Genomic DNA, 144,179 nt, shown 5'->3' with positions numbered 1-144,179 from the left:
AGGTGTGTTTTACATTCACCCAAGTTCTACTGGTGATATTATCAGTTTGAAATAGTCCATTGGAAGCTCATATGAATGTTATAAAACTGTGGTGGAAACCAATAATATGCCCTAAATGAAATGTATTAATTTGTACAGCTGACCAGAAGTGCACTGATGTCATTAGTTCTACAAGTTCCATACAGTCACCCACTCTATCACCTTTTTAAAAAAGGGCAGTTTTCAGCATTCAAGGGTTTAACTCAGTGGTAGAGCGTAGGAGTGCAGTTCAAGAAGTCCCTGTTTCATAACTATATACCCTCGTCAATAGATCCTGTTAAAATGTTTTTCAACCCAATGCACTGTTAGAAACAATAGGATATATCATCATTTCATATACAAAACAATGAACAATTGGGTTTAACTATGCTCTTAGCACAAAATCAACAAACTGCTGTAGAGAAGCAGTTACATTTTGCAGAATTTGTGCATTTGACAAAAGATTTTTTTTCCATGTTCCAAGATCTACATGTGTTACGAAATGTATGAATTCTTGCAATGGAAACCTCACTGTATTTTACCAAGGCAGATAAAGGACATCTTGTGTACCCCTTATAGTTATAAGGAATGTTTGGTGGCTGAAAATGTATTGCTTTGATGGTGATTGCATGTTGCTTCCACTTTGTACATATTACTGAATTAAAATAGGTGAACATTTCAGAATTGGGGGTATAGCTAGTGGTAGAGCACTTGACTGTAGATCACGAGGTCCTTAGTTCAAATCTGGCTGCCCCCTTGTTCAACCTTAAATTGAAGAAAACATTTGTAATCTTATCATTTTATGTAATGAGCAAAACATTTCTACATTTGAAATACTCCTGATCATCACCTGAAACATAGGGTAATCACCATTATGCTGCATGATTCTATTCAGTATGGACAGTTGTGAGTGACTTCTTCGTATGATACAAGCTGTGTTTTACATTTACCCAAGTTCTACTGGTGATATTATCAGTTTGAAATAGTCCGCTGGAAGCTCATATGAATGTTATAAAACTGTGGTGGAAACCAATAATATGCCCTGTTGGGTATTTTGTGGATATTTGGGGCTTTGCTGTATTTTCTTACCGCCAAAATACCTTTAGCAATAATCACTCTCTGTATTCATATTGGGTCACACATGACAATAATACATTGCATTATTTCAGAATTCAGATCCATTTAGATGATGTGCGCGGTAGTTTGCGTGGTTGGTTGGTAAAGTGGTTGGTTTATTTGTGGCCCCAATATCCAACATCCCTTGTTTTTTATCTAGATTGTTCTTGATCACTAGAGAGACCTCAGGCCTACATTTTAGGGATACCACATTTTCAGTGTTAGTGTTGTGTGGCACCATGGGCTATTGTGGTATTTTTGTGGTAATTTCCACTACCTTATATATGGTAGGGAACTATGTCCAGAGAGTCTCTCTTCCCGTTGACTCATGTACCTCCAACAGGCTATGCTACAAACAGTCACTCACAACTGTCCATACTGAATAGAATCATGCACACATCTGTTTTAAAATGACAATTGCACTGTTTGAAAATCTACCCACGTTTAAACCTTTTCCCATGCAAAATGAAAGAGAGAAATAATACACACTAGCTATCTGTTTTCAAATATTTTTGTATTATAGAAATTTCTTTTAAACACAGTTTAATTTTTTTTATAGAAATAAATGAAATGGTACAACATTATTTGTGATAAATGAACAGAGAGCTGCGAGAATATATTCAATTGGACTGAGACTCCCTTTAATACACTGACTGAACAGTTTCGCACACTTTCGCACAGCTCCCACTCGCTTCTATAATTACCTTATCTGTACAGCATGAGTTTTCTCCGGCTATTCTCTTTCTGAATTTGGCTCCCTTGAAAATCAACCCCAGTGAGAACAAGCGTCTGCCGTTCTCAAACCGGGGTTATTGCCTGGAACTCTCAGTTTTTGCAGCAGGAATGCCCCAGCCAGTAAAAGACCCTTCTCCCAGCTCTGCCAGATCTCGATTGTTCTCCCCCTCTCCTCAAGCTTCTCCAGCAAAGTTCTAATCACAGCCTCTAGCATGATACTTGCTATGACGCTGCTCCAATCAGAATCAATCATATCATCTCCTCCCTCACTACACAATGGCTCACTTCTACAGTGGCAATTGTAACAAACTGATTTCCTGTTCCTTCGAGCTCTTTGCTTCCTGTAGTTATGTGGACAGAGCAGCCGAGAAAAAAAAATGAATGTGCGTTTAAAAGTTCACTTTCAGAGTAGGCCTAATTCTGCAGTGGAGACACATTTTTATTAGTGGGTTATGTTAAATGAAGTTTTATTAGTCAGTTAGTTATTAATAAGGTTAGTTATTAATTTTCAAATGTGTCTCTTTCGCCACATAGGCATTTCAGGTGATAAATAGTGTGCATTTTGAATGTGAACATGTGTGCTTTTAACTGTAAAAATAGATTTGCATCTTATATGTAAAAATCGTTTTTGACTGAATAGCCTGTCTTTACTTATATGTCCATGTTACTCTGGCAACACATATAGCAATGCACCACACCCATGTGGTGGTGCTGCATCAAAAAAAAATACTACCTGTGCAGTAGTGCTGTACTCTGTGCTGTAACACGCCAAATATCCTTACATACCCTCCTTTTGTTTTTAGAACTTGGCTACGATCCAAGCCAATTCCTAAAAACAACTTGTTGTTTTTTCTTTTAAAATGCATGTGTATTGGGATATCTTTCTCTTCCTGATGTAGCTACTAAAATCAGTAACATTTTCATTTTTACTGATAGCACAATCAACCATCCACCCATGATTAGCACCAGGACAGCCAAACCCACTATTGAGCGTTCCCCCCAGGTTCCCCAATTAAATCTTTCCACTTCTATTATCCCCAGATTACTAATTGTAATATTGTTTTTTCTCAAATTAATTTTTATAACATGTCTTTTGTTGTGATTCAATAAATATTCCACATCCGGATCTATTGGAAAAGTATCCCTTTGAAAAAATCGATATTTTCCACTTGGCTTTCCCAAACATCATTTGTTACATGAAACAATGTTAACCCCCCAATTGACACAATTGTATCCTTTGGAACCTGTAAATAAAAAACATTATATTTCACCTGTTTAACCACTGATGTTCCATGGTTTAAATGTACTACCGTCATGTTCTTTAAACAGGTGCTGACCAACCATTTACCTCTGACCATCTTAGCCTGTGCCAGTTCTTCACTCCCCATATTACCAATAATCACTTCACATCCTTATGATATACTTTGGTCAGATTTCAAACCACAAACAGCATCTGTGGCATCAGGAACAAACGGTTCACCTGGACACATATAATTTTGTTCTTTAAATTTGACACATGTTTCCAGGTTTGGTATTAAATAAACTTCAGGTTCCCATGACTGAAATGCCACCACTTCTGGAGTCTTAATCTTAATACATTTGTCCTCTTGCCAAAATCCCACGTTGTGTACCCACTTCGTTTGATAAATAAGTTCAGGAGCTACATATGGGATGCATAGCAAAAATCCGATCTCTAGTCTTTCCAAATCCACGTATAACGGCATTGCATTACCCATTTCAAATGCAATTTTTACCTGTATTATATCAATTTCCCTCCTGGTCAATCTTTCTATCATTTGACGAATAATATCCCGCGAAACAAAATACAAGGGGATATGTCCTTGAATCAATTGTGAAACTGCAGTTTGAACTTCTCTCATATAATTCGTTAATAGTCTATCAACAGGACTCATTATGTTCAATATTTCATTTAAAGTTCTGTCATGCTTAAGTATTATTTTAGTCCCCCGTTGCATCACATCTGCTTGTTCATTTAGAATGATTGCAGTTTCATTTATGAATCTTACTTGTTCATCCAGTCCCCCTCTAATCCCATCTAATGTTTTTTGTATTATTTATAGGTCAATACTCAGTTGTTGCGCTTTAGTACTCAGTGTTCCTACCGAAATAGAATTGGCTGTTGATATTGTGGTACCTATTATGGCTCCAACTATAGACATTACCAATGATATCGCGCGCATCACTGCACCTCTCTTTCCTCTCCTCTTCTTAATGTCTGCTGAATTCACAAATGTTTTCTCCAACTGCATTAATATATCTCTTATTGACGGCTTTGTGTCCTCTTTTCTTATTTCCAGCCACTCTTTAGTCTGTTCAATCTTAATTCCGGTATTGTTCAAATGTTTTTCAATCAAAATCTCAGGATTCAATGGTATGTAGATATTTTGGAAAATCATCCTTCTATCACTCATGATGAATCCTGGTGCCTCTTCCACCGCGATACCAGATGCTGGTCCAGGTTCAATGACAACCTGTGCTTCTGAATTCTTGAAGATCCCTCCAAATATCATCATCATTAACCATATCATCGGTATCATATTCAATGCTGATCGCTTTACAGCCTTGGTCTTCACCCCTCTTTGGGGCTTTCCCGGAATCCGTCCATGTGGGCTCCAGGACTCCATTGTCTCCCGTGACCTCCGGTATAAATAGTTAATGTTCTAAACCAAAATAGAAAAGAAACAGATTAAGTATATTGCACAATACTAACTTCACCCTTTTTCCAAAAATAAAACATGCTTGGTAAAAACATTTCGTTTTTTTTTTTTTTTTTTTTCTGAAATTAAACACAAGTTAAAAAGAAAACAAGCATATATAAAACAGCATTCAATATTTAATACATTTTCTCTCTGCACACCAACCATGAGCTTTGATTATATTTATTTATCTATTTATTTATTTATTTACTTATTTATTTATTTATTTATTTATTTACTTATTTTATATTATATACTTTTACATATATTACAGTGTTTGTGTGCCATTATAACAATCAACTTTTTAACTTCTCTGTCACTGCCTCCTGATTGTATCTGTCGGGGGGAAATTCTGCCGGAGTCGGCCGGGCCGTCCGCAGACGTCCGGGCCGGGAGGCCCCAACTCCTCCCGTATATCCCAGATGAGATAGAGTATGAGACACACACAAGAAGCAAGGTGACTCTGCTGTTTATTAAACAAAAACGGCAGGGATGGGTCAAGGATCGTACGCGTCCGTCCTGACACACACACAATCGTGGGGCTCGCAGGCCCTTTTTACCTTAGTATGACGCGCTACTTGCGTCACCTTAGAAAGTTAGCAAAAAACCTATCGCCACTCTTAATTGGTTGCTCGAGTGGTAGGGTTAGTATAGCATACGTATAGAGAACAATATTAGTGGACAAGGGTTAGTCAGGTGATATACTGGGTTGTCCCTACAATTAGATACATGAGAATTATTACATGAAGACTCCTGATGATTCGTCAATGTTAATGGCATCAGTGATAAGAGCCCCATGTTCTGATTGGGGCGCCCGCAAGCTTCCCAGCCTGGGACCATCGCTGTTCCCAGCTCTCGGTGTACCTGTCATTTGCAACAATGTTTCACTATGAGTACGTGCAGACAATGTGAGGACTTATTCATGAGCGAGAAGGCCGACTACTCCCACTGTCGCAGATGTCCATTGAGCCTTTTAAGTGTGTCTGCCTGTGTCTTGTACGGAAGGATCCAGACGCCTTCTTTCTCCTGGGCTTGGCATCCTGTCAAGTTCAGCTTGGTCACGTGAGGTGGGACCGTGTTTGAGGCAGACTTCTGCACAATTAATATTGTTTTTCCACTGTGTGCCTGGTTTAATTTGCAGGTGTGACTTTAACGTTGGTGCGCGGCGTGCGAGGTTGCAACATTGTGCCCTTGATGGTCTGCTTTCGGAATGTGGGTTTGCAACATTGCGACCTTGGCTGTCTGCTTTCACCGGGCTCATTCTGCAGGATCAGCAACATGACTCTTGTTCTTTTAACGTCCATGGAAGCTCTTGCTTGCGGCCTACTTAGGCCTGGTGTATAGGTGGAACTGTTTGGTGCACAGGCGCTTTAGGTTATAGTATCATATTGTCTTATAACCAGTATCGTGTCTTCGTTATATTTCTCATTATGGCACCTGGGTTTAGGAGAAGCGTAAGCAAGCTTTTTAGATGAGTTCATGATGCGTCTTGCGTTTCTGCATTTTGACAGCCTATGTGAAAAATAATAAAGATGCACGTCCATGAGTATGTCTGTCGCCTACGTGATAGCACTGAGTGTATTCTTCGTGTAGATTGGTGCGGGAGTGTCCAGTGTGTATATTTGCACAGGTGTGCTGACCGTTGGCTAGGTCGTCATGGCATCTCTAACGACGTGTAGGTTTTAATCTAGTTGATCCGTGCCGCAGGTGTCGGCATGGGCAGGGCGTGCTGCTGGGCAGGCAGATGGACACATCCGTATGTTCCTGTACCAGGGTATTTGGTCGTCTGGTAGATGGGCAAACTCTTCTCGTGGCGGGTGCCTGGGCCGTGATCCTTTAGGCCAGGCGTGAGAGGGGAAAGACGGGAGCCTGTTTTTCCATTCTCCCACTTCAGTCCCCCCTCTGGTCGACTTGTCGACCACAAACATATCCTTTTCGTTATCTCCTCTTACTCTCCATATTTTAGTTATTCCTCCTAAATGTCCATAGTGGTTAACATGATCTTCAAATGACCAGTACATATATTCACATGTTCCTCCAGGAGTACAGTATACCCATTTCCCGATGTAACTCCTGGGGTTTCTTGGGTTCTCGATCTTCACCGATGGTGGGTCCAGGTGGTTGGTGATGATCTGGTTGAGCAATTTCTCTCTCTCTTGTATTATTATGCCTGTGTGTTGGCCGTCATCTGCTGGCATCAAGGGGTGCATACCGACCATTTCAAGCAACTCGTCGGTGGTGCGTGCCTTCCGGGCCTTCCAAAATCTTATTATGATCAGTGTAGCTCCAGCCAAAATAGTACAACCAACTATGATTTTCAGTCCATCTGACAGCCAAGATGGCATCCATGACCATAATAGCGAAAACCAGCTCTCATCCTTTTTTACACCATTACTTTCATCCATCATTTTGGAGTGCATCTGGGCCAATTGTTAAACTGCTTCTGTCAGTGTACCATTGTCAGCATCGTTGGCAGGAATGAACGTGCAGCATGATTGTCCTATCTTTGCGCTGACTCCTCCTTCCATGGCTGTGAGGAGGTATAATACATATCTGTTCAGGAGTGCTACCATCCTTACAGCTCGCAGCTCCTCTTTTATTGCGTTGAATCCATTTACTGTAGAATTGATGGTCATCATTAGTTCCCATCTAGTTATCTGGAGCCATTTTGCGTTTGCGTAAGCCTGCAGTCCCGGATGTATTATTGAGGAGAAGAACATTGCTGCTCTGCCGAATAGTCTGTGTTCTGGCGGAATTGAAGTGAGTGCGGTTTCCGACCTTCCCCATAGGTAATTTCCAGTCAGAGGTTCTCCTTGTCTTTTCCTTCTATTTAGGAAGGTATTATTGCCGTTGGTCCTGTTCCCTTGCTCCACCTGAGGTGGTGCAGATCTCTTCTTTCTCTTGTCCCCTTCATCCATTTTGGGAAAGTTCGCCACATTCACATGCTTCTTGGGTACCACTAGTGATGGTACATTGACGTGCACCATCGTGCACACACCATTCCACAGAGGGGGCAGTGTGTGGTATGCCTTTTCTCCACAAGCCCAGTAATGGTCCATTATCACTGCTGTTCCTGCTCCCCCCTCAGGTAACTCCATCACGCTTGCACAGTTGGTGTTGTATCCTACGTCCACCTTTCCTTTATGTTGGTAGCATACCTTAGGCGCAGTCTGTTATGGGTCATCGTTCACCCCCCTCTGTGTGCAAAACCCAGCCACCTGCACCTCTAGCACTTCGACTTCCTAGTGCAACTACCAGAATGAAGGGGAGATTTGTTGCGCTCCCCAAAAGAATTCGGCATTATGCTGCCCCATTTCATGCACGATGGCAGCTGCCGTGGAAGTTAGCAAATCGGAAACTACATTCCCCAGAAAACCTGGCTCCGTACGGTAGTTTGCCGGTAGAGCCTCGCATTGGCTTGCCCCGCCTCTCTCACTGATGTAGTCCATGGAGACAGCCAGGGCACCGCTTCTGTTTACAGCTACTCCCGGCATTTAGAAGTTCCATCTTCAATTGCTAAACCTCCTTGTTCTTACGGATTCGACTCGGACTGTTTACTGGACCCTCTATTTTTGGAATACCCTTATTGAACTGCCTTCCCGTGTACCGAACCTGTTTTTGCTTCACGGACCCCGCTAGAAAAAGTTTGTCTTTGTTATTGCCTGCCTGTGTACCGAAAACCGATTTTCTGCTGGACTTCTTTTCTACGCGCTTTTGCCATAGTCCCTGTCCGCTAGTGTACCAGACCTTGCCTGCCTTCGACTTACCTATCTCAGGAATAGCCATCCCGACTGGTTGTTCTGCATCGCACCAGACCTTACCTGCCTTCCACTTACCTTCCCTGGAACTACCATCCCGACTGGTTGTTGTCATCATTCTTCGTTCATCAGTGGTAAGACTTTCTGCTTCACAAACGGAACATTTGGAATGCACCTGTTTAATCTGTGCACTCAAGGACGCTCTGCAGCTGTGCACCATCCCGAATCCAGTGCGACTCTCGTGCCGCCCGGGTATTAGCATCCTACTACTAACATTTCCTTTTTCTTATTTTATCCCTGTCGTTGTGTTCTAAGCTACTCAAATCCTCCATTCATTCTCCACTGGTAAGATCCTGTCCACCTCTTGAATTGTGTCATAGTTTAAGCCAGTTAAATACTAAGTCTTGTTATATTCCTAGGTGATTCCCGGATTGTGCTGTTCTTCTATCCTACGGGGGGAAAAAGCCCAGGTATTCCATCAGTTAGTAAGGCTTACAGGGGACAACTGTTACCTTCGTATTGCTCACTTGTTGTTCTTCCTTTACAGCCTGGTTCGTGGCGGTGCGCTTTCTCCCCGCCCTTCTGGGTGATCAGTCCCCTTGTCTGGTTAAATACAGCAAGTGGTCATATCATTTTGAAGGTCTTATTCCCTCACAGAGAGGAGGCTTGGGTAGAGGCCCTACCCAAAGCTCTTCAAGCAACTTCCTGGGTTTTAGATACTCCCCGGTTCCACGCACTCATCTCACCGGTGAGTAACAAAAACAGAAGCCATGGATGAAGCTGATCCTTTGGCTGCTTTGTTTCGTTTGGTGTCTGAGTTACGATCTGACATGACAGTAGCTCATGACGCCATGCATCAAAGGATCGACAGCTTACGGAGTATTCAAACCCCCCCGACACTCGGGGTAGACATGGCGGGTGCGGCCGCTTCAGGTTCTGGTCTACCTTCAGCTTCCGCCTCTGGGTTTTCTGCGACCCTGGTTTTGATTGCCACTCAATTCCCGTTGGCCCCTCCGGAACGCTTTACGGGAGATCCAAAGCAATATCGGACCTTCATGAATCAATGCAAATTGCATTTTTTGTGTCGGCCCACCGCCTTTCCAAACTCCACCACCAAGGCAGCCTTTATTCTTTCCCATCTCGCGGGTACAGCGGCTGCGTGGGCCAACCCTTTACTTGAGTCCAACAGCTACGTCCTCTATGACTGTGACGAACTCATATTGGCCATGAATAAGGTTTTTGATAACCGTTACAAATCTCAAGCATTTGACCTGGAGTTGTTGAGTCTACGACAAGGCTCTTCTTCTCTTTTTTATTATCTAACCAGATTCAATCAGCTAGCTGCTGAGACAGACTGGCCTGAAGAGAAGAAATCAGCCGTATTCTACCAGGGGTTGTCCGAAAAATTAAAAGACATCCTAGCCACAGTACCGGTCGTTCCGACCTCCTTCGGTGAATTATTAGACTTGGTGTTGCAAATAGATGCCCGAAGGTCTGAAAGAAGAGGAGAACGTAAAACATCAATCCTTACCCCCATTCCAGCAGATGTAGTTACTCCTCCTGCTCCGACTCCAGAACCCATGCAGATAGGGGCGGTGAGGGGTCCTTTGACTCAGGCCCAACGTGAATATCGACGTTCACATAATTTGTGCATGTATTGTGGTTCTTCAGAACACCAATTGAAAGACTGTCCCAAAAGACTGGTCAAAAAGACGGGAAACGCCAAATCCCGGCGATAGATAGAGTCCCTACACCGGGAGTGTCTTCTTTGGACTCACAGGGTTTTTTGTCTGCTCCTGTCAGTCTTCCTGTGTTATTTACCACGGCCGAAGACGCTACGTTCCCCTCCTTGGCTATTATAGATTCCGGAGCTACGGGGAACTATAAGGACTTTGACTACGCTGCAAAAAACAAAGTGTCCATTCTACCAAAGGCTCAACCCGAGAGGGTCCATACTGTGGACGGTACAACTTTGGTATCCGGTTTGGTTACACAGAATACTTCCCTTGTCAGCATGAAGACCGAAGACGGACATGTTGAATCGGTTTCATTCGATCTAATCAAAGCTCCTCAATATCAGGTCATATTGGGTATTCCATGGTTGCAACACCACAACCCTGCTATTGATTGGGTAAAGAAAAGTGTTCGATTCCCTTCTTTGGAGTGTAATGAAAACTGTTTTCAGGATACGTATGTTTGCCCGGAGTCTTCCTGTCAAGCTCTGGTGGCTTCCTTGTCTGTCATAGGTGCCATCGTTCGTGACACTAGTAAAGACATCCCTCCTGAATACGAATCCTTTCGGGATGTGTTCGATAAGGGCAGGGCAGATCGATTGCCGCCTCATAGGCCCTATGATTGTCCAACAGACCTGTTACCTGGGGCCAAGATACCAGCCGGAAGAGTCTATTCCCTTACCTTACCAGAAGACAAGGTTCTGAAAGAATACATAGATAAAGCCTTGGCCACAGGCTTTATTAGGCCTTCCAAATCCCCAGCGGCATCTCCATTATTCTTTGTCCCTAAGAAGGAGGGGGACCTGCGCCCTTGTATAGATTACAGGGCATTGAATAATGTTACGGTAAAAAATCAGTACCCTCTTCCGTTGATATCAGTGCTTCTAGATCAACTTGGTTCGTCAGTGATGTTCACTAAACTTGACCTCAGGGGGGCCTATAATCTCGTTCGGATTAGAGCAGGGGACGAGTGGAAGACTGCCTTTAAGACACGTTATGGCTTGTTCGAATACTTAGTGATGCCGTTTGGACTTTGTAATGCCCCGGCCACCTTCCAGGCCTTCATGAATGACATCTTCCATGACTATCTGGATCAATTTGTCGTAATTTATCTAGATGATATCCTTATCTACTCATCCTCTATGAAAGATCACTGCGTACATGTGCGTCTTGTGTTACAGAGGTTGAGGGAGAACCACCTGTACGTCAAGGCAGAGAAGTGTGTATTTAATTCCGCCGAGGTGGAATTTCTTGGTTATGACTTGACCAGTCGTGGCATTCGTATGAGTCACTCTAAGGTTAGAGCGATTCTGGAATGGCCCGTTCCTGCTTCAGTTAAAGCACTGCAGTCCTTCTTGGGGTTCTCCAATTTTTATCGACGTTTCATCCATTCATTCTCATCGATCTCTTCTCCTTTAACAGCACTGACCAGCTCCAAGAAACCATATGCATGGAATCTGGAGGCACAGCGGGCCTTTGAAATCCTGAAGACCGCCTTTTCGACAGCACCGGTCTTGCAACACCCGGACCCTCTCCTTCCCTTCCTAGTGGAGGCAGACGCCTCCGGTTCAGCTGTTGGGGCAGTGTTGTCACAAGAATGTCCCGATTCAGGAGAAATCCATCCAGTGGCATATTTTTCCAGAAAATTGACCCCTTATGAACGCAATTATCCTATCACAGAACGTGAGTTATTAGCCATCAGAGATGCCTTTGCGGAATGGCGTCATCATCTGTTGTGGACCCGTCATCAGGTTACTGTTTATTCGGATCATCGTAGACTCCTTGCCTTCAAATCTATGAAGTGCCTTACGGCCCGACAAGCTCGTTGGCATCTTTTCTTTTCCCAGTTTAACTTTGTCATCACATATAGACCGGCTCGCCTCAATGCCTGTGCTGACGCTCTTTCAAGGTTATTCCACGGTTCCTGTGTTTCTAAGGCTGATCGTCCCCTGCTGTTACCTGAAAGGGTGGTCTGTGCCTGCACTCCTCAGCCTTCGCTCCGTGCCCTTATATCATCTTGGGTGACCTCAAATGATGAGGAATGTGAATCATTAAATCTCGACATCGTACAAGGCTTGCCTTATATCCAGGGTCGTCTCTTTATACCTCCTGGAGAAGCACGTCTTCGAGCTTTAGCCTGGTCACACGATTCCTTGATGGCGGCCCATCCGGGGCAGCAAAAGACGTTGGAGGCACTGCGCCGTTGGGCTTGGTGGCCGTCGATGTCCAGGGATATCATCGATTACGTGTCTCTTGCTCAGTGTGTGCTCAATGCAAAGTCTCGAGATCCAAGTCTGTGGGCCTTTTGCGACCCCTTCCGGTGCCACATAAACCATGGTATATGGTTTCCATGGATTTCATCGTGGATCTGCCTCCTCTAAGCGGTTATGATACCGTCTGGGTTGTCATCGACTACTTCTCCAAGATGGCTCTGTTTGTTCCCTGCTCGGGGTTACCTTCGGCCCCCGTCCTGGCTTCTTTGTTTCTCAAGCATGTCTTTCGCTTCTTTGGACTTCCCTCTATCATAGTTTCGGACCGCGGCCCTCAGTTTACAAGTCGCTTTTGGAGGGCTTTGACTTCTTCACTGCACATTGACGATCGTTTCAGCTCTGCATACCATCCACAAACCGATGGACAGACTGAGAGGGCTAACGCCACTCTGGAACAGTTCCTCCGATGCCTGTGTCTCCAATTTCAGTCTAACTGGTTAGAGACGCTCGCCCCTGCCGAATTTGCCTACAATAAATCGGTACACTGTGCCTCGGGTGTATCACCGTTTTTTGCCTTGTATGGATTCCATCCACGTTCTTTGCCCTTGGATCCGGCACTCCCCATTGACAACCCGGCCGCTCAGGCTTGTGTAAGAGAATTGGACTCAGTCCGTAGGGGAGTTCGATCCCATCTTCTACTTGCGCAGGAGAGAGCGAAAAGATACACTGACCGGCATAGGACTGCAGCTCCTGAATACAAAGTGGGCATGAAGGTTTGGCTGTCTACACGTAATCTACGTATTCCTGGCAGACGTATGCTGCTACCGAAGTTTGTGGGTCCTTTTCCCATTACGAAGGTTTTGAATCCTGTGGCAATGCGTCTTTCTTTGCCAACTTCACGGAAACTGCATCCTGTTTTCCACGTCAGTCTCCTCAAGCCTTGCCTTCCTTCCACGCGCCTACCTACGCGACCTTGCGCTATTCGCGTGGATGGCGAAGATGAATATGAGGTTGCTGATATATTGGACTTCCAACTCTGCAGGGGTCGGCCCTTTTATCTGGTCGATTGGAAGGGGTATGGTCCTGAGGATAGGTTTTGGGAACCCTTGTGTAACATCCACTCACCTGTACTCCTGCATCGTTTCCATGCCCGCAATGGGTTGCCGCCATCTTTGGGGGCGGATGCTGTTATGGGTCGTCGTTCACCCCCCTCTGTGTGCAAAACCCAGCCACCTGCACCTCTAGCACTTCGACTTCCTAGTGCAACTACCAGAATGAAGGGGAGATTTGTAGCGCTCCCCAAAAGAATTCGGCATTATGCTGCCCCATTTCATGCACGATGGCAGCTGCCGTGGAAGTTAGCAAATCGGAAACTACATTCCCCAGAAAACCTGGCTCCGTATGGTAGTTTGCCGGTAGAGCCTCGCATTGGCTTGTCCCGCCTCTCTCACTGATGTAGTCCATGGAGGCAGCCAGGGCGCTGCTTCTGTTTACAGCTACTCCGGCATTTAGAAGTTCCATCTTCAATTGCTAAACCTCCTTGTTCTTACGGATTCGACTCGGACTGTTTACTGGACCCTCTATTTTTGGAATACCCTTATTGAACTGCCTTCCCGTGTACCGAACCTGTTTTTGCTTCACGGACCCTGCTAGAAAAAATTTGTCTTTGTTATTGCCTGCCTGTGTACCTAAAACCGATTTTCTGCTGGACTTCTTTTCTACGCGCTTTTGCCATAGTCCCTGTCCGCTAGTGTACCAGACCTTGCCTGCCTTCGACTTACCTATCTCAGGAATAGCCATCCCGACTGGTTGTTCTGCATCGCGCCAGACCTTACCTGCCTTCCACTTACCTTCCCTGGAACTACCATCCCGACTGGTTGTTGTCATCATTCTTCGTTCATCAGTGGTAAGACTTTCTGCTTCACAAACGGAACATTTGGAATGCACCTGTTTAATCCGTGCACTCAAGGACGCTCTGCAGCTGTGCACCATCCCGAATCCAGTGCGACTCTCGTGCCGCCCGGGTATTAGCATCCTACTACTAACATTTCCTTTTTCTTATTTTATCCCTGTCGTTGTGTTCTAAGCTACTCAAATCCTCCATTCATTCTCCACTGGTAAGATCCTGTCCACCTCTTGAATTGTGTCATAGTTTAAGCCAGTTAGATACTAAGTCTTGTTATATTCCTAGGTGATTCCCGGATTGTGCTGTTCTTCTATCCTACGGGGGGAAAAAGCCCAGGTATTCCATCAGTTAGTAAGGCTTACAGTGGACAACTGTTACCTTCGTATTACTCACTTGTTGTTCTTCCTTTACAGCCTGGTTTGTGGCGGTGCGCTTTCTCCCCGCCCTTCTGGGTGATCAGTCCCCTTGTCTGGTTAAATACAGCAAGTGGTCATATCATTTTGAAGGTCTTATTCCCTCACAGAGAGGAGGCTTGGGTAGAGGCCCTACCCAAAGCTCTTCAAGCAACTTCCTGGGTTTTGGATACTCCCCGGTTCCACGCACTCATCTCACCGGGGAGTAACACAGTCAGCGGCAGTATTGTTATTGGGTCTTCATCCGTCTCTATCCACGTGAGCATGGGCACGTACTTGATCCAAGTCGTCCAACATCTGTGGTTGTGTGCCTTGATAGTTGAGATAGTTTCCTTTGTTACCATGTTGCTGCCAATCACTCCTATCTCCCAATTGTTGTCCAAGTACACCTTCCCCGTTATCGTCACCAGTGGCCTCTCCCAGCATCCTAGTTTACCAGGAGCTTCAGTGGCGTACCAATCACATGGTAAATACTGCAGTGTTACTTTCTTTGTTTCCCCTTTTGCAGGACCACTTGTTATGTATCTGAATGCTTCAGCCTGTAAACTGCTCTTGTGGTAACTCAAATAAGTCTTGAGGAAGTTGTTTTCGTATGGGTATGAGTCTCGTGTTTTCCACACCATATGCACCACTGTCCCTTGAAATCTTCCTTTCGTTTGGAACAGTGCCAAGTATATTATGCATCGTGCTGTCTTTTCATCTATTTCTGCGGCAACAAATGTTCGGGGAGCGCTCATGGCATATGGTATTAATGAGCAAACGTAGCAGCTGTCTTCTGTTGTCTGCTTACCGATGCGGGTCATGTGTTGGTACCATATGTTGTTTGAGACGTGTGCTGAATCTTGTATATAATTATCAATACCTTTATTATCTGAGTATGTGCTGCGTTTAACTCTATTTTGCTTGTGTGTAATTTTACTAGTATCACCTGACGTAACACCTGTTGCAGCTGGGGATGGGGGTGTATTAGGTTTGGGTACAGCAATAATATTGATAGCACAGCTGTACTGCCATACAGAGGCAGCCAAGAACCCGGTGATCATCAAAATCCCTATTATTTTTATTACATTTGCTAATTTCACCGGCATTTTGCTCTTACCTTGCTGTGGTCCGGCAGCGTATTCTTGCGATGTTAAAGTTGCCCGCCTGAAAATTCTCAATATGCTGGTTATTAAATGTTAGTTGTTGTTATTTAAGCTCTCCCTATCAAATAGTCATTCAGTGCCCAGGCGAAGAGCTGTTCCCACGCTATTCTAAGCGATCTATCTCTTAGGACAGGCAAGTATGGGTGGAGGTGGGGCATTGAATATTCTATGGCCAAGAGGAATGCTGTGTAGTAGACACGTACCCTTCTCCTTTTCAGGTACGTTGGCCTTTTTACTTCATATACAAATTGGTGTGACAATTCTTCTGGGTAGTTATCGTCTGAGGGTACCATCTACTCCTGGGCAGTGAATTTGTTAGTTATCTATTTTCTTAGCAGTACAATAATAAGCAGTTCCTGCATGTGCGAGAGAAAAGAAAAGAGAGCATTCACGTTTTTACATGTGTACTTGTGCAACACAATGTCCTTTAGTTCAGTTATTACTTGTAGTGGGGGTAGGGGTCAATGGGCAGGGGGGTTGGGCTCAAATGGCGGAAGTATTTTTACTCTTTGAGCGTGTGACCATGGGGTGGGCAGTATGGGGATCACTCTTTTCTTCTTCAGTTATTGTCTCTGGGGAATCTGGGGATTGACAGGGTATGGGAACACTTGGGTCGTTGGCTGTGGTAGAACTTTCTTCCTCCGTTGGTGATGTTGTTGCTGTTCTCCCAATGGACCTGTCGGTGGTGCTGGGGCGGGTCTGGAGTTTGTAGATCTTTACATCGTGTAGGTGGTTCCAGGCACGCTTGTCCTGTAGCTTTACTGCTCTTGTTGATACCTCCTCTACCAGATGGGGGCCAGTAAATCGTGCACTATTCCATTTCCTATTGAAATTGCGAAGTAGTACGTGGTCACCTTTAGCAACTTTACACAGTCTTTCCTTTTCCAATTCTTTATCCGCGTCTTCTTGTTGATTGCTGTTAGACCCGCCCCGTGTGCGCTCGAGCTGTTGAGACACAAACACTACACTAGTAATCAAAGAAGACACATATTGGTACATTTCATCACCAAGAACACTCGCTGTGCTTTCGTGGTCGGTAAATGCTCTTGATGTTGGCATTAGGGGAAGGCGCATTTGACGTCCGGTAACCACCTCGTGTGGGGTGAGGTGGTGGTCGGACCCTGGTCTATTCCTTAGCTCAAATAGGGCTAATGGAAGGCAATATAACAACTCTTCTTTGTTGTTTGCTGTATCTTTGCAATTGCCTCCTTTAATAGGCCATTCAGGCGTTCACATATACCGTTGGCCTGTGGGTGGTATGCACATGCAAATTTATGCTTTATGTTCAGCAAGGAGGTGATGTGCTGGAACATTTCATTTGCGAAATGTGGGCCATTGTCTGACCTTAACACTTCGCACACTCCCCACCTTGGGAAGACCTCCCTCACTAGGAATTTAGCTGCTCTAAATGCATCTGGGTGTGAACAGGGCCCTGCTTCAATCCACCTAGAGAATGGGCATACTACTACAATCATATACCTATTTCCTTGACATATGTTGATCATATCAACATAGTCAATATGGAGATGCCGGAAAGGTCCCTCTGGCCGGGGTATAGTACCTCTTACCACCTTTAGAGTATGGCCGGCCGTAAACTGTTGACATGTGAGACAATTACTGATAAAATTTGACACATGAGAATTTAACTCGGGGCAGAACCAGTCTTCCCTAATTCGTGCTGCAATTACTTCCTTGCCTGTGTGGGCTGGATGATGTAGTTGGCTCAGGGCAGTGTTCAAAAGTGCCAATGGTATTACAACCTTTCCAGTGCCACCCTGGTGCCATAGTGCGTCAGTTGGTGACATTGTGCATCCTCTTTTTACCCATATTTCTTTTTCGGCCATTGGTGCAGCCGCTTGTAGCTCCATAATCTGTGTGGCTGGGAGATGGGTGTACCCTTCTCTTATCAACATCTCCTTAGCCATTCCCCTCCCTCTCCCTCTCTGTGACTCTGGGGGGTTCCATATCTCACCAAAGTATGCAGCATACTTCGCATGTGCGTCTGCTGCTGCATTCCCCTTTGAGACGTGGTCTTCACCATTGGTGTGTGCGGTGCATTTTACTAAAGCTAATTCTTGGGGGTCATTTATTACTTCAATCAGTTCAGCCAATAAGAGAGCATGTTGCACTGGGGTGCCATCAGCTCTCCTAAACCCTCTTCTTCTCCATTTCGACAGCCCTGAGTGGACAGTGGATGTAACATATGCGCTGTCGGAGTATATGGTCACTCGTTTGTCAAAGCTTTCCTTCAATGCCAAGATCAGTACAACTAATTCCGCTGCTTGAGCGGAGTAATGCTGTGGTAATTGTACACATTTCATTGCCACACACACCGGTACCTCCATCATTTTTACCACTGCTGCCCCGGTTCTCCTTATACCATCCCTTTGATCGATAGTTGATGACCCATCAATAAATAAGAGCTCACCACCCTCCAGTGCGTTTTCTTCAACCTTTCTAGTACATGAGTACATTTCAGTTATTTCCGTACAGTCATGGGCATAATCTCCCTCCTCAATTACTTCTGCTAGGAACCTTGCAGGGTTGACCGTGCTACATCTAACAATTGATAGTTCAGCTCTGGATAAAATGATCTCATAACCTGATGCCCTCTGCGTGGTTAGGGTGGACTTAGGTTTATTCAATATCGCAAATAGTGCATGTTTCACAAACAGTGTAGTTGGGCACCCCATGGTGATTGCTGATGCCTTTTCCACCGCAAAAGCAGCTGCGGCGAGACCTTGTTCGCAAGGGAAGTGACCTAACATCACAGGATCTAAGTGGCCGCTGTAAAATGCTACTGGTTTGTAGCCCATGCTTGTTTTTTGAGCCAACACTGCTTTCATTACTGCTGAGTCGCAATGTGAAAATATAAAAAATTGTCGCTCATAGTCTGGGGATGCCAGTACTGGAGCAGTTGATATCGCATCTTTCAATTCATCAAAAGCCTCTTTCATTTCCATCGTCCACCCCAGCTTTTTCTCCCCTTTATTAGCTTCCCTTAACGCCTCAAGCAGGGGTCCTATGTACGAACTGTAATCAAATACCCACGCTCTACAATAGTTGCACAGCCCCAGGAACTGCTGCAGTTCCCTCATAGTTTGTGGCATTGGAGTGTTTGAAATGGCCTGTGCTCTTTGTGGTGCAATCTTTCTTCCATGTTGGGATATAAACTGACCAATGTAAAGTACCTGTTCTTGACAGTACTGTATCTTTTCCATGTCTACCTTGTAGCCTTTTTCAGCCAATATTGTCAACATCTTTAAGGAGTCCTCTCTGCATGTTCTTTCGCTTGTACTGCAAATTATTATGTCATCCACATACTGCAACACTGTGCTTTCCACTTCAATGTTACCCAAATCCATCTGTATTACTCTGTTGAAAATTGAGGGTGATTCGCAATACCCTTGTGGCAATCTATTGTGCTTCCACTTTGTGTTTCTGTATGTGAAGCTCGTCAGATCTTGTGAGTCTGGGTGTAATGGTATTGAGAAAAAAGCATTTTTAAGGTCGATCACTGTAAATCGTGTTGCCTCTGCTGGAATGCCACACAATATCGTGGCCGGGTTTGCTGCTACTGGATATTCCGCTTCTACTATGTTGTTCAACGGCCTGAGATCCTTTATGAAGCACCAAGACCCCCCTTTAGCCTTGCGCACAGGGTACACAGCCGTGTTACATGGTGATTCCGAGGGGACCAATATCCCATTATTTATAAGGGCCGTTATGGTTTCATATATGCCCTCATCTGCCTCTTTTGACAGTGGGTACTGTTTTACTCTGGGGAGTATTGCACCTTTTTTCAATTTTATCCTTACTCCCCCTATACTTTTTATGCACCCCACGTCAGAGGGGCCAGTAGTCCACAATGATTTGGGTACCTTTGACATATCCTCCTTAAAGAAGGGGACTGGGGTGCATGCGGGTGCCTCAAGTGCCATTGCAATTTTCTGTGCTACTTGTTTGTAAGCCACTCTTAGCCATATTTCCACACTCATCATAAACACCATTTCACCTTCTTCCTTTTCATCTGAAAACAGCTCCTCATCTGACACCTGGGTGAGCCTACATCCTTCTGCTAATGCTATCACGGCCCTCCATGCTCTTCCTTCTCTGTCTTGGGCATGTACAGCAATGTAATCAGCTGTTGCAATAATGCTCTCAATGTCCATTAGGACCACCTTTCCTTCTGGTTCATTAACAGGTGTTTCTGGTCTGAACAGATAAGCTGCTGGCCTCCTCCATATTTTCCCATCTATCCCTGGCATCCATGCAATTGCCATATCTGTTCCATACTGGAATAGTTCGCCATCTATTGGCTCCGCCCTAATCGCTGTCTGTCCGCAGTATGCTTGCATAATCTGTCGTGCTGTGAGCATGTTAATCCCTGAAGTAGAGCAAATTATGCCGTCCTCAGTAAAGGATATCGTCATATTCAACCTGTTCATTATGTCCCTCCCCAGTATATTTACTGGTGAGGCACTATAATATAGAAGTGGAACTGACAGATCATAATCTCCAATAGATAAGGGAATGTTATCAGTAAAGGGAACCAACCCTCTAGCCCCAGAGAATCCTTGGGTGTTCATGGCTTCGCCTGACATCTTAAATTTACCTTCCCTTATGCAGGACCGGGTTGCCCCGGTGTCAACAAGGAATGATAATTTTTTGTCACCTATCGTTACCTCTATGCGTGGCTCCTCCGCACTATTAGGTGTTACTGACAGGATGGGACACACCAAGGCCGTCTGTGGGCAGTCCTATTGAGAGTACAATGATTGGCCATTTCCTGTGTAAGGGTTGTGTCCCAAGACCGTCACCCTACCCAGTTGTGTTTGTTGTGCTTGGGGGTGTTGTGTCATCGCTACCTGTTGTTGTGGCAGTGAATATGTCTGTGGCTGTTGTTGTGTTATTTGTTGTTGTTTTTCATTTCCCTGTTGCAACGGCTGCTGTTGTTGTAGGCCCTGCTGTTCCTGTGAGGTCCTTGGTTGTCCCTGTTCACTCCATGATGGTGTTCCTGGTCTAACTCTACACGTGCGTGACATGTGCCCCAATAGTCCACAACTCCAACACACCGGTGGTTCCCTACTCTGCCATGGGAAGCTCCCTGTGTTGTCCTGGTATACTGGTTGCCCTGTGGGGTAGGGATTTCTAAGTCCTCCCCCCTGTTGTTGGGTGTTATATCCGTATCCTCTCCCCCTCATAAATCCTCCTCTCCCCCTGTTATAATTATAATACCCAACTCCCGCCATTGTATGTCCTCCTCCCATGTTGGTCGTGTATGGTTGTATTGGCGGCGCCTGTTGTGTTACATTCTGTGAAGGTGGTATTTGGGCGGAATCTTGTGCAGCCACTACTTGTGTGGGGCTTTGGGTCATTGTTGTGGGCGTAGTTATTAGTGCCCCTTCCATTGTGTATTTAGTAAGTTTTTTCTGTACTAGTTTAGCCTCTTCCGTTTTCCTGTCCTCTTCCTTTTGTTTCATTTTTCCTTGCCATGTCCTGCAATGATGCACTTTAGTCAGTTGTATTTCTGGCCATGGTTTTGCTTCCATTCCCACTACTTTCTTTAGTTGTTTCTGAACTCCTTCTGGGAGCCCTTGTACTAGTATATGATAGAATATTGCTGGTGTTTTATCCCATTGCTCTCTAGTTTCCATGTGCCACTTCTCTTGGATCTCCTGGATATAATCAACACGGTCTTCATTCTCACGCATCTTGCGTGAGGTAATTGCTCCAATGTCTGATGTGTCTGGGTACTGTACCCTCAGTGCCTGCCATAGTGCATGTCTGCAGTTTGCGAATGGTGCCCCATCATGCAATGTGTTTGTTATTGTTACCCCATGGAATCCCGCTCTCTTCCAAATGCCATCCGCTCTATCCCCTAATATTGATATTAACAGGCCCTTTACATCTCCTACTGCCAGTTTCTGTCCTGCGGTGTGTTTTTCCATTTCATATATCCACTTACCCGCACCTCCACTTAATGATGGGAGCCTGCATTTTATATTTTCTTTATCGCTATGCTTCCAAGGGACATACTGCGGTCTAACCCCTCCTCTCTCTAAAGGTGGCATTAAGTTATGTCTCGTTTCACCCTTTGTGTTCCATAATATCGAGTCCTCACACCCTTCCTCCTCTTCCCTTTCTTCTCCATCTTTTCCCCTTCTCCCATCTTTTCCTGTATTTAATGTGGGCATGTGTATTCGTCTTTCCTGCCTGCGACTAGGGAGGTCTCTAAGTCGACATGCATAGGGTGTCAGTTCATCTGTGAAGGGCGCGAGTTTTATTTTGCGTAACGAGCGTGAGGTGGTTGAGCATGTAGGGTGCGATGGGGGAGGGCGTGATGGGGATGGGGATGGTGCTGCCTCATGTGTCTGTCTTTCCACTATTCCTCGCTCTCCCTCCTCACTTCTCTCCAGCTCATCTTTTCTCCTACTGATCCATGGTGAGTCTGTGTTGGTCCGGGTGATGTATAGTTTATCTAAACTTTCCCTTTCACTGTTTCTTCCTTCCTTCTCCACTCCTTCTTCTTCCTCACTACAAAAGTCAGTCATAAACGGCAACCCCCACTCGGTCTTTTTCCCCTTGATCGTTACTGTTTGTAAGTCTATTAGGTCCAGTTCTCCTGCGTCTCCTTTATCAACCGCTCCCCTTTGTGCTGATGTTGTTGCTACTTCTGTGTTTCTATATACATCCCCCCATGCTCCACTCTCCCTTCTCCTATCTTCGCTTTCTCCTTCATTTCTCTCCTCCATCTCCCTACTATTTTCCTCCCTTTTCCTTTTTAATTCCTCCATTACTTCACTTCTCATCTGTTCTAGTATTCTTTCATCCACCTTCTTCCTTTCCCATTTCACCCTTTCTCTTTCTACTATACTCTCTATCACCCTCCCTTCTTCGTATTTCTTAGTTGTTTCTGATAGTAACCTCCTCTTCCACATTGCCATTTCTTTTTCTTTTTCTTCTTCTTCCCTTTTCTTTTCTCGCAGTACTACTCTTGATACCCTTTCTGCTGCTGCTTTTACCCTTTCAGCTTCTCTCCTTTGCTCCTCCGTTCGTTCCCGTATTTTCTCCAATTCGTTCTTACCTTCTTTCCTTTTCCTCGCTCTCTCTCTCTCCTCCCTCTCAAGCTGATTGATCAATTCATTCTGCTCATCCCTTAATTTTGCTAGTCGTTCCTCCAAAATCTCTCCCTTTTGTCGTAACAGCTCATTCCCCCTCATTTCACTCTCCCTTGCATTATCCTCGTCTGTTTTCTTTACTACCTCCTTCTCTTCTCCTGTTAATGAACCTCGTAATTTTAATAATATCTGTGCAGCTACCCACTCATCATTTCCTATTTCCACAGTCTGGTCTTCTCCAGTCCTGTCAAGACCACTGCTTCCAAGGAGTCAGGACCAACCCAACACCCTTGGAAGCAGGCTCATAACATATACCATCAGCGCCAGCCAGTCCCAATGGGGACCTTTTGGACCCTGTCCTGGCACCGGTGGTGCCAGGCTCATAAAATGGACCAGTCCCGGCACAGGAAGCGCCGGGCTCATAACAAGTGTGAAAGTGCTTGGGTGGACCTACCTGCAGCAGACCATGCTGCTTACTTACCAGCAGAATGATGTTTCATTCTCTTCTGGCAGGGACTACTTTTTCTTCTGGGTGGGGCAGGCACCACTCCCTGGATCATTGATGCTGGAATCCTTCTGGAAGCAGGAACTCTTTTTTCCTGGGCGAGGCTGAGGAAGGAGACACCTAAGCACTCCTGTGGGCTATTTAAACCACACCCGATTGGTGCAACGTGCTTCGCGTTATTCTGCATCTGCAGCAGGACCCTCACCGTGTCAGCTCCAGGGAATCTTCAGCTCCGGATCCTGTGAATAAGAAAATTACCTGCTGGAACCAATCTGCAGTCTTCAGCAAATCCTGCAAAAACAAAAGGCACAGGTTAGGCAAAAGCAAGGTTGGCGCTTCAACTTACCCGATCCATCGGCAGCATCCAAGGCGTTTTTTCTGCATTTCTCGTCCGGCATCGGGCCTGCAAAGACAAAGAACATTGGTTACTAACGCTTGGTTGCAAAACGACTTACCTGCATTACGCTCGCCTCAACTCTGCTCGCGCCGCATTCCATCACCTGTAAAGACAAAAAGAGACATTAAGGTGCATTCTACAGCCCTAGAGCAGCCTTTCTTCTTATGTGCCATCCTATTCTCCATCTTCTTGCTTTATTCCTTGCCACGAACCGGGAGGGCATCTTCTTTGGCATCGGCAGCAACTGAAAAGGAAAAAGACATAGACATTATAAGAGAGCAATCTAAAAAGAACTTTAATACTTACAAGTCACGCTCGTGCAGCAAACGGCGGCATTGCTCTCAAATCACCATCTGCAATCAAGAGGCTGAACTCGAATCCAGTGAAGTAACTGGACCCAGCGCCCCTGCACAAGACGCAGGATGGAGAGCCCGGCATTCACCTATTTAAGGTGAGCGCGACTACAACCCAGTACCACGGGGAGAGAGGGAGAGAGGGGCTTGGAACTTCTCCCAGCCTTCCAGCCACTAATACCTAGATTTTCTACTTGCAGACACCTCACCCTTCGGGTCAAATTTTCAGTGAAGAAGGGGCCTAATCCGGGAGCCAAACGAATCCTACGCCTAACGCTGAAGACGGTTTCACCGCCCAGTCAAGACCCGCGCCTCCGAGGGAATCAGGTGAGCGTTACAGAACGCGAAGCCTTACCACATATTTCCCGCCCAGGCGCAATGGAAACTTCAGACACAGACCAATTGGCCCAGTTACTTGGGGAGTTGAGGGCAGAAGTACACGCAGCACGCCAGGAAACGAATGCCTTAAGGAGGGAGTTAGTGGTCTCTAAGGAACGAACAGACGACTTGGCTAAACAATTGCTGCAAGCCCAAGCGGGACAAACTCCTCTGCCTACTCCTAGTGGGGGTCATGCTTCAACGACTTCTACCAATCCGGTGCACATTAACCTACCAGGAAATGTACCTTTGGCTCCGCCCGAGCGCTTTTCAGGTGATCCGAAAAGATTTGCTGTGTTCATCAATCAGTGTCGCTTGCATTTTTTATGCAGACCCGCCGCTTTCCCAACGGACCAGGCTAAGGTGGCCTTCGTGCTCTCATATCGTAGTGGCAGCGCCGCAGATTGGTCTATTCCTTTAGTGACTCGAGATGCCCCTGTTCTTCATAACTTCCAGGATTTCCAAGCTAGTATGGAAAAATTGTTTGCAAGACACTCGCAGGGACAGGCCCTGGACAATGAACTTCTTTCACTATGACATGGCAATCAAGATCTTCTGGCCTACATTGCATCGTTCAACAGATTAGTGGTTGAAACCGGATGGCCTGAGGACAAGAGAATCACCCTTTTCTACAGAGGCCTGCGTGGAGAACTTAAAGACGTTCTGGCTCAGGTGGTGAATCCTCCACAAGACTGTTCCGAATACATCGACCTGGTGGTTCAATTGTATCATAGAATACAGAATCGGAAGGCCGATCGTTCCAGATTTGAAACTCGAGTTTTTTCTAGACCACAGAGTTCAGCTAAAGGAAATGATACCGTGGAACACATGCAGATTGGGGTTGTGAAAGGACCTCTAACCCAAAAGGAAAGGGAAAGAAGAAGGCAATTGCAATTGTGCCTTTATTGCGGAAACTCTGGACACTTTCTTCGAGATTGCCCAGTGAAACCAAGGAAGAAGATAGTAGGAGCTTCTGATAAAGGTGCCGAAGGTTCTGAGTCGGAAAACGACCTCGCCCGACAAGTGTAGAGGTCCGCTTGCCGAGCGTTAAAACCAGTTCTTTGACCTCGCATTTCATCATGCCCATGGTCCTTGTGAGTCCAGAACAACCTAATCGTATGCATGCCCTTAAAGCATACATTGATAGTGGCGCAATCGGCAATTACGTGGACTGTGAATTGGCCGCCAGGATGAATCTATCTCTTTGTCCTAAGACGGTGAAAGACGTCATCACCACCGTGGATGGTACGGAAATAGCTTCCGGACCAGTAACTCACACCACCATGGAAGTGACATTGATAAGCCAAGATGGACATCAAGAGAAGATCGTGTTTGACGTGATCAAGGCTCCGCAGTTTCAAGTTATCCTGGGAATCCCTTGGTTGGAGAAGCACAATCCTCAAGTTGATTGGCGAGCAAGGACAATCCGGTTTCCAGAATGCGCTCCTACCTGTTATCCTCAGCCCCTAACTAAGCTGGCAGCAACTACTTTTGAGAATCCTCAACTGCCTCTAGAATACCAGGAATTTCAAGATGTCTTTCAGAAAGATCAAGCTAATTCTCTGCCTCCTCACAGATCCTACGACTGCCAGATAGACTTGATTCCGGGATCCACTCCTCCGTGCAGTCGAATTTATGCCCTCACAGAACCTGAAAATCTTCACCTGAGGCAGTATTTGGACCAGTACCTGGCTAATGGATTTATCCGTCCTTCCAAGTCCCCAGCCTCCTCAGCTCTGTTCCTCTTTCCAAAAAAAGAGGGAGACCTAAGAACATGTATAGATTATCGTGCCCTAAACCAGATTACGATTAAGAACAGGTATCCGTTACCATTGATCCCTGAACTTCTTGACCAAGTTAAAAGTGCCTGTATCTACACAAAGCTGGACCTCAGAGGAGCTTAGCATTTGGTGCGAATAAAAGAGGGCGATGAATGGAAGACGGCCTTTCGTACTAAATATGGACTGTTCGAGTACCAAGTAATGCCCTTTGGATTATGCAACGCACCGGCTGCCTTTCAGTATTTATGAATGACGTCCTCAGAGAGCTCATTGACGTGTGTGTAGTTGTCTATATAGATGACATTCTGGTCTACTCGTCCTCTGAGGCGGAACATCGAAAACATGTCACAGCAGTACTGGAGAGACTCCGTAAACACAGACTTTTTGCAAAGCTGGAGAAATGCGTTTTTCATGTCACTGAGGTCGAATTTTTAGGATTTATTTTGTCACCTAATGGAGTCCACATGGACTCAAGGAAAGTGGACGCTATCATTAAGTGCCCTCACCAACGTCTGTGAAAGGTGTTCAAAGCATGTTGGGCTTCGCCAACTTTTATCGTAGGTTCATTCCAGATTTCTCTCGAGTAGTCCAACCCATTACAGCCCTCCTTAGAAAAAATAAACGTTTCAAGTGGTCGACAGAGGCTGAACAAGCTTTTCAAGAACTAAAAACAAAATTCACCTCGGCTCCGGTTTTAAAACATCCTCGTCCGGAACTCCCCTATATCGTTGAGACCGATGCTTCCAGTCTCGCAATGGGAGCAGTGCTTTCGCAAAGAGACCCAGAGACAAACCAGTTACACCCAGTGGCATTTTGGTCCCGCAAATTTTCGGCTCCCGAAATCAACTATACCATTACAGATAAGGAACTTTTGGCTATTAAGTCCGCCTTTAAAGCCTGGCGGCATTATCTCCTGGGAGCCCGACACACAGTCACCGTCATTACGGATCATCGTAATTTACAGTACCTTAAATCAGCCAAAGCTCAATCCTCTAGACAACTTCGCTGGGCACTATTTTTCGCCGAATTCGACTTTGTGATAACTTACCGACCTGGCAACAAGAATGGTAAAGCTGATGCCCTCTCCCGAATTGGAGTAGATGAACTCACGACCAATCCTGAACCCGTGCCCATAATTCCGGAACAGAGAATCCTGGGTTTGGTTAATGCACAATCCATTGAAGACATTGAAGTTACAGTTAAAAAACTTCTGACTCCAGCAGAGGTGCAAGACTGGCAACTCAAGGGAAAAGACTTCACTACGGATAAGAACTTACTATACTTTCGAGGAAGGTTATATCTACCTGGTACCGATTTACAAAAAAAGGTGATCTCATGTTACCATGACTCCTTAATGGAAGGACATCCAGGTATTGCCAAAACGTCAGAAAAGATAAAAAGGCATTTTTGGTGGCCGTCTTGGAGAAAGGACATTAAGGATTTCATAAATTCCTGTGGTGTGTGCGCCCAAAGCAAAAGCCAGAAGGAGAAACCAGCAGGCCTCTTACAACCCCTAGACATTCCTCCACACCCGTGGCATACTCTCTCCAGGGACTTCATCACGGATTTACCACCATGCTCCGGATTTAATACAATTTTAGTAATTGTAGACCTATTCTCGAAAATGGCTCATTTCATCCCATTAAAAGGGTTACCCACAGCTTCAATTCTGGCCCGAGAGTTCCTCGAAAACATCGTTCGGTTGCACGGCTTTCCTTCAGTTTTAATCTCAGACAGAGGAAGTCAATTTATTTCCCACTTCTGGCGGAGTTGTTGTCGCCTAGCCCAAATTGATGTAAGACTTTCAACCAGCCATCATCCCCAGACCGACGGGCAGACCGAGAGGACCAACCAAACCCTGGAACAATATTTGCGCTGCATGTTACAACAATCGGAGAGTACTTGGAAAGACATTCTCTGGATTGCGGAGTACGCTTATAATAATTCAGTCCATGCTGGAACCGGAAAGACTCCTTTTTTCTTTTATATGGAATCCACCCCTGCACCTCAAATCTTGATCCACCTCAGACTCTTGGGACCCCAGCTGTAGATCATCTGCATTCTACAATCACTCAAGGCTTTAAAGAGGCCACGTCTCACCTTAAGCGAGCCAAGGAACAATACAAGAAGTGTGCAGACCTACGTCGAAAGGAGGCCCCTCAATATCTTGTGGGAGATCAAGTCTGGCTATCAACCAAACATTTACCTCTCAAAGGACCGCGTACTTTCAATCCACGATACCTGGGACCTTACCCAATCACTGCCATAATAAATCCAGTGGCAGTTAAATTGGGTCTACCTGCCCATATGAAAATACATCCAGTTTTCCACGTTTCTCTACTGAAGCCCATGCAACCTGGAACCCGTTTGACGAAATCTCCAGACCCTATTCTTGTGGACGGAGAACTGGAATTCGAAATACAAGACATCCTAGACTCCAAGATTTCCAAATCAAAACTATACTATCTGATTGACTGGAAAGGTTATGGCCCTCAGGAAAGATCTTGGGAACCGTCGGAACATGTTCATGCACCCCGTCTGGTTAAGAAGTTTCATCAAAATTTTCCTGATAAACCGAAACCCCCGGGGAAGACGAATTTGGGAGGGGCCTTGAGGGGGGGTGCTGTCATGACCACTGCTTCCAAGGAGTCAGGACCAACCCAACACCCTTGGAAGCAGGCTCATAACATATACCATCGGCGCCAGCCAGTCCCAATGGGGACCTTTTGGACCCTGTCCTGGCACCGGTGGTGCCAGGCTCATAAAATGGACCAGTCCCAGCACAGGAAGCGCCGGGCTCATAACAAGTGTGAAAGTGCTTGGGTGGACCTACCTGCAGCAGACCATGCTGCTTACTTACCAGCAGAATGATGTTTCATTCTCTTCTGGCAAGGACTACTTTTTCTTCTGGGTGGGGCAGGCACCACTCCCTGGATCATTGATGCTGGAATCCTTCTGGAAGCAGGAACTCTTTTTTCCTGGGCGAGGCTGAGGAAGGAGACACCTAAGCACTCCTGTGGGCTATTTAAACCACACCCGATTGGTGCAACGTGCTTCGCGTTATTCTGCATCTGCAGCAGGACGCTCACCGTGTCAGCTCCAGGGAATCTTCAGCTCCGGATCCTGTGAATAAGAAAATTACCTGCTGGAACCAATCTGCAGTCTTCAGCAACTCCTGCAAAAACAAAAGGCACAGGTTAGGCAAAAGCAAGGTTGGCGCTTCAACTTACCCGATCCATCGGCAGCATCCAAGGCGTTTTTTCTGCATTTCTCGTCCGGCATCGGGCCTGCAAAGACAAAGAACATTGGTTACTAACGCTTAGTTGCAAAACGACTTACCTGCATTACGCTCGCCTCAACTCTGCTCGCGCCGCATTCCATCACCTGTAAAGACAAAAAGAGACATTAAGGTGTATTCTACAGCCCTAGAGCAGCCTTTCTTCTTATGTGCCATCCTATTCTCCATCTTCTTGCTTTATTCCTTGCCACGAACCGGGAGGGCATCTTCTTTGGCATCGGCAGCAACTGAAAAGGAAAAAGACATAGACATTATAAGAGAGCAATCTAAAAAGAACTTTAATACTTACAAGTCACGCTCGTGCAGCAAACGGCGGCATCGCTCTCAAATCACCCTCTGCAATCAAGAGGCTGAACTCAAATCCAGTGAAGTAACTGGACCCAGCGCCCCTGCACAAGACGCAGGATGGAGAGCCCGGCATTCACCTATTTAAGGTGAGCGCGACTACAACCCAGTACCACGGGAAGAGAGGGAGAGAGGGGCTTGGAACTTCTCCCAGCCTTCCAGCCACTAATACCTAGATTTTCTACTTGCAGACACCTCACCCTTCGGGTCAAATTTTCAGTGAAGAAGGGGCCTAATCCGGGAGCCAAAGGAATCCTACGCCTAACGCTGAAGACGGTTTCACCGCCCAGTCAAGACCCGCGCCTCCGAGGGAATCAGGTGAGTGTTACAAGTCCTCCCCTCCCCTGCTGGCATTTTCCTATGAGCCACATATGGTGGAGGGCTGTATGCCGGGTTCGAGTATCCCTCAGCCGCCCTTAACTGTCCTCTTTCTATTTCTCCTAATTCTCTTAAAGGGTACAACCCCCCTCACTCTGTTTTCACTCCCTTTGCTATGGGTATCTCGTTGCTCGGTTCCTTTTTTATCTCATCTGTTTTATTATTCTTTTCTCCTCCCTCTCCTCTGTTCCTCGTGTTCTTTGGGTCCCCACTCCCCTGTTTCCCATCCTCTCCTTCCTCCTTAATCTCTTTTTCTTCCGGTATTTCCCCCATAGTGAACATTCCATTTGGTCCTGGTCGGGACCCCTGGAACATCCTCCATAAGTTAAACACTTCCACGTGGTTTGCCAACTTCTTCCCTTTATATGTATTGTGCATATGGTTTAATAGTGAATGTTGGGCATATGGATCGAGGCTACCATTAGGCGGCCACGGTATTAGCATTTTGTTATCCGTCCCCTGGGTCCATTCTATGCTATACTTAATCAGTTTCTCCCTATGGGGTGGCAGTGTTGTGCATATGTGTTGTAGTGGGGTAGAGAGGGTGTTCCCCCACCCTCCCAATCCTGTCCCGTATGACATAGTAGCGCTCCACTTGCTACCCTTCCCCTATCTGGTAGCAATTTACCTCACTAGTAGTTTACAATATACAGCCTTATATTGTTACCTGGCCCCGTAAATTGGGGACTTACGATAGTCCGCTAAGGAAAATTATAAAAAATATAGTATGTTACATTTGTATATTTTCTTCTGTCTTTCTTTCTTTATACAACACCCTTACAGCCCCCTGCGGCCGAGGCGCACGTAGCCCCCTGCGGCTGCGTACCCCTTTATGGCGTTCTTATACAGTTGTCCTACTTTCACGTGCTCCTCCCCCTTCTACACTTTGCCGTGGCCGGCGTTCTCCGTGCGCAGCCACGTCCCCCGTTTCGCCTTTCCCCGATCAACTCATTACCGTTTATCTCCGTTTCCACTCCCTTACCACAGTTCTCTTCCCCACCACTCTCAAGACGAAGATTCCTTGTGCTCGCGATATCCTATGAAAGCCCTACTGGTGACGTCACCGATCTCTTCGAGCTACTGATAAGTTCTTTATATATTCTTTAAGTTCAAAATACACTTGCAATCTACCCCCGTTAACCCTACAGCTGTCTTCCTGTCACTCCTGGAACAAGGTAATCAAATCAATAATATAATCGGACTGCGCACACTGCGTCGCCTCGCGTGTGATACGCCCCTCGACAGGAGGGCTTAACCAGCCAATTATCTTCCGTATTAGGCAACTAACTAGCTACCGCCTACAGGGAAACATCATCTATCTATCGGGTTTCCTGCTCAAACAATAGGGATCCTCATCTACTCATTGATCAATAAATGCCAAATCGTAGGAAACCACACACACCCACCCTTGCACGTAGTCGCTACCTAGGCCAATCAGTTTCTACGAGCGGCCGCACGTGATGTTTTCGTGCTCCGCCCCCCTCTCTCGCGTAACGTAGTCGACTGCTCTCGCACTTGTTCGACTACCATTCATTCTATTTCCAACACTAAGTTGTCAAACCTTCGCCGCGCACCTCTGCAACACCTCCCGCCTCCCGTATTTAATTCCTCCCCCCTCCCTCACAATTTCACATTGCTTGTTGTGCGTGGCATGCTCACCAAGTTCTCTTGATGCGGGGCCGCTCGACTGCGTGCACCCCTCCAAGCGGCTCGTCACCTCCCCTCGTCTGGACCACGTCTGGACACTTGCCAACCGCGGGCGGGATACTTCTCAACCGGCTCCCGAGGGCCAATATCCGGATTGCGCTGTCCGGTCTTCTCGCAGCTCTGCGATGGTCCTGTAGTCCTCAGAAGGGGGCGACGGCAGAGGGGGCCGCGCCGCCGCGCCTCCTCGCAACTGGAGTGCCTGGAAAAAGTAAAAAAATAAAAAGGCGGATCTTAAACAGATCTCAGCAGTGCCTCCAACTTGTCGGGGGGAAATTCTGCCGGGGTCGGCCGGGCCGTCCGCAGACCTCCGGGCAGGGAGGCCCCATCTCCTCCCGTATATCCCAGATGAGATAGAGTATGAGACACACACAAGAAGCAAAGTGACTCTGCTGTTTATTAAACAAAAACGGCAGGGATGGGTCAAGGATCGTACGCGTCCGTCCTGACACACACACAATCGTGGGGCTCGCAGGCCCTTTTTACCTTAGTATGACGCGCTACTTGCGTCACCTTAGAAAGTTAGCAAAAAACCTATCGCCACTCTTAATTGGTTGCTCGAGTGGTAGGGTTAGTATAGCATACGTATAGAGAACAATATTAGTGGACAAGGGTTAGTCAGGTGATATACTGGGTTGTCCCTACAATTAGATACATGAGAATTGTTACATGAAGACTCCTGATGATTGGTCAATGTTAATGGCGTCAGTGATAAGAGCCCCATGTTCTGATTGGTGCGCCCGCGAGCTTCCCAGCATGGGACCATCGCTGTTCCCAGCTCTCGGTGTACCTGTCATTTGCAACAATGTTTCACTATGAGTACGTGCAGACAATGTGAGGACTTATTCATGAGCGAGAAGGCCGACTACTCCCACTGTCGCAGATGTCCATTGAGCCTTTTAAGTGTGTCTGCCTGTGTCTTGTACCGAAGGATCCAGACGCCTTCTTTCTCCTGGGTTTGGCATCCTGTCAAGTTCAGCTTGGTCACGTGAGGTGGGACCGTGTTTGAGGCAGACTTCTGCACAATTAATATTGTTTTTCCACTGTGTGCCTGGTTTAATTTGCAGGTGTGACTTTAACGTTGGTGTGCGGCGTGCGAGGTTGCAACATCGTGCCCTTGATGGTATGCTTTCGGAATGTGGGTTTGCAACATTGCGACCTTGGCTGTCTGCTTTCACCGGGCTCATTCTGCAGGATCAGCAACCTGACTCTTGTTCTTTTAACGTCCATGGAAGCTCTTGCTTGCGGCCTACTTAGGCCTGGTGTATAGGTGGAACCGTTTGGTGCACAGGCGCTTTAGGTTATAGTATCATATTGTCTTATAACCAGTATCGTGTCTTCGTTATATTTCTCATTATGGCACCTGGGTTTAGGAGAAGCGTAAGCAAGCTTTTTAGATGAGTTCATGATGCGTCTTGCGTTTCTGCATTTTGAGAGCCTATGTGAAAAATAATAAAGATGCACGTCCGTGAGTATGTCTGTCGCTTACGTCATAGCACTGAGTGTATTCTTCGTGTAGATTGGTGCGGGAGTGTCCATTGTGTATATTTGCACAGGTGTGCTGACCGTTGGCTAGGTCGTCATGGCATCTCTAACGACGTGTAGGTTTTAATCTAGTTGATCAGTGCCGCAGGTGTCGGCATGGGCAGGGCGTGCTGCTGGGCAGGCAGATGGACACATCCGTATGTTCCTGTACCAGGGTATTTGGTCGTCTGGTAGATGGGCAAACTCTTCTCGTGGCGGGTGCCTGGGCCGTGATCCTTTAGGCCAGGCGCGAGAGGGGAAGGACGGGAGCCTGTTTTTCCATTCTCCCACTTCATATCCATTTATTTTCTCTTTTTGTGTTCAAGGGACTTCATGTTGTATTGTGTGCATCAGTGGGTAGTAGCCCCAGGGCTTTCTGTTTCTACATGCTCAAGCCGCCTGATCTCGTGTCTGGGATGGCATGGTTTGATCTGATTTACATGGACAAACTGCTCTATCGCCGTTTCACCTTCATTTTTCAAAATTTTATAAACCACAGGAGAGACCTTATCTATAATTCGAAATGGCCCCTGCCAGGCTGCTAGAAATTTAGAATTTTTCTGTTTACTTTTTCCAAAATGAAACTTGTACACCTGATCCCCTACACTGTATTCCTTTACTGATGTATTTTTATCATAATAAGACTTTGCACTGTCAGCAGCTCTTTCCAGATTTCTCTGCACAAAAGCAAATGCATGTTTCAAATGCCTCCTCATTTCATCAATATATTCATGAACTGTGGATGCACTCACAAGTGTTTGCTCATGTTTTCTGTATAGTAGGTGTTGTGGTAACACCATTTTCCTACCTGTCAAGACCTCATGGGGGCTAACACCTGTTGCTTTGACAGGAGTTGATCTGATTGCCATCAAAACCAACGGTAAACGTGAATCCCAGCTGGAACCTGCTTCTGCCATGAATTTCTTTAAAATATCCACAACAGACCTATTGCTTCGTTCAACTCCACCTGAAGAGACCGCCCGATATGCAATATGTAGTTTTCTTTTCACACCCAGTATTTGCCATACCTTACTCGTTAGAATACTTGTGAAATGACTTCCTCTGTCTGACTCAATTCTTTGTGGCAACCCAAACCTTGAGAACACATGGTTCACCAGCAATGTGGCTGCTGTTTGCGCACTACAATCTGGTGCAGGAATGCATTCAATCCACTTTGACATCAAACATACCACACTTAAAATATAACGGTTTCCTCTGCTCGACCTTTTTAAAGGCCCTACATAGTCTATTTGCAAATCTGACCATGGAAGAGTTAGGCCTCTTTTCATTAATGGGACTCTATGCATTGGTGAAGCAGCTTTAAATTGGGCGCATACTAGACATCCTCTAGTATATAATTCCACATCTTGGGACATATGTGGCCAGTAAGCATAATCTTTCAGTATTTCCAATGTTTTTTGTGAACCTCTATGGCCTGCAGTTATGGCATCATGTGCATGGTGTAGCATTAGCCCTCTGAATGAAAGGGGTACCACCCACTGTATTTGTCCTGTTATGGACTCTCTAATCATGAGTCCATCCTGTAATCTGATTCGTGTTTTGTTCTTTAATAGCACCCTCAACTCTTCTTTTCCCATACAATCATTTTCTGTTAAAGGATTTTGTTCAGGATCTATCAAATGATTATAATAGATTCCCAAAATTCGATCATTCTTTTGTGCCTCAATCAAATCTTGGTCTGGCGTGTCATGACTCCACTGTACCACTGGTTGATCTACCTCCTTTGGTGCTTTAAAACGTGTTACTGCATCAATTTTTATTCCACCCATTAAATAATCAATAGGTAGCAATTCTCCCATCACAGCCCCAATCTTAGCCAGGTGGTCTGCCTTATCATTTCCCTCCTTATCCTCTCCTGGTGTTTTTAAATGCCCACGAATTTTTCTCCAGTATATTGTTAAATTATTCTCTGACACCAATTTGTCTATGGCTTGTATCATTTTTCCATGTTTAAGTGACTTTTTGTTGTATGTAACCATGCCTCTTGCTTTCCAACCAGGCAAATACTCCACAAAGCTATTCCGTGCATAGTCAGAATCAGTCACCAGGACAATTTCACTGAACTTTTTATCAACTGCAGTAGTAATTGCTTTATAAATGGATGCCAATTCCGCCACCTGACTGCTCCTATCTCCAATCCTCATCCCTATACTGGGGACGCCTTCACATTTCAACCAGACATTTCCTATTCCTGCCACTAATTGTTTATTACGGTCATTTTCAATGTGAAAAGCACAACCATCCACATATACAGTTGGCAAATCCTTGCATGTTTTTTCATCAAAAGCTTTGTGTGGTGATTGTTCAAATTCCTGCAAACTAGTTTCCACTTCCATTTCATTTGGTATTTGTTCAGCTGCGCAGTCATGTAAGTCAGCTAACCCTTGAGCAATTGGGTTCTTTTTATTTTGTCCATATCTCACTTCTACAGGAAAACCTTGTAATGCCAGCGTCCATGAAGTGAATCTGGACTGCGCTAGATTACCTGATCTAATTCTTTTACTCTCTAAAAATTGCAAAGGTTGATGATTTGTTTCAATAATCACCTTTTCTCCCTGAACAATGGGGCGGAAATGTTGTAGCGCCCACACAGTGGTTAATAGGGCCTTTTCACATTCATTAAATTTCATTTCAACTTGGGACAATGCCTTACTTGCATAGGCAATGGTTTTGTGATTCAAATCGTGTTTTTGTGATAACACTGCTGACATACAATGTTCAGAAAAACCTATTTATATAAAGAAATCCCTGTACTTTATGGGATATGCCAAACATGGTGCCTTTACAAGACATTACTTTAATTTAGCCACTGCATCAGACTGCTCTTTTTCCCATTTACAGGGAGTATTCAGTTTAAGCAGTTTAGTCAATGGTTGAGTGATTTCTGCATAATTTTCAATGAACTTTCTGTTATAGCCTGTCATCCCTAATAAACCTTTTACTCCTTTCACATTTTTAGGATCTTTTAATCTTTGTATGGCCTCTATTTTCTTCATTTGTGGATTTAGCCCATGTTCAGTCACTTCATGCCCTAGAAAGTTCACTTTTTTCTTGCACCATTGTGCTTTTTGCAAAGATACTTTGGCGCCTGCTTTCTGCAATTAGCCAAGCACATGTCTTATTTCATCAAAATGGCTTTTCAGGCTTTCATTTTTTATCAGGACATCGTCCACGTAAACTATTGTTCCTCTTTCCGCTGCATCTGGCATGGCATTTCTCAAAAATATGCCAAATTCACTCCCACTATTGATGTACCCGAACAGAGCTCTAAGCCAGGCGTATTGAGTCCTGTCAAATGTAAAGGAAAATAAATGTTGTATCTCCTCTGCCAATGGCACGCACCAATATCCAGAGGTGAGATCTTATGTGGTAAATACTTTTGAACCATGTACCTGAGCTAGGCCCTGATCAAGGAATGGCAGTGGCCATCTAGATACTGGTACTCTTTTATTTAACTCTCTCAAGTCTGCACATAGCCGCCATTGACCATTTGGCTTTAACACACCTAAAATAGGTGTATTGGATGTGCTATGAATGGGCCTGATGATTCCCCGCGATTCCAAATTTTTAATAATCTCTGCCAATGATTCTAAACATGCCAGCGGTAGTCTATACTGGCGTACAAACACTGGGCTTCTGCTACACCCTTCTGGTAGTGTGGCCACATGTATATCAGTTAAACCACAATCATAAGCATCTTTTGCAAATACATCCTTAAACTCCATAAATATCTCCCTCAGATTGTCGCTATCCTCATTGCTGTCACACGCATCTGCTAAGGAGATCTGCTCTTCTACCATTTTGGAAAATTCTGGAAAATCTTCTGGTAAGGGAATCTCGGCGCTTTCCTCTAACTGTGTGGCTGTGTCTTTTTGTAAAGCTGCCACTTTTAAATATTTTGGCATATCAGCTTCCACTTCAATGGGCTGATTTTCTGTTTCATTTTCATTTAAATTAATATTATGCAATCCTCTTGATGGCAGCACACTGTCTCATTTGAATCATAAGGATACACAGAATGAATTTTAAATATTCCTTTGGGCTGAGAGTCCAGGTGTTCTGGCAACTCACCCTTGGCATCTACATACTTTTCAGGGATATTTCCAATCACCATGTTATTTAAATCTGCCGTATAATGTGATTTTTGTATGGCCATTCCTAATGGGGAGTTTTTCTCTAAATGAATATCCTGACAACCTTTATTATTTACCATAATTTTTACAGATCCTTCACCAATATCTACCAATGTAATGTATTCATAATCCAGGCCTTGCTGTTTTATGGATTCATTCAGGCATACAAATGCATCAGAGTCTTTCATCTGCTCTCCATTTTTGCATTTCAGTGTTATTGCAAACTGTTTTGTAAATGCAGGAATAATAGTATCTTTCCTCATTTGTAATTCGATTGCATAAGAAACCAGTTGTGCACAATGATAAGCCCTTCTTTTGTCTTCAAATTCAGGTGCCGGACCACCTAGGCGTGACCATTTTTTTGATTAAGGAAATCTAACACCATACACATTCTGTGCATGATGTCATTGCCCATGTAAAATTCATTTTGTGCTCCACTCACTATCCATACATTATGGTAAATTGTTTTCTGCCCAATGCTAATTTTAAGCATGCATCTGCCTGCAATTCGGTTTTTAAAGTCTGGACTGTCCAACCCAGAAACATATTGGTTTTTAATCCTAAATTTCGGGATTTCTTCCCTCTCCATTATTTTTTGCAACAATTTCTCATTAATGAAACTCCTTTCATGTCCAAGCGCTAAAGTGCCTTTTATTGTCTTAAAATAGTCATTTATACCAACATGAACCCATGGTTACTCATCTTCCATGTGTATTTCTGCCAGAGTGGTAATGTGTTTTTCTGAATCTGTTTTAGGAACAATATTCTGTTTGCATGTTTTCTCTTTTAAATAAAAACGTAATGTGTGCTCATCTATGGCAGTCTGCCAATTTTTCCTTGGGTCCAAGTATATTTGTACAGGTAGTTTTTCATTGTCGCTCTGCATTTTGTCTTGACACATTAATATAACAGTGACACTAGGTATGCAACTATTCTGGAGATATACCTCCACAGCATCATTTGTTTTGGCAACGGTGTGACATTCATTTATGTTGCTGTTTTGTGATTTTAGTTTCTTAGGCCTCAATGGTTTTTTGGTTAAGGACCACAGCACTCCATTCACCCCATCTATGAGAGGAGACAATCTTTTCAAGCAACCTGTCCCCATCAGAAATGGAATTTCACAAATAGATGTGATCAATACCTCTTGTTTCATTCTGAGCTTTCCTATTTTTATGTCAACCTCAGTTACACCTATGATGGGCACCTCCTCCCCATTAAAGTTATGCACTGGACCTTGATTTTCCTTCACTGTGATCTGACTCTGTGGGGATCTCCCTTCATTGATACTCTTTACCAGCTCCTTGGACATAATTGTGGCCTGTGTGCCAGTGTCAATCATAGCAAAGGTGTGGCATTTTTCTTCTACAGTGATGGGTGCATAATATTTGTGCTCAACTTCCTCTAATATACATAAGAAGTGTGAATTCTTACTGATTTCAGGGCTCACCTTTCTCAGGCCTTTTTCACTTTTGGCTAAGCACATTGGTAAATGGAAAGACATGTTTCCCTCCTTTTTACCCATTTCTGCGCGAGAGACTTTATTCATTTCTCCATGATCAGAGGTTTTTTGGAGTGTGGCCACTGTTCGCCCATCCATCTGGGTAACATCAGAGACCACACTACAACCTTCCAACTGAACATGTGTAACAACATCATTCAGCAATTTGTCATTTTTTAATTCTGTGCATTTGTGATCATTTAGTGTGATACCAGCCCTTTCAGCCTCTTCAAAAATATGTGGCTCAAAGAATTCTTCAGGTGATTGACTTGTACCCTCCATTTGAGTATACCCTTTTTCTGCCTGTGTTTGGTCATTGTTTTGCTTGCCCAGGGAAGGAGCTATAGCATCCCCACTTACTCCCTGTTCACTGGTATTCCCCATGCATGAGTCATTTTTCTTAAATCTGTCCCTTTGTTCTTTTGGAATTCCTAATGTTTCTTTTTCATTTGTGCAAATCTTTACTGTTTTATTTAGCTCCAGGTTAAACCGTACCTCTTTTTTAGAAGTAGTTGCACTTTCTGTCACATGTTCATTTACTGGCACTTTCATTTTTAATTCATTAGGCATCTCAGAGTCGTTAAGCAAAATTATATCAGAGCAATCTGTCATTTTGGCACTGCAGTTATCATGAGTACTTAGTCACTTTTCGGAAGCCCCCCGGTCATTGCTATGGCCATCAGCCCCCTCTTTGGAAGGTTGTTTTTGCGCTGTATAGAGCTTTCCTATTTGCTCAGCTAACATTTTCACTTGGGCCTCAAGGCACTGGAACCTTTCCATCTCTCTAGAATCCTCTTTCTGTGGCCTAGGTCGATATTGGTTGTTTTCCCCCTGATTGGATCTATTCTGATACCTCTCAGGTGATTGATGTCGGTTGGGATGGTTTCTGAACTCTTGATTCATTTGTGGAGGGGAGCGGGGTGCACCCATCCTTTGATTATAGTCCCCTGGTGGGGAATCATTGTACTGACGTGGATTGTAGTTCATGTTTTGCCTCATGTCCTGTCTCTCAGATTGTGCGTACTGGCCCCTATGTTGATTTCCATTATCAGTAAATCGATCCACATATCGGGGTCTATCCTGATTACCATATATCATGGTGTTGGGATCAAATCTGCTCTGTGTCCCCAATGACTGGTAGGGACCATCATTTCTTTGATCTTGATTTTGTCTCTGGTTATTGTTCATACCTGCCATATCAGGCCGATATCCTACCCGGGGTCTGTCCCTTAAATAACTAGGGCTGATCTAGCTCTCCCTATTACTAGGATCATGTGATTGGAACATTGGTACAGGAAATGGCGATCTTTGTTGATTACCCCTTTGTTCAGGTGTCACATTATTTTTACCTTGGCTTTGAGCAGACTCAAGGGACATTTTGGCTGACCTGATTTCCATTACTGTGGCTGAGGGTTCTTTGGATTTAGGTCTAGTATCTTTCATTTTATCACTTTCTCTACCCTGACAATAGAGTACCTCATATAGTTTTGTGCTTTGATGTACAATCCATTCAAGGGACTTGTCACGGTCAAATTCACGGACCAATTGGGATATGATGTCTTTCTGTAGCCCATAGAAGTATGCAGTTTTAAACTCATTGGAATTTGGGTCAAAAGATACATCAAAGCGAGAAAATGCTCTTTTTAAGTCTTGTAAAAATTGGCGAGGGGATGTATTAGGTCCAGCAGTGATTGTGTAAGCGACTTTCTTTGCCTCCTGCAATGACTGAAAAGGAGAAAAATGACGCCTAATTTCTTTTTCAAACTCCACCCAGGTCATATTCTGCTGTTCATTTAATTCCCTTATGATGCTGGCCGTCGGGGCATCTAAAGTTAAATGAAAATATTGTCTGTACTGTTCCTTAGGTATCTGGAGTGCTTTAAAAATGTCATGCACCTCTTCTAAATGATCCTCAATGCAGCATTCACCTCCCTTTTTAAATGGTTTGATCAGGGCTTTTTTGGATTTCATTATTTTTATGGGGCTACTTGTTGCAATGCATGGAATTGCACTACTTTGTGATTCAATCCTGTTTTCAGGTGTATGAGATTGGTGGCTGCCCCCAATGGGAGTATCAAATCCCCCAAGGGCGCAGCAACCAAGTTCAGTCACTGGCCCAGTCACTGGAGCACTAGCTCGTTGGGCAGAACTGAATTCACCTCCACTCCATTGAATGTGGTACCCTGCCGCCTCTCCTGGGACTTGGGAATGCACATTTGCTGTTCTAAGTCCTTACACTTTTTAAGGAGTCTGTTTGCTTCATTTTGCAAATAGTTGTTTTCATCACTCATCTTGAAAATCAACCCCAGTGAGAACAAGCGTCTGCCGTTCTCAAACCGGGGTTATTGCCTGGAACTCTCAGCTTTTGCAGCAGGAATGCCCCAGCCAGTAAAAGATCCTTCTCCCAGCTCTGCCAGATCTCGATTGTTCTCCCCCTCTCCTCAAGCTTCTCCAGCAAAGTTCTAATCACAGCCTCTAGCATGATACTTGCTATGACGCGGCTCCAATCAGAATCAATCATGTCATCTCCTCCCTCACTACACAATGGCTCACTTCTACAGTGGCAATTGTAACAAACTGATTTCTTGTTCCTTCGAGCTCTTTGCTTCCTGTAGTTATGTGGACAGAGCAGCAGAGAAAAATAAATGAATGTGCGTTTAAAAGATCACTTTCAGAGTAGGCCTAATTCTGCAGTGGAGAGACATTTTTATTAATGGGTTATGTTAAATGAAGTTTTATTAGTCAGGTTAGTTATTAATAAGGTTAGTTATTAATTTTCAAATGTGTCTCTTGCAACACAGGCATTTCAGGTGAAAAATAGTGTGCATTTTGAATGTGCACATGTGTGCTTTTAACTGTAAAAATAGATTTGCATCTTATATGTAAAAATTGTCTTTGACTGAATAGCCTGTCTTTACTTATATGTCCATGTTACTCTGGCAACACATATAGCAATGCACCACACCCATGTGGTGGTGCTGCATCAAAAAAAATGCTACCTGTGCAGTAGTGCTGTACTCTGTGCTGTAACACGCCAAATATCCTTACAGCCCTTAATGAAATGTATTAATTTGTACAGCTGACAAGAAAGTGCACTGATGTCATTAGTTCTACAAGTTCCATACAGTCACCCACTCTATCACCTTTTTAAAAAAGGGCAGTTTTCAACATTCAAGGGTTTATGTCAATGGTAGAGCGTAGGAGTGCAGTTCAAGAAGTCCCTGTTTCATAACCATATACCCTCTTCAATAGATCATGTTAAATGTTTTTCAACCCAATGCACTGTAAGAAACAATAGGATATATCATCATTTCATATACAAAACAATGAACTATTGGGTTTAACTATGCTCTTAGCACAAAATCAACAAACTGCAGTAGAGAAGTAGTTACATTTTGCAGAATGTGTGCATTTGACAAAAGATTTTTTTTCCATGTTCCAAGATCTACATGTGATACGAAATGTATGAAATCTTGCAATGGAAACCTCACTGTATTTTACCAAGGCAGATAAAGGACATCTTGTGTACCCCTTATACTTATAAGGAGGGTTTGGTGACTGAAAATGCATTGTTTTCATGGTGATTGCATCTTATTTCCACTTTGTACATATTACTGAATAAAAACAGGTGAACATTTAAGATCTGGGGGTATAGCTCAGTGGTAGAGCATTTAACTTCAGCTCAAGAGGTCCCTAATTCAAATCTGGGTGACCCCTTGTCCACCTGTTTTACCTGTAGAAATATTTTTTTAATTAAATAAATTGAAGAAAACATTTACAATCTTAGCATTTTATGTAATGAGCAACACATTTCTACATTTGAAATACTCCTGATCATCTCCTGAAAGATAGGGTAAACACCATTATGCTGTTTATGATTTCTTCGTATGATACAAGCTGTGTTTTACATTTACCCAAGTTCTACTGGTGATATTATCAGTTTGAAATAGTCCATTGGAAGCTCATATGAATGTTATAAAACTGTGGTGGAAACCAATAATATGCCCTTAATGAAATGTATCAATTTGTACAGCTGACCAGAAGTGAACTGATGTCATTAGTTCTACAAGTTCCATACAGTCACCCACTCTATCACCTTTTTAAAAAAGGTCAGTTTTCAGCATTCAAGGGTTTATGTCAGTGGTAGAGCGTAGGAGTGCAGTTCAAGAAGTCCCTGTTTCATAACCATATACCCTCATCAATAGATCCTGTTAAAATGTATTTTTTAACCCAATGAACTGTAAGAAACAATCCAATATATCATCATTTCATATAGAAAACAATTAACAATTGGGTTTAACTATGCTCTTAGCACAAAATCAACAAAATGCAGTAGAGAAGCAGTTACGTTTTGCAGAATTTGTGCATTTGACAAAAGTTTTTTTCCATGTTCCAAGATCTACATATGATAAGAAATGTATGAATTTTTGCAATGGAAACCTCACTGTATTTTACCAAGGCAGATGAAGGACATCTTTTGTACCCCTTCTACTTATAAGCAGGGTTTGGTGGCTGAAAATTCATTGCTTTGATGGTGATTGCATGTTGCTTGCACTTTGTACATATTACTGAATAAATAAAGGTGAACATTTCAGAACTGGGGGTATAGCTCAGTGGTAGTGCATTTGACTGCAGATCAAGAGGTCCTTAGTTCAAATCTAGGTGCCCCCTTGTCCAATTGTTTTACCTGTAGAAATATTTTTTTAATTAAATAAATTGAAGAAAACATTTACAATCTTAGCATTTTATGTAATGAGCAAAACATTTCTACATTTGAAATAAGCCTGATCATCTCCTGAAACATAGGATAAACACCATTAAGCTGTTTAGGATTTCCTCATATGATACAAGCTGTGTTTTACATTCACCCAAGTTCTACTGGTGATATTATCAGTTTGAAATAGTCCATTGGAAGCTCATATGAATGTTATAAAACTGTGGTGGAACCCAATAATATGCCCTTAATGAAATGTATTAATTTGTACAGCTGACCAGAAGTTCACTGATGTCATTAGTTCTACAAGTTCCACACAGTCACCCACTCTATCACCTTTTTAAAAAAGGTCAGTTTTCAGCATTCAAGGGTTTAACTCAGTGGTAGAGCGTAGGAGTTCAGTTCAAGAAGTCGCTGTTTCATAACCACATACAATCTTCAATAGATCCTGTTAAAATGTTTTTCAACCCAATGCACTGTAAGAAACAATAGGATATATCATCATTTCATATAAAAAAACAAAAAAACAATTGGGTTTAACTATGATCTTAGCACCAAATCAACAAACTGCAGTAGAGAAGCAGTTACGTTTTGCAGAATTTATGCATTTGACAAACGTTTTTTTATCCATGTTCCAAGATCTACATGTGATACGAAATGTATGAATTCTTGCAATGGAAACCTCACTTTATTTTACCAAGGCAGATAAAGGACATCTTTCGCACCCCATATACTTATAAGGAGGGTTTGGTGGCTGAAAATGCACTGCTTTGATGGTGATTGCATATTGCTTGCACTTTGTACATACTACTGAATTAATAAAGGTAAACATTTTAGAATGGGGGTATAGCTCAATGATAGAGCATTTGACTTTCAATAAAGAGGTCCCTAGTTCAAATCTGGGGGCCCACTTGTTTTACCTGTAGAAATATTTTTTTAATTAGATAAATTGAAGAAAACATTTACAATCTTAGCATTTTATGTAATGAGCAAAACATTTATACATTTGAAATACTCCTGATCACCTCCTGAAACATAGGGTAAACACCATTAAGCTGTTTAGGATTTCTTCACATGATACAAGCTGTGTTTTACATTCACCCAAGTTCTACTGGTGATATTATCAGTTTGAAATAGTCCATTGGAAGCTGATATGAATGTTATAAAACTGTGGTGGAAACCAATAATATGCCCTTAATGAAATGTATTAATTTGTACAGCTGACCAGAAAGTGCACTGATGTCATTAGTTCTACAAGTTCCATACAGTCACCCACTCTATCACCTTTTTAAAAAAGGGCAGTTTTCAACATTCAAGGGTTTATGTCAATGGTAGAGCATAGGAGTGCAGTTCAAGAAGTCCCTGTTTCATAACCATATACCCTCTTCAATAGATCATGTTAAAATGTTTTTCATCCCAATGCACTGTTAGAAACAATAGGATATATCATCATTTCATATACAAAACAATGAACAATTGGGTTTAACTATGCTCTTAGCACAAAATAAACAAACTGCAGTAGAGAAGCAGTTACATTTTGCAGAATTTGTGCATTTGACAAAAGATGTTTTTTCCATGTTCCAAGATCTACATGTGATACGAAATGTAAGAATTCTTGCAATGGAAACCTCACTGTATTTTACCAAGGCAGATAAAGGAAATCTTTTGTACCCTGATACTTATAAGGAGGGTTTGGTGGCTGAAAATGCATTGCTTTGATGGTGATTGCATGTTGCTTCCACTGTATACATATTACTGAATAAATAAAGGTGAACATTTCAGAAAGGGGGGTATAGCTCAGTGGTAGAGCATTTGACTGCAGATCAAGAGGTCCCTAGTTTAAATCTGGGTGCCCCATTGTCCAACTGTTTTACCTGAAGAAAACATTTACAATCTTAGCATTTTATGTAATGAGCGACACATTTCTACTTTTGAAATACTCCTGATCATCTCCTGAAACATAGGGTAAACACCATTAAGCTGTTTCAGATTTCTTTGTATGATACAAGTTGTGTATTACATTCACCCAAGTTCTACTGGTGATATTATCAGTTTGAAATAGTCCATTGGAAGCTCATATGAATGTTATAAAACTGTGGTGGAAACCAATAATATGCCCTTAATGAAATGTATTAATTTGTACAGCTGACCAGAAGTGCACTGATGTCATTAGTTCTACAAGTTCCATTCAGTCACCCACTCTATCACTTTTTAAAAAAGGGCAGTTTTTAGCATTCAAGGGTTTATGTCAGTGGTAGAGCGTAGGAGTGCAGTTCAAGAAGTACCTGTTTCATAACCATATACCCTCTTCAATAGATCATGTTAAAAAAAATTTCAACCCAATGCACTGTAAGAAACAATAAGATATATCATCATTTCATATAGAAAACAATGAACAATTGGGTTTAACTATGCTCTTAGCACAAAATAAACAAACTGCAGTAGAGAAGCAGTTACGTTTTGCAGAATTTGTGCATTTGACAAAAGTTTTTTTTCCATGTTCCAAGATCTACATGTGATACGAAATGTATGAATTCTTGCAATGGAAACCTCACTTCATTTTACCAAGGCAAATAAAGGACATCCTTCACACCCCATATACTTATAAGGAGGGTTTGGTGGCTGAAAATGCATTGCTTTGATCGTGATTGCATGTTGTTTCCACTTTGTACATATTACTGAATTAATAAAGGTGTACATTTTAGAACTGGGGCTATAGCTCAGTGGTAGTGCATTTGATTACAGAACAAGAAGTCCATAGTTCAAATCTAGTCGCCCCCTTGTCCAACTGTTTTTCCTGTAGAAATATTTTTTAATTAAATAAATTGAAGAACACATTTACAATCTTAGCATTTTATGTAATGAGCAAAACATTTCTACATTTGAAATACTCCTGATCATCTCCTGAAACATAGGATAAACACCATTAAGCTGTTTAGGATTTCCTCATATGATACAAGCTGTGTTTTACATTCACCCAAGTTCTACTGGTGATATTATCAGTTTGAAATAGTCCATTGGAAGCTCATATGAATGTTATAAAACTGTGGTGGAAACCAATAATATGCCCTTAATGAAATGTATTAATTTGTACAGCTGACCAGAAGTTCACTGATGTCATTAGTTCTACAAGTTCCACACAGTCACCCACTCTATCACCTTTTTAAAAAAGGTCAGTTTTCAGCATTCAAGGGTTTAACTCAGTGGTAGAGCGTAGGAGTTCAGTTCAAGAAGTCGCTGTTTCATAACCACATACAATCTTCAATAGATCCTGTTAAAATGTTTTTCAACCCAATGCACTGTAAGAAACAATAGGATATATCATCATTTCATATAAAAAAACAAAAAAACAATTGGGTTTAACTATGATCTTAGCACCAAATCAACAAACTGCAGTAGAGAAGCAGTTACGTTTTGCCGAATTTATGCATTTGACAAACGTTTTTTTTTCCATGTTCCAAGATCTACATGTGATACGAAATGTATGAATTCTTGCAATGGAAACCTCACTTTATTTTACCAAGGCATATAAAGGACATCTTTCGCACCCCATATACTTATAAGGAGGGTTTGGTGGCTGAAAATGCACTGCTTTGATGGTGATTGCACATTGCTTGCACTTTGTACATACTACTGAATTAATAAAGGTAAACATTTTAGAATGGGGGGTATAGCTCAATGATAGAGCATTTGACTTTTGATCAAGAGGTCCCTAGTTCAAATCTGGGGGCCCACTTGTTTTACCTGTAGAAATATTTTTTTAATTAGATAAATTGAAGAAAACATTTACAATCTTAGCATTTTATGTAATGAGCAAAACATTTATACATTTGAAATACTCCTGATCACCTCCTGAAACATAGGGTAAACACCATTAAGCTGTTTAGGATTTCTTCACATGATACAAGCTGTGTTTTACATTCACCCAAGTTCTACTGGTGATATTATCAGTTTGAAATAGTCCATTGGAAGCTCATATGAATGTTATAAAACTGTGGTGGAAACCAATAATATGCCCTTAATGAAATGTATTAATTTGTACAGCTGACCAGAAAGTGCACTGATGTAATTAGTTCTACAAGTTCCATACAGTCACCCACTCTATCACCTTTTTAAAAAAGGGCAGTTTTCAACATTCAAGGGTTTATGTCAATGGTAGAGCGTAGGAGTGCAGTTCAAGAAGTCCCTGTTTCATAACCATATACCCTCTTCAATAGATCATGTTAAAATGTTTTTCAACCCAATGCACTGTAAGAAACAATAGGATATATCAACATTTCATATACAAAACAATGAACAATTGGGTTTAACTATGCTCTTAGCACAAAATCAACAAAATGCAGTAGAGAAGCAGTTACGTTTTGCAGAATTTGTGCATTTGACAAAAGTTTTTTTTCCATGTTCCAAGATCTACATGTGATACGAAATGTATGAATTTTTGCAATGGAAACCTCACTGTATTTTACCAAGGCAGATGAAGGACATCTTTTGTACCCCTTCTACTTATAAGGAGGGTTTGGTGGCTGAAAATGCATTGCTTTGATGGTGATTGCATGTTGCTTGCACTTTGTACATATTACTGAATAAATAAAGGCGAACATTTCAGAACTGGGGGTATAGCTCCGTGGTAGTGCATTTGACTGCAGATCACGATGTCCTTAGTTCAAATCTGGGTGCCCCCTTGTCCCACTGTTTTACCTGTAGAAATATGTTTTTAATTAAATAAATTGAATAAAACATTTACAATCTTAGCATTTTATGTAATGAGCAACACATTTCTACATTTGAAATACTCCTGATCACCTCCTGAAACATAGGGTAAACACCATTAAGCTGTTTAGGATTTATTCACATGATACAAGCTGTGTTCTACATTCACCTAAGTTCTACTGGTGATATTATCAGTTTGAAATAGTCCATTGGAAGCTCAAATGAATGTTATAAAACTGTGGTGGAAACCAATAATATGCCCTTAATGAAATGTATTAATTTGTACAGCTGACCAGAAAGTGCACTGATGTCATTAGTTCTACAAATTACATACAGTCACCCACTCTATCACCTTTTTAAAAAAGGGCAGTTTTCAACATTCAAGGGTTTATGTCAGTGGTAGAGCGTAGGAGTGTAGTTCAAGAAGTCCCTGTTTCATAACCATATACCCTCTTCAATAGATCCTGTTAAAATGTTTTTCATCCCAATGCACTGTTAGAAACAATAGGATATATCATCATTTCATATACAAAACAATGAACAATTGGGTTTAACTATGCTCTTAGCACAAAATAAACAAACTGCAGTAGAGAAGCAGTTACATTTTGCAGAATTTGTGCATTTGACAAAAGATGTTTTTTCCATGTTCCAAGATCTACATGTGATACGAAATGTAAGAATTCTTGCAATGGAAACCTCACTGTATTTTACCAAGGCAGATAAAGGAAATCTTTTGTACCCTGATACTTATAAGGAGGGTTTGGTGGCTGAAAATGCATTGCTTTGATGGTGATTGCATGTTGCTTCCACTTTGTACATATTACTGAATAAATAAAGTTGAAAATTTCAGAAAGGGGGGTATAGCTCAGTGGTAGAGCATTTGACTGCAGATCAAGAGGTCCCTAGTTTAAATCTGGGTGCCCCCTTGTCCAACTGTTTTACCTGAAGAAAACATTTACAATCTTAGCATTTTATGTAATGAGCGACACATTTCTACTTTTGAAATACTCCTGATCATCTCCTGAAACGTAGGGTAAACACCATTAAGCTGTTTCGGATTTCTTTGTATGATACAAGTTGTGTATTACATTCACCCAAGTTCTACTGGTGATATTATCAGTTTGAAATAGTCCATTGGAAGCTCATATGAATGTTATAAAACTGTGGTGGAAACCAATAATATGCCCTTAATGAAATGTATTAATTTGTACAGCTGACCAGAAGTGCACTGATGTCATTAGTTTTACAAGTTCCATTCAGTCACCCACTCTATCACTTTTTAAAAAAGGGCAGTTTTCAGCATTCAAGGGTTTATGTCAGTGGTGGAGCGTAGGAGTGCAGTTCAAGAAGTCCCTGTTTCATAACCATATACCCTCTTCAATAGATCATGTTAAATTTTTTTTCAACCCAATGCACTGTAAGAAACAATAAGATATATCATCATTTCATATAGAAAACAATGAACAATTGGGTTTAACTATGCTCTTAGCACAAAATCAACAAACTGCAGTAGAGAAGCAGTTACGTTTTGCAGAATTTGTGCATTTGACAAAAGTTTTTTTTCCATGTTCCAAGATCTACATGTGATACGAAATCAATGAATACTTGCAATGGAAACCTCACTGTATTTTACCAAGGCAGATAAAGGACATCTTTTGTACCCCTTATACTTATAAGGAGGGTTTGGTGGCTGAAAATGCATTGCTTTGATGGTGATTGCATGTTGCTTCCACTTTGTACATATTACTGAATAAATAAAGGTGAACATTTCAGAACTGGGGCTATAACTCAGTGGTAGAGCATTTGACCTCATATCAAGAGAAGAGGTCCCTAGGTCAAATCTAGGTGCCCCCTTGTCTAGCTCTTTTACCTGTAAAAATATTTTTTTAAATAAATTGAAGAAAACATTTACAATCTTAGCATTTTATGTAATGAGCAACACATTTCTACATTTGAAATACACCTGATCATCTCCTGAAACATAGGGTAAACACCATTAAGCTGTTTCGGATTTCTTTCTATGATACAAGTTGTGTATTACATTCACCCAAGTTCTACTGGCGATATTATCAGTTTGAAATAGTCCATTGGAAGCTCATATGAATGTTATAAAACTGTGGTGGAAACTTATAATATGCCCTTAATGAAATGTATTAGTTTGTACAGCTGACCAAAAGTGCACTGATGTCATTAGTTCTACAAGTTCCATTCAGTCACCCACTCTATCACTTTTTAAAAAAAGGCAGTTTTCAGCATTCAAGGGTTTATGTCAGTGGTAGAGCGTAGGAGTGCAGTCCAAGAAGTCCCTGTTTCATAACCATTTACCCTCTTCAATAGATCCTGTTAAAATGTTTTTCAACCCAATGCACTGTAAGAAACAATAAGATAAATCATAATTTTTTATGGAAAACAATGAACAATTGGGTTTAACTATGCTCTTAGCACAAAATCAACAAACTGCAGTAGAGAAGCAGTTACGTTTTGCAGAATTTGTGCATTTGACAAAAGTTTTTTTTACATGTTCCAAGATCTACATGTGATACGAAATGCATGAATTCTTGCAATGGAAACCTCACTGTATTTTACCAAGGCATATAAAGGACATCTTTTGTACCCCTTATACTTATAAGGAGGGTTTGGTGGCTGAAAATGCATTGCTTTGATGGTGATTGCATGTTGCTTCCACTTTGTACATATTACTGAATAAATAAAGGTGAACATTTCAGAAATGGTGGTATGGCTCAGTGGTAGAGCATTTCACTGCAGATTAAGAGGTCCCTAGTTCAAATCTGGGTGCCCCCTTGTCCAACTGTTTTACCTGTAGAAATATTTTTTTTATTAAATAAATTGAAGAAAACATTTACAATCTTAGCATTTTATGTAATGAGCAACACATTTCTACATTTGAAATACTCCTGATCATCTCCTGAAACATAGGGTAAACACCATTAAGCTGTTTCGGATTTCTTTGTATGATACAAGCTGTGTATTACATTCGCCCAAGTTCTACTGGTGATATTATCAGTTTGAAATAGTCCATTGGAACCAATAATATGCCCTTAATGAAATGTATTAATTTGTGCAGCTGACCAGAAGTACACTGATGTCATTAGTTCTGCAAGTTCCATACAGTCAGCCACTCTATCACTTTTTAAAACAGGGCAGTTTTCAACATTCAAGGGTTTATGTCAGTGGTAGAGCGTAGGAGTGTAGTTCAAGAAGTCCCTGTTTCATAACCACATACCCTCTTCAATAGATCCTGTTAAAATGTTTTTCAACCCAATGCACTGTAAGAAACAATAAGATATATCATCATTTCATATACAAAACAATGAACAATTGGGTTTAACTATGCTCTTAGCACAAAATCAACAAACTGCAGAAGAGAAGCAGTTACGTTTTGCAGAATTTGTGCATTTGACAAAAGTTTTTTTTCCATGTTCCAAGATCTACATGTGATACGAAATCAATGAATTCTTGCAATGGAAACCTCACTGTATTTTACCAAGGCAGATAAAGGACATCTTTTGTACCCCTTAAACTTATAAGGAGGGTTTGGTGGCTGAAAATGCATTGCTTTGATGGTGATAGCATGTTGCTTCCACTTTGTACATATTACTGAATAAATAAAGGTGAATATTTCAGAACTGGGGCTATAGCTCAGTGGTAGAGCATTTGACTGCAGATCAAGAGGTCCCTAGTTCAAATCTGGGTGCCCCCTTGTCCAATTGTTTTACCTGTAGAAATAAATTGAAGAAAACATTTACAATCTTAGCATTTTATGTAATGACTAACACATTTCTACATTTGAAATACTCCTGATCATCTCCTGAAACATAGGGTAAACACCATTAAGCTGTTTATGATTTCTTCATATGATACAAGCTGTGTTTTACATTCACCCAAGTTCTACTGTGATATTATCAGTTTGAAATAGTCCATTGGAAGCTCATATGAATGATATAAAACTGTGGTGGAAACCAAAAATATGCCCTTAATGAAATGTATTAATTTGTACAGCTGACCAGAAGTGCACTGATGTCATTAGTTCTACAAATTCCATACAGTCACCCACTCAATCACCTTTTTAAAAAAGGGCAGTTTTCAGCATTCAAGGGTTTAACTCAGTGGTAGAGCGTAGGAGTGCAGTTCAAGAAGTCCCTGTTTCATAACCATATACCCTCTTCAATAGATCCTGTTAAAATGTTTTTGAACCCAATGCACTGTAAGAAACAATAAGATATATCATCATTTCATATACAAAACAATGAACAATTGGGTTTAACTATGCTCTTAGCACAAAATCAACAAACTGCAGTAGAGAAGCAGTTACGTTTTGCAGAATTTGTGCGTTTGACACAAGTTTCTGTTCCATGTTCCAAGATCTACATGTGATACGAAATGTATGAATTCTTGCAATGGAAACCTCACTGTATTTTACCAAGGCAGATAAAGGACATCTTTTGTACCCCTTATACTTATAAGGAGGGTTTGGTGGCTGAATTTGCATTGCTTTGATGGTGATTGCATGTTGCTTGCACTTTGTACATATTACTGAATTGATAAAGTAGAATGTTTCAGAACAGTGGGTATAGCTCAGTGGTAGAGAATTTGACTGCAGATCAAGAGGTCCCTAGTTCAAATCTGGGTGCCCCCTTGTCCAACTGTTTTACCTGTAGAAATATTTTTTAAATTAAATAAATTGAAGAAAGCATTTACAATCTTAGCATTTTATGTAATGAGCAACACATTTCTACATTGGAAATACTCCTGATCATCTCCTGAAACATAGGTTAAACACCATGAAACTGTTTAGGATTTCTTCATATGATACAAGCTGTGTTTTACATTCACCCAAGTTCTACTGGTGATATTATCAGTTTGAAATAGTCCATTGGAAGCTCATATGAATGTTATGAAACTGTGGTGGAAACCAATAATATGCCCTTAATGAAATGTATTAATTTGTACAGCTGACCAGAAGTGCACTGATGTCAATAGTTCTACAAGTTCCATACAGTCACCCACTCTATCACCTTTTTTAAAAAGGGCAGTTTTCAGCATTCAAGGGTTTAACTCAGTGGTAGAGCGTAGGAGTGCAGTTCAAGAAGTCCCTGTTTCATAACCATATACCCTCTTCAATAGATCCTGTTAAAATGTTTTTCAACCCAATGCACTGTAAGAAACAATAAGATATATCATCATTTCATATACAAAACAATGAACAATTGGGTTTAACTATGCTCTTAGCACAAAATCAACAAACTGCAGTAGAGAAGCAGTTACGTTTTGCACAATTTTTCTGCATTTGACAAAAGTTCTTTTTCATGTTCCAAGATCTACATGTGATACGAAATGTATGAATTCTTGCAATGGAAACCTCACTGTATTGTACCAAGGCAGATAAAGGACATCTTTTGTACCCCTTATACTTATAAGGAGGGTTTGGTGGCTGAAATTGCATTGCTTTGATGGTGATTGCATGTTGCTTCCACTTTGTACATATTACTGAATAAATAAAGGTGAACATTTCAGAAAGGGGGGTTTAGCTCAGTGGTAGAGCATTTGAATGCAGATGAGTCAAATGGAAACCTCACTGTATTTTACCAAGGCAGATAAAGGACATCTTTTGTACCCCTTATACTTATAAGGAGGGTTTGGTGGCTGAATTTGCATTGCTTTGATGGTGATTGCATGTTGCTTGCACTTTGTACATATTACTGAATTGATAAAGGAGAATGTTTGAGAATTGGGGGTATAGCTCAGTGGTAGAGAATTGGACTGCAGATCAAGAGGTTCCTAGTTCAAATCTGGGTGCCCCCTTGTCCAAATGTTTTACCTGTAGAAATAAATTGAAGAAAACATTTACTATCTTAGCATTTTATGTAATGAGCAACACATTTCCACATTGGAAATACTCCTGATCATCTCCTGAAACATAGGGTAAACACCATGAAACTGTTTAGGATTTCTTCATATGATACAAGCTGTGTTTTACATTCACCCAAGTTCTACTGGTGATATTATCAGTTTGAAATAGTCCATTGGAAGCTCATATGAATGTTATAAAACTGTGGTGGAAACCGATAATATGCCCTTAATGAAATGTATTAATTTGTACAGCTGACCAGAAGTGCACTGATGTCATTAGTTCTACAAGCTCCATACAGTGACCCACTCTATCACCTTTTTAAAAAAGGGCAGTTTTCAGAATTCAATGGTTTACCTCAGCGGTAGAGCGTAGGTGTGCAGTTCAAGAAGTCCCTGTTTCATAACCATATACCCTCTTCAATAGATCCTGTTAAAATGTTTTTCAACCCAATGCACTGTAAGAAACAATAAGATATATCATCATTTCATATACAAAACAATGAACAATTGGGTTTAACTATGCTCTTAGCACAAAATCAACAAACTGCAGTAGAGAAGCAGTTACATTTTGCAGAATGTGTGCATTTGACAAAAGATTTTTTTTCCATGTTCCAAGATCTACATGTGATACGAAATGTATGAATTCTTGCAATGGAAATCTCACTGTATTTTACCAAGGCAGATAAAGGACATCTTTTGTACCCCTTATACTTATAAGGAGGGTTTGGTGGCTGAAATTGCATTGCTTTGATGGTGATTGCATGTTGCTTCCACTTTGTACATATTACTGAATAAATAAAGATGAACATTTCAGAAAGGGGGGTATAGCTCAGTGGTAGAGCATTTGACTGCAGATCAAGAGGTCCCTAGTTTAAATCTGGGTGCCCCCTTGTCCAACTGTTTTACATGTAGAAATAAATTGAAGAAAACATTTACAATCTTAGCATTTTATGTAATGAGCGACACATTTCTACTTTTGAAATACTCCTGATCATCTCCTGAAACATAGGGTAAACACCATTAAGCTGTTTCGGATTTCTATGTATGATACAAGTTGTGTATTACATTCACCCAAGTTCTACTGGTGATATTATCAGTTTGAAATAGTCCATTGGAAGCTCATATGAATGTTATAAAACTGTGGTGGAAATCAATAATATGCCCTTAATGAAATGTATTAATTTGTACAGCTGACCAGAAGTGCACTGATCTCATTAGTTCTACAAGTTCCATACAGTCACCCACTCTATCACTTTTAAAAAAAGGGCAGTTTTCAGCATTCAAGGGTTTAACTCAGTGGTAGAGCGTAGGAGTGCAGTTCAAGAAGTCCCTGCTTCATAACCATATACCCTCTTCAATAGATCATGTTAAAATGTTTTTCAACCCAATGCACTGTAAGAAACAATAAGAAATATCATAATTTTACATAGAAAACAATGAACAATTGGGTTTAACTATGCTCTTAGCACAAAATCAACAAACTGCAGTAGAGAAGCAGTTACGTTTTGCAGAATTTGTGCATTTGACAAAAGTTTTTTTTCCATGTTCCAAGATCTACATGTGATACTAAATCAATGAATTCTTGCAATGGAAACCTCACTGTATTTTACCAAGGCAGATAAAGGACATCTTTTGTACCCCTTATACTTATAAGGAGGGTTTGGTGGCTGAAAATGCATTGCTTTGATGGTGATTGCGTGTTGCTTCCACTTTGTACATATTACTGAATAAATAAAGGTGAACATTTCAAAAATGTGGGTATAGCTCAGTGGTAGAGCATTTCACTGCAGATTAAGAGGTCCCGAGTTCAAATCTGGGTGCCCCCTTGTCCAACTGTTGTACCTGTAGAAATATTTTTTTAATTAAATAAATTGAAGAAAACATTTACAATCTTAGCATTTTATGTAATGAGCAACACATTTCTACATTTGAAATACTCCTGATCATCTCCTGAAACATAGGGTAAACACCATTAAGCTGTTTCGGATTTCTTTGTATGATACAAGCTGTGTATTACATTCACCCAAGTTCTACTGGTGATATTATCAGTTTGAAATAGTGCATTGGAACCAATAATATGACCTTAATGAAATGTATTAATTTGTACAGCTGACCAGAAGTGCACTGATGTCATTAGTTCTACAAGTTCCATACAGTCACCCACTCTATCACCTTTTTAAAAAAGGGCAGTTTTCAGCATTCAAGGGTTTAACTCAGTGGTAGAGCGTAGGAGTGCAGTTCAAGAAGTCCCTGTTTCATAACCATATACCCTCGTCAATAGATCCTGTTAAAATGTTTTTCAACCCAATACACTGTAAGAAACAATTAGATATATCATCATTTCATATACAAAACAATGAACAATTGGGTTTAACTATGCTGTTAGCACAAAATCAACAAACTGCAGTAGAGAAGCAGTTACGTTTTGCAGAATTTGTGCATTTGACAAAAGTTTTTTTTCATGTTCCAAGATCTACATGTGATACGAAATGTATGAATTCTTGCAATGGAAACCTCACTGTATTTTAGCAAGGCAGATAAAGGACATCTTTTCTACCCCTTATTCTTATAAGGAGGGTTTGGTGGCTGAAATTGCATTGCTTTGATGGTGATTGCATGTTGCTTCCACTTTGTACATATTACTGAATAAATAAAGGTGAACATATCAGAAAGGGGGTATAGCTCAGTTGTAGAGCATTTGACTGAAGATCAAGAGGTCCGTAGATCAAATCTCGGTGCCCCCTTGTCCAACTGTTTTATCTGTAGAAATAAATTGAAGAAAACATTTACAATCTTAGCATTTTATGTAATGAGCAACACATTTCTACATTTGAAATACTCCTGATCATCTCCTGAAACATAGGGTAAACACCACTAAGCTGTTTAGGATTTATTCATATGATACAAGCTGTGTTTTACATTCACCCAAGTTCTACTGGTGATATTATCAGTTTGAAATAGTCCATTCGAAGCTCATATGAATGTTATAAAACTCTGGTGGAAACCAATAATATTCCCTTAATGAAATGTATTCATTTGTACAGCTGACCAGAAGTACACTGATGTCATTAGTTCTACAAGTTCCATACAGTCACCCACTCTATCACCTTTTTAAAAAAAAGGGCAGTTTTCAGCATTCAAGGGTTTAACTCAGTGGTAGAGCGTAGGAGTGCAGTTCAAGAAGTCCCCGTTTCATAACCATATACCCTCTTCAATAGATCCTGTTAAAATGTTTTTCAACCCAATGCACTGTAAGAAACAATAAGATATATCATCATTTCATATACAAAACAATGAACAAGGAGGTTTAACTATGCTCTTAGCACAAAATCAACAAACTGCAGTAGAGAAGCAGTTACGTTTTGCAGAATTTGTGCATTTGACAAAAGTTTTTTTTTCATCTTCCACGATCTACATGTGATACGAAATGTATGAATTCTTGCAATGGAAACCTCACTGTATTTTACCAAGGCACATAAAGGACATCCTTCACACCCCATATACTTATAAGGAGGGTTTGGTGGCTGAAAATGCATTGCTTTGATGGTGATTGCATGTTGTTTGCACTTTGTACATATTACAGAATTAATAAAGGAAAACATTTCAGAACTGGGGGTATAGCTCAGTGGTAGAGCATTTGACTGCAGATCAAGAGGTCCCTAGTTCAAATCTGGGTGCCCCCTTGTCCAACTGTTTTACCTGTAGAAATAAATTGCAGAACACATTTACAATCTTAGCATTTTATGTAATGAGCAACACATTTCTACATTTGAAAGACTCCTGATCATCTCCTGAAACATAGGGTAAACACCATGAAACTGTTTAGGATTTCTTCATATGATACAAGCTTTGTTTTACATTCACCCAAGTTCTACTGGTGATATTATCGGTTTGAAATAGTCCATTCGAAGCTCATATGAATGTTATAAAACTCTGGTGGAAACCAATAATATTCCCTTAATGAAATGTATTCATTTGTACAGCTGACCAGAAGTACACTGATGTCATTAGTTCTACAAGTTCCATACAGTCACCCACTCTATCACCTTTTTTAAAAAGGGCAGTTTTCAGCATTCAAGGGTTTAACTCAGTGGTAGAGTGTAGGAGTGCAGTTCAAGAAGTCCCTGTTTCATAACTATATACCCTCTTCAATAGATCCTGTTAAAATGTTTTTCAACCCAATGCACTGTAAGAAACAATAAGATATATCATCATTTCATATACAAAACAATGAACAATTGGGTTTAACTATGCGCTTAGCACAAAATCAACAAACTGCAGTAGAGAAGCAGTTCCTTTTTGCAGAATTTGTGCATTTGACAAAAGTTTCTTTTTCATGTTCCAAGATCTACATGTGATACGAAATGTATGAATTCTTGCAATGGAAACCTCACTGTATTTTACCAAGGCAGATAAAGGACATCTTTTGTACCCCTTATACTTATAAGGAGGGTTTGGTGGCTGAATTTGCATTGCTTTGATGGTGATTGCATGTTGCTTCCACTTTGTACATATTACTGAATAAATAAAGGTGAACATTTCAGAAAGGGGGTATAGCTCAGTGGTAGAGAGTTTGACTACAGATCAAGAGGTCTCTAGTTCAAATCTGGGTGCCCCCTTCTCCAACTGTTTTACCTGTAGAAATAAATTGAAGAAAACCTTTACAATCTTAGCATTTTATGTAAGAGCAACACATTTCTACATTTTAAAGACTCCTGATCATCTCCTGAAACATAGGGTAAACACCATTAAGCTGTTTAGGATTTCTTCATATGATCCAAGCTGGGTTTTACATTCACCCAAGTTCTACTGGTGCTATTATCAGTTTGAAATAGTCCATTGGAAGCTCTTATGAATGTTATAAAACTGTGGTGGAAACCAATAATATTCCTTTAATGAAATGTATTCATTTGTAAAGCTGACCAGAAGTACACTGATGTCATTAGTTCTACAAGTTCCATACAGTCACCCACTCTATCACCTTTTTAAAAAAAGGGCAGTTTTCAGCATTCAAGGGTTTAACTCAGTGGTAGAGCGTAGGAGTGCAGTTCAAGAAGTCCCTGTTCATAACCATATACCCTCTTCAATAGATCCTGTTAAAATGTTTTTCAACCCAATGCACTGTAAGAAACAATAAGATATATCATCATTTCATATACAAAACAATGAACAATTGGGTTTAACCATGCTCTTAGCACAAAATCAACAAACTGCAGTAGAGAAGCAGTTACGTTTTGCAGAATTTGTGCATTTGACAAAAGTTTTTTTTCATGTTCCAAGATCTACATGTGATACGAAATGTATGAATTCTTGCAATGGAAACCTCACTGTATTTTAGCAAGGCAGATAAAGGACATCTTTTCTACCCCTTATTCTTATAAGGAGGGTTTGGTGGCTGAAATTGCATTGCTTTGATGGTGATTGCATGTTGCTTCCACTTTGTACATATTACTGAATAAATAAAGGTGAACATATCAGAAAGGGGGTATAGCTCAGTTGTAGAGCATTTGACTGTAGATCAAGAGGTCCGTAGATCAAATCTCGGTGCCCCCTTGTCCAACTGTTTTATCTGTAGAAATAAATTGAAGAAAACATTTACAATCTTAGCATTTTATGTAATGAGCAACACATTTCTACATTTGAAATGCTCCTGATCATCTCCTGAAACATAGGGTAAACACCACTAAGCTGTTTAGGATTTATTCATATGATACAAGCTGTGTTTTACATTCACCCAAGTTCTACTGGTGATATTATCAGTTTGAAATAGTCCATTGGAAGCTCACATGAATGTTATAAATCTGTGGTGGAAACCAATAATATGCCCTTAATGAAATGTATTAATTTGTACAGCTGACCAGAAGTGCACTGATGTCATTAGTTCTACAAGTTCCATACAGTCACCCACTCTATCACCTTTTTAAAAAAGGGCAGTTTTCAGCATTCAAGGGTTTAACTCAGTGGTAGAGCGTAGGAGTGCAGTTCAAGAAGTCCCTGTTTCATAACCATATACCCTCTTCAATAGATCCTGTTAACATGTTTTTCAACCCAATGCACTGTAAGAAACAATAAAATATATCATCATTTCATATACAAAACAATGAACAATTGGGTTTAACTATGCTCTTAGCACAAAATCAACAAACTGCAGTAGAGAAGCAGTTACGTTTTGCAGAATTTGTGCATTTGACAAAAGTTTTTTTTTTATGTTCCAAGATCTACATGTGATACGAAATGTATGAATTCTTGCAATGGAAACCTCACTGTATTTTACCAAGGCAGATAAAGGACATCTTTTGTACCCCTTATACTTATAAAGAGGGTTTGGTGGCTGAAATTGCATTGCTTTCATGGTGATTGCATGTTGCTTCCACTTTGTACATATTACTGAATAAATAAAGGTAAACATTTCAAAAAGGGGGGTATAGCTCACTGATAGAGCATTTGACTGCAGATGAAGAGGTCCCTAGTTCAAATCTGGGTGCCCTCTTCTCCAACTGTTTTACCTGTAGAAATAAATTGAAGAAAATCTTTACAATCTTAGCATTTTATGTAATGAGCAACACATTTCTACATTTGAAAGACTCCTGATCATCTCCTGAAACATAGGGTAAACACCATGAAACTGTTTAGGATTTCTTCGTATGATACAAGATGTGTTTTACATTCACCCAAGTTCTACTGGTGATATTATCAGTTTGAAATAGTCCATTGGAAGCTCATATGAATGTTATAAAACTGTGGTGGAAACCAATAATATTCCCTTAATGAAATGTATTCATTTGAAAAGCTGACCAGAAGTACACTGATGTCATTAGTTCTACAAGTTCCATACAGTCACCCACTCTATCACCTTTTTAAAAAAAAGGGCAGTTTTCAGCATTCAAGGGTTTAACTCAGTGGTAGAGCGTAGGAGTGCAGTTCAAGAAGTCCCTGTTTCATAACCATATACCCTCTTCAATAGATCCTGTTAAAATGTTTTTCAACCCAATGCACTGTAAGAAACAATAAGATATATCATCATTTCATATACAAAACAATGAACAAGTGGCTTTAACTATGCTCTTAGCACAAAATCAACAAACTGCAGTAGAGAAGCAGTTACGTTTTGCAGAATTTGTGCATTTGACAAAAGTTTTTTTTTCATCTTCCAAGATCTACATGTGATACGAAATGTATGAATTCTTGCAATGGAAACCTCACTGTATTTTACCAAGGCACATAAAGGACATCCTTCACACCCCATATACTTATAAGGAGGGTTTGGTGGCTGAAAATGCATTGCTTTGATGGTGATTGCATGTTGTTTGCACTTTGTACATATTACAGAATTAATAAAGGAAAACATTTCAGAACTGGGGGTATAGCTCAGTGGTAGAGCATTTGACTGCAGATCAAGAGGTCCCTAGTTCAATTCTGGGTGCCCTCTTGTCTAACTGTTTTACCTGTAGAAATAAATTGCAGAACACATTTACAATCTTAGCATTTTATGTAATGAGCAACACATTTCTACATTTGAAAGACTCCTGATCATCTCCTGAAACATAGGGTAAACACCATGAAACTGTTTAGGATTTCTTCATATGATACAAGCTGTGTTTTACATTCACCCAAGTTCTACTGGTGATATTATCAGTTTGAAATAGTCCATTCGAAGCTCATATGAATGTTATAAAACTCTGGTGGAAACCAATAATATTCCCTTAATGAAATGTATTCATTTGTACAGCTGACCAGAAGTACACTGATGTCATTAGTTCTACAAGTTCCATACAGTCACCCACTCTATCACCTTTTTTAAAAAGGGCAGTTTTCAGCATTCAAGGGTTTAACTCAGTGGTAGAGTGTAGGAGTGCAGTTCAAGAAGTCCCTGTTTCATAACTATATACCCTCTTCAATAGATCCTGTTAAAATGTTTTTCAACCCAATGCACTGTAAGAAACAATAAGATATATCATCATTTCATGTACAAAACAATGAACAATTGGGTTTAACTATGCGCTTAGCACAAAATCAACAAACTGCAGTAGAGAAGCAGTTCCTTTTTGCAGAATTTGTGCATTTGACAAAAGTTTCTTTTTCATGTTCCAAGATCTACATGTGATACGAAATGTATGAATTCTTGCAATGGAAACCTCACTGTATTTTACCAAGGCAGATAAAGGACATCTTTTGTACCCCTTATACTTATAAGGAGGGTTTGGTGGCTGAATTTGCATTGCTTTGATGGTGATTGCATGTTGCTTCCACTTTGTACATATTACTGAATAAATAAAGGTGAACATTTCAGAAAGCGGGTATAGCTCAGTGGTAAAGAGTTTGACTACAGATCAAGAGGTCTCTAGTTCAAATCTGGGTGCCCCCTTCTCCAACTGTTTTACCTGTAGAAATAAATTGAAGAAAACCTTTACAATCTTAGCATTTTATGTAAAGAGCAACACATTTCTACATTTTAAAGACTCCTGATCATCTCCTGAAACATAGGGTAAACACCATTAAGCTGTTTAGGATTTCTTCATATGATCCAAGCTGGGTTTTACATTCACCCAAGTTCTACTGGTGATATTATCAGTTTGAAATAGTCCATTGGAAGCTCTTATGAATGTTATAAAACTGTGGTGGAAACCAATAATATGCCCTTAATGAAATGCATTGATTTGTACAGCTGACCAGAAGTGCACTGATGTCATTAGTTCTACAAGTTCCATACAGTCACCCACTCTATCACCTTTTTAAAAAAGGGCAGTTTTCAGCATTCAAGAATTTAACTCAGTGGTAGAGCGTAGGAGTGCAGTTCAAGAAGTCCCTGTTTCATAACCATATACCCTCTTCAATAGATCCTGTTAAAATCTTTTTCAACCCAATGCACTGTAAGAAACAATAAGATATATCATCATTTCATATACAAAACAATGAACAATTGGGTTTAACTAAGCTCTTAGCACAAAATCAACAAACTGCAGTAGAGAAGCAGTTACGTTTTGCAGAATTTGTGCTTTTGACAAAAGATTTTTTTTCAATGTTCCCAGATCTACATGTGATACAAAATGTATGAATTCTTGCAATGGAAACCTCACTGTATTTTACCAAGGCAGATAAAGGACATTTTTTCTACCCCTTATTCTTATAAGGAGGGTTTGGTGGCTGAAATTGCATTGCTTTGATGGTGATTGCATGTTGCTTCCACTTTGTACATATTACTGAATAAATAAAGGTGAACATTTCAAAAAGGGGGGTACAGCTCAGTGGTAGAGCATTTTACTGCAGATCAAGAGGTCCCTAGTTCAAATCTGGGTGCCCCCTTCTCCAACTGTTTTACCTGTAGAAATAAATTGAAGAAAACCTTTACAATCTTAGCATTTTATGTAATGAGCAACACATTTCTACATTTGAAAGACTCCTGATCATCTCCTGAAACATAGGGTAAACACCATGAAACTGTTTAGGATTTCTTCGTATGATACAAGCTGTGTTTTACATTCACCCAAGTTCTACTGGTGATATTATCAGTTTGAAATAGTCCATTGGAAGCCCATATGAATGTTATAAAACTGTGGTGGAAACCAATAATATTCCCTTAATGAAATGTATTCATTTGTACAGCTGACCAGAAGTGCACTGATGTCATTAGTTCTACAAGTTCCATACAGTCACCCACTCTATCACCTTTTTAAAATAAAAGGGCAGTTTTCAGCATTAGAGAGTTAAACTCAGTGGTAGAGCGTAGGAGTGCAGTTCAAGAAGTCCCTGTTTCATAACCATATACCCTCTTCAATAGATCCTGTTAAAATGTTTTTCAACCCAATGCACTGTAAGAAACAATAAGATATATCATGATTTCATATACAAAACAATGAACAATTGGGTTTAACTATGCTCTTAGCACAAAATCAACAAACTGCAGTAGAGAAGCAGTTACGTTTTCCAGAATTTGTGCATTTGACAAAAGTTTTTTTTCATGTTCCAAGATCTACAGGTGATACGAAATGTATGAATTCTTGCAATGGAAACCTCACTGTATTTTACCAAGGCAGATAAAGGACATCTTTTGTACCCCTTATACTTATAAGGAGGGTTTGGTGGCTGAATTTGCAATGCATTGATGGTGATTGCATGTTGCTTGCACTTTGTGTAAGCAACAATAAGATATATCATCATTTCATATACAAAACAATGAACAATTGGGTTTAACTATGCTCTTAGCACAAAATCAACAAACTGCAGTAGAGAAGCAGTTACGTTTTGCAGAATTTGTGCATTTGACAAAAGTTTTTTTTTCATGTTCCAAGATCTACATGTGATACGAAATGTATGAATTCTTGCAATAGAAACCTCACTGTATTTTACCAAGGCAGATAAAGGACATCTTTTGTACCCCTTATACTTATAAGGAGGGTTTGGTGGCTGAAATTGCATTGCTTTGATGGTGATTGCATGTTGCTTCCACTTTGTACATATTACTGAATAAATAAAGGTGAACATTTCAAAAAGGGGGGTATAGCTCAGTGGTAGAGCATTTTACGGCAGATCAAGAGGTCCCTAGTTCAAATCTGGGTGCCCCCTTCTCCAACTGTTTTACCTGTAGAAATAAATTGAAGAAAACCTTTACAATCTTAGCATTTTATGTAATGAGCAACACATTTCTACATTTGAAAGACTCCTGATCATCTCCAGAAACATAGGGTAAACATCATGAAACTGTTTAGGATTTCTTCGTATGATACAAGCTGTGTTTTACATTCACCCAAGTTCTACTGGTGATATTATCAGTTTGAAATAGTCAATTGGAAGCTCATATGAATGTTATAAAACTGTGGTGGAAACCAATAATATTCCCTTAATGAAATGTATTCATTTGTACAGCTGACCAGAAGTACACTGATGTCATTAGTTCTACAAGTTCCATACAGTCACCCACTCTATCACCTTTTTAAAAAAAGGGCAGTTTTCAGCATTCAAGGGTTTAACTCAGTGGTAGAGCGTAGGAGTGCAGTTCAAGAAGTCCCGGTTTCATAACCATATACCCTCTTCAATAGATCCTGTTAAAATGTTTTTCAACCCAATGCACTCTAAGAAACAATAAGATATATCATCATTTCATATACAAAACAATGAACAATTGCGTTTAACTATGCTCTTAGCACAAAATCAACAAACTGCAGTAGAGAAGCAGTTACGTTTTGCAGAATTTGTGCATTTGACAAAAGTTTTTTTTCCATGTTCCAAGATCTACATGTGATACGAAATCAATGAATTCTTGCAATGGAAACCTCACTGTATTTTACCAAGGCAGATAAAGGACATCTTTTGTACCCCTTAAACTTATAAGGAGGGTTTGGTGGCTGAAAATGCATTGCTTTGATGGTGATAGCATGTTGCTTCCACTTTGTACATATTACTGAATAAATAAAGGTGAATATTTCAGAACTGGGGCTATAGCTCAGTGGTAGAGCATTTGACTGCAGATCAAGAGGTCCCTAGTTCAAATCTGGGTGCCCCCTTGTCCAATTGTTTTACCTGTAGAAATAAATTGAAGAAAACATTTACAATCTTAGCATTTTATGTAATGAGCAACACATTTCTACATTTGAAATACTCCTGATCATCATCCGAATCATAGGGTAAACAACATGCAACTGTTTAGGATTTCTTCGTATGATACAAGCTGTGTTTTACATTCACCCAGGTTCTACTGGTGATATTATCAGTTTGAAATAGTCCATTGGAAGCTCATATGAATGTTATAAAACTGTGGTGGAAACCGATAATATGCCCTTAATGACATGTATTAATTTGTACAGCTGACCAGAAGTGCATTAGTGTCATTAGTTCTACAAGTTCCATACAGTCACCCACTCTATCACCTTTTTTAAAAAGGGCAGTTTTCAGCATTCAAGGGTTTAACTCAGTGGTAGAGTGTAGGAGTGCAGTTCAAGAAGTCCCTGTTTCATAACCATATACCCTCTTCAATAGATCCTGTTAAAATGTTTTTCAACCCGATGCACTTTTTGAGAAACAATAGGATATATCATCATTTCATATACAAAACAATGAACAATTGGGTTTAACTATGCTCTTAGCACAAAATCAACAAACTGCACTAGAGAAGCAGTTACATTTTGCAGAATGTGTGCATTTGACAAAAGATTTTTTTTCCATGTTCCAAGATCTACATGTGATACGAAATGTATGAATTCTTGCAATGGAAACCTCACTGTATTTTACCAAGGCAGATAAAGGACATCCTTTACACCCCATATACTTATAAGGAGGGTTTGGTGGCTGAAAATGCATTGCTTTGATGGTGATTGCATGTTACTTGCACTTTGTACATGTTACAGAATTAATAAAGGAGAACATTTCAGTACTGGGGGTATAGCTCAGTGGTAGAGCATTTGACTGCAGATGAAGAGGTCCCTAGTTCAAATCGGGGTGCCCCCTTATCCGACTGTTTTACCTGTAGAAATATTTTTTTAAATAAATTGAAGAAAACATTTACAATCTTAGCATTTTATGTAATGCGCAACACATTTCTACATCGGAAATACTCCTGATCATCATCTGAAACATAGGGTAAACACCATGAAACTGTTTAGGATTTCTTCGTATGATACAAGCTGTGTTTTACATTCACCCAAGTTCTACTGGTGATATTATCAGTTTGAAATAGTCCATTGGCAGCTCATATGAATGTTATAAAATTGTGGTGGAAACCAATAATATGCCCTTAATGAAATGTATTAATTTGTACAGCTGACCAAAAGTGCATTAGTGTCATTAGTTCTACAAGTTCCATACAGTCACCCACTCTATCACTTTTTAAAAAAAGGGCAGTTTTCAGCATTCAAGGGTTTATGTCAGTGGAAGACGGTACGAGTGCAGTTCAAGAAGTCCCTGTTTCATAACCATATACCCTCTTCAATAGATCCTGTTAAAATGTTTTTCAACCCAATGCACTGTAAGAAACAATAAGATATATCTTCATTTCATATACAAAACAATGAACAATTGGGTTTAACTATGCTCTTAGCACAAAATCAACAAACTGCACTAGAGAAGCAGTTACATTTTGCAGAATGTGTGCATTTGACAAAAGATTTTTTTTCCATGTTCCAAGATCTACATGTGATACGAAATGTATGAATTCTTGCAATGGAAACCTCACTGTATTTTACCAAGGCAGATAAAGGACTTCCTTTACACCCCATATACTAATAAGGAGGGTTTGGTGGCTGAAAATGCATTGCTTTGATGGTGATTGCATGTTGCTTGCACTTTGTACATATTACAGAATTAATAAAGGAGAACATTTCTGAACTGGTGGTATAGCTCAGTGGTAGAGCATTTGACTGCAGATCAAGAGGTCCCTAGTTCAAATCTGGGTGCCCCCTTATCCAACTGTTTTACCTGTAGAAATATTTTTTTAATTAAATAAATTGAAGAAAACATTTACAATCTTAGCATTTTATGTAATGAGCAACACATTTCTACATTTGAAAAGACTCCTGATCATCTCCTGAAACATAGGGTAAACACCATTAAGCTGTTTAGGATTTCTTCATGTGATGCAAGCTGGGTTTTACATTCACCCAAGTTGTACTGGTTTATTATCAGTTTGAAATAGTCCATTGGAAGCTCATATGAATGTTATAAAACTGTGGTGGAAACCAATAATATGCCCTTAATTAAATGTATTAATTTGAACAGCTAACCAGAAGTGCACTGATGTCATTAGTTCTACAAGTTCCATACAGTCACCCACTCTATCACCTTTTTTAAAAAGGGCAGTTTTCAGCATTCAAGGGTTTAACTCAGTGGTAGAGTGTAGGAGTGCAGTTCAAGAAGTCCCTGTTTCATAACCATATACCCTCTTCAATAGATCCTTTTAAAATGTTTTTCAACCCAATGCACTGTAAGAAACAATAATATATATCATCATTTCATATACAAAACAATGAACAATTGGGTTTAACTATACTCTTAGCACAAAATCAACAAACTGCAGTAGAGAAGCAGTTACATTTTGCAGAATTTGTGCATTTGACAAAAGTTTTTTTTCCATGTTCCAAGATCTACATGTGATACGAAATGTATGAATTCTTGCAATGGAAACCTCACTGTATTTTACCAAGGCAGATAAAGGACATCTTGTGTACCCCTTATACTTATAAGGAGGGTTTGGTGGCTGAAAATGCATTGCTTTGATGGTGATTGCATGTTGCTTCCACTTTGAACATATTACTGAATAAATAAAGGTGAACATTTCAGAACTGGGGGGTATAGCTCAGTGGTAGAGCATTTAACTGCAGATCAAGAGGTTCCTAGTTCAAATCTGGGTGCCCCCTTGTCCACTGTTTTACCTGTAGAAATAAATTGAAGAAAACATTTACAATCTTATGCCCTTAATTAGATGTATTAATTTGAACAGCTAACCAGAAGTGCACTGATGTCATTAGTTCTACAAGTTCCATACAGTCACCCACTCTATCGCCTTTTTTAAAAAGGGCAGTTTTCAGCATTCAAGGGTTTAACTCAGTGGTAGAGTGTAGGAGTGCAGTTCAAGAAGTCCCTGTTTCATAACCATATACCCTCTTCAATAGATCCTGTTAAAATGTTTTTCAACCCAATGCACTTTTTGAGAAACAATAGGATATATCATCATTTCATATACAAAACAATGAACAATTGGGTTTAACTATGCTCTTAGCACAAAATCAACAAGCTGCACTAGAGAAGCAGTTACATTTTGCAGAATGTGTGCATTTGACAAAAGATTTTTTTTCCATGTTCCAAGATCTACATGTGATACGAAATGTATGAATTCTTGCAATGGAAACCTCACTGTATTTTACCAAGGCAGATAAAGGACATCCTTTACACCCCATATACTAATAAGGAGGGTTTGGTGGCTGAAAATGCATTGCTTTGATGGTGATTGCATGTTGCTTGCACTTTGTACATATTACAGAATTAATAAAGGAGAGCTTTTCTGAACGGGTGGTATAGCTCAGTGGTAGAGCATTTGACTGCAGATCAAGAGGTCCCTAGTTCAAATCTGGGTGCCCCCTTCTCCAGCTGTTTTACCTGTAGAAATAAATTGAAGAAAACCTTTACAAACTTAGCATGTTATTTAATGAGCAACACATTTCTACATTTGAAAGACTCCTGATCATCTTGAAGTGGGAGAATGGAAGACCAGGCTCCCGTCCTTCACCTCTCGCGCTTGGCCTAGAGGGTCACGGCCCAGACACCCGCCGCGAGAAGAGTTTGTCCATTTACCAGACGACCAGGTACCCTGGTACAGGAACATACGGATGTGTCCAGCAGCCCGCACTGGCCATGCCGACACCTGCGGCTCGGATCAGCTAGACTAAAAACCACACGTCGTTAGAGATGCCATGACGACCTAGACAACGGGAAGCACATCTGTACAAATATACACACTTAACATTTCCACACCAATCTACACGAAGAACATACTCAGTGCTCTGACGTAGGCGACAGGCATATTCACGGACGTGCATCTTTATTATTTTTACATAGGCTTTCAGAACGCAGAAACGCAAGACGCATCATGAACTCATCTATAACGCTTGCTCACGCTTCTCTTGAAACCCGTTACCACCATGAGAGGTATAATGGAAACACGATACTGGTCATGGAAATATATGCCATTATAACCCAAAAGCACCTATGCACCAAACAGACTACTTAAGCACCAGGCCCGAGTAGGCCTCAAACAAGAGCTCCTGTGGACATTAACAAAGCAAGAGTCAGGTTGCTGATCCTGCAGAAAGAACCCGGTGGAGCAACCAGCCAAGGTCGCAATGTTGCAAACCCACATCCAAGAACAAATCATCAAAGGCACGATGTTGCAACCTCGCACTCCGCGCCTCAACGATAAAGGCACGCCGACAAATTAAACCAGACGCGCAGTAGAAAAAACAATATTAATTGTGCAGAATTCTGCCTCTTTCACGGTCCCTCCCCACGTGACCAAGCCGAACCTGACGAGATGCCAAAACCCAGGAGAGAAAAGGCGTCTGGGTCCCTCACTACGAGACACAGGCCGATACACTTGAAAGGCTCAATGGACATCTGCTACAGTGGGAGCGGTCAGCCTTCCACCTATGAATAAATCCTCATATTGTCTGCACGTACCCATATTGAAACATTGTTGCAAACACAGGTACACCGAGAGCTGGGAACAACGGTGGTCCCAGGCTGGGAAGCTCACGGATGCACCAATCAGAACATGGGGCTCTTATCTCAGACGTCAGTAATACTAGCCAATCCTCAGGAGTCTTCATGTAACAATTCTTATGTATCTAATTGTAGGGACAACCCAGATATACCACCTGACTACACCTTGTCCACTAATATCATTCTCTATATGTGTACTATACTAACCCTACCACTCGAGCAACCAATTAAGAGTGGCGATAGGTTTTTTGTTAACTTTCTGAAGTGACGCAAGTAGCGCGTCATAATGCAGTAAAAAGGGCCTGCGTGCCCCACGATTGTGTGTGTGTCAGGACGAACGCGTACGCTCCTTGACCCATCCCTGCCGTTTTGTCTAAATAAACAGCAGAGTCACCTTGCTCCTTGTGTGTGTCTCATACTCTATCTCGTCTGGGATATACGGGAGGAGTTGGGGCCTCCCTGCCCGGAGGTCTGCGGACGGCCCGGCCGACCCCGGCAGAATTTCCCCCCGACAATCTCCTGAAACATAGGGAAAACACCTTGAAACTGTTTAGCATTTCTTCGTATGATACAAGCTGTGTTTTACATTCACCCAAGTTCTACTGGTGATATTATCAGTTTGAAATAGTCCATTGGAAGCTCATATGAATGTTATAAAACTGTGGTGGAAACCAATAATATTCCCTTAATGAAATGTATTCATTTGTACAGCTGACCAGAAGTACACTGATGTCATTAGTTCTACAAGTTCCATACAGTCACCCACTCTATCACCTTTTTAAAAACAGGGCAGTTTTCAGCATTCAAGGGTTTAACTCAGTGGTAGAGCGTAGGGGTGCAGTTCAAGAAGTCCCTGTTTCATAACCATATACCCTCTTCAATAGATCCTGTTAAAATGTTTTTGAACCCAATGCACTGTAAGAAACAATAAGATATATCATCATATCATATACAAAACAATGAACAATTGGGTTTAACTATACTCTTAGCACAAAATCAACAAACTGCAGTAGAGAAGCAGTTACATTTTGCAGAATTTGTGCATTTGACAAAAGTTTTTTTTCCATGTTCCAAGATCTACATGTGATACGAAATGTATGAATTCTTGCAATGGAAACCTCACTGTATTTTACCAAGGCAGATAAAGGACATCTTGTGTACCCCTTATACTTATAAGGAGGGTTTGGTGGCTGAAAATGCATTGCTTTGATGGTGATTGCATGTTGCTTCCACTTTGAACATATTACTGAATAAATAAAGGTGAACATTTCAGAACTGGGGGGTATAGCTCAGTGGTAGAGCATTTAACTGCAGATCAAGAGGTTCCTAGTTCAAATCTGGGTGCCCCCTTGTCCAACTGTTTTACCTGTAGAAATATTTTTTTAATTAAATAAATTGAAGAAAACATTTACAATCTTAGCATTTTATGTAATGAGCAACACATTTCTACATTTGAAATACTCCTGATCATCTCCTGAAAAATAGGGTAAATACCATTAAGCTGTTTCGGATTTCTTTGTATGATACAAGTTGTGTATTACATTCACCCAAGTTCTACTGGTGATATTATCAGTTTGAAATAGTCGATTGGAAGCTCATATGAATGTTAGAAAACTGTGGTGGAAACCAATAATATGCCCTTAATGAAATGTATAAATTTGTACAGCTGACCAGAAGTGCACTGATGTCATTAGTTCTACAAGTTCCATACAGTCACCCACTATATCACTTTTTAAAAAAGGGCAGTTTTCAGCATTCAAGGGTTTATGTCAGTGGTAGAGCGTAGGAGTGCAGTTCAAGAAGTCCCTGTTTCATAACCATATACCGTCTTCAATAGATCCTGTCAAAATGTTTTTCAACCCAATGCACTGTAAGAAACAATAAGATATATCATCATTTCATATACAAAACAATGAACAATTGGGTTTTACTATGCTCTTAGCACACAATCAACAAACTGCCGTAGAGAAGCAGTTACGTTTTGCAGAATTTGTGCATTTGACAAAAGTTTTTTTTCCATGTTCCAAGATCTACATGTGATACGAAATGTATGAATTCTTGCAATGGAAACCTCACTGTATTTTACCAAGGCAGATAAAGGACATCTTTTGTACCCCTTATACTTATAAGGAGGGTTTGGTGGCTGAAAAGGCATTGCTTTGATGGTGATTGCATGTTGCTTCCACTTTGTACAAATTATTGAATAAATAAAGGTGAACATTTCAGAACTGGGGGTATAGCTCAGTGGTAGAGCATTTGACTGCAGATCAAGAAGTTCCTAGTTCAAATCTGGGTGCCCCCTTGTCCACTGTTTTACCTGTAGAAATAAATTGAAGAAAACATTTACAATCTTAGAATTTTATGTAATGAGCAACACATTTCTACATTTGAAAGACTCCTGATCATCTCCTGAAACATAGGGTAAACACCATTAAGCTGTTTAGGATTTCTTCATGTGATGCAAGCTGTGTTGTACATTCACCCAAGTTCTACTGGTGATATTATCAGTTTGAAATAGTCCATTGGAAGCTCATATGAATGTTATAAAACTGTGGTGGAAACCAATAATATTCCCTTAATGAAATGTATAAATTTGTACAGCTGACCAGAAGTGCACTGATGTCATTAGTTCTACAAGTTCCATACAGTCACCTACTATATCACTTTTTAAAAAAAGAGCAGTTTTCAGCATTCAAGGGTTTAACTCAGTGATAGAGTGTAGGAGTGCAGTTCAAGAAGTCCCTGTTTCATAACCATATACCCTCTTCAATAGATCCTGTCAAAATGTATTTCAACCCAATGCACTGTAAGAAACAATAAGATATATCATCATTTCATATACAAAACAATGAACAATTGGGTTTTACTATGCTCTTAGCACAAAATCAACAAACTGCAGTAGAGAAGCAGTTACGTTTTGCAGAATTTGTGCATTTGACAAAAGATTTTTTTTCCATGTTCCAAGATCTACATGTGATACGAAATGTATGATTTCTTGCAATGGAAACCTCACTGTATTTTACCAATGCAGATAAAGGACATCCTTCGCACCCCATATACTTATAAGGAGGGTTTGGTGGCTGAAAATGCATTGCTTTGATGGTGATTGCATGTTGCTTGCACTTTGTACATATTACTGAATTAATAAAGGGGAAGATTTCAGAACTGGGGTTATAGCTCAGTGGTAGAGCATTCGACTGCGGATCAAGAGGTCCCTAGTTCAAATCTGGGTGCCCCCTTGTCCAACTTTTTTACCTGTAGAAATATTTTTTTAATTAAATAAATTGAAGAAAACTTTTACAATCTTAGCATTTTATGTAATGAGCAACACATTTCTACATTTGAAATACTCCTGATCATCTCCTGAAACATAGGGTAAACACCATTAAGCTGTTTCGGATTTCTTTGTATGATACAAGTTGTGTATTACATTCACACAAGTTCTACTGGTGATATTATCAGTTTGAAATAGTCCATTGGAAGCTCATATGAATGTTATAAAACTGTGGTGGAAACCAATAATATGCCCTTAATGAAATGTATTAATTTGTACAGCTGACCAGAAGTGCACTGATGTCATTAGTTCTACAATTTCCATACAGTCACCCGCTCTATCACCTTTTTTAAAAAGGGCAGTTTTCAGCATTCAAGGGTTTAACTCAGTGGTAGAGCGTAGGAGTGCAGTTCAAGAAGTCCCTGTTTCATAACCATATACCCACTTCAATAGATCCTGTCAAAATGTATTTCAACCCAATGCACTGTAAGAAACAATAAGATATATCATCATTTCATATACAAAACAATGAACAATTGGGTTTTACTATGCTCTTAGCACAAAATCAACAAACTGCAGTAGAGAAGCAGTTACGTTTTGCAGAATTTGTGCATTTGACAAAAGTTTTTTTTCCATATTCCAAGATCTACATGTGATACGTAATCTATGAATTCTTGCAATGGAAACCTCACTGTATTTTACCAAGGCAGATAAAGGACATTTTTTCTACCCCTTATTCTTATAAGGAGGGTTTGGTGGCTGAAATTGCATTGCTTTGATGGTGATTGCATGTTGCTTCCACTTTGTACATATTACTGAATAAATAAAGGTGAACATTTCAGAACTGGGGGTATAGCTCAGTGGTAGAGCATTTGACTGAAGGTCAGGAGGTCCCTAGTTCAAATCTGGGTGCCCCCCTTGTCCAACTGTTTTACCGGTAGAAATATTTTATTAATTAAATAAATTGAAGAAAACTTTTACAATCTTAGCATTTTATGTAATGAGCAACACATTTCTACATTTGAAATACTCCTGATCATCTCCTGAAACATAGGGTAAACACCATTAAGCTGTTTCGGATTTCTTTGTATGATACAAGTTGTGTATTACATTCACACAAGTTCTACTGGTGATATTATCAGTTTGAAATAGTCCATTGGAAGCCCATATGAATGTTATAAAACTGTGGTGGAAACCAATAATATTCCCTTAATGAAATGTATTCATTTGTACAGCTGACCAGAAGTGCACTGATGTCATTAGTTCTACAAGTTCCATACAGTCACCCACTCTATCACCTTTTTAAAATAAAAGGGCAGTTTTCAGCATTAGAGAGTTAAACTCAGTGGTAGAGCGTAGGAGTGCAGTTCAAGAAGTCCCTGTTTCATAACCATATACCCTCTTCAATAGATCCTGTTAAAATGTTTTTCAACCTAATGCACTGTAAGAAACAATGAGATATATCATCATTTCATATACAAAACAATGAACAATTGGGTTTTACTATGCTCTTTGCACAAAATCAACAAACTGCAGTAGAGAAGCAGTTACGTTTTGCAGAATTTGTGCATTTGACAAAAGTTTTTTTTCCATGTTCCAAGATCTACATGTGATACGAAATGTATGAATTCTTGCAATGGAAACCTCACTGTATTTTACCAAGGCAGATAAAGGACATCTTTTGTACCCCTTATACTTATAAGGAGGGTTTGGTGGCTGAAAATGCATTGCTTTGATGGTGATTGCATGTTGCTTCCACTTTGTACATATTACTGAATAAATAATGGTGAACATTTCCGAAATGGGGGTAAAGCTCAGTGGTAGAGCATTTCACTGGAGATCAAGAGGTCCCTAGTTCAAATCTGGGTGCACCCTTGTTCAGCTGTTTTACCTGTAGAAATATTTTTTTAATTAAATACATTGAGGAAAACATTTACAATCTTAGCATTTTATGTAATGAGCAACACATTTCTACATTTGAAATACTCCTGATCATCTCCTGAAACATAGGGTAAACACCATTAAGCTGTTTAGGATTTCTTCATATGATACAAGATGTGTTTTACATTCACCCAAGTTCTACTGCTGATATTATCAGTTTGAAATAGTCCATTGGAAGCTCATATGAATGTTATAAAACTGTGGTGGAAACCAATAATATGCCCTCAATGAAATGTGTTGATTTGTACAGCTGACCAGAAGTGCACTGATGTCATTAGTTCTACAAGTTCCATACAGTCACCCACTCTATCACCTTTTTAAAAAAGGGCAGTTTTCAGCATTCAAGGGTTTAACTCAGTGGTAGAGCGTGGGAGTGCAGTTCAAGAAGTCCCTGTTTCATAACAATATACCCTCTTCAATAGATCCTGTTAAAATGTTTTTCATCCAAATGCACTGTAAGAAACAAGAGGATATATCATCATTTCATATAAAAAAACAATGAACAATTGGGTTTAACTATGCTCTTAGCACAAAATCAACAAACTGCAGTATAGAAGCACTTACGTTTTGCAGAATTTGTGCATTTGACAAAAGTTTTTTTTTCCATGTTCCAAGATCTACATGTGATACGAAATGTATGAATTCTTGCAATGGAAACCTCACTGTATTTTACCAAGGCAGATAAAGGACATCCTTCGCACCCCATATACTTATAAGGAGGGTTTGGTGGCTGAAAATGCATTGCTTTGATGGTGATTGCATGTTGCTTCCACTTTGTACATATTACTGAATAAAAATAGGTGAACATTTTAGAATTGGGGGTATAGCTCCGTGGTAGAGCATTTGCTTGCAGCTCAAGAGGTCCCTAGTTCAAATCTAGGTGCCCTCTTGTCCAACTGTTTTACCTGTAGAAATATTTTTTTAATTAAATAAATTGAAGAAAACATTTACAATCTTAGCATTTTATGTAATGAGCAACACATTTCTACATTTGAAACACTCCTGATCATCTCCTGAAACATAGGGTAAACACCATTAAGCTGTTTAGGATTTCTTCATATGATACAAGCTGTGTTTTACATTCACCCAAGTTCTACTGGTGATAATATCAGTTTGAAATAGTCCATTGGAAGCTCATATGAATGTTATAAAACCGTGGTGGAAACCAATAATATGACCTTAATGAAATGTATTTATTTGTACAGCTGACCAGAAGTGCACTGATGTCATTAGTTCTACAAGTTCCATACAGTCACCCACTCTATCACTTTTTTAAAAAAGGGCAGTTTTCAGCATTCAAGGGTTTATGTCAATGGTAGAGCGTAGGAGTGCAGTTCATGAAGTCCCTGTTTCATAACCATATACCCTCTTCAATAAATCCTGTCAAAATGTTTTTCAAGCCAATGCACTGTAATAAACAATAAGATATATCATCATTTCATAGACAAAACAATGAACAATTGGGTTTAACTATGCTCTTAGCACAAAATCAACAAACTGCAGTAGAGAAGCTGTTACGTTTTGTAGAATTTGTGCATTTGACAAAAGTGTTTTTTCCATGTTCCAAGATCTACATGTGATACGAAATGTATGAATTCTTGCAATGGAAACCTCACTGTATTTTACCAAGGCAGATAAAGGACATCTTGTGTACCCCTTATAGTTATAAGGAGGGTTTGGTGGCTAAAAATGCATTGCTTTGATGGTGATTGCATGTTGCTTGCACTTTGTAAATATTACTGAATTAATAAAGAAAATAATTTCAGAACTGGGGGTATAGCTCAGTGGTAGAGCATTTGACTGCAGATCAGGAGGTCCCTAGTTCAAATCTGGGTGCCCCCTTGCCCAACTGTTATACCTGTAGAAATGTTTTTTTAATTAAATAAATTGAAGAAAACATTTACAATCTTAGCATTTGATGTAATGAGCAACACATTTGTACATTTTAAATACTCCTGATCATCACCTGAAACATAGGGTAAACACCATTAAGCTGTTTAGGATTTCTTCATATGATACAAGCTGTGTTTTACATTCACCCAAGTTCTATTGGTGATATGATTAGTTTGAAATAGTCCATTGGAAGTTCATATGAATGTTATAAAACTGTGGTGGAAACCAATAATATGCCCTTAATGAAATGTATTAATTTGTACAGCTGACCAGAAGTGCACTGATGTTATTAGTTCTACAAGTTCCATACAGTCACCCACTCTATCACCTTTTTAAAAAAGGGCAGTTTTCAGCATTCAAGGGTTTATGTCAGTGGTAGAGCATAGGAGTGCTTTTCAAGAAGTCCCTGTTTCATAGCCATATACCCTCTTCAATGGATCCTGTTAAAATGTTTTTCAACCCAATGCACTGTAAGAAACAATAGGATATATCATCATTTCATATACAAAACAATGAACAATTGGGTTTAACTATGTGCTTAGCACAAAATCAACAAACTGCAGCAGAGAAGCAGTTACATTTTGCAGAATTTGTGCATTTGACAAAAGATTTTTTTTCCATGTTCCAAGATCTACATGTGATACGAAATGTATGAATTCTTGCAATGGAAACCTCACTGTATTTTACCAAGGCAGATAAAGGACATCCTTCGCACCCCATATACTTATAAGGATGGTTTGGTGGCTGAAAATGCATTGCTTTGATGGTGATTGCATGTTGCTTGCACTTTGTACATATTACTGAATTAATAAAGGTGAACATTTCAGAAATGGGGTTATAGCTCAGGGGTAGAGCATTTCACTGCAGATCAAGAGGTCCCTAGTTCAAATCTGAGTGCCCCCTTGTCCAACTGTTTTACCTGTAGAAATATTTATCAATTAAATAAATTGAAGTAAACATTTACAATCTTAGCATTTTATGTAATGAGCAACACTTTTCTACATTTGAAATACTCCTGATCATCACCTGAAACATAGGGTAAACACCATTAAGCTGTTTAGGATTTCTTCATATGATACAAGCTGTGTTTTACATTCACCCAAGTTCTACTGGTGATATGATCAGTTTGAAATGGTCCATTGGAAGCTCATATGAATGTTATAAAACTGTGGTGGAAACCAATAATGTGCCCTTAATGAAATGTATTAATTTGTACAGCTGACCAGAAGTGCACTGATGTCATTAGTTCTACAAGTTCCATAGAGTCACCCATTCTATCACCTTTTTAAAAAAGGGCAGTTTTCAACATTGAAGGGTTTATGTCAGTGGTAGAGCGTAGGAGTGCAGTTCAAGAAGTCCCTGTTTCATAACAATATACCCTCTTCAATAGATCCTGTTAAAATATTTTTCATCCCAATGCACTGTAAGAAACAATAGGATATATCATCATTTCATATAAAAAACAATGAACAATTGGGTTTAACTATGCTCTTAGCACAACATCAACAAACTGCAGTAGAGAAGCAGTTACGTTTTGCAGAATTTGTGCATTTGACAAAAGTTTTTTTCCATGTTCCAAGATCTACATGTGATACGAAATGTATGAATTCTTGCAATGTAAACCTCACTATATTTTACCAAGGCAAATAAAGGACATCCTTCGCACCCCATATACTTATAAGGAGGTTTTGGTGGCTGAAAATGCATTGCTTTGATGGTGATTGCATGTTGCTTGCGCTTTGTACATATTACTGAATTAATAAAGGCGAACATTTTTGAACTGCGGGTATAGCTCAGGGGTAGAGCATTTGACTGCAGATCAAGAGGTCCCTAGTTCAAATCTGGGTGCCCCCTTGCCCAACTGTTATACCTGTAGAAATGTTTTTTTAATTGAAGAAAACATTTACAATCTTAGCATTTTATGTAATGAGCAACACATTTCTACATTTGAAATACTCCTGATCATCTCCTGAAACATAGGGTAAATACCATTAAGCTGTTTCGGATTTCTTCATATGATACAAGCTGTGTTTTACATTCACCCGAGTTCTACTCGTGATATTATCAGTTTGAAACAGTCCATTGGAAGCTCATATGAATGTTATAAAACTGTGGTGGAAACCAATAATATGCCCTTAAGGAAATGTATTAATTTGTACAGCTGACCAGAAGTGCACTGATGTCATTAGTTCTACACGTTCCATACAGTCACCCACTCTATCACCTTTTTAAAAAAGGGCAGTTTACGCATTCAAGGATTTAACTCAGTGGTAGAGCGTAGGAGTGCAGTTCAAGAAGTCCCTGATTCATAACAATATACCCTCTTCAGTAGATCCTGTTAAAATGTTTTTCATCCCAATGCACTGTAAGAAACAATAGGATATATTATCATTTCATATAAAAAACAATGAACAATTGGGTTTAACTATGCTCTTAGCACACGATCAACAAAATTCAGTAGAGAAATAGATACGTTTTGCATAATTTGTGCATTTGACAAAAGTTTTTTTTCCATGTTCCAAGATCTACATGTGATACGAAATGTATGAATTAATGCAATGGAAACCTCACTGTATTTTACCAAGGCAGATAAAGGACATTCTTCGCACCCCACATACTTATAAGGAGGGTTTGGTGGCTGAAAATGCATTGCTTTGATGGTGATTGCATGTTGCTTGCACTTTGTACATATTACTGAATTAATAAAGGTCCGCTTTTCAGAACTGGGGGTATAGCTCAGTGGCAGAGCATTTGACTGCAGATCAAGAGGTCCCTAGTTCAAATCTGGGTGCCCCCTTGTTCAACTGTTTTACCTGTAGAAATATTTTTTTAATTAAATAAATTGAAGAAAACATTTACAATCTTAGCATTTTATGTAATGAGCAACACATTTCTACATTTGAAATACTCCTGATCATCTCCTGAAACATAGGGTAAACACCATGAAACTGTTTAGGATTTCTTCATATGATACAAGCTGTGTTTTACATTCACCCAAGTTCTACTCGTGATATTATCAGTTTGAAATAGTCCATTGGAATCTCATATGAATGTTATAAAACTGTGGTGGAAACCAATAATATGCCCTTAATTAAATGTATTAATTTGTACAGCTGACCAGAAGTGCATTGATGTCATTAGTTTTACAAGTTCCATACAGTCACCCACTCTATCACCTTTTTAAAAAAGGGCAGTTTTCAGCATTCAAGGGTTTAACTCAGTGGAAGAGCATAGGAGTGCAGTTCAAGAAGTCCCTGTTTCATAACCATATACCCTCGTCAATAGATCCTGTTAAAATGTATTTTTTAACCCAATGCACTGTAAGAAACAATAAGATATATCATCATTTCATATACAAAACAATGAACAATTGGGTTTAACTATGCTCTTAGCACACGATCAACAAAATTCAGTAGAGAAACAGATACGTTTTGCAGAATGTGTGCATTTGACAAAAGTTTTTTTTCCATGTTCCAAGATCTACATGTGATACGAAATGTATGAATTAATGCAATGGAAACCTCACTGTATTTTACCAAGGCAGATAAAGGACATCTTTTGTACCCCATATACTTATAAGGAGGGTATGGTGGCTGAAAATGCATTGCTTTGATGGTGATTGCATGTTGCTTGCACTTTGTACATATTACTGAATTAATAAAGGTGAACTTTTCAGAACTGGGGGTATAGCTCAGTGGTAGAGAATTTGACTGCATATCAAGAGGTTCCTAGTTCAAATCTGGGTGCCCCCTTGTCCAACTGTTTTACCTGTAGAAGAAAACATTTACAATCTTAGCATTTGATGTAATGAGCAACACATTTCTACTTTGAAATACTCCTGATCATCATCTGAAACATAGGGTAAACACCATTAAGCTGTTTAGGATTTCTTCATATGATACAAGCTGTGTTTTACATTCACCCAAGTTCTATTGGTGATATGATTAGTTTGAAATAGTCCATTGGAAGCTCATATGAATGTTATAAAACTGTGGTGGAAACCAATAATATGCCCTTAATGAAATGTATTAATTTGTACAGCTGACCAGAAGTGCACTGATGTCATTAGTTCTACAAGTTCCATACAGTCACCCACTCTATCACCTTTTTAAAAAAGGGCAGTTTTCAGCATTCAAGGGTTTATGTCAGTGGTAGAGCGTAGGAGTGCTTGTCAAGAAGTCCCTGTTTCATAACCATATACTCTCTTCAATAGATACTGTTAAAATGTTTTTCAACCCAATGCACTGTAAGAAACAATAGGATATATCATCATTTCATATACAAAACAATGAACAATTGGGTTTAACTATGTGCTTAGCACAAAATCAACAAACTGCAGTAGAGAAGCAGTTACATTTTGCAGAATTTGTGCATTTGACAAACGATTTTTTTCCATGTTCCAAGATCTACATGTGATACGAAATGTATGAATTCTTGCAATGGAAACCTCACTGTATTTTACCAAGGCAGATAAAGGACATCCTTCGCACCCCATATACTTATAAAGAGGGTTTGGTGGCTGAAAATGCATTGCTTTGATGGTGATTGCATGTTGCTTGCACTTTGTACATATTACTGAATTAATAAAGGTGAACTTTTCAGAACTGGGAGTACAGCTCAGTGGTAGAGCATTTGACTGCACATCAAGAGCTCCCTATTTCAAATCTGGGTGCCGACTTGTTCAACTGTTTTACCTATAGAAAAAAACATTTACAATCTTAGCATTTGATGTAATGAGCAACACATTTCTACATTTGAAATACTCCTGATCATCACCTGAAACATAGGGTAAACACCATTAAGCTGTTTAGGATTACTTCATATGATACAAGCTGTGTTTTACATTCACCCAAGTTCTACTGGTGATATTATCAGTTTGAAATAGTCCATTGGAAGCTCATATGAATGTTATAAAACTGTGGTGGAAAGCAATAATATGCCCTTAATGAAATGTATTAATTTGTACAGCTGACCAGAAGTGCACTGATGTCATTAGTTCTACAAGTTCCATACAGTCACCCACTCGATCACCTTTTTAAAAAAGGGCAGTTTTCAGCATTCAAGGGTTTAACTCAGTGGTAGAGCGTAGGAGCACAGTTCAAGAAGTTCCTGTTTCATAACCATATACCCTCATCAATAGATCCTGTTAAAATGTTTTTCAACCCAATGCATTGTAAGAAACAATAGGATATATCATCAATTCATATAAAAAACAATGAACAATTGGGTTTAACTATGCTCTTAGCACAAAATCAACAAACTGCAGTAGAGAAGCAGTTACGTTTTGCAGAATTTGTGCATTTGACAAAAGTTTTTTTTCCATGTTACAAGATCTACATGTGATACGAAATGTATGAATTCTTGCAATGTAAACCTCACTATATTTTACCAAGGCAGATAAAGGACATCCTTCGCACCCCATATACTTATAAGGAGGTTTTGGTGGCTGAAAATGCATTGCTTTGATGGTGATTGCATGTTGCTTGCGCTTTGTACATATTACTGAATTAATAAAGGCGAACATTTTTGAACTGTGGGTATAGCTCAGTGGTAGAGCATTGGACTGAAGATCAAGAGGTCCCTAGTTCAAATCTGGGTGCCCCCTTGCCCAACTGTTATACCTGTAGAAATGTTTTTTTAATTAAATAAATTGAAGAAAACATTTACAATCTTAGCATTTTATGTAATGAGCAACACATTTCTACATTTGAAATACTCCTGATCATCTCCTGAAACATAGGGTAAATACCATTAAGCTGTTTCGGATTTCTTCATATGATACAAGCTGTGTTTTACATTCACCCAAGTTCTACTCGTGATATTATCAGTTTGAAACAGTCCATTGGAAGCTCATATGAATGTTATAAAACTGTGGTGGAAACCAATAATATGCCCTTAAGGAATTGTATTAATTTGTACAGCTGACCAGAAGTGCACTGATGTAATTAGTTCTACAAGTTCCATACAGTCACCCACTCTATCACCTTTTTAAAAAAGGGCAGTTTTCAGCATTCAAGGATTTAACTCAGTGGTAGAGCGTAGGAGTGCAGTTCAAGAAGTCCCTGTTTCATAACAATATACCCTCTTCAGTAGATCCTGTTAAAATGTTTTTCATCCCAATGCACTGTAAGAAACAATAGGATATATTATCATTTCATATAAAAAAACAATGAACAATTGGGTTTAACTATGCTCTTAGCACAAAATCAACAAACTGCAGTAGAGAAGCAGTTACATTTTGCATAATTTGTGCATTTGACAAAAGATTTTTTTTCCATGTTCCAAGATCTACATGTGATACGAAATGTATGAATTCTTGCAATGGAAATCTCACTGTATTTTACCAAGGCAGATAAAGGACATCCTTCGCACCCCATATACTTATAAGGAGGGTTTGGTGGCTGAAAATGCATTGCTTTGATGGTGATTGCATGTTGCTTGCACTTTGTACATATTACTGAATTAATAAAGATCCAATTTTCAGAACTGGGTGTATAGCTCAGTGGCAGAGCATTTGACTGCAGATCAAGAGGTCCCTAGTTCAAATCTGGATGCCCCCTTGTTCAACTGTTTTACCTGTAGAATTTTTTTTTAATTAAATAAATTGAAGAAAACATTTACAATCTTAGCATTTGATGTAATGAGCAACACATTTCTACATTTGAAATACTCCTGATCATCTCCTGAAACATAGGGTAAACACCATGAAACTGTTTAGGATTTCTTCATATGATACAAGCTGTGTTTTACATTCACCCAAGTTCTACTCGTGATATTATCAGTTTGAAATAGTCCATTGGAAGCTCATATGAATGTTATAAAACTGTGGTGGAAACCAATAATATGCCCTTAATTAAATGTATTAATTTGTACAGCTGACCAGAAGTGCACTGATGTCATTAGTACTACAGGTTCCATACAGTCACCCACTCTATCACCTTTTTAAAAAAGGGCAGTTTTCAGCATTCAAGGGTTTAACTCAGTGGAAGAGCATAGGAGTGCAGTTCAAGAAGTCCCTGTTTCATAACCATATACCCTCGTCAATAGATCCTGTTAAAATGTATTTTTTAACCCAATGCACTGTAAGAAACAATAAGATATATCATCATTTCATATACAAAACAATGAACAATTGGGTTTAACTATGCTCTTATCACAAGATCAACAAAATGCAGTAGAGAAACAGATACGTTTTGCAGAATGTGTGCATTTGACAAAAGTTTTTTTTCCATGTTCCAAGATCTACATGTGATACGAAATGTATGAATTAATGCAATGGAAACCTCACTGTATTTTACCAAGGCAGATAAAGGACATCTTTTGTACCCCATATACTTATAAGGAGGGTATGGTGGCTGAAAATGCATTGCTTTGATGGTGATTGCATGTTGCTTGCACTTTGTACATATTACTGAATTAATAAAGGTGAACTTTTCAGAACTGGGGGTATAGCTCAGTGGTAGAGAATTTGACTGCATATCAAGAGGTCCATAGTTCAAATCTGGGTGCCCCCTTGTCCAACTGTTTTACCTGTAGAAGAAAACATTTACAATCTTAGCATTTGATGTAATGAGCAACACATTTCTACATTTGAAATACTCCTGATCATCACCTGAAACATAGGGTAAACACCATTAAGCTGTTTAGGATTTCTTCATATGATACAAGATGTGTTTTACATTCACCAAAGTTCTATTGGTGATATGATTAGTTTGAAATAGTCCATTGGAAGCTCATATGAATGTTATAAAACTGTGGTGGAAACCAATAATATGCCCTTAATGAAATGTATTAATTTGTACAGCTGACCAGAAGTGCACTGATGTCATTAGTTCTACAAGTTCCATACAGTCACCCACTCTATCACCTTTTTAAAAAAGGGCAGTTTTCAGCATTCAAGGGTTTAACTCAGTGGTAGAGCGTAGGAGTACAGTTCAAGAAGTTCCTGTTTCATAACCATATACCCTCATCAATAGATCCTGTTAAAATGTTTTTCAACCCAATGCATTGTAAGAAACAATAGGATATATCATCAATTCATATAAAAAACAATGAACAATTGGGTTTAACTATGCCCTTAGCACAAAATCAACAAACTGCAGTACAGAAGCAGTTACGTTTTGCAGAATTTGTGCATTTGACAAAAGTTTTTTTTCCATGTTCCAAGATCTACATGTGATACGAAATGTATGAATTCTTGCAATGGAAACCTCACTGTATTTTACCAAGGCAGATAAAGGACATCCTTCGCACCCCATATACTTATAAGGAGGGTTTGGTGGCTGAAAAGCATTGCTTTGATGGTGATTGCATGTTGCTTGCACTTTGTACATATTACAGAATTAATAAAGGTGAACTTTTCAGATTTGGGGGTATAGCTCAGTGGTAGAGCATTTGACTGCAGATCAAGAGGTCCCTAGTTCAAATCTGGGTGCACCCTTGTTCAACTGTTTTACCTGTGGACATTTTTTTTTAATTAAATACATTGAAGAAAACATTTACAATCTTAGCATTTTGTGTAATGAGCAACACATTTCTACATTTGAAATACTCCTGATCATCTCCTGAAACATAGGGTAAACACCATGAAACTGTTTAGGATTTCTTCATATGATACAAGCTGTGTTTTACTTTCACCCAAGTTCTACCGGTGATATTATCAGTTTGAAATAGTCCATTGGATGCTCATATGAATGTTATAAAACTGTGGTGGAAACCAATAATATGCCCTTAATGAAATGTATTAATTTGTACAGCTGACCAGAAGTGCACTAATGTCATTAGTTCTACAAGTTCCATACAGTCACCCACTCTATCACCTTTTTAAAAAAGGGCGGTTTTCAGCATTCAAGGGTTCAACTCAGTGGTAGAGCGTAGGAGTACAGTTCAAGAAGTTCCTGTTGCATAACCATATACCCTCATCAATAGATCCTGTTAAAATGTTTTTCAACCCAATGCATTGTAAGAAACAATAGGATATATCATCAATTCATATAAAAAACAATGAACAATTGGGTTTAACTATGCTCTTAGCACAAAATCAACAAACTGCAGTAGAGAAGCAGTTACGTTTTGCAGAATGTGTGCATTTGACAAAATATGTTTTTTTCCATGTTCCAAGATCTACATGTGATACGAAATGTATGAATTCTTGCAATGGAAACCTCACTGTATTTTACCAAGGCAGATAAAGGACCTCTTTTGTACCCCTTATACATATAATGAGGGTTTGGTGGCTGAAAATGAATTGCTTTGATGGTGATTGCATGTTGCTTCCACTTTGTACATATTACTGAATAAATAAAGGTGAACATTTTAGAAATGGGGTTATAGCTCAGGGGTAGAGCATTTCACTGCAGATCAAGAGGTCCCTAGTTCAAATCTGGGTGCCCCCGTGTCCAACTGTTTTACCTGTAGAAATATTTATCAATTAAATAAATTGAAGTAAACATTTACAATCTTAGCATTTTATGTAATGATCAACACTTTTCTACATTTGAAATACTCCTGATCATCACCTGAAACATAGGGTAAACACCATTAAGCTGTTTAGGATTTCTTCATATGATACAAGCTGTGTTTTACATTCACCCAAGTTCTACTGGTGATATGATCAGTTTGAAATGGTCCATTGGAAGCTCATATGAATGTTATAAATCTGTGGTGGAAACCAATAATGTGCCCTTAATGAAATGTATTAATTTGTACAGCTGACCAGAAGTGCACTGATGTCATTAGTTCTACAAGTTCCATAGAGTCACCCACTCTATCACCTTTTTAAAAAAGGGCAGTTTTCAACATTGAAGGGTTTATGTCAGTGGTATAGCGTAGGAGTGTAGTTCAAGAAGTCCCTGTTTGATAACCATATACCCTCTTGAATAGATACTGTTAAAATGTTTTTCAACCCAATGCACTGTAAGAAACAATAGGATATATCATCATTTCATATACAAAACAATGAACAATTGGGTTTAACTATGCTCTTAGCACAACATCAACAAACTGCAGTAGAGAAGCAGTTACATTTTGCAGAATTTGTGCATTTGACAAAAGATTTTTTTCCATGTTCCAAGATCTACATGTGATACGAAATGTATGAATTCTTGCAATGGAAACCTCACTGTATTTTACCAAGGCAGATAAAGGACATCCTTCGCACCCCATATACTTATAAGGAGGGTTTGGTGGCTGAAAAGCATTGCTTTGATGGTGATTGCATGTTGCTTGCACTTTGTACATATTACAGAATTAATAAAGGTGAATTTTTCAGATCTGGGGGTATAGCTCAGTGGTAGAGCATTTGACTGCAGTTCAAGAGGTCCCTAGTTCAAATCTGGGTGCCCCCTTGTTCAACTGTTTTACCTGTGGACATTTTTTTTTAATTAAATAAATTGAAGAAAACATTTACAATCTTAGCATTTTGTGTAATGAGCAACACATTTCTACATTTGAAATACTCCTGATCATCTCCTGAAACATAGGGTAAACACCATGAAACTGTTTAGGATTTCTTCATATGATACAAGCTCTGTTTTACTTTCACCCAAGTTCTACTGGTGATATTATCAGTTTGAAATAGTCCATTGGAAGCTCATATGAATGTTATAAAACTGTGTTGGAAACCAACAATACGCCCTTAATGAAATGTATTAATTTGAACAGATGACCAGAAGTGCACTGATGTCATTAGTTCTACAAGTTCCATACAGTCACCCACTCTATCACCTTTTTAAAAAAGGGCAGTTTTCAACATTCAAGGGTTTATGTCAGTGGTAGAGCGTAGGAGTGTAGTTCAAGAAGTCCCTGTTTCATAACCATATACCCTCTTCAATAGATCCTGTTAAAATGTTTTTCAACCCAATGCACTGTAAGAAACAATATGATATATCATCATTTCATATACAAAACAATTAACAATTGGGTTTAACTATGCTCTTAGCACAAAATCAACAAACTGCAGTAGAGAAGCAGTTACATTTTGCAGAATTTGTGCATTTGACAAAAGATTTTTTTTCCATGTTCCAAGATCTACATGTGGTACGAAATGTATGAATTCTTGCAATGGAAACCTCACTGTATTTTACCAAGGCAGATAAAGGACATCCTTTGCACCCCATATACTTATAAGGAGGGTTTGGTGGCTGAAAATGCATTGCTTTGATGGTGATTGCATGTTGCTTGCACTTTGTACATATTACTGAATTAATAAAGGTGAGCTTTTCAGAACTGGGGGTATAGCTCAGTGGTAGGGCTATTGACTGCAGATCAAGAGGTCCCTAGTTCAAATCTGGGTGCCACCCTTGTTCAACTGTTTTACCTGTAGAAAAAAACTTTTACAATCTTAGCATTTGATGTAATGAGCAACACATTTCTACATTTGAAATACTCCTTATCATCTCCTGAAACATAGGGTAAACACGATGAAACTGTTTAGGATTTCTTCATATGATACAAGCTGTGTTTTACATTCACCCAAGTTCTACTGGTGATATTATCAGTTTGAAATAGTCCGATGTAAGCTCATATGAATGTTATAAAACTGTGGTGGAAACCAATAATATGCCCTTAATGAAATGTATTAATTTGTACAGCTGACCAGAAGTGCACTGATGTCATTAGTTCTACAAGTTCCATACAGTCACCCACTCTATCACCTTTTTAAAAAAGGGCAGTTTTCAGCATTCAAGGGTTTATGTCAGTGGTAGAGCGTAGGCGTGCTTTTCAAGAAGTCCCTGTTTCATAACCATATACCCTCTTCAATAGATCCTGCTAAAATGTTTTTGAACCCAATGCACTGTAAGAAACAATAGGATATATCATCATTTCATATACAAAACAATGAACAATTGGGTTTAACTATGCGCTTGGCACAAAATCAACAAACTGCAGTAGTGAAGCAGTTACATTTTGCAGAATTTGTGCATTTGACAAAAGATTTTTTTTCCATGTTCCAAAGATCTACATGTGATACGAAATGTATCAATTCTTGCAATGGAAACCTAACTGTATTTTACCAAGGCAGATAAAGGACAACCTTCGCACCCCATATACTTATAAGGAGGGTTTGGTGGCTGAAAATGCCTTGCTTTGATTGTGATTGCATGTTGCTTGCACTTTGTACATATTACTGAATTAATAAAGGTGAGCTTTTTAGAACTGGGAGTACAACTCAGTGGTAGAGCATTTGACTGCAGATCAAGAGGTCCCTAGTTCAAATCGGGGTGCCCCCTTGTCCAACTGTTTTACCTGTAGAAATATTTCTCAATTGAATAAATTGAAGTAAACATTTACAATCTTAGCATTTTATGTAATGAGCAACACTTTTCTACATTTGAAATACTCCTGATCATCACCTGAAACATAGGGTAAACACCATTAAGCTGTTTAGGATTTCTTCATATGATACAAGCTGTGTTTTACATTCACCCAAGTTCTACTGGTGATATGATCAGCTTGAAATGGTCCATTGGAAGCTCATATGAATGTTATAAAAATGTGCTGGAAACCAATAATGTGCCCTTAATGAAATGTATTAATTTGTACAGCTGAGCAAAAGTGCACTGATGTCATTAGTTCTACAAGTTCCATAGAGTCACCCACTCTATCAACTTTTAAAAAAGGGCACTTTTCAACATTCAAGGGTTTATGTCAGTGGTAGAGCGTAGGAGTGTAGTTCAAGAAGTCCCTGTTTCATAACCATATACCCTCTTCAATAGATCCTGTTAAAATGTTTTTCAACCCAATGCACTGTAAGAAACAATAGGATATATCATCATTTCATATACAAAACAATGAACAATTGGGTTTAACTATGCTCTTAGCACAACATCAACAAACTGCAGTAGAGAAGCAGTTACATTTTGCAGAATTTGTGCATTTGACAAAAGATTTTTTTTCCATGTTCCAAGATCTACATGTGATACGAAATGTATGAATTCTTGCAATGGAAACCTCACTGTATTTTACCAAGGCAGATAAAGGACATCCTTCGCACCCCATATACTTATAAGGAGGATTTGGTGGCTGAAAATGCATTGCTTTGATGGTGATTGCATGTTGCTTGCACTTTGTACATATTACTGAATTAATAAAGGTGAACTTTTCAGAACTGGGGGTATAGCTCAGTGGTGGAGCATTTGACTGCAGATCAAGAGGTCCCTAGTTCAAATCTGGGTGCCCCCTTGTTCAACTGTTTTACCTGTAGAAAAAAACATTTACAATCTTAGCATTTGATGTAATGAGCAACACATTTCTACATTTGAAATACTCCTGATCATCTCCTGAAACATAGGGTAAACACCATGAAACTGTTTAGGATTTCTTCATATGATACATGCTGTGTTTTACATTCACCCATGTTCTACTGGTGATATTATCAGTTTGAAATAGTCCATTGGAAGCTCATAGGAATGTTATAAAACTGTGGTGGAAACCAATAATATGCCCTTAATGAAATGTATTAATTTGTACAGCTGACCAGAAGTGCACTGATGTCATTAGTTATACCAGTTCCATACAGTCACCCACTCTCTCACCTTTTTAAAAAAGGGCAGTTTTCAGCATTCAAGGGTTTAACTCAGTGGTAGAGCGTAGGAGTGCAGTTCAAGAAGTCCCTGTTTCATAACCATATACCCTCGTCAATAGATCCTGTTAAAATGTTTTTCAACCCAATGCACTGTAAGAAACAATAGGATATATCATCATTTCATATAAAAAACAATGAACAATTGGGTTTAACTATGCTCTTAGCACAAACTCAACAAACTGCAGTAGAGAAGCAGTTACGTTTTGCGGAATTTGTGCATTTGACAAAAGCTTTTTTTCCATGTTCCAAGATCTACATGTGATACGAAATGTATGAATTCTTGCAATGGAAACCTCACTGTATTTTACCAAGGCAGATAAAGGACATCTTTTGTACCCCTTATACATATAATGAGGGTTTGGTGGCTGAAAATGAATTGCTTTGATGGTGATTGCATGTTGCTTCCACTTTGTACATATTACTGAATAAATAAAGGGGAACATTTCAGAAATGGGGTTACAGCTCAGGGGTAGAGCATTTCACTGCAGAACAAGAAGTCCCTAGTTCAAATCTGGGTGCCCCCTTGTCCAACTGTTTTACCTGTAGAAATATTTCTCAATTGAATAAATTGAAGTAAACATTTACAATCTTAGCATTTTATGTAATGAGCAACACTTTTCCACATTTGAAATACTCCTGATCATCACCTGAAACATAGGGTAAACACCATTAAGCTGTTTAGGATTTCTTCATATGATACAAGCTGTGTTTTACATTCACCCAAGTTCTACTGGTGATATGATCAGTTTGAAATGGTCCATTGGAAGCTCATATGAATGTTATAAAAATGTGCTGGAAACCAATAATGTGCCCTTAATGAAATGTATTAATTTGTACAGCTGAGCAAAAGTGCACTGATGTCATTAGTTTTACAAGTTCCATAGAGTCACCCACTCTATCACCTTTTTAAAAAAGGGCAGTTTTCAACATTGAAGGGTTTATGTCAGTGGTAGAGCGTAGGAGTGTAGTTCAAGAAGTCCCTGTTTCATAACCATATACTCTCTTCAATAGATACTGTTAAAATGTTTTTCAACCCAATGCACTGTAAGAAACAATAGGATATATCATCATTTCATATACAAAACAATGAACAATTGGGTTTAACTATGCTCTTAGCACAACATCAACAAACTGCAGTAGAGAAGCAGTTACATTTTGCAGAATTTGTGCATTTGACAAAAGATTTTTTTTCCATGTTCCAAGATCTACATGTGATACGAAATGTATGAATTCTTGCAATGGAAACCTCACTGTATTTTACCAAGGCAGATAAAGGACATCCTTCGCACCCCATATACTTATAAGGAGGATTTGGTGGCTGAAAATGCATTGCTTTGATGGTGATTGCATGTTGCTTGCACTTTGTACATATTACTGAATTAATAAAGGTGAACTTTTCAGAACTGGGGGTATAGCTCAGTGGTAGAGCATTTGACTGCAGATCAAGAAGTCCCTAGTTCAAATCTGGGTGCCCCCTTGTTCAACTGTTTTACCTGTAGAAAAAAACATTTACAATCTTAGCATTTGATGTAATGAGCAACACATTTCTACATTTGAAATACTCCTGATCATCTCCTGAAACATAGGGTAAACAACATGAAACTGTTTAGGATTTCTTCATATGATACAAGCTGTGTTTTACATTCACCCAAGTTCTACTGGTGATATTATCAGTTTGAAATAGTCCATTGGAAGCTCATATGAATGTTATAAAACTGTGGTGGAAAGCAATAATATGCCCTTAATGAAATGTATTAATTTGTACAGCTGACCGGAAGTGCACTGATGTCATTAGTTCTACAAGTTCCATAGAGTCACCCACTCTATCACCTTTTTAAAAAAGGGCAGTTTTCAACATTGAAGGGTTTATGTCAGTAGTAGGGCGTAGGAGTGTAGTTCAAGAAGTCCCTGTTTCATAACCATATACCCTCTTCAATAGATCCTGTTAAAATGTTTTTCAACCCAATGCACTTTAAGAAACAATAGGATATATCATCATTTCATATACAAAACAATGTACAATTGGGTTTAACTCTGCTCTTAGCACAAAATCAACAAACTGCAGTAGAGAAGCAGTTACATTTTGCAGAATTTGTGCATTTGACAAAAGATTTTTTTTCCATGTTCCAAGATCTACATGTGATACGAAATGTATGAATTCTTGCAATGGAAACCTCACTGTATTTTACCAAGGCAGATAAAGGACATCCTTCGCACCCCATATACTTATAAGGAGGGTTTGGTGGCTGAAAATGCATTGCTTTGATGGTGATTGCATGTTGCTTGCACTTTGTACTTTTTACTGAATTAATAAAGGTGAACATTTCAGAACTTGGGGTATAGCTCAGTGGTAGAGCATGTGGCTGCAGATCAAAAGGTCCCTAGTTCAAATCTGGGTGCAACCTTGTTCAAATCTTTTACCTGTAGAAATATTTTTTTAATTAAATAAATTGAAGAAAACATTTACAATCTTAGCATTTTATGTAATGAGCAACACATTTCTACATTTGAAATACTCCTGATCATCTCCTGAAACATAGGGTAAACACCATTAAGCTGTTTAGGATTTCTTCTACTGATACAAGCTGTCTTTTACATTCACCCAAGTTCTACTGGTGATATGATCAGTTTGAAATAGTCCATTGGAAGCTCATATGAATGTTATAAAACTGTGGTGGAAACCAATAATATGCCCTTAATGAAATGTATTAATTTGTACAGCTGACCAGAAGTGCACTGATGTCATTAGTTCTACAAGTTCCATACAGTCACCCACACTATCACCTTTTTATAAAGGGCAGTTTTCAACATTGAAGGGTTTATGTCAGTGGTAGAGCGTAGGAGTATAGTTCAAGAAGTCCCTGTTTCATAACCATATACCCTCTTCAATAGATCCTGTTAAAATGTGTTTCAACCCAATGCACTGTAAGAAACAATAGGATATATCATCATTTCATATACAAAACAATGAACAATTGAGTTTAACTATGCTCTTAGCACAAAATCAACAAACTGCAGTAGAGAAGCAGTTACATTTTGCATAATGTGTGCATTTGACAAAAGATTTTTTTCCATGTTCCAAGATCTACATGTGGTACGAAATGTATGAATTCTTGCAATGGAAACCTCACTGTATTTTACCATGGCAGATAAAGTACATCCTTCGCACCCCATATACTTATAAGGAGGGTTTGGTGGCTGAAATTGCATTGCTTTGATGGTGATTGCATGTTGCTTGCACTTTGTACATATTACTGAATTAATAAAGGTGAACCTTTCAGAACTGGGGGTATAGCTCAGTGGTAGAGCATTTGACTGCAGATCAAGAGGTCCCTAGTTCAAATCTGGGTGCCCCCTTGTTCAACTGTTTTACCTGTAGAAATTTTTTTTTAATTAAATAAATTGAAGAAAACATTTTCAATCTTAGCATTTTATGTAATGAGCAACACATTTCTACATTTGAAATGCTCCTGATCATCTCCTGAAACATGGGGTAAACACCATGAAACTGTTTAGGATTTCTTCATATGATACAAGCTGTGTTTTACATTCACCCAAGTTCTACTGGTGATATTATCCGTGTGAAATAGTCCATTGGAAGCTCATATGAATGTTATAAAACTGTGGTGGAAACCAATAATATGCCCTTAATGAAATGTATTAATTTGTACAGCTGACCAGAAGTGCACTGATGTCATTAGTTCTACAAGTTCCATAGAGTCACCCACTCTATCACCTTTTTAAAAAAGGGCAGTTTTCAACATTGAAGGGTTTATGTCAGTGGTAGAGCGTAGGAGTGTAGTTCAAGAAGTCCCTGTTGCATAACCATATACCCTCTTCAATAGATCCTGTTAAAATGTTTTTCAACCCAATGCACTGTAAGAAACAATAGGATATATCATCATTCCATATACAAAACAATGAACAATTGGGTTTAACTATGCTCTTAGCACAAAATAAACAAACTGCAGTAGAGAAGCAGTTACATTTTGCAGAATTTGTGCATTTGACAAAAGATTTTTTTTCCATGTTCCAAGATCTATATGTGATACGAAATGTATGAATTCTTGCAATGGAAACCTCACTGTATTTTACCAAGGCAGATAAAGGACATCCTTCGCACCCCTTATACTTATAAGGAGGGTTTGGTGGCTGAACATGCATTGCTTTGATGGTGATTGCATGTTGCTTCCACTTTGTACATATTACTGAATAAATAAAGGTGAACATTCCAGAAATGGGGGTATAGCTCAGGGGTAGAGCATTTCACTGCAAATCAAAAGGTCCCTAATTCAAATCTGGGTGCCCCCTTGTCCAACTGTTTTACCTGTAGATATATTTTTTTAATTAAATAAATTGAAGTAAACATTTACAATTTTAGCATTTTATGTAATGAGCAACACATTTCTACATTTGAAATACTCCTGATCATCACCTGAAACATAGGGTAAACACCATTACGCTGTTTAGGATTTCTTCATATGATACAAGCTGTGTTTCACATTCACCCAAGTTCTACTGGTGATATGATCAGTTTGAAATAGTCCATTGGAAGCTCATATGAATGTTATAAATCTGTGGTGGAAACCAATAATATGCCCTTAATGAAATGTATTAATTTGTACAGCTGACCAGAAGTGCACTGATGTCATTAGTTCTACAAGTTCCATACAGTTACCCACTCTATCACCTTTTTTAAAAAAGGGCAGTTTTCAACATTCAAGGGTTTATGTCAGTGGTAGAGCATAGGCGTGTAGTTCAAGAAGTCCCTGTTTCATAACCATATACCCTCTTCAATAGATCCTGTTAAAATGTTTTTCAACCCAATGCACTGTAAGAAACAATAGGATATATCATCATTTCATATACAAAACAATGAACAATTGAGTTTAACTATGCTCTTAGCACAAAACCAACAAACTGCAGTAGAGAAGCAGTTACATTTTGGAGAATTTGTGCATTTGACAAAAGATTTTTTTCCATGTTCCAAGATCTACATGTGGTACGAAATGTATGAATTCTTGCAATGGAAACCTCACTGTATTTTACCAAGGCAGATAAAGGATATCCTTCGCACCCCATATACTTATAAGGAGGGTTTGGTGGCTGAAATTGCATTGCTTTGATGGTGATTGCATGTTGCTTGCACTTTGTACATATTACTGAATTAATAATGGTGAACTTTTCAGAACTGGGGGTATAGCTCAGTGGTAGAGCATTTCACTGCAGATCAAGATGTCCCTAGTTCAAATCTGGGTGCCCCCTTGTTCAACTGTTTTACCTGTAGAAATATTTTTTTATTAAATAAATTGAAGAAAACATTTACAATCTTAGCATTTTATGTAATGAGCAACACATTTCTACATTTGAAATACTCCTGATCATCTCCTGAAACACAGGGTAAACACCATGAAACTGTTTAGGATTTCTTCATATGATACAAGCTGTGTTTTAAATTCACCCAAGTTCAACTGGTGATATTATCAGTTTGAAATAGTCCATTGGAAGCTCATATGAATGTTATAAAACTGTGGTGGAAACCAATAATATGCCCTAAATGAAATGTATTAATTTGTACAGCTGACCAGAAGTGCACTGATGTCATTAGTTCTACAAGTTCCATACAGTCACCCACTCTATCACCTTTTTAAAAAAGGGCAGTTTTCAGCATTCAAGGGTTTCACTCAGTGGTAGAGCGTAGGAATGCAGTTCAAGAAGTCCCTGTTTCATAAACATATACCCTCTTCAATAGATCCTGTTAAAATGTTTTTCAACCCAATGCACTGTAAGAAAAAATAAGATATATCATCATTTCATATACAAAACAATGAACAATTGGGTTTAACTATGCTGTTAGCACAAAATCAACAAACTGCAGTAGAGAAGCAGTTACGTTTTGCGGAATTTGTGCATTTGACAAAAGTTTTTTTTCCATGTTCCAAGATCTACATGTGATACGAAATGTATGAATTCTTGCAATGGAAACCTCACTGTATTTTACCAAGGCAGATAAAGGACATCTTTTGTACCCCTTATACATATAATGAGGGTGTGGTGGCTGAAAATGAATTGCTTTGATGGTGATTGGATGTTGCTTCCACTTTGTACATATTACTGAATAAATAAAGGTGAACATTTCAGAAATGTGGTTATAGCTCAGGGATAGAGCATTTCACTGCAGATCAAGAGGTCCCTAGTTCAAATCGGGGTGCCCCGTTGTCCAACTGTTTTACCTGTAGAAATATTTCTCAATTGAATAAATTGAAGTAAACATTTACAATCTTAGCATTTTATGTAATGAGCAACACTTTTCTACATTTGAAATACTCCTGATCATCACCTGAAACATAGGGTAAACACCATTAAGCTGTTTAGGATTTCTTCATATGATACAAGCTGTGTTTTACATTCACCCAAGTTCTACTGGTGATATGATCAGCTTGAAATGGTCCATTGGAAGCTCATATGAATGTTATAAAAATGTGCTGGAAACCAATAATGTGCCCTTAATGAAATGTATTAATTTGTACAGCTGAGCAAAAGTGCACTGATGTCATTAGTTCTACAAGTTCCATAGAGTCACCCACTCTATCAACTTTTTAAAAAAGGGCAGTTTTCAACATTCAAGGGTTTATGTCAGTGGTAGAGCGTAGGAGTGTAGTTCAAGAAGTCCCTGTTTCATAACCATATACCCTCTTCAATAGATCCTGTTAAAATGTTTTTCAACCCAATGCACTGTAAGAAACAATAGGATATATCATCATTTCATATACAAAACAATGAACAATTGGGTTTAACTATGCTCTTAGCACAACATCAACAAACTGCAGTAGAGAAGCAGTTACATTTTGCAGAATTTGTGCATTTGACAAAAGATTTTTTTTCCATGTTCCAAGATCTACATGTGATACGAAATGTATGAATTCTTAAACCTCACTGTATTTTACCAAGGCAGATAAAGGACATCCTTCGCACCCCATATACTTATAAGGAGTATTTGGTGGCTGAAAATGCATTGCTTTGATGGTGATTGCATGTTGCTTGCACTTTGTACATATTACTGAATTAATAAAGGTGAACTGTTCAGAACTGGGGGTATATCTCAGTGGTAGAGCATTTGACTGCAGATCAAGAGGTCCCTAGTTCAAATCTGGGTGCCCCCTTGTTCAACTGTTTTACCTGTAGAAATATTTTTTTAATTAAATAAATTGAAGAAAACATTTACAATCTTAGCATTTTATGTAATGAGCAACACATTTCTACATTTCAAATACTCCTGATCATCACCTGAAACATAGGGTAAACACCATTAAGCTGTTTAGGATTTCTGCATATGATACAAGCTGTGTTTTACATTCACCCAAGTTCTACTGGTGATATTATCAGTTTGAAATAGTCCATTGGAAGCTCATATGAATGTTATAAAACTGTGGTGGAAACCAATAATATGCCCTTAATGAAATGTATTAATTTGTACAGCTGACCAGAAGTGCACTGATGTCATTAGTTATACAAGTTCCATACAGTCACCCACACTATCACCTTTTTATAAAGGGCAGTTTTCAACATTGAAGGGTTTATGTCAGTGGTAGAGCGTAGGAGTGTAGTTCAAGAAGTCCCTGTTTCATAACCATATACCCTCTTCAATAGATCCTGTTAAAATGTGTTTCAACCCAATGCACTGTAAGAAACAATAGGATATATCATCATTTCATATACAAAACAATGAACAATTGAGTTTAACTATGCTCTTAGCACAAAATCAACAAACTGCAGTAGAGAAGCAGTTACATTTTGCATAATGTGTGCATTTGTCAAAAGATTTTTTTCCATGTTCCAAGATCTACATGTGGTACGAAATGTATGAATTCTTGCAATGGAAACCTCACTGTATTTTACCACGGCAGATAAAGGACATCCTTCGCACCCCATATACTTATAAGGAGGGTTTGGTGGCTGAAATTGCATTGCTTTGATGGTGATTGCATGTTGCTTGCACTTTGTACATATTACTGAATTAATAAAGGTGAACTTTTCAGAACTGGGGGTATAGCTCAGTGGTAGAGCATTTGACTGCAGATCAAGAGGTCCCTAGTTCAAATCTGGGTGCCCCCTTGTTCAACTGTTTTACCTGTAGAATTTTTTTTTTAATTAAATAAATTGAAGAAAACATTTTCAATCTTAGCATTTTATGTAATGAGCAACACATTTCTACATTTGAAATGCTCCTGATCATCTCCTGAAACATGGGGTAAACACCATGAAACTGTTTAGGATTTCTTCATATGATACAAGCTGTGTTTTACATTCACCCAAGTTCTACTGGTGATATTATCAGTTTGAAATAGTCCATTGGAAGCTCATATGAATGTTATAAAACTGTGGTGGAAACCAATAATATGCCCTTAATGAAATGTATTAATTTGTACAGCTGACCAGAAGTGCACTGATGTCATTAGTTCTACAAGTTCCATAGAGTCACCCACTCTATCACCTTTTTAAAAAAGGGCAGTTTTCAACATTGAAGGGTTTATGTCAGTGGTAGAGCGTAGGAGTGTAGTTCAAGAAGTCCCTGTTGCATAACCATATACCCTCTTCAATAGATCCTGTTAAAATGTTTTTCAACCCAATGCACTGTAAGAAACAATAGGATATATCATCATTCCATATACAAAACAATGAACAATTGGGTTTAACTATGCTCTTAGCACACAATCAACAAACTGCAGTAGAGAAGCAGTTACATTTTGCAGAATGTGTGCATTTGACAAAAGATTTTTTTTCCATGTTCCAAGATCTATATGTGATACGAAATGTATGAATTCTTGCAATGGAAACCTCACTGTATTTTACCAAGGCAGATAAAGGACATCCTTCGCACCCCTTATACTTATAAGGAGGGTTTGGTGGCTGAACATGCATTGCTTTGATGGTGATTGCATGTTGCTTCCACTTTGTACATATTACTGAATAAATAAAGGTGAACATTCCAGAAATGGGGGTATAGCTCAGGGGTAGAGCATTTCACTGCAGATCAAAAGGTCCCTAATTCAAATCTGGGTGCCCCCTTGTCCAACTGTTTTACCTGTAGATATATTTTTTTAATTAAATAAATTGAAGTAAACATTTACAATTTTAGCATTTTATGTAATGAGCAACACATTTCTACATTTGAAATACTCCTGATCATCACCTGAAACATAGGGTAAACACCATTACGCTGTTTAGGATTTCTTCATATGATACAAGCTGTGTTTCACATTCACCCAAGTTCTACTGGTGATATGATCAGTTTGAAATAGTCCATTGGAAGCTCATATGAATGTTATAAATCTGTGGTGGAAACCAATAATATGCCCTTAATGAAATGTATTAATTTGTACAGCTGACCAGAAGTGCACTGATGTCATTAGTTCTACAAGTTCCATACAGTTACCCACTCTATCACCTTTTTTAAAAAAGGGCAGTTTTCAACATTCAAGGGTTTATGTCAGTGGTAGAGCATAGGCGTGTAGTTCAAGAAGTCCCTGTTTCATAACCATATACCCTCTTCAATAGATCCTGTTAAAATGTTTTTCAACCCAATGCACTGTAAGAAACAATAGGATATATCATCATTTCATATACAAAACAATGAACAATTGAGTTTAACTATGCTCTTAGCACAAAACCAACAAACTGCAGTAGAGAAGCAGTTACATTTTGGAGAATTTGTGCATTTGACAAAAGATTTTTTTCCATGTTCCAAGATCTACATGTGGTACGAAATGTATGAATTCTTGCAATGGAAACCTCACTGTATTTTACCAAGGCAGATAAAGGATATCCTTCGCACCCCATATACTTATAAGGAGGGTTTGGTGGCTGAAATTGCATTGCTTTGATGGTGATTGCATGTTGCTTGCACTTTGTACATATTACTGAATTAATAATGGTGAACTTTTCAGAACTGGGGGTATAGCTCAGTGGTAGAGCATTTCACTGCAGATCAAGATGTCCCTAGTTCAAATCTGGGTGCCCCCTTGTTCAACTGTTTTACCTGTAGAAATATTTTTTTATTAAATAAATTGAAGAAAACATTTACAATCTTAGCATTTTATGTAATGAGCAACACATTTCTACATTTGAAATACTCCTGATCATCTCCTGAAACACAGGGTAAACACCATGAAACTGTTTAGGATTTCTTCATATGATACAAGCTGTGTTTTAAATTCACCCAAGTTCAACTGGTGATATTATCAGTTTGAAATAGTCCATTGGAAGCTCATATGAATGTTATAAAACTGTGGTGGAAACCAATAATATGCCCTAAATGAAATGTATTAATTTGTACAGCTGACCAGAAGTGCACTGATGTCATTAGTTCTACAAGTTCCATACAGTCACCCACTCTATCACCTTTTTAAAAAAGGGCAGTTTTCAGCATTCAAGGGTTTCACTCAGTGGTAGAGCGTAGGAATGCAGTTCAAGAAGTCCCTGTTTCATAAACATATACCCTCTTCAATAGATCCTGTTAAAATGTTTTTCAACCCAATGCACTGTAAGAAAAAATAAGATATATCATCATTTCATATACAAAACAATGAACAATTGGGTTTAACTATGCTGTTAGCACAAAATCAACAAACTGCAGTAGAGAAGCAGTTACGTTTTGCGGAATTTGTGCATTTGACAAAAGTTTTTTTTCCATGTTCCAAGATCTACATGTGATACGAAATGTATGAATTCTTGCAATGGAAACCTCACTGTATTTTACCAAGGCAGATAAAGGACATCTTTTGTACCCCTTATACATATAATGAGGGTGTGGTGGCTGAAAATGAATTGCTTTGATGGTGATTGGATGTTGCTTCCACTTTGTACATATTACTGAATAAATAAAGGTGAACATTTCAGAAATGTGGTTATAGCTCAGGGATAGAGCATTTCACTGCAGATCAAGAGGTCCCTAGTTCAAATCGGGGTGCCCCGTTGTCCAACTGTTTTACCTGTAGAAATATTTCTCAATTGAATAAATTGAAGTAAACATTTACAATCTTAGCATTTTATGTAATGAGCAACACTTTTCTACATTTGAAATACTCCTGATCATCACCTGAAACATAGGGTAAACACCATTAAGCTGTTTAGGATTTCTTCATATGATACAAGCTGTGTTTTACATTCACCCAAGTTCTACTGGTGATATGATCAGCTTGAAATGGTCCATTGGAAGCTCATATGAATGTTATAAAAATGTGCTGGAAACCAATAATGTGCCCTTAATGAAATGTATTAATTTGTACAGCTGAGCAAAAGTGCACTGATGTCATTAGTTCTACAAGTTCCATAGAGTCACCCACTCTATCAACTTTTTAAAAAAGGGCAGTTTTCAACATTCAAGGGTTTATGTCAGTGGTAGAGCGTAGGAGTGTAGTTCAAGAAGTCCCTGTTTCATAACCATATACCCTCTTCAATAGATCCTGTTAAAATGTTTTTCAACCCAATGCACTGTAAGAAACAATAGGATATATCATCATTTCATATACAAAACAATGAACAATTGGGTTTAACTATGCTCTTAGCACAACATCAACAAACTGCAGTAGAGAAGCAGTTACATTTTGCAGAATTTGTGCATTTGACAAAAGATTTTTTTTCCATGTTCCAAGATCTACATGTGATACGAAATGTATGAATTCTTAAACCTCACTGTATTTTACCAAGGCAGATAAAGGACATCCTTCGCACCCCATATACTTATAAGGAGTATTTGGTGGCTGAAAATGCATTGCTTTGATGGTGATTGCATGTTGCTTGCACTTTGTACATATTACTGAATTAATAAAGGTGAACTGTTCAGAACTGGGGGTATAGCTCAGTGGTAGAGCATTTGACTGCAGATCAAGAGGTCCCTAGTTCAAATCTGGGTGCCCCCTTGTTCAACTGTTTTACCTGTAGAAATATTTTTTTAATTAAATAAATTGAAGAAAACATTTACAATCTTAGCATTTTATGTAATGAGCAACACATTTCTACATTTCAAATACTCCTGATCATCACCTGAAACATAGGGTAAACACCATTAAGCTGTTTAGGATTTCTGCATATGATACAAGCTGTGTTTTACATTCACCCAAGTTCTACTGGTGATATTATCAGTTTGAAATAGTCCATTGGAAGCTCATATGAATGTTATAAAACTGTGGTGGAAACCAATAATATGCCCTTAATGAAATGTATTAATTTGTACAGCTGACCAGAAGTGCACTGATGTCATTAGTTATACAAGTTCCATACAGTCACCCACACTATCACCTTTTTATAAAGGGCAGTTTTCAACATTGAAGGGTTTATGTCAGTGGTAGAGCGTAGGAGTGTAGTTCAAGAAGTCCCTGTTTCATAACCATATACCCTCTTCAATAGATCCTGTTAAAATGTGTTTCAACCCAATGCACTGTAAGAAACAATAGGATATATCATCATTTCATATACAAAACAATGAACAATTGAGTTTAACTATGCTCTTAGCACAAAATCAACAAACTGCAGTAGAGAAGCAGTTACATTTTGCATAATGTGTGCATTTGTCAAAAGATTTTTTTCCATGTTCCAAGATCTACATGTGGTACGAAATGTATGAATTCTTGCAATGGAAACCTCACTGTATTTTACCACGGCAGATAAAGGACATCCTTCGCACCCCATATACTTATAAGGAGGGTTTGGTGGCTGAAATTGCATTGCTTTGATGGTGATTGCATGTTGCTTGCACTTTGTACATATTACTGAATTAATAAAGGTGAACTTTTCAGAACTGGGGGTATAGCTCAGTGGTAGAGCATTTGACTGCAGATCAAGAGGTCCCTAGTTCAAATCTGGGTGCCCCCTTGTTCAACTGTTTTACCTGTAGAATTTTTTTTTTAATTAAATAAATTGAAGAAAACATTTTCAATCTTAGCATTTTATGTAATGAGCAACACATTTCTACATTTGAAATGCTCCTGATCATCTCCTGAAACATGGGGTAAACACCATGAAACTGTTTAGGATTTCTTCATATGATACAAGCTGTGTTTTACATTCACCCAAGTTCTACTGGTGATATTATCAGTTTGAAATAGTCCATTGGAAGCTCATATGAATGTTATAAAACTGTGGTGGAAACCAATAATATGCCCTTAATGAAATGTATTAATTTGTACAGCTGACCAGAAGTGCACTGATGTCATTAGTTCTACAAGTTCCATAGAGTCACCCACTCTATCACCTTTTTAAAAAAGGGCAGTTTTCAACATTGAAGGGTTTATGTCAGTGGTAGAGCGTAGGAGTGTAGTTCAAGAAGTCCCTGTTGCATAACCATATACCCTCTTCAATAGATCCTGTTAAAATGTTTTTCAACCCAATGCACTGTAAGAAACAATAGGATATATCATCATTCCATATACAAAACAATGAACAATTGGGTTTAACTATGCTCTTAGCACACAATCAACAAACTGCAGTAGAGAAGCAGTTACATTTTGCAGAATGTGTGCATTTGACAAAAGATTTTTTTTCCATGTTCCAAGATCTATATGTGATACGAAATGTATGAATTCTTGCAATGGAAACCTCACTGTATTTTACCAAGGCAGATAAAGGACATCCTTCGCACCCCTTATACTTATAAGGAGGGTTTGGTGGCTGAACATGCATTGCTTTGATGGTGATTGCATGTTGCTTCCACTTTGTACATATTACTGAATAAATAAAGGTGAACATTCCAGAAATGGGGGTATAGCTCAGGGGTAGAGCATTTCACTGCAGATCAAAAGGTCCCTAATTCAAATCTGGGTGCCTCCTTGTCCAACTCTTTTACCTGTAGATATATTTTTTTAATTAAATAAATTGAAGTAAACATTTACAATTTTAGCATTTTATGTAATGAGCAACACATTTCTACATTTGAAATACTCCTGATCATCACCTGAAACATAGGGTAAACACCATTACGCTGTTTAGGATTTCTTCATATGATACAAGCTGTGTTTCACATTCACCCAAGTTCTACTGGTGATATGATCAGTTTGAAATAGTCCATTGGAAGCTCATATGAATGTTATAAATCTGTGGTGGAAACCAATAATATGCCCTTAATGAAATGTATTAATTTGTACAGCTGACCAGAAGTGCACTGATGTGATTAGTTCTACAAGTTCCATACAGTCACCCACTCTATCACCTTTTTTAAAAAAGGGCAGTTTTCAACATTCAAGGGTTTATGTCAGTGGTAGAGCATAGGCGTGTAGTTCAAGAAGTCCCTGTTTCATAACCATATACCCTCTTCAATAGATCCTGTTAAAATGTTTTTCAACCCAATGCACTGTAAGAAACAATAGGATATATCATCATTTCATATACAAAACAATGAACAATTGAGTTTAACTATGCTCTTAGCACAAAATCAACAAACTGCAGTAGAGAAGCAGTTACATTTTGCAGAATTTGTGCATTTGACAAAAGATTTTTTTCCATGTTCCAAGATCTACATGTGGTACGAAATGTATGAATTCTTGCAATGGAAACCTCACTGTATTTTACCAAGGCAGATAAAGGACATCCTTCGCACCCCATATACTTATAAGGAGGGTTTGGTGGCTGAAATTGCATTGCTTTGATGGTGATTGCATGTTGCTTGCACTTTGTACATATTACTGAATTAATAATGGTGAACTTTTCAGAACTGGGGGTATAGCTCAGTGGTAAAGCATTTCACTGCAGATCAAGATGTTCCTAGTTCAAATCTGGGTGCCTCCTTGTTCAACTGTTGTACCTGTAGAAATATTTTTTTTATTAAATAAATTGAAGAAAACATTTACAATCTTAGCATTTTATGTAATGAGCAACACATTTCTACATTTGAAATACTCCTGATCATCTCCTGAAACACAGGGTAAACACCATGAAACTGTTTAGGATTTCTTCATATGATACAAGCTGTGTTTTAAATTCACCCAAGTTCTACTGGTGATATTATCAGTTTGAAATAGTCCATTGGAAGCTCATATGAATGTTATAAAACTGTGGTGGAAACCAATAATATGCCCTAAATGAAATGTATTAATTTGTACAGCTGACCAGAAGTGCACTGATGTCATTAGTTCTACAAGTTCCATACAGTCACCCACTCTATCACCTTTTTAAAAAAGGGCAGTTTTCAACATTGAAGGGTTTATGACAGTGGTAGAGCGTAGGAGTGTAGTTCAAGAAGTCCCTGTTTCATAACCATATACCCTCTTCAATAGATCCTGTTAAAATGTTTTTCAACCCAATGCACTGTAAGAGACAATAGGATATATCATCATTCCATATACAAAACAATGAACAATTGGGTTTAACTATGCTCTTAGCACAAAATCAACAAACTGCAGTAGAGAAGCAGTTACATTTTGCAGAATTTGTGCATTTGACAAAAGATTTTTTTTCCATGTTCCAAGATCTACATGTGATACGAAATGTATGAATTCTTGCAATGGAAACCTCACTGTATTTTACCAAGGCAGATAAAGGACATCCTTCACACCCCATATACTTATAAGGAGGGTTTGGTGGCTGAAAATGCATTTCTTTGATGGTGATTGCATGTTGCTTCCACTTTGTACATATTATTGAATTAATAAAGGTGTACATTTCAGAATTTGGGTTATAGCTTAATGGTAGAGCATTTGACTGCAGATCAAGAGTTCCCTAGTTCAAATCTGGATGCCCCCTTGTTCAACTGTTTTACCTGTAGAAATATTTTTTTAATTAAAAATATTGAAGAAAACATTTACAATCTTAGCATTTTATGTAATGAGCAACACATTTCTACATTTGAAATACTCCTGATCATCTCCTGAAACATAGGGTAAACACCATTAAGCTGTTTAGGATTTCTTCATATGATACAAGCTGTGTTTTACATTCACCCAAGTTGTACTGGTGATATGATCAGTTTGGAAGAGTCCATTGGAAGCCCATATGAATGTTATAAAACTGTGGTGGAAACCAACAATATGCCCTTAATGAAATGTATTAATTTGTACAGCTGACCAGAAGTGCACTGATGTCATTAGTTCTACAAGTTCCATACAGTCACCCACTCTATCACCTTTTTAAAAAAAGTGCAGTTTTCAACATTCAAGGGTTTATGTCAGTGGTAGAGCATAGGAGTGTAGTTCAAGAAGTCCCTGTTTCATAACCATATACCCTCTGCAATAGATCCTGTTAAAATATTTTTCAACCCAATGCACTGTGAGAAACAATAGGATATATCATCATTTCATATACAAAACAATGAACAATTGAGTTTTACTATGCTCTTAGCACAAAATCAACAAACTGCAGTAGAGAAGAAGTTATGTTTTGCAGAATTTGTGCATTTGACAAACGTTTTTTTTCCATGTTCAAAGATCTACATGTGATACGAAATGTATGAATTCTTGCAATGGAAACCTCACTGTATTTTACCAAGGCAGATAAAGGACATCCTTCGCACCCCATATACTTATAAGGAGGGTTTGGTGGTTGAAAATGCATTGCTTTGATGGTGATTGCATGTTGCTTGCACTTTGTACATATTATTGAATTAATAAAGGTGAGCATTTCAGAATTTGGGTTATAGCTTAATGGTAGAGCATTTGACTGCAGATCAAGAGGTCCTTAGTTCAAATCTGGATGCCCCCTTGTTCAACTGTTTTACCTGTAGAAATATTTTTTTAATTAAAAATATTGAAGAAAACATTTACAATTTTAGCATTTTATGTAATGAGCAACACATTTCTACATTTGAAATATTCCTGATCATCTCCTGAAACATAGGGTAAACACCATTAAGCTGTTTAGGATTTCTTCATATGATACAAGCTGTGTTTTACATTCACCCAAGTTCTACTGGTGATATGATCAGTTTGAAATAGTCCATTGGAAGCTCATATGAATGTTATAAAACTGTGGTGGAAACCAATAATATGCCCTTAATGAAATGTATTAATTTGTACAGCTGACCAGAAGTGCACTGATGTCATTAGTTCTACAAGTTCCATAGAGTCACCCACTCTATCACCTTTTTAAAAAAGGGCAGTTTTCAACATTGAAGGGTTTATGACAGTGGTAGAGCGTAGGAGTGTAGTTCAAGAAGTCCCTTTTTCATAACCATATACCCTCTTCAATAGATCCTGTTAAAATGTTTTTCAACCCAATGCACTGTAAGAAACAATAGGATATATCAGTATTCCATATACAAAACAATGAACAATTGGGTTTAACTATGCTCTTAGCACAAAATCAACAAACTGCAGTAGAGAAGCAGTTACATTTTGCAGAATGTGTGCATTTGACAAAAGATTTTTTTTCCATGTTCCAAGATCTATATGTGATACGAAATGTATGAATTCTTGCAATGGAAACCTCACTGTATTTTACCAAGGCAGATAAAGGACATCCTTTGCACCCCATATACTTATAAGGAGGGTTTGGTGGCTGAAAATTAATTGCTTTGATGGTGATTGCATGTTGCTTCCACTTTGTACATATTACTGAATAAATAAAGGTGAACATTTCAGAAATGGGGGTATAGCTCAAGGGTAGAGCATTTCACTGCAGATAAAAAGGTTCCTAGTTCAAATCTGGGTGCCCCCTTGTCCAACTGTTTTACCTGTAGAAATATTGTTTTAATTAAATACATTGAAGCAAACATTTACAATCTTAGCATTTTATGTAATGAGCAACACATTTCTACATTTGAAATACTCCTGATCATCACCTGAAACATAGGGTAAACACCATGAAACTGTTTAGGATTTCTTCATATGATACAAGCTGTGTTTTACATTCACCCAAGTTCTACTGGTGATATGATCAGTTTGGAAGAGTCCATTGGAAGCCCATATGAATGTTATAAAACTGTGGTGGAAACCAACAATATGCCCTTAATGAAATGTATTAATTTGTACAGCTGACCAGAAGTGCACTGATGTCATTAGTTCTACAAGTTCCATACAGTCACCCACTCTATCACCTTTTTAAAAAAAGGGCAGTTTTCAACATTCAAGGGTTTATGTCAGTGGTAGAGCATAGGAGTGTAGTTCAAGAAGTCCCTGTTTCATAACCATATACCCTCTGCAATAGATCCTGTTAAAATGTTTTTCAACCCAATGCACTGTAAGAAACAATAATATATATCATCATTTCATAAACAAAACAATGAACAATTGGGTTTAACTATGCTCTTAGCACAAAATCAACAAACTGCAGTGGAGAAGAAGTTACATTTTGCAGAATTTGTGCATTTGACAAAAGATTTTTTTTCCATGTTCCAAGATCTACATGTGATACAAAATGTATGAATTCTTGCAATGGAAACCTCACTGTATTTTACCAAGGCAGATAAAGGATATCTTTTGTACCCCTTATACTTATAAGGAGGGTTTGGTGGCTGAAAATGCATTGCTTTGATGGTGATTGCATGTTGCTTGCACTTTGTACATATTACTGAATTAATAAAGGTGAACATGTCAGAACTGGGGGTATAGCCCAGTGGTAGAGCATTTGACTGAAGATCAAGAGGTCCCTACTTCAAATCTGGGTGCCCCCTTGTTCAACTGTTTTACCTGTAGAAATATTTTTTTTTATTAAATAAATTGAAGAAAACTTTTACAATCTTAGCATTTTATGTAATGAGCAACACATTTCTACATTTGAAATACTCCTGATCATCACCTGAAACATAGGGTAAACACCATGAAACTGTTTAGGATTTCGTCATATGATACAAGCTGTGTTTTACATTCACCCAAATTCTACAGGTGATATTATCAGTTTGAAATAGTCCATTGGAAGCTCATATGAATGTTATAAAACTGTGGTGGAAACCAATAATATGCCCTTAGTGAAATGTATTAATTTGTACAGCTGACCAGAAGTGCACTGATGTCATTAGTTCTACAAGTTCCATACAGTCACCCACTCTATCACCTTTTTAAAAAAGGGCAGTTTTCAGCATTCAAGGGTTTAACTCAGTGGTAGAGCGTAGGAATGCAGTTCAAGAAGTCCCTGTTTCATAACCATATACCCTCGTCAATAGAGCCTGTTAAAATGTTTTTCAACCCAATGCACTGTAAGAAACAATAAGATATATCATCATTTCATATACAAAACAATGAACAATTGGGTTTAAATATGCTCTTAGCACAAAATCAACAAACTGCAGTAGAGAAGCAGTTACATTTTGCAGAATTTGTGCATTTGACAAAAGATTTTTTTTTCCATGTTCCAAGATCTACATGTGATACGAAATGTATGAATTCTTGCAATGGAAACCTCACTGTATTTTACCAAGGCAGATAAAGGATATCTTTTGTACCCCTTATACTTATAAGGAGGGTTTGGTGGCTGAAAATGCATTGCTTTAATGGTGATTGCATGTTGCTTCCACTTTGTACATATTACTGAATAAATAAAGGTGAACATTTCAGAAATGGGGGTATAGCTCAGCGGTAGAGTATTTCACTGCAGATCAGAAGCTCCCTAGTTCAAATCTGGGTGCCCCCTTGTCCAACTGTTTACCTGTAGAAATATTTGTTTAATTAAATACATTGAATTAAACATTTACAATCTTAGCATTTTATGTAATGAGCAACACATTTCTACATTTGAAATACTCCTGATCATCACCTGAAACATAGGATAAACACCATTAAGCTGTTTAGGATTTCTTCATATGATACAAGCTGTGTTTTACATTCACCCAAGTTCTACTGGTGATATTATCAGTTTGAAATAGTCCATTGGAAGCTCATATGAATGTTATAAAACTGTGGTGGAAACCAATAATATGCCCTTAATGAAATGTATTAATTTGTACAGCTGACCATAGGTGAACTGATGTCATTAGTTCTACAAGTTCCATACAGCCACCCACTCTATAACCTTTTTAAAAAAGGGCAGTTTTCAGCATTCAAGGGTTTAACTCGGTGGTAGAGCGTAGGAGTGCAGTTCAAGAAGTCCCTGTTTCATAACCATATACCCTCGTCAATAGATCCTGTTAAAATGTTTTTCAACCCAATGCACTGTAAGAAACAATAGGATATATCATCATTTCATATACAAAACAATGAACAATTGGGTTTAACTATGCTCTTAGCACAAAATCAACAAACTGCAGTAGAGAAGCAGTTACATTTTGCAGAATTTGTGCATTTGACAAAAGTTTTTTTTCCATGTTCCAAGATCTACATGTGATACGAAATGTATGATTCTTGCAATGGAAACCTCACTGTATTTTACCAAGGCAGATAAAGGACATCTGTTGTACCCCTTATACTTATAAGGAGGGTTTGGTGGCTGAAAATGCATTGCTTTGATGGTGATTGCATGTTGCTTCCACTTTGTACATATTACTGAATAAGTAAAGGGGAACGTTTCAGAAATGGGGGTATAGCTCAGGGGTAGAGCATTTCACTGCAGATCAAGAGGTCCCTAGTTCAAATCTGGGTGCATCCTTGTCAAACTGTTTTACCTGTAGAAATATTTTTTTAATTAAATAAATTGAAGTAAACATTTACAATCTTAGCATTTTATGTAATGAGCAACACATTTCTACATTTGAAATACTCCTGATCATCTCCTGAAACACAGGGTAAACACCATGAAACTGTTTAGGATTTCTTCATATGATACAAGCTGTGTTTTAAATTCACCCAAGTTCAACTGGTGATATTATCAGTTTGAAATAGTCCATTGGAAGCTCATATGAATGTTATAAAACTGTGGTGGAAACCAATAATATGCCCTAAATGAAATGTATTAATTTGTACAGCTGACCAGAAGTGCACTGATGTCATTAGTTCTACAAGTTCCATACAGTCACCCACTCTATCACCTTTTTAAAAAAGGGCAGTTTTCAGCATTCAAGGGTTTCACTCAGTGGTAGAGCGTAGGAATGCAGTTCAAGAAGTCCCTGTTTCATAAACATATACCCTCTTCAATAGATCCTGTTAAAATGTTTTTCAACCCAATGCACTGTAAGAAAAAATAAGATATATCATCATTTCATATACAAAACAATGAACAATTGGGTTTAACTATGCTGTTAGCACAAAATCAACAAACTGCAGTAGAGAAGCAGTTACGTTTTGCGGAATTTGTGCATTTGACAAAAGTTTTTTTTCCATGTTCCAAGATCTACATGTGATACGAAATGTATGAATTCTTGCAATGGAAACCTCACTGTATTTTACCAAGGCAGATAAAGGACATCTTTTGTACCCCTTATACATATAATGAGGGTGTGGTGGCTGAAAATGAATTGCTTTGATGGTGATTGGATGTTGCTTCCACTTTGTACATATTACTGAATAAATAAAGGTGAACATTTCAGAAATGTGGTTATAGCTCAGGGATAGAGCATTTCACTGCAGATCAAGAGGTCCCTAGTTCAAATCGGGGTGCCCCGTTGTCCAACTGTTTTACCTGTAGAAATATTTCTCAATTGAATAAATTGAAGTAAACATTTACAATCTTAGCATTTTATGTAATGAGCAACACTTTTCTACATTTGAAATACTCCTGATCATCACCTGAAACATAGGGTAAACACCATTAAGCTGTTTAGGATTTCTTCATATGATACAAGCTGTGTTTTACATTCACCCAAGTTCTACTGGTGATATGATCAGCTTGAAATGGTCCATTGGAAGCTCATATGAATGTTATAAAAATGTGCTGGAAACCAATAATGTGCCCTTAATGAAATGTATTAATTTGTACAGCTGAGCAAAAGTGCACTGATGTCATTAGTTCTACAAGTTCCATAGAGTCACCCACTCTATCAACTTTTTAAAAAAGGGCAGTTTTCAACATTCAAGGGTTTATGTCAGTGGTAGAGCGTAGGAGTGTAGTTCAAGAAGTCCCTGTTTCATAACCATATACCCTCTTCAATAGATCCTGTTAAAATGTTTTTCAACCCAATGCACTGTAAGAAACAATAGGATATATCATCATTTCATATACAAAACAATGAACAATTGGGTTTAACTATGCTCTTAGCACAACATCAACAAACTGCAGTAGAGAAGCAGTTACATTTTGCAGAATTTGTGCATTTGACAAAAGATTTTTTTTCCATGTTCCAAGATCTACATGTGATACGAAATGTATGAATTCTTAAACCTCACTGTATTTTACCAAGGCAGATAAAGGACATCCTTCGCACCCCATATACTTATAAGGAGTATTTGGTGGCTGAAAATGCATTGCTTTGATGGTGATTGCATGTTGCTTGCACTTTGTACATATTACTGAATTAATAAAGGTGAACTGTTCAGAACTGGGGGTATAGCTCAGTGGTAGAGCATTTGACTGCAGATCAAGAGGTCCCTAGTTCAAATCTGGGTGCCCCCTTGTTCAACTGTTTTACCTGTAGAAATATTTTTTTAATTAAATAAATTGAAGAAAACATTTACAATCTTAGCATTTTATGTAATGAGCAACACATTTCTACATTTCAAATACTCCTGATCATCACCTGAAACATAGGGTAAACACCATTAAGCTGTTTAGGATTTCTGCATATGATACAAGCTGTGTTTTACATTCACCCAAGTTCTACTGGTGATATTATCAGTTTGAAATAGTCCATTGGAAGCTCATATGAATGTTATAAAACTGTGGTGGAAACCAATAATATGCCCTTAATGAAATGTATTAATTTGTACAGCTGACCAGAAGTGCACTGATGTCATTAGTTATACAAGTTCCATACAGTCACCCACACTATCACCTTTTTATAAAGGGCAGTTTTCAACATTGAAGGGTTTATGTCAGTGGTAGAGCGTAGGAGTGTAGTTCAAGAAGTCCCTGTTTCATAACCATATACCCTCTTCAATAGATCCTGTTAAAATGTGTTTCAACCCAATGCACTGTAAGAAACAATAGGATATATCATCATTTCATATACAAAACAATGAACAATTGAGTTTAACTATGCTCTTAGCACAAAATCAACAAACTGCAGTAGAGAAGCAGTTACATTTTGCATAATGTGTGCATTTGTCAAAAGATTTTTTTCCATGTTCCAAGATCTACATGTGGTACGAAATGTATGAATTCTTGCAATGGAAACCTCACTGTATTTTACCACGGCAGATAAAGGACATCCTTCGCACCCCATATACTTATAAGGAGGGTTTGGTGGCTGAAATTGCATTGCTTTGATGGTGATTGCATGTTGCTTGCACTTTGTACATATTACTGAATTAATAAAGGTGAACTTTTCAGAACTGGGGGTATAGCTCAGTGGTAGAGCATTTGACTGCAGATCAAGAGGTCCCTAGTTCAAATCTGGGTGCCCCCTTGTTCAACTGTTTTACCTGTAGAATTTTTTTTTTAATTAAATAAATTGAAGAAAACATTTTCAATCTTAGCATTTTATGTAATGAGCAACACATTTCTACATTTGAAATGCTCCTGATCATCTCCTGAAACATGGGGTAAACACCATGAAACTGTTTAGGATTTCTTCATATGATACAAGCTGTGTTTTACATTCACCCAAGTTCTACTGGTGATATTATCAGTTTGAAATAGTCCATTGGAAGCTCATATGAATGTTATAAAACTGTGGTGGAAACCAATAATATGCCCTTAATGAAATGTATTAATTTGTACAGCTGACCAGAAGTGCACTGATGTCATTAGTTCTACAAGTTCCATAGAGTCACCCACTCTATCACCTTTTTAAAAAAGGGCAGTTTTCAACATTGAAGGGTTTATGTCAGTGGTAGAGCGTAGGAGTGTAGTTCAAGAAGTCCCTGTTGCATAACCATATACCCTCTTCAATAGATCCTGTTAAAATGTTTTTCAACCCAATGCACTGTAAGAAACAATAGGATATATCATCATTCCATATACAAAACAATGAACAATTGGGTTTAACTATGCTCTTAGCACACAATCAACAAACTGCAGTAGAGAAGCAGTTACATTTTGCAGAATGTGTGCATTTGACAAAAGATTTTTTTTCCATGTTCCAAGATCTATATGTGATACGAAATGTATGAATTCTTGCAATGGAAACCTCACTGTATTTTACCAAGGCAGATAAAGGACATCCTTCGCACCCCTTATACTTATAAGGAGGGTTTGGTGGCTGAACATGCATTGCTTTGATGGTGATTGCATGTTGCTTCCACTTTGTACATATTACTGAATAAATAAAGGTGAACATTCCAGAAATGGGGGTATAGCTCAGGGGTAGAGCATTTCACTGCAGATCAAAAGGTCCCTAATTCAAATCTGGGTGCCTCCTTGTCCAACTCTTTTACCTGTAGATATATTTTTTTAATTAAATAAATTGAAGTAAACATTTACAATTTTAGCATTTTATGTAATGAGCAACACATTTCTACATTTGAAATACTCCTGATCATCACCTGAAACATAGGGTAAACACCATTACGCTGTTTAGGATTTCTTCATATGATACAAGCTGTGTTTCACATTCACCCAAGTTCTACTGGTGATATGATCAGTTTGAAATAGTCCATTGGAAGCTCATATGAATGTTATAAATCTGTGGTGGAAACCAATAATATGCCCTTAATGAAATGTATTAATTTGTACAGCTGACCAGAAGTGCACTGATGTGATTAGTTCTACAAGTTCCATACAGTCACCCACTCTATCACCTTTTTTAAAAAAGGGCAGTTTTCAACATTCAAGGGTTTATGTCAGTGGTAGAGCATAGGCGTGTAGTTCAAGAAGTCCCTGTTTCATAACCATATACCCTCTTCAATAGATCCTGTTAAAATGTTTTTCAACCCAATGCACTGTAAGAAACAATAGGATATATCATCATTTCATATACAAAACAATGAACAATTGAGTTTAACTATGCTCTTAGCACAAAATCAACAAACTGCAGTAGAGAAGCAGTTACATTTTGCAGAATTTGTGCATTTGACAAAAGATTTTTTTCCATGTTCCAAGATCTACATGTGGTACGAAATGTATGAATTCTTGCAATGGAAACCTCACTGTATTTTACCAAGGCAGATAAAGGACATCCTTCGCACCCCATATACTTATAAGGAGGGTTTGGTGGCTGAAATTGCATTGCTTTGATGGTGATTGCATGTTGCTTGCACTTTGTACATATTACTGAATTAATAATGGTGAACTTTTCAGAACTGGGGGTATAGCTCAGTGGTAAAGCATTTCACTGCAGATCAAGATGTTCCTAGTTCAAATCTGGGTGCCTCCTTGTTCAACTGTTGTACCTGTAGAAATATTTTTTTTATTAAATAAATTGAAGAAAACATTTACAATCTTAGCATTTTATGTAATGAGCAACACATTTCTACATTTGAAATACTCCTGATCATCTCCTGAAACACAGGGTAAACACCATGAAACTGTTTAGGATTTCTTCATATGATACAAGCTGTGTTTTAAATTCACCCAAGTTCTACTGGTGATATTATCAGTTTGAAATAGTCCATTGGAAGCTCATATGAATGTTATAAAACTGTGGTGGAAACCAATAATATGCCCTAAATGAAATGTATTAATTTGTACAGCTGACCAGAAGTGCACTGATGTCATTAGTTCTACAAGTTCCATACAGTCACCCACTCTATCACCTTTTTAAAAAAGGGCAGTTTTCAACATTGAAGGGTTTATGACAGTGGTAGAGCGTAGGAGTGTAGTTCAAGAAGTCCCTGTTTCATAACCATATACCCTCTTCAATAGATCCTGTTAAAATGTTTTTCAACCCAATGCACTGTAAGAGACAATAGGATATATCATCATTCCATATACAAAACAATGAACAATTGGGTTTAACTATGCTCTTAGCACAAAATCAACAAACTGCAGTAGAGAAGCAGTTACATTTTGCAGAATTTGTGCATTTGACAAAAGATTTTTTTTCCATGTTCCAAGATCTACATGTGATACGAAATGTATGAATTCTTGCAATGGAAACCTCACTGTATTTTACCAAGGCAGATAAAGGACATCCTTCACACCCCATATACTTATAAGGAGGGTTTGGTGGCTGAAAATGCATTTCTTTGATGGTGATTGCATGTTGCTTCCACTTTGTACATATTATTGAATTAATAAAGGTGTACATTTCAGAATTTGGGTTATAGCTTAATGGTAGAGCATTTGACTGCAGATCAAGAGTTCCCTAGTTCAAATTTGGATGCCCCCTTGTTCAACTGTTTTACCTGTAGAAATATTTTTTTAATTAAAAATATTGAAGAAAACATTTACAATCTTAGCATTTTATGTAATGAGCAACACATTTCTACATTTGAAATACTCCTGATCATCTCCTGAAACATAGGGTAAACACCATTAAGCTGTTTAGGATTTCTTCATATGATACAAGCTGTGTTTTACATTCACCCAAGTTGTACTGGTGATATGATCAGTTTGGAAGAGTCCATTGGAAGCCCATATGAATGTTATAAAACTGTGGTGGAAACCAACAATATGCCCTTAATGAAATGTATTAATTTGTACAGCTGACCAGAAGTGCACTGATGTCATTAGTTCTACAAGTTCCATACAGTCACCCACTCTATCACCTTTTTAAAAAAAGGGCAGTTTTCAACATTCAAGGGTTTATGTCAGTGGTAGAGCATAGGAGTGTAGTTCAAGAAGTCCCTGTTTCATAACCATATACCCTCTGCAATAGATCCTGTTAAAATATTTTTCAACCCAATGCACTGTGAGAAACAATAGGATATATCATCATTTCATATACAAAACAATGAACAATTGAGTTTTACTATGCTCTTAGCACAAAATCAACAAACTGCAGTAGAGAAGAAGTTATGTTTTGCAGAATTTGTGCATTTGACAAACGTTTTTTTTCCATGTTCAAAGATCTACATGTGATACGAAATGTATGAATTCTTGCAATGGAAACCTCACTGTATTTTACCAAGGCAGATAAAGGACATCCTTCGCACCCCATATACTTATAAGGAGGGTTTGGTGGTTGAAAATGCATTGCTTTGATGGTGATTGCATGTTGCTTGCACTTTGTACATATTATTGAATTAATAAAGGTGAACATTTCAGAATTTGGGTTATAGCTTAATGGTAGAGCATTTGACTGCAGATCAAGAGGTCCTTAGTTCAAATCTGGATGCCCCCTTGTTCAACTGTTTTACCTGTAGAAATATTTTTTTAATTAAAAATATTGAAGAAAACATTTACAATTTTAGCATTTTATGTAATGAGCAACACATTTCTACATTTGAAATATTCCTGATCATCTCCTGAAACATAGGGTAAACACCATTAAGCTGTTTAGGATTTCTTCATATGATACAAGCTGTGTTTTACATTCACCCAAGTTCTACTGGTGATATGATCAGTTTGAAATAGTCCATTGGAAGCTCATATGAATGTTATAAAACTGTGGTGGAAACCAATAATATGCCCTTAATGAAATGTATTAATTTGTACAGCTGACCAGAAGTGCACTGATGTCATTAGTTCTACAAGTTCCATAGAGTCACCCACTCTATCACCTTTTTAAAAAAGGGCAGTTTTCAACATTGAAGGGTTTATGACAGTGGTAGAGCGTAGGAGTGTAGTTCAAGAAGTCCCTTTTTCATAACCATATACCCTCTTCAATAGATCCTGTTAAAATGTTTTTCAACCCAATGCACTGTAAGAAACAATAGGATATATCAGTATTCCATATACAAAACAATGAACAATTGGGTTTAACTATGCTCTTAGCACAAAATCAACAAACTGCAGTAGAGAAGCAGTTACATTTTGCAGAATGTGTGCATTTGACAAAAGATTTTTTTTCCATGTTCCAAGATCTATATGTGATACGAAATGTATGAATTCTTGCAATGGAAACCTCACTGTATTTTACCAAGGCAGATAAAGGACATCCTTTGCACCCCATATACTTATAAGGAGGGTTTGGTGGCTGAAAATTAATTGCTTTGATGGTGATTGCATGTTGCTTCCACTTTGTACATATTACTGAATAAATAAAGGTGAACATTTCAGAAATGGGGGTATAGCTCAAGGGTAGAGCATTTCACTGCAGATAAAAAGGTTCCTAGTTCAAATCTGGGTGCCCCCTTGTCCAACTGTTTTACCTGTAGAAATATTGTTTTAATTAAATACATTGAAGCAAACATTTACAATCTTAGCATTTTATGTAATGAGCAACACATTTCTACATTTGAAATACTCCTGATCATCACCTGAAACATAGGGTAAACACCATGAAACTGTTTAGGATTTCTTCATATGATACAAGCTGTGTTTTACATTCACCCAAGTTGTACTGGTGATATTATCAGTTTGAAAGAGTCCATTGGAAGCCCATATGAATGTTATAAAACTGTGGTGGAAACCAATAATATGCCCTTAATGAAATGTATTAATTTGTACAGCTGACCAGAAGTGCACTGATGTCATTAGTTCTACAAGTTCCATACAGTCACCCACTCTATCACCTTTTTAAAAAAAGGGCAGTTTTCAACATTCAAGGGTTTATGTCAGTGGTAGAGCATAGGAGTGTAGTTCAAGAAGTCCCTGTTTCATAACCATATACCCTCTGCAATAGATCCTGTTAAAATGTTTTTCAACCCAATGCACTGTAAGAAACAATAATATATATCATCATTTCATAAACAAAACAATGAACAATTGGGTTTAACTATGCTCTTAGCACAAAATCAACAAACTGCAGTGGAGAAGAAGTTACATTTTGCAGAATTTGTGCATTTGACAAAAGATTTTTTTTCCATGTTCCAAGATCTACATGTGATACAAAATGTATGAATTCTTGCAATGGAAACCTCACTGTATTTTACCAAGGCAGATAAAGGATATCTTTTGTACCCCTTATACTTATAAGGAGGGTTTGGTGGCTGAAAATGCATTGCTTTGATGGTGATTGCATGTTGCTTGCACTTTGTACATATTACTGAATTAATAAAGGTGAACATGTCAGAACTGGGGGTATAGCCCAGTGGTAGAGCATTTGACTGAAGATCAAGAGGTCCCTACTTCAAATCTGGGTGCCCCCTTGTTCAACTGTTTTACCTGTAGAAATATTTTTTTTTATTAAATAAATTGAAGAAAACTTTTACAATCTTAGCATTTTATGTAATGAGCAACACATTTCTACATTTGAAATACTCCTGATCATCACCTGAAACATAGGGTAAACACCATGAAACTGTTTAGGATTTCGTCATATGATACAAGCTGTGTTTTACATTCACCCAAATTCTACAGGTGATATTATCAGTTTGAAATAGTCCATTGGAAGCTCATATGAATGTTATAAAACTGTGGTGGAAACCAATAATATGCCCTTAGTGAAATGTATTAATTTGTACAGCTGACCAGAAGTGCACTGATGTCATTAGTTCTACAAGTTCCATACAGTCACCCACTCTATCACCTTTTTAAAAAAGGGCAGTTTTCAGCATTCAAGGGTTTAACTCAGTGGTAGAGCGTAGGAATGCAGTTCAAGAAGTCCCTGTTTCATAACCATATACCCTCGTCAATAGAGCCTGTTAAAATGTTTTTCAACCCAATGCACTGTAAGAAACAATAAGATATATCATCATTTCATATACAAAACAATGAACAATTGGGTTTAAATATGCTCTTAGCACAAAATCAACAAACTGCAGTAGAGAAGCAGTTACATTTTGCAGAATTTGTGCATTTGACAAAAGATTTTTTTTTCCATGTTCCAAGATCTACATGTGATACGAAATGTATGAATTCTTGCAATGGAAACCTCACTGTATTTTACCAAGGCAGATAAAGGATATCTTTTGTACCCCTTATACTTATAAGGAGGGTTTGGTGGCTGAAAATGCATTGCTTTAATGGTGATTGCATGTTGCTTCCACTTTGTACATATTACTGAATAAATAAAGGTGAACATTTCAGAAATGGGGGTATAGCTCAGCGGTAGAGTATTTCACTGCAGATCAGAAGCTCCCTAGTTCAAATCTGGGTGCCCCCTTGTCCAACTGTTTACCTGTAGAAATATTTGTTTAATTAAATACATTGAATTAAACATTTACAATCTTAGCATTTTATGTAATGAGCAACACATTTCTACATTTGAAATACTCCTGATCATCACCTGAAACATAGGATAAACACCATTAAGCTGTTTAGGATTTCTTCATATGATACAAGCTGTGTTTTACATTCACCCAAGTTCTACTGGTGATATTATCAGTTTGAAATAGTCCATTGGAAGCTCATATGAATGTTATAAAACTGTGGTGGAAACCAATAATATGCCCTTAATGAAATGTATTAATTTGTACAGCTGACCATAGGTGAACTGATGTCATTAGTTCTACAAGTTCCATACAGCCACCCACTCTATAACCTTTTTAAAAAAGGGCAGTTTTCAGCATTCAAGGGTTTAACTCGGTGGTAGAGCGTAGGAGTGCAGTTCAAGAAGTCCCTGTTTCATAACCATATACCCTCGTCAATAGATCCTGTTAAAATGTTTTTCAACCCAATGCACTGTAAGAAACAATAGGATATATCATCATTTCATATACAAAACAATGAACAATTGGGTTTAACTATGCTCTTAGCACAAAATCAACAAACTGCAGTAGAGAAGCAGTTACATTTTGCAGAATTTGTGCATTTGACAAAAGTTTTTTTTCCATGTTCCAAGATCTACATGTGATACGAAATGTATGATTCTTGCAATGGAAACCTCACTGTATTTTACCAAGGCAGATAAAGGACATCTTGTGTACCCCTTATACTTATAAGGAGGGTTTGGTGGCTGAAAATGCATTGCTTTGATGGTGATTGCATGTTGCTTCCACTTTGTACATATTGGTGAACATTTCAGAAATGGGGGTATAGCTCAGGGGTAGAGCATTTCACTGCAGATTAAAAGGTCCCTAGTTCAAATCTGGGTGCCCCCTTGTCCAACTGTTTTACCTGTAGAAATATTTTTTTAATTAAATAAATTGAAGTAAACATTTACAATCTTAGCATTTTATGTAATGAGCAACACATTTCTACATTTGTAATACTCCTGATCATCACCTGAAACATAGGGTAAACACCATTAAGTTGTTTAGGATTTCTTCATATGATACAAGCTGTGTTTTACATTCACCCAAGTTCTACTGGTGATATGATTAGTTTGAAATGGTCCATTGGAAGCTCATATGAATGTTATAAAACTGTGGTGGAAACCAATAATATGCCCTTAATGAAATGTATTAATTTGTACAGCTGACCATAAGTGAACTGATGTCATTAGTTATACAAGTTCCATACAGTCACCCACTCTATCACCTTTTTGAAAAAGGGCAGTTTTCAGCATTCAAGGGTTTATGTCAGTGGTAGAGCGTAGGAGTGTAGTTCAAGAAGTCCCTGTTTCATACCCATATACCCTCGTCAATAGATCCTGTCAAAATGTTTTTCAACCCAATGCACTGTAAGAAACAATAGGATATATCATCATTTCATATAAAAAACAATGAACAATTGGGTTTAACTATACTCTTAGCACAAAATCAACAAACTGCAGTAGAGAAGCAGTTATGTTTTGCAGAATTTGTGCATTTGACAAACGTTTTTTTTCCATGTTCCAAAATCTACATGTGATACGAAATGTATGAATTCTTGCAATGGAAACCTCACTGTATTATACCAAGGCAGATAAAGGACATCATTTGTACCCCTTATACTTATAAGGAGGGTTTGGTGGCTGAAAATGCATTGCTTAGATGGTGATTGCATGTTGCTTCCACTTTTTACATATTACTGAATAAATAAAGGTGAACATTTCAGAAATGGGGCTGTAGCTCACGGGTAGAGGATTTCACTGCAGAACAAAAGCTCCCTAGTTTAAATCTGGGTGCCTCCTTGTCCAACTGTTTCACCTGCAGAAATATTTTTTTAATTAAATAAATTGAAGTAAACATTTACAATCTTAGCATTTTATGTAATGAGCAACACATTTCTACATTTGAAATACTCCTGATCATCACCTGAAACATAGGATAAACACCATTAAGCTGTTTAGGATTTCTTCATATTATACAAGCTGTGTTTTACATTCACCCAAGTTCTACTGGTGATATTATCAGTTTGAAATAGTCCATTGGAAGCTCATATGAATGTTATAAAACTGTGGTGGAAACCAATAATATGCCCTTAATGAAATGTATTAATTTGTACAGCTGACCATAAGTGAACTGATGTCATTAGTTCTACAAGTTCCATACAGTCACCCACTCTATCACCTTTTTAAAAAAGGGCAGTTTCCAGCATTCAAGAGTTTAACTCGGTGATAGAGCGTAGGAGTGCAGTTCAAGAAGTCCCTGTTTCATAACCATATACCCTCATCAATAGATCCTGTTAAAATGTTTTTCAACCAAATGTACTGTAAGAAACAAAAGGATATATCATCATTTCATATACAAAACAATGAACAATTGGGTTTAACTATGCTCTTAGCACAAAATCAACAAACTGCAGTAGAGAAGCAGTTACGTTTTACAGAATTTGTGCATTTGACAAAAGTTTTTTTTCCATGTTCCAAGATCTACATGTGATACGAAATGTAGGAATTCTTGCAATGGAAACCTCACTGTATTTTACCAAGGCAGATAAAGGACATCTGTTGTACCCCTTATACTTATAAGGAGGGTTTGGTGGCTGAAAATGCATTGCTTTGATGGTGATTGCATGTTGCTTCCACTTTGTACATATTACTGAATAAGTAAAGGGGAACGTTTCAGAAATGGGGTTATAGCTCAGGGGTAGAGCATTTCACTGCAGATCAAGAGGTCCCTAGTTCAAATCTGGGTGCATCCTTGTCAAACTGTTTTACCTGTAGAAATATTTTTTTAATTAAATAAATTGAAGTAAACATTTACAATCTTAGCATTTTATGTAGTGAGCAACACATTTCTACATTTGAAATACTCCTGATCATCTCCTGAAACATAGGGTAAACACAACAAAACTGTTTAGGATTTCTTCATATGATACAAGCTGTGTTTTACATTCACCCAAGTTCTACTGGTGATATTATCAGTTTGAAATAGTCCATTGGAAGCTCATATGAATGTTATAAAACTGTGGTGGAAACCAATAATATGCCCTTAATGAAATGTATTAATTTGTACAGCTGACCAGAAGTGCACTGATGTCATTAGTTCTACAAGTTCCATACCGTCACCCACTCTATCACCTTTTTAAAAAAGGGCAGTTTTCAGCATTCAAGGGTTTAACTCAGTGGTAGAGAATAGGAGTGCAGTTCAAGAAGTCCCTGTTTCATAACTATATACCCTCTTCAATAGATCCTGTTAAAATGTTTTTCAACCCAATGCACTGTAAGAAACAATAGGATATATCATCATTTCATATACAAAACAATGAACAATTGGGTTTAACTATGCTCTTAGCACAAAATCAACAAACTGCAGTAGAGAAGCAGTTACGTTTTGCAGAATTTGTGCATTTGACAAAAGTTTTTTTTCCATGTTCCAAGATCTACATGTGATACGAAATGTAGGAATTCTTGCAATGGAAACCTCACTGTATTTTACCAAGGCAGATAAAGGACATCTTTTGTACCCCTTAAACTTATAAGGAGGGTTTGGTGGCTGAAAATGCATTGCTTTGATGGTGATTGCATGTTGCTTCCACTTTGTACATATTACTGAATAAGTAAAGGTGGACATTTCAGAAATGGGGTTATAGCTCAGGGGTAGAGCATTTCACTGCAGATCAAGAGGTCCCTAGTTCAAATCTGGGTGTCCCCTTGTCCAACTGTTTTACCTATAGAAATATTTTTTTAATTAAATAAATTGAAGTAAACATTTACATTCATAGCATTTTATGTAATGAGCAACACATTTCTACATTTGAAATACTCCTGATCATCACCTGAAACATAGGGTAAACACCATTAAGCTGTTTAGGAATTCTTCATATGATACAAGCTGTGTTTTACATTCACCCAAGTTCTACTGGTGATATGATCAGTTTGAAATAGTCCATTGGAAGCTCATATGAATGTTATAAAACTGTGGTGGAAACCAATAATATGCCCTTAATGAAATGTATTCATTTGTACAGCTGACCAGAAGTGCTCTGATGTCATTAGTTCTACAAGTTCCATAGAGTCACCCACTCTATCACCTTTTTAAAAAAGGGCAGTTTTCAACATTGAAGGATTTATGTCAGTGGTAGAGCGTGGGAGTGCTTTTCAAGAGGTTCCTGTTTCATAACCATATACCCTCTTCAATAGATCCTGTTAAAATGTTTTTCAACCCAATGCACTATAAGAAACAATAGGATATATCATCATTTCATATACAAAACAATGAACAATTGGGTTTAACTATGCTCTTAGCACAAAATCACCAAACTGCAGTCGAGAAACAGTTACATTTGGCAGAATTTGTGCATTTGACAAAAGTTTTTTTCCATGTTCCAAGATCTACATGTGATACGAAATGTATGATTCTTGCAATGGAAACCTCACTGTATTTTACCAAGGCAGATAAAGGACATCATCTGTACCCCTTATAGGTATAAGGAGGTTTTGGTGGCTGAACATGCATTGCTTTGATGGTGATTGCATGTTGTTTCCACTTTGTACATATTACTGAATAAATAAAGGTGCACAATTCAGAAATGGGGGTATAGCTCCGTGGTAGAGCATTTGCCTGCAGATCAAGAGGTCCCTAGTTCAAAGCTGGGTGCTCCCTTGTTCAACTGTTTTACCTGTAGAAATATTTTTTAAATTAAATATATTGAAGAAAACATTTACAATCTTAGCATTTTATGTAATGAGCAACACATCTCTACATTTGAAATACTCCTGATCATCTCCTGAAACATAGGGTAAACACCATGAAACTGTTTAGGATTTCTTCATATGATACAAGCTGTGTTTTACATTCACCCAAGTTCTACTGGTGATATGATCAGTTTGAAATAGTCCATTGGAAGCTCATATGAATGTTATAAAACTGTGGTGGAAACCAATAATATGGCCTTAATGAAATGTATTAATTTGTACAGCTGACCATAAGTGAACTGATGTCATTAGTTCTACAAGTTCCATAGAGTCACCCACTCTATCACCTTTTTAAAAAAGGGCAGTTTTCAGCATTCAAGGGTTTATGTCAGTGGTAGAGCGTAGGAGTGTAGTTCAAGAAGTCCCTGTTTCATAACCATATACCCACTTCAATAGATCCTGTTAAAATGTTTTTCAACCCAATGCACTGTAAGAAACAATAGGATATTTCATCATTTCATATACAAAACAATGAACAATTGGGTTTAACTATGCTCTTAGCACAAAATCAACAAACTGCAGTAGAGAAGCAGTTACATTTTGCAGAATGTGTGCATTTGACAAAAGTTGTTTTTCCATGTTCCAAGATCTACATGTGATACGAAATGTATGATTCTTTCAATGGAAACCTCACTGTATTTTACCAAGGCAGATAAAGGACATCTTTTGTACCCCTTATACTTATAAGGAGGGTTTGGTGGCTGAAAATGCATTGCTTTGATGGTGATTGCATGTTGCTTCCACTTTGTACATATTACTTAATAAATAAAGATGAACATTTCAGAAATGGGGGTATAGCTCAGGGGTAGAGCATTTCACTGCAGATCAAAAGTCCCTAGTTCAAATCTGGGTGCCCCCTTGTCCAACTGTTTTACCTGTAGAAATATTTTTTTAATTAAATAAATTGAAGTAAACATTTACAATCTTAGCATTTTATGTAATGAGCAACACATTTCTACATTTGAAATACTCCTGATCATCACCTAAAACATAGGGTAAACACCATTAAGCTGTTTAGGATTTCTTCATATGATACAAGCTGTGTTTTACATTCACCCAAGTTCTACTGGTGATATGATTAGTTTGAAATAGTCCATTGGAAGCTCATATGAATGTTATAAAACTTTGGTGGAAACCAATAATATGCCCTTAATGAAATGTATTAATTTGTACAGCTGACCAGAAGTGCACTGATGTCATTAGTTCTACAAGTTCCATACAGTCACCCACTCTATCACCTTTTTAAAAAAGGGCCGTTTTCAGCATTCAAGGGTTTATGTCAGTGATAGAGCGTAGGAGTGCTTTTCAAGAAGTTCCTGTTTCATAACCACATCGCCTCTTCAATAGATCCTGTTAAAATGTTTTTCAACACAATGCACTGTAAGAAACAATAGGATATATCATCATTTCATATACAAAACAATGAACAATTGGGTTTAACTATGCTCTTAGCACAAAATCAACAAACTGCAGTAGAGAAGCAGTTACATTTTGCAGAATTTGTGCATTTGACAAAAGATTTTTTTTTCCATGTTCGAAGATCTACATGTGATACGAAATGTATGAATTCTTGCAATGGAAACCTCACTGTATTTTACCAAGGCAGATAAAGGACATCTTTTGTACCCCGTATACTTATAAGGAGGGTTTGGTGGCTGAAAATGCATTGCTTTGATGGTGATTGCATATTGCTTCCACTTTGTACGTATTACTGAATAAATAAAGGTGAACATTTCAGAAATGGGGGTATAGCTCAGGGGTAGAGCATTTCACTGCAGATCAAAAGTCCCTAGTTCAAATCTGGGTGCCCCCTTGTCCAACTGTTTTACCTGTAGAAATATTTTTTTAATTAAATAAATTGAAGTAAACATTTACAATCTTAGCATTTTATGTAATGAGCAACACATTTCTACATTTGAAATACTCCTGATCATCACCTGAAACATAGGGTAAACACCATTAAGCTGTTTAGGATTTCTTCATATGTTACAAGCTGTGTTTTACATTCACTCAAGTTCTACTGGTGATATGACCAGTTTAAAATAGTCCATTGGAAGCTCATATGAATGTTATAAAACTGTGGTGGAAACCAATAATATGCCCTTAATGAAATGTATTAATTTGTACAGCTGACCAGAAGTGCACTGATGTCATTAGTTCTACAAGTTCCATAGAGTCACCCACTCTATCACCTTTTTAAAAAAAGGCAGTTTTCAACATTGAAGGGTTTATGTCAGTGGTAGAGCGTAGGAGTGTAGTTCAAGAAGTCCCTGTTTCATAACCATATACCCTCTTAAATAGATCATGTTAAAATGTTTTTCAACCCAATGCACTGTAAGAAACAATAGGATATATCATCATTTCATATACAAAACAATGAACAATTGGGTTTAACTATGCTCTTAGCACAAAATCAACAAACTGCAGTAGAGAAGCAGTTACATTTTGCAGAATTTGTGCATTTGACAAAAGATTTTTTTTCCATATTCCAAGATCTACATGTGATACGAAATGTATGAATTCTTGCAAAGGAAACCTCACTGTATTTTACCAAGGCAGATAAAGGACATCATCTGCACCCCTTATACTTATAAGGAGGGTTTGGTGGCTGAACAATCATTGCTTTGATGGTGATTGCATTGAAGTGGGAGAATGGAAGACCAGGCTCCCGTCCTTCACCTCTCGCGCTTGGCCTAGAGGGTCACGACCCAGACACCCGCCACGAGAAGAGTTTGTTCATTTACCAGATGACCAAATACCCTGGTATAGGAACATACGGATGTGTCCATCTGCCTGCCCAACAGCCCGCACTGGCCATGCCGACACCTGCGGCACGGACCAACTAGACTAAAATCTACACGTCGTTAGAGATGCCATGACGACCTAGACAACGGGAAGCACCTCTGCACAAATACACACATTGGACATTCCCACACCGATCATACACGAAGAATATACTCAGTGCTATGACGTAGGTGACAGGCATATTCACGGACGTGCATCTTTATTATTTTTACATAGGCTTTCAGAATGCAGAAACGCAAGACGCGTCTTGAACTCATTTACAAAGCTTGCTCACGCTTCTCTTGAAACCAGTTACCACTATAAGAACTATAATGAAGACACGATACTGGTCATGGAACTATATGCTACTATAACTTAAAGAACCCATGCACCAACCGGATCACGTATGCACCAGGCCCAAGTAGGCCTCAAACAAGAGCTCCCGTGGACGTTAACAAAGCAAGAGTCTGGTTGCTGATCCTGCAGAATGGGCCCGGTGAAACAACCAGCCAAGGTCGCGATGTTGCAAACCCACATTCCAAGAACAAAGCATCAAAGGCACGATGTTGCAGCCTCGCACTCCGCGCACCAACGTTAAGGTCACACCTGCAAATTAAACCAGACACACAGTGGAAGAGCAATATTAATTGTGCAGAATTCTGCCTCAAACACGGTCCCTCCCCACGTGACCAAGCCGAACCTGACGAGATGCCAAACCCAGGAGAGAAAAGGCGTCTGGATCCCTCGCTACGAGACACAGGCAGATACACTTGAAAGGCTCAATGGACATCTGCGACAGTGGGAGCGGTCAGCCTTCCAACTATGAATAAATCCTCACATTGTCTGCACGTACCCATATTGAAACATTGTTGCAATCGCAGGTACACCGAGAGCTGGGAACAACGGTGGTCCCAGGCTGGGAAGCTCACGGGTGCACCAATCAGAACATGGGGCTCTTATCTCAGACGTCAGTAATATTAGCCAATCCTCAGGAGTCTTCATGTAACAATTTTCATGTATCTAATTGTAGGGACAACCCAGATATATCACCTGACTACCCTTTGTCCAGTAACATTGTCCTCTATATTTGTGCTATACTAACCCTACCACTCGAGCAACCAATTAAGAGTGGCGATAGGTTTTTTGTTAACTTTCTGAAGTGACGCGAATAGCGCGTCATAATGCAGTAAAAAGGGCCTGCGAGCCCCACGATTGTGTGTGTGTCAGGACGGACGCGTACGCTCCTTGACCCATCCCTGCCGTTTTTGTCTAATAAACAGCAGAGTCACCTTGCTCCTTGTGTGTGTCTCGCGCTCTGTCTCAACTGGGATACACGGGAGGAGTTGGGGCCTCCCTGCCTGGAGGTCCGCGGACGGCCCGGCCGACCCCGGCAGAATTTCCCCCCGACAAGTTGGAGGCACTGCTGAGATCTGTTTAAGATCGACTTTTTCTTTTTTACTTCGACCATATATTTTTAATTTTTCCAGGCACTCCCGTTGCGAGGAGGCCCGGCGGCGCGGCCCCCTCTGCCGTTGCCCCTTCTGAGGACTGCAGGACCATCGCGGAGCTGCGAGAAGACCGGACGGCGCAATCCGGATATTGGCCCTCGGGAGCCGGTTGAGAAGTATCCCGCCCGCGGTTGGCGAGTGTCCAGACGTGGTCCAGACGAAGGGAGGTGGCGAGCCGCTTGGAGGGGTGCACGCAGTCGAGCGGCCCTGCATCGAGAGAACTTGGTGAGCATGACACGCACAACAAGCAATGCAAAATTGTGAGGGAGGGGGGAGGAAGTGAATGAGGGAGGTGTTGTACAGATGCGCGGCGTAGGTCTAACAACTTAGTGTTGCCAATGGAATGAATGGTAGCGAAACGAGTGCGAGAGCAGTCGGCTACGTTACGCGGAAGAGGGAGGGCGGAGCACGAAAACATCACGTGCGGCCGCTCGTAAGGCACTGATTGGCCTAAGTCGCGACTACGTGTGAGGGTGGGTGTGTGTGTGTGGTTTCCTACGATTTGGCATTTATTGATCAATGAGTAGACGAGGATCCCTATTGTTCGAGCAAGACACTCGATAGGTAGATGACGATTCCCTGTAGGCGGTGGCTAGTTAATTAAGTTGCCCAATACGGAAGATAATTGGCTGGTTAAGCCCTCCTGTTGAGGGGCGTATCACACGCGAGGCGACGCAGCGTGCGCAGTCCGATTATATTATTGATTTGATTACCTTGTTCCAGGAGTGACAGGAAGACAGCTGTAGGGTTAGCGGGGGTAGGTTGCAAGTGTATTTTGAACTTAAAAGAAAATAATAAGAATGTACCATTAGCTCGAAGAGATCAGTGACGTCACCAGAAGGGATTTAATAGGATAGCGCGAACGCAAGGAAGTTTGGTTTTGGGAGTGGTGGGGAAGAGAAATGTGATAAGGGAGCGGGCGCGGAGATAAACGATAAACGAGTGGATCGGGAAAAGAAGAAGGGGAAAGGGGCGTGGCTGCGCACCGAGAACGCCAGCCACGGCAAGTGTAACAGGGGGAGGAGAACGGGGAAACAGGACAACTGTATAAGAGCGTCGTAAAGGGTACACAGCCGCAGGGGGCTGTGTGCGCTTCGGCCGCAGGGGGCCGTAAGGGTGTAGTAACAGAAGGGAATCGACAAATGTAAAACCATACATAACGGATTGTCGTAAGTCCCCATACTTACGGGGCCAGGTAAACAATATAAGGTTGTATATTGTAAACTACCAGTGAAGGAAAGGATAACAAGTGGAGAGTAACCATGTCATACGGGACAGGGTCGGGAGGGTGGGGGAACACCCTCACTACACCATTACAACACATATGCACCACACTGCCACCCCATAGGGAGAAGTTAATAAAGTACAGCATAGAGTGGACCCAGGGGACGGATAACAAAATGTTAACACCATGGCCGCCTAATGGGAGTTTCGATCCATATGCCCAACATTCACTGCTAAACCATCTGCACAATACATACAAGGGGAAGAAGTTGGCAAACCATGTGGAGGTGTTTAACTTATGGAGGATGTTCCAGGGGTCCTGACCGGGACCAAATGAAATGTTCACTATGGGGGAAACACCGGAAGAAAAGGAGACTAAGAAAGAAGGAGAGGATGGGAAACAGGGGCGTGAAAGCACAAACAATACGGGGAACGGAGGAGAGGGAGGAGAAAAGAGTGTTAAATCAGACGACATAAAAAAGGAACCAAACAACGAGATACCCATAACACCGGGAGTGAAAACGGAGGGAGGAGGGTTGTACCCTTTAAGAGAATTAGGAGAAATAGAAGGACAGTTAAGGGCGGCTGAAGGATACTCGAACCCGGCATACAGCCCTCCACCATATGTGGCTCATAGGAAAATGGCAGTGGGAGAGGGGAAGATTGGAGAAGAGCAGACTGTAGAGATAGGACATGATGAGTGGGTAGCTGCACAAATATTATTCAAATTACGAGGTTCACTAACTGGAGAAGAGAGGGAGGTAGTAAAGAGAACAGACGAAGATAGTGCAAGAGAGAGTGAAATAAGGGGGGAGGAGCTATTACGGCAAAAGGAAGAGATTTTAGAGGAAAGATTAGCAAAGCTAAGGGATGAGCAGAATGAACTGATCAAACAGCTTGAGAGGGAGGAAAAAGAGAGAGTGAGGAAAAGAAAAGAAGGTAAGAACGAATTGGAAAAATTAAGGGAACAAAATGAGGAGCAAAGGAGAGAAGCTGAAAGGGTAAAAGCAGCAGCAGACAGGGTATCAAGAGTAGTGTTGAGAGAAAAGAAGAAGGAAGAAGAAGAAAGAGAAAAGGAAATGGCAATATGGAAGAGGAGGGTACTATCAGAGACAGCTAAGAAATATGAAGAGGGGAAAATAATAGAAAGTATCGTGGAGAGAGAAAGAGTGAAACAGGAAAGGAAGAAAGAGGATGAAAGAATATTGGAACAGATGAGCAACGAAGTGATGGAGGAATTGAAAAGGAAGAGGGAGGAAAATAGTAGGGAGATGGAGGAGAAAAGGGAAGGAGAAAGAGAGGGGAGGAGTAGGGAGAGTGAAAGATGGGGGGATGTATATAGAAGTAGAGAAGTAGCAACAACATCAGCACTAGGGGGAGCGGTTGATAACAAAGGAAAAGGAGAAATAGACCTAATAGACTTAGAGACAGTAACAATAAAAGGGAAAAAGGCAGAGTGGGGGGTGCCATTTATGAATGATTTTTGCAGTGAGGAGGAAGAAGGAGCTGAGAGAGAAGGAAGAAAGAGTGAGAGGGAAAGCTTAGATAAGCTATACCTCACTCGAACAAACATAGACTCGCCATGGATCAGTAGGAGAAGGGAGGACTTGGAGAGAAGTGAGGAGGGAGTGAAAGGACTAGTGGAAAGACAAACCCATGAAAACACACCATCCCCATCTCCATCACGCCCTCCCCCATCGCACCCTACATGCTCAACCACCACACGCTCGCTGCGCAGAATAAAGCTTGCGCCCTTTATGGACGAACTGACACCCTATGCATGTAGGCTTAGAGACCTCCCTAGTCGCAGGCAAGACAGACAAATAAACACGCCCACATAAACTACAGGAAATGACGAAAGGGGAAAGGATGGAGAAGGAGTTAGGAGCAGGGGTAATAAGGACGAAATTGAAGAGGTAAAGGAACCGGAAGAAGAGGAGGGGTGTGAAGACTCGATATTGTGGAACATAAAGGGTGACACCAGACACAACTTAATGCCACTGTTGGAGAGAGGAGGGGTTAGACCACAGTACGTCCCTTGGAAGCATACGGATAAGGAAAATATAAAATGTAGGCTCCCATCACTAAGTGGAGGTGCGGGTAAGTGGATATATGAAATGGAAAAACACACCGCGGGACATAAACTAGCAGTAGGAGATGTAAAGGGCCTGTTAATATCAATATTAGGGGATAGAGCGGATGACATTTGGAAGAGAGCGGGATTCCATGGGGTAACAATAACAAACACATCGCATGATGGGGCACCGTTTGCAAACTGCAGACATGCGCTATGGCAGGCACTGAGAGTACAATACCCAGACACATCAGACATAGGAGCAATTACTTCCCGTAAGATGCGTGAGAATGAGGATCCTGTTGATTATATCCAGGATATCCAAGAGAAGTGGCGCATGGAAACTAGAGAACAATGGGACAAAACACTAGCCATATTTTATCATATACTAGTACAAGGGCTCCCAGAAGGAGTTCAGAAACAACTAAAGAAAGTAGTGGGAATGGAAGCAAAACCATGGCCAGAAATACAACTGACTATAGTACATCACTGCAGGACATGGCAAGGAAAGATGAAACAAAAAGAAGAGGACAGGAAAAAAGAAGAGGCTAAACTAGTACAGAAAAAACTTACTAAATACACAATGGAAGGGGCACTAATAACTACGCCCACACCAATGGCCCAAAGCCCAATACAAGTAGTGGCTGCACAAGATCCTGCTCAAATAGCACCTCCACAGATTATAACACAACAAGTCCCAGTCCCGCCACTGCAATTACACGCACCAAACATGGGAGGAGGGTACCCAATGCAAGGAGCTGGGTATTATAGTTATAATAGGGGGAGAGGAGGATTTATGAGAGGGAGAGGATACGGATATAATGCCCAACAGCAGGTGGGAGGACTTAGACATTCCTACCCCACAGGGCAACCAGTATACCAGGACAACACAGGGAGCTTCCCATGGCAAAGCAGGGAACCACCCGTGTGTTGGAGTTGTGGGTTATTAGGACACATGTCACATACGTGTAGGGTCAGGCCAGGGACACCAGCATGGAATGAACAAGCACAACCTAGGACCCCACAAGAACTGCAGGGTATACAACAACAGCAGACGTTACAACAAGGAAATGACCCACAACAACAACAAATACCACAACAACAGCCACTGCCACAACAACAAGCAACGTTAACACAGCAACCCCAAACTCAACAAACGCAATTGGGTAGGGTGACGGTCTTGGGACACAACCCTTACACAGGGAATGGCCAATCATTGTACCCACAATAGGACAGCCCACAGACGGCCTTCGTGTGTCCCATCCTGTCAGTAACACCTAATAGTGCGGAGGAGCCACGCATAGAGGTAACGATAGGTGACAAAAAATTATCATTCCTTGTTGACACCGGGGCAACCCGGTCTTGCATAAGGGAAGGTAAATTTAAGATGTCAGGCGAAGCCATGAACACCCAAGGATTTTCTGGGGCTAAGGGGTTGGTTCCATTCACTGATAACGTTCCCTTATCTATTGGAGATTATGATCTGTCAGTTCCACTTTTATATTATAGTGCCTCACCAGTGAATATACTTGGGAGGGATATAATGAACAGGTTGAATATGACGATCTCCTTTACAGAGGATGGCATAATTTGCTCTACTCCAGGGATTAACATGCTCGCAGCACGACAGATTATGCAAGCATACTGTGGACAGACAGCGATTAGGGCGGAGCCAGTAGATGGCGAGCTATTCCAGTATGGAACAGACATGGCATTTGCATGGATGCCAGGGATAGAAGGGAAAATATGGAGGAGGCCAGCAGCCTATCTGTTCCGACCAGAAACACCTGTTAATGAACCAGAAGGAAAGGTGTTTGTAATGGACATTGAGAGCATTATTGCAACAGCTAATTATATTGCTGTACATGCCCAAGATAAAGAAGGGAAAGCATGGAGGGCAGTGATAGCACTAGCAGAAGGGTGTAGGCTGACCCAGGTGTCAGATGAGGAGCTGTTCTCAGAAGAAAAGGAGGAAGGTGAAATGGTGTTCATGATGAGTGTAGGAATATGGCTAAGGGTGGCTCACAAACAAGTAGCACAGAAAATTGCAATGGCACTTGAGGCACCCGCATGCACCCCAGTCCCCTTCTTTGAGGAGGATATGTCAAAGGTGCCCAAATCATTATGGACTACTAGCCCTTATGACGTGGGATGCATAAAAAGCATAGGGGGTGTAAGGATAAAATAGAAAAAAGGTGCAATACTACCAATAGTGAAACAGTACCCACTGTCAAGAGAGGCAGATGAGGGTATATATGAAACCATAACGGCTCTTATAAACAATGGCATATTGGTCCCCTCAGAGTCACCCTGCAACACGGCTGTGTACCCAGTGTGCAAGGCTAAAGGGGGGTCTTGGCGCTTCATACAAGACCTCAGGCCCTTGAATAACATAGTGGAAGCAGAGTATCCAGTAACAGCAAACCCGGCCACAATATTGTGTGGCATTCCAGCAGAAGCATCACGGTTTACAGTGATTGACCTTAAAAATGCTTTCTTCTCAATACCATTACACCCAGACTCACAAGATTTGACAAGCTTCACTTACCGAAACACAAAGTGGAAAAATACCAGATTGCCACAGGGGTATTGTGAATCACCCTCAATTTTCAATAGAGTAATACAGATGGATTTGAGTAACGTTGAAATGGAAAGCACAGTGTTGCAGTATGTGGATGACATAATAATTTGCAGTATAAACGAAAGTAAATGTAGAGAGGACTCCTTAAAAATGTTGACGATATTGGCTGAAAAAGGGTACAAGGTAGACATGAATAAGATACAATACTGTCAGGAACAGGTACTTTACATTGGCCAACTGATATCCCAACATGGAAGAAAGATTGCACCACAAAGAGCACAGGCCATTTCAAGCACTCCAATGCCACAGACTGTGAGAGAACTGCAGCAATTTCTGGGGCTGTGCAACTACTGCAGAGCATGGGTATTTGATTACAGCTCATACATAGGACCCCTGCTTGAGGGTTTGAGAGAAGCAAATAAAGGAGAGAAAAAGTTGAGGTGGACTATGGAAATGAGAGAGGCCTTTGATGAATTGAAAGATGCAATCTCAACTGCTCCAGTACTGGCATCCCCAGACTATGAGCGACGATTTTTTATATTTTCACATTGCGACTCAGCAGTGATGAAGGCAGTATTGGCCCAAAAAACGAGCATGGGCTATAAACCAGTAGCATTTTACAGCGGTCACTTAGACCCTGTGATGTTAGGCCACTTCCCTTGCAAACAAGGTCTCGCTGCAGCTGCTTTTGCAGTGGAAAAAGCATCAGCAATAACCATGGGGTGTCCGACTACACTGTTTGTGGAACATGCACTATTTACAATATTGAATAAGCCTAAGTCCACACTAACAACGCAAAGGGCATCAGGTTATGAGATCATCTTGTCTAGAGCTGAACTAGCAACTGTTAGATGTAGCACGGTTAACCCTGCAAGGTTCCTAGCAGAAGTAATTGAAGAGGGAGATTATGCCCATGATTGCTCCCAAATAACTGAACTGTACTCGGGTACTAGAAAAGTTGAAGAAAACGCACTAGAGGGAGGTGAACTTTTGTTTATTGATGGGTCATCAACTATTGATCAAGGAGATGGGATAAGGAGGACGGGGGCAGCAGTGGTTAAAATGATGGAGGCGCCGGTGTGTGTGGCTATGAAATGTGTACAATTACCACAGCATTATTCTGCTCAAGCCGCAGAACTGGTTGCACTAATATTGGCATTGAAGGAAAGTTTTGACAAACGAGTAACAATATATTCCGACAGTGCATATGTTACATCCACTGTCCACTCAGGGCTATCAAAATGGAGAAGAAGAGGGTTTAGGAGAGCTGATGGCACCCCAGTGCAACATGCCCTCTTATTAGCTGAACTAATTGAAGTAATAAATGACCCCCAAGAACTAGCCCTAGTAAAATGCACCGCACACACCAATGGGGAAGATCACATCTCAAAAGGGAATGCAGCAGCAGACGCACATGCGAAATATGCTGCATACTTTGGGGAGATATGGAACCCTACAGACTCACAGAGAGGGAGAGGGAGGGGAATGGCTAGGGAGATGTTGATAAGAGAAGGGTACACCCATCTTCCAGCCACACAGATTATGGAGTTACAAGCGGCTGCACCAATGGCCGAAAAAGAAATATGGGTAAAAAGAGGATGTACAATGTCACCAACCGACGCATTATGGCGCCAGAGCAGCACTGGGAAAGTTGTAATACTATTGGCACTTTTAAACACCGCCCTGAGCCAATAACATCACCCAGCCCATACAGGCAAGGAAATAATCGCAGCACGAATTAGAGAAGATTGGTTCTGTCCTGAGTTAAATTCTCATGTGTCAAATTTTATCAGCAATTGTCTTACATGTCAGCAGTTTATGGCCGGTCATACCCTAAAGGTGATAAGAGGTACCATACCCCGGCCAGAGGGACCTTTTCGGCACCTTCACATTGACTATGTTGATATGATCAACATATGTCAAGGTAATAGGTATATGATTGTAGTAGTATGCCCATTCTCTAGATGGATTGAAGCAGGGCCCTGTTCACACCCAGATGCATTTAGAGCAGCCAAATTCCTAGTAAGGGAGGTCTTCCCCAGGTGGGGAGTGTGCGAGGTGTTAAGGTCAGGCAACGGCCCACATTTCGCAAACGAAATGTTCCAACATATTACATCCTTGCTGAACATAAAACATACATTTGCATGTGCATACCACCCACAGGCTAACGGTGTATGTGAACGCCTGAATGGCCTACTGAAGGAGGCAATTGCAAAAATACAACAAACAACAAAGAAAAGCTGGTTGTATTGCCTTCCATTAGCCCTATTCGAATTGAGGAATAGGCCAGGGTCCGACCACCACCTCACCCCGCACGAGGTGGTTACTGGACGTCAAATGCGCCTTCCCCTAACGCCAACGTCAAGGGCATTCACTGACCACGAAAGTTCAGCAAGTGTGTTAGGTGATGAAATGTATCAATATGTGTCTTCTTTGATTACTAGTGTTGTGTTTGTGTCTCAACAGCTCGAGCGCACACGGGGCGGGTCCACCAGCAATCAAGAAGAAGGCGCCAGTACCGAATTAGAAAAGGAGAACTTGTGCAAACTTGCCAAAGGTGACCACGTGCTACTTCGCAATTTCAATAGAAAGTGGAACGATAAGAGGTTCACTGGCCCCCATCTGGTAGAGGACGTATCAACAAGAGCAGTAAAACTAAAAGACAAGCGTGCCTGGAACCACTTACATGATGTAAAGATCTACAAACTGCAGACCCGCCCCAGCGCCAACGACAGGGCCAGTGGAAGAACAGCAACAACATCCCCTACAGAGGAAGGAAGTTCTACCACAGACAACGACCCAATTGTTCCCTTACCGTGTCACTACCCAACTTCCCCGGAGACAATAACTGACGAAGAAAGGAGTGATACCCATACTGCCCACCCCATGGTCACACGCTCAAGGAGTAAAAATACTTCCGCCACCTGAGCCCAAACCCCCGCCCATTGACCCCCAAGTATAGTCATAACCGACCTGAAAGACATTGCCTCACAAATACACCTGTAAACACGTGAATGTTCTCTGTTTCTCTCGCACATACAGGAACTGCGTATTGTATTGTTAAGAAAGTAGCTTACTAACAAGTTCACTGCCCAGCTGTAGATGGTACTCCCAGACGATAACTACCCAGAAGAATTGTCACACCAATTTCTATACGAAATAAAAAGGCCAACGTACCTAAAAAGGAGAAGGGTGCGTGTCTACTACACAGCATTCCTCTTGGCCATAGAATATTCCATGCCCCACCTCCGCCCATACTTGCCGATCCTAAGAGACAGATCACTTAGAGTAGCGTGGGAACAGCTCTTCGCCTGGGCACTGAATGACTATTTGATAGGGAGAGCTTAAAGGAAACAAACCACTAACATTTAGTAACCAGCATTTTTGAGAATTTTCAGGCGGGCAACTTTAACGTCGCAAGAATACGCTGCCAGGACTGCAGCAAGGTAAGAGCAAAATGCCGGTGAGACTAGCATATGTAATAAAGATAATAGGGATTTTGATGATCACCGGGTTCTTGGCTGCTTCTGTATGGCAGTACAGCTATGCTATTAATTTTATTGCTGCACCTAAACCTAATATACCCCTGTCCCCTGCTGCAACAGGTGTTACGTCAGGTGATAGTAGTAACCTTGCACCCAAGCAAAATAGAGTTAAACGCAGCACATACTCAGACAATAAAGGTATTGATAATTTTATACAAGATTCAGCACAAGTCACAAACAACATATGGTACCAACACATGACCCGCATTGGTAAACAAACAACTGAGGACAGCTGCTACGTTTACTCATTAATACCATACGCCATGAGTGCTTCACGAACATTTGTTGCCACAGAAATTGATGAAAAGATAGCACAATGCATAATATACTTGGCACTGTTCCAAACGAAAGGAAGATTTCAAGGGACGGTAGTGCACATGACATGGAAAACACGAGACTCATATCCATATGAAAACAACTTCCTCAAGACCTATTTGAGTTACCACAAGACCAGTTTACATGCAGAAGCATTCAGATACATAACAAGTGGCCCTGCAAAAGGAGAAACAAAGAAAGTAACACTGCAGTATCTACCATGTGATTGGTACGCCACCGAAGTTCCGGGCAAACAAGGATGTTGGGAGAGGCCGCTGGTGACGAGAACAGGAAAGGTGTATCTGGACAACAGCTGGGAGATAGGAGTGATTGGCAGCAACATGGTAACAAAAGAAACTATCTCAACTATCGAGGCCCACAATCACCGATGTTGGACGACGTGGATCAAGTATGTACCAATGCTCACGTGGGTAGAAACAGATGAAGACCCAATAACAATACTACCGCTGACTGCGCCCAAGGTATGCTACCAGCATAAAGGAGAGGTGGACGTAGGATATAACACCAATTGTGCAAGTGTGACGGAGTTACCTGAGGGGGGAGCAGAAACAGCAGTAATAATGGACCATTATTGGGCCTGTGGAGAAAAGACATACCATACACTGCCCCCCCTGTGGAATGGTGTGTGCACAATGGTGCACGTCAATGTACCATCACTAGTGGTACCTAAGAAGCATGTTAATGTGGCGAACTTTCCCAAAATGGATGAAGGGGACAAGAGAAAAAAGAGATCTGCACCACTTAAGGAGGAGCAAGGGAACAGGACCAACAACAATGATACTGTTCTAAATAGAAGGAAAAGACAAGGAGAGCCACTGACAGGAAATTACCTGTGGGGAAGGTCGGAAACGGAACTAACCTCCATACCGCCAGAACACAGACTATTCAGCAGAGCAGCAATGTTCTTCTCTTCAATAATACACCCGGGACTGCAGGCTTACGCAAACGCGAAATGGCTCCAAATAACTAGATGGGAACTAATGATGACCATCAATTCTACAGTAAATGGGTTTAACGCAATAAAAGAGGAGCTGCGAGCTATAAGAATGGTAGCACTCCAGAACAGATATGTATTGGACCTTCTCACAGCAATGGAAGGAGGAGTTTGTGCAAAGATAGGACAATCATGCTGCACGTTCATACCTGCCAACGATGCTGATAATGGTACACTGACTGAAGCAGTTTCACAATTGGCCCAGATGCACTCCAAAATGATGGATGAAAGTAACGGTGTAAACAAGGATAAGAGCTGGTTCTCAATATTATGGTCATGGATGCCATCCTGGCTGTCAGATGGACTGAAAATAATAGTGGGTTGTACTATTTTGGCTGGAGCTACGCTGATCATAATTAGATTTTGGAAGGCCCGGAAGGCACGCACCACTGACGAGTTGCTCGAAATGGTGGGAATGCTCCCCCTGATGCCAGCAGATGAGGGCCAACATACAGGTGTGATAATACAGGAGAGGGAGAAGCTGCGCACCCAAATAATCACCAACCATCTAGACCCACCATCAGTGAAGATCGAGAACCCAAGAAACCCCAGGAGTTACATAGGGAAATGGGTATACTGTACTCCTGGAGGAACCTGTGAATATATGTATTGGTCATTTGAAGATCATGTGAACCATTATGGACATCTAGGAGGAATAACTAAGATATGGCGAGTAAGAGGAGATAACGAGAAGGATATGTTTGTGGTCGACAAGTCGACCAGAGGGGGGACTGAAGTGGGAGAATGGAAGACCAGGCTCCCGTCCTTCACCTCTCGCGCTTGGCCTAGAGGGTCAAGACCCAGACACCCGCCACGAGAAAAGTTTGTCCATTTACCAGATGACCAAATACCCTGGTATAGGAACATACGGATGTGTCCATCTGCCTGCCCAACAGCCCGCACTGGCCATGCCGACACCTGCGGCACGGACCAACTAGACTAAAATCTACACGTCGTTAGAGATGCCATGACGACCTAGACAACGGGAAGCACCTCTGCACAAATACACACATTGGACATTCCCACACCGATCATACACGAAGAATATACTCAGTGCTATGACGTAGGTGACAGGCATATTCACGGACGTGCATCTTTATTATTTTTACATAGGCTTTCAGAATGCAGAAATGCAAGACGCGTCATGAATTCATTTACAAAGCTTGCTCACGCTTCTCTTGAAACCAGTTACCACTATAAGAACTATAATGAAGACACGATACTGGTCATGGAACTATATGCTACTATAACTTAAAGCACCCATGCACCAACAGGATCACGTATGCACCAGGCCCAAGTAGGCCTCAAACAAGAGCTCCCGTGGACGTTAACAAAGCAAGAGTCTGGTTGCTGATCCTGCAGAATGGGCCCGGTGAAACAACCAGCCAAGGTCGCGATGTTGCAAACCCACATTCCAAGAACAAAGCATCAAAGGCACGATGTCGCAGCCTCGCACTGCGCGCACCAACGTTAAGGTCACACCTGCAAATTAAACCAGACACACAGTGGAAGAGCAATATTAATTGTGCAGAATTCTGCCTCAAACACGGTCCCTCCCCACGTGACCAAGCCGAACCTGACGAGATGCCAAACCCAGGAGAGAAAAGGCGTCTGGATCCCTCACTACGAGACACAGGCAGATACACTTGAAAGGCTCAATGGACATCTGCGACAGTGGGAGCGGTCAGCCTTCCAACTATGAATAAATCCTCACATTGTCTGCACGTACCCATATTGAAACATTGTTGCAATCGCAGGTACACCGAGAGCTGGGAACAACGGTGGTCCCAGGCTGGGAAGCTCACGGGTGCACCAATCAGAACATGGGGCTCTTATCTCAGACGTCAGTAATATTAGCCAATCCTCAGGAGTCTTCATGTAACAATTTTCATGTATCTAATTGTAGGGACAACCCAGATATATCACCTGACTACCCTTTGTCCAGTAACATTGTCCTCTATATGTGTGCTATACTAACCCTACCACTCGAGCAACCAATTAAGAGTGGCGATAGGTTTTTTGTTAACTTTCTGAAGTGACGCGAATAGCGCGTCATAATGCAGTAAAAAGGGCCTGCGAGCCCCACGATTGTGTGTGTGTCAGGACGGACGCGTACGCTCCTTGACCCATCCCTGCCGTTTTTGTCTAATAAACAGCAGAGTCACCTTGCTCCTTGTGTGTGTCTCGCACTCTGTCTCAACTGGGATACACGGGAGGAGTTGGGGCCTCCCTGCCTGGAGGTCCGCAGACGGCCCGGCCGACCCCGGCAGAATTTCCCCACGACAGCATGTTGCTTCAACTTTGTACATATTACTGAATAAATAAAGGTGAACTTTTCGGAACTGGGGGTGTAGCTCAGTGGTAGAACATTTGACTGCAGATCAAGAGATCCCTAGTTCAAATCTGTGTGCTCTCTTGTTCAACTGTTTTACCTGTAGAAAAAAACATTTACAATCTTAGCATTTGATGTAATGAGGAACACATTTCTACATTTGAAATACTCCTGAAACATAGGGTAAACACCATGAAACTGTTTAGGATTTCTTCATATGATACAAGCTGTGTTTTACATTCACCCAAGTTCTACTGGTGATATTATCAGTTTGAAATAGTCCATTGGAAGCTCATATGAATGTTATAAAACTGTGGTGGAAACCAATAATATGCCCTTAATGAAATGTATTAATGTGTACAGCTCACCAGAGGTGCACTGATGTCATTAGTTCTACAAGTTCCATACAGTCACCCACTCTATCACCTTTTTAAAAAAGGGCAGTTTTCAGCATTCAAGGGTTTAACTCAGTGGTAGAGCGTAGGAGTGCAGTTCAAGAAGTCCCTGTTTCATAACCATATACCCTCGTCAATAGATCCTGTTA

The 144,179-nt window shown here is 39.5% G+C and overlaps 28 non-coding genes across 28 annotated transcripts; all 28 read left to right on the top strand.

The window, feature by feature from the left end:
- Positions 1-49,468: 49,468 nt before the first annotated feature.
- On the top strand, positions 49,469-49,540 carry TRNAC-GCA (transfer RNA cysteine (anticodon GCA)). Its single transcript has one exon. It is a non-coding gene; the product is annotated as a tRNA-Cys (tRNA).
- Positions 49,541-52,263: 2,723 nt separating this feature from the next.
- TRNAC-GCA (transfer RNA cysteine (anticodon GCA)) lies at positions 52,264-52,335 on the top strand. Its single transcript has one exon. It is a non-coding gene; the product is annotated as a tRNA-Cys (tRNA).
- A 2,968-nt stretch (positions 52,336-55,303) lies between these two features.
- TRNAC-GCA (transfer RNA cysteine (anticodon GCA)) lies at positions 55,304-55,375 on the top strand. Its single transcript has one exon. It is a non-coding gene; the product is annotated as a tRNA-Cys (tRNA).
- A 2,721-nt stretch (positions 55,376-58,096) lies between these two features.
- TRNAC-GCA (transfer RNA cysteine (anticodon GCA)) lies at positions 58,097-58,168 on the top strand. The gene has a single exon. It is a non-coding gene; the product is annotated as a tRNA-Cys (tRNA).
- Positions 58,169-59,032: 864 nt separating this feature from the next.
- TRNAC-ACA (transfer RNA cysteine (anticodon ACA)) lies at positions 59,033-59,104 on the top strand. The gene has a single exon. It is a non-coding gene; the product is annotated as a tRNA-Cys (tRNA).
- A 2,738-nt stretch (positions 59,105-61,842) lies between these two features.
- TRNAC-GCA (transfer RNA cysteine (anticodon GCA)) lies at positions 61,843-61,914 on the top strand. The gene has a single exon. It is a non-coding gene; the product is annotated as a tRNA-Cys (tRNA).
- Positions 61,915-65,914: 4,000 nt separating this feature from the next.
- On the top strand, positions 65,915-65,986 carry TRNAC-GCA (transfer RNA cysteine (anticodon GCA)). The gene has a single exon. It is a non-coding gene; the product is annotated as a tRNA-Cys (tRNA).
- A 1,818-nt stretch (positions 65,987-67,804) lies between these two features.
- TRNAC-GCA (transfer RNA cysteine (anticodon GCA)) lies at positions 67,805-67,876 on the top strand. Its single transcript has one exon. It is a non-coding gene; the product is annotated as a tRNA-Cys (tRNA).
- A 1,604-nt stretch (positions 67,877-69,480) lies between these two features.
- Positions 69,481-69,553, top strand: TRNAC-GCA (transfer RNA cysteine (anticodon GCA)). Its single transcript has one exon. It is a non-coding gene; the product is annotated as a tRNA-Cys (tRNA).
- Positions 69,554-72,918: 3,365 nt separating this feature from the next.
- Positions 72,919-72,990, top strand: TRNAC-GCA (transfer RNA cysteine (anticodon GCA)). The gene has a single exon. It is a non-coding gene; the product is annotated as a tRNA-Cys (tRNA).
- An 865-nt stretch (positions 72,991-73,855) lies between these two features.
- Positions 73,856-73,927, top strand: TRNAR-GCG (transfer RNA arginine (anticodon GCG)). Its single transcript has one exon. It is a non-coding gene; the product is annotated as a tRNA-Arg (tRNA).
- An 881-nt stretch (positions 73,928-74,808) lies between these two features.
- On the top strand, positions 74,809-74,880 carry TRNAF-GAA (transfer RNA phenylalanine (anticodon GAA)). The gene has a single exon. It is a non-coding gene; the product is annotated as a tRNA-Phe (tRNA).
- A 2,793-nt stretch (positions 74,881-77,673) lies between these two features.
- TRNAC-GCA (transfer RNA cysteine (anticodon GCA)) lies at positions 77,674-77,745 on the top strand. The gene has a single exon. It is a non-coding gene; the product is annotated as a tRNA-Cys (tRNA).
- A 2,776-nt stretch (positions 77,746-80,521) lies between these two features.
- TRNAC-GCA (transfer RNA cysteine (anticodon GCA)) lies at positions 80,522-80,593 on the top strand. Its single transcript has one exon. It is a non-coding gene; the product is annotated as a tRNA-Cys (tRNA).
- A 2,736-nt stretch (positions 80,594-83,329) lies between these two features.
- On the top strand, positions 83,330-83,401 carry TRNAF-GAA (transfer RNA phenylalanine (anticodon GAA)). The gene has a single exon. It is a non-coding gene; the product is annotated as a tRNA-Phe (tRNA).
- A 2,763-nt stretch (positions 83,402-86,164) lies between these two features.
- Positions 86,165-86,236, top strand: TRNAC-GCA (transfer RNA cysteine (anticodon GCA)). The gene has a single exon. It is a non-coding gene; the product is annotated as a tRNA-Cys (tRNA).
- Positions 86,237-88,070: 1,834 nt separating this feature from the next.
- TRNAC-GCA (transfer RNA cysteine (anticodon GCA)) lies at positions 88,071-88,142 on the top strand. The gene has a single exon. It is a non-coding gene; the product is annotated as a tRNA-Cys (tRNA).
- Positions 88,143-90,906: 2,764 nt separating this feature from the next.
- TRNAC-GCA (transfer RNA cysteine (anticodon GCA)) lies at positions 90,907-90,978 on the top strand. Its single transcript has one exon. It is a non-coding gene; the product is annotated as a tRNA-Cys (tRNA).
- Positions 90,979-92,786: 1,808 nt separating this feature from the next.
- Positions 92,787-92,858, top strand: TRNAC-GCA (transfer RNA cysteine (anticodon GCA)). The gene has a single exon. It is a non-coding gene; the product is annotated as a tRNA-Cys (tRNA).
- Positions 92,859-94,666: 1,808 nt separating this feature from the next.
- Positions 94,667-94,738, top strand: TRNAC-GCA (transfer RNA cysteine (anticodon GCA)). Its single transcript has one exon. It is a non-coding gene; the product is annotated as a tRNA-Cys (tRNA).
- Positions 94,739-98,472: 3,734 nt separating this feature from the next.
- Positions 98,473-98,544, top strand: TRNAC-GCA (transfer RNA cysteine (anticodon GCA)). Its single transcript has one exon. It is a non-coding gene; the product is annotated as a tRNA-Cys (tRNA).
- Positions 98,545-99,424: 880 nt separating this feature from the next.
- Positions 99,425-99,496, top strand: TRNAC-GCA (transfer RNA cysteine (anticodon GCA)). Its single transcript has one exon. It is a non-coding gene; the product is annotated as a tRNA-Cys (tRNA).
- A 3,734-nt stretch (positions 99,497-103,230) lies between these two features.
- TRNAC-GCA (transfer RNA cysteine (anticodon GCA)) lies at positions 103,231-103,302 on the top strand. Its single transcript has one exon. It is a non-coding gene; the product is annotated as a tRNA-Cys (tRNA).
- Positions 103,303-104,182: 880 nt separating this feature from the next.
- TRNAC-GCA (transfer RNA cysteine (anticodon GCA)) lies at positions 104,183-104,254 on the top strand. The gene has a single exon. It is a non-coding gene; the product is annotated as a tRNA-Cys (tRNA).
- Positions 104,255-109,907: 5,653 nt separating this feature from the next.
- On the top strand, positions 109,908-109,979 carry TRNAF-GAA (transfer RNA phenylalanine (anticodon GAA)). Its single transcript has one exon. It is a non-coding gene; the product is annotated as a tRNA-Phe (tRNA).
- Positions 109,980-113,713: 3,734 nt separating this feature from the next.
- Positions 113,714-113,785, top strand: TRNAC-GCA (transfer RNA cysteine (anticodon GCA)). The gene has a single exon. It is a non-coding gene; the product is annotated as a tRNA-Cys (tRNA).
- An 880-nt stretch (positions 113,786-114,665) lies between these two features.
- On the top strand, positions 114,666-114,737 carry TRNAC-GCA (transfer RNA cysteine (anticodon GCA)). The gene has a single exon. It is a non-coding gene; the product is annotated as a tRNA-Cys (tRNA).
- A 5,653-nt stretch (positions 114,738-120,390) lies between these two features.
- On the top strand, positions 120,391-120,462 carry TRNAF-GAA (transfer RNA phenylalanine (anticodon GAA)). The gene has a single exon. It is a non-coding gene; the product is annotated as a tRNA-Phe (tRNA).
- Positions 120,463-144,179: the final 23,717 nt, after the last annotated feature.

Source organism: Ambystoma mexicanum, unplaced genomic scaffold (assembly GCF_040938575.1).
Source record: "Ambystoma mexicanum isolate Mex_15411 unplaced genomic scaffold, UKY_AmexF1_1 Mex_scaf84, whole genome shotgun sequence".
Classification (NCBI taxonomy): Eukaryota; Metazoa; Chordata; class Amphibia; order Caudata; family Ambystomatidae; genus Ambystoma; species Ambystoma mexicanum.
Note: the sequence above shows the minus strand (reverse complement) of the source record. Positions and strands in the feature narration are given on the sequence as shown.